The sequence below is a fragment of the Cinclus cinclus genome, chromosome 38 (genome assembly GCF_963662255.1).
Source record: "Cinclus cinclus chromosome 38, bCinCin1.1, whole genome shotgun sequence".
NCBI classification, from domain to species: domain Eukaryota; kingdom Metazoa; phylum Chordata; class Aves; order Passeriformes; family Cinclidae; genus Cinclus; species Cinclus cinclus.
In genome coordinates this window covers 5,009-134,000 of record NC_085083.1, presented here as the reverse complement: position 1 = coordinate 134,000, position 128,992 = coordinate 5,009, and the positions used below count along the sequence as shown (strand labels likewise).

The 128,992-nt window shown below is 58.8% G+C and overlaps 11 protein-coding genes and 2 non-coding genes across 23 annotated transcripts; 4 read left to right on the top strand and 9 right to left on the bottom strand.

Moving 5' to 3' along the window:
• Positions 1-10,390: 10,390 nt before the first annotated feature.
• Positions 10,391-16,160, bottom strand: RASIP1 (Ras interacting protein 1). The gene is made up of 11 exons (XM_062512548.1): positions 16,027-16,160; positions 15,175-15,797; positions 14,502-14,860; positions 13,273-14,091; positions 13,082-13,119; positions 12,818-12,969; positions 12,412-12,521; positions 11,599-11,839; positions 11,236-11,408; positions 10,827-10,974; positions 10,391-10,554 (listed from the first exon to the last, which is right to left on the bottom strand). The coding sequence occupies exons 1-11, from the start codon at positions 16,158-16,160 to the stop codon at positions 10,391-10,393; spliced, it is 2,961 nt and encodes a 986-aa protein (XP_062368532.1).
• An 8,630-nt stretch (positions 16,161-24,790) lies between these two features.
• On the bottom strand, positions 24,791-29,908 carry LOC134056040 (branched-chain-amino-acid aminotransferase, mitochondrial-like). Its single transcript, XM_062512537.1, is given in 13 exon segments — positions 24,791-25,016; positions 25,303-25,377; positions 25,670-25,810; positions 26,141-26,192; positions 26,194-26,224; positions 26,555-26,659; positions 26,662-26,696; positions 27,313-27,476; positions 27,861-27,980; positions 28,205-28,315; positions 28,503-28,703; positions 28,777-28,827; positions 29,854-29,908. Coding segments are annotated over 13 exon segments (1,164 nt in total). The 5' UTR covers positions 29,893-29,908; the 3' UTR covers positions 24,791-24,977.
• Positions 29,909-30,858: 950 nt separating this feature from the next.
• Positions 30,859-33,880, top strand: DHDH (dihydrodiol dehydrogenase). Its single transcript, XM_062512543.1, has 7 exons — positions 30,859-31,026; positions 31,336-31,447; positions 31,774-31,937; positions 32,246-32,501; positions 32,868-32,992; positions 33,405-33,555; positions 33,644-33,880. The coding sequence occupies exons 1-7, from the start codon at positions 30,859-30,861 to the stop codon at positions 33,805-33,807; spliced, it is 1,140 nt and encodes a 379-aa protein (XP_062368527.1). The 3' UTR covers positions 33,808-33,880.
• A 39-nt stretch (positions 33,881-33,919) lies between these two features.
• On the bottom strand, positions 33,920-36,300 carry RPL13A (ribosomal protein L13a). The gene is made up of 8 exons (XM_062512544.1): positions 36,255-36,300; positions 35,959-36,031; positions 35,654-35,719; positions 35,226-35,327; positions 35,045-35,130; positions 34,772-34,831; positions 34,366-34,488; positions 33,920-34,036 (listed from the first exon to the last, which is right to left on the bottom strand). Exons 1-8 carry the CDS (start codon positions 36,267-36,269, stop codon positions 33,950-33,952), a joined length of 612 nt encoding a protein of 203 aa, XP_062368528.1. The 5' UTR covers positions 36,270-36,300; the 3' UTR covers positions 33,920-33,949.
• On the bottom strand, positions 34,913-34,986 carry LOC134056088 (small nucleolar RNA SNORD34). Its single transcript, XR_009934123.1, has one exon. It is a non-coding gene; the product is annotated as a small nucleolar RNA SNORD34 (small nucleolar RNA).
• Positions 35,820-35,898, bottom strand: LOC134056086 (small nucleolar RNA Z195/SNORD33/SNORD32 family). Its single transcript, XR_009934122.1, has one exon. It is a non-coding gene; the product is annotated as a small nucleolar RNA Z195/SNORD33/SNORD32 family (small nucleolar RNA).
• Positions 36,301-36,461: 161 nt separating the features above from the next.
• SLC17A7 (solute carrier family 17 member 7) lies at positions 36,462-40,887 on the bottom strand. The gene is made up of 12 exons (XM_062512545.1): positions 40,826-40,887; positions 40,175-40,397; positions 39,689-39,807; positions 39,493-39,607; positions 38,996-39,083; positions 38,729-38,815; positions 38,487-38,603; positions 38,036-38,211; positions 37,770-37,902; positions 37,587-37,697; positions 37,381-37,508; positions 36,462-36,987 (listed from the first exon to the last, which is right to left on the bottom strand). The coding sequence occupies exons 1-12, from the start codon at positions 40,885-40,887 to the stop codon at positions 36,700-36,702; spliced, it is 1,647 nt and encodes a 548-aa protein (XP_062368529.1). The 3' UTR covers positions 36,462-36,699.
• Positions 40,888-41,190: 303 nt separating this feature from the next.
• On the bottom strand, positions 41,191-43,654 carry PIH1D1 (PIH1 domain containing 1). Of its 2 annotated transcripts, XM_062512582.1 has the most exons (10): positions 43,588-43,654; positions 43,331-43,408; positions 43,188-43,251; positions 42,913-43,101; positions 42,758-42,819; positions 42,595-42,679; positions 42,402-42,495; positions 42,236-42,326; positions 41,789-41,977; positions 41,191-41,704 (listed from the first exon to the last, which is right to left on the bottom strand). In XM_062512582.1, exons 2-10 carry the CDS (start codon positions 43,403-43,405, stop codon positions 41,672-41,674), a joined length of 882 nt encoding a protein of 293 aa, XP_062368566.1. In that variant the 5' UTR covers positions 43,406-43,408; positions 43,588-43,654; the 3' UTR covers positions 41,191-41,671. The 2 variants fall into 2 exon arrangements, with proteins under 2 accessions (XP_062368566.1, XP_062368565.1); XM_062512581.1 differs by lacking the exon at positions 43,588-43,654 and having other exon boundaries at positions 43,331-43,563.
• A 256-nt stretch (positions 43,655-43,910) lies between these two features.
• On the top strand, positions 43,911-49,402 carry ALDH16A1 (aldehyde dehydrogenase 16 family member A1). Its single transcript, XM_062512584.1, has 17 exons — positions 43,911-44,011; positions 44,455-44,557; positions 44,742-44,868; positions 45,116-45,297; positions 45,371-45,448; positions 45,631-45,818; positions 45,942-46,097; positions 46,385-46,576; positions 46,894-46,998; positions 47,084-47,220; positions 47,291-47,384; positions 47,604-47,665; positions 47,948-48,025; positions 48,137-48,311; positions 48,421-48,597; positions 48,866-48,988; positions 49,182-49,402. The coding sequence occupies exons 1-17, from the start codon at positions 43,916-43,918 to the stop codon at positions 49,341-49,343; spliced, it is 2,235 nt and encodes a 744-aa protein (XP_062368568.1). The 5' UTR covers positions 43,911-43,915; the 3' UTR covers positions 49,344-49,402.
• Positions 49,403-49,619: 217 nt separating this feature from the next.
• FLT3LG (fms related receptor tyrosine kinase 3 ligand) lies at positions 49,620-51,864 on the top strand. The gene is made up of 7 exons (XM_062512585.1): positions 49,620-49,878; positions 49,978-50,079; positions 50,356-50,409; positions 50,533-50,676; positions 50,965-51,333; positions 51,559-51,631; positions 51,734-51,864. Exons 1-6 carry the CDS (start codon positions 49,849-49,851, stop codon positions 51,598-51,600), a joined length of 741 nt encoding a protein of 246 aa, XP_062368569.1. The 5' UTR covers positions 49,620-49,848; the 3' UTR covers positions 51,601-51,631; positions 51,734-51,864.
• Positions 51,865-51,993: 129 nt separating this feature from the next.
• On the bottom strand, positions 51,994-54,336 carry KASH5 (KASH domain containing 5). Of its 6 annotated transcripts, none has more exons than XM_062512526.1 (12): positions 54,202-54,336; positions 53,805-54,114; positions 53,658-53,724; positions 53,435-53,578; positions 53,240-53,357; positions 53,110-53,160; positions 52,958-53,035; positions 52,812-52,868; positions 52,654-52,713; positions 52,458-52,522; positions 52,313-52,370; positions 51,994-52,246 (listed from the first exon to the last, which is right to left on the bottom strand). In XM_062512526.1, exons 2-12 carry the CDS (start codon positions 54,049-54,051, stop codon positions 52,010-52,012), a joined length of 1,182 nt encoding a protein of 393 aa, XP_062368510.1. In that variant the 5' UTR covers positions 54,052-54,114; positions 54,202-54,336; the 3' UTR covers positions 51,994-52,009. The 6 variants fall into 6 exon arrangements, with proteins under 6 accessions (XP_062368510.1, XP_062368509.1, XP_062368505.1 ...); XM_062512525.1 differs by having other exon boundaries at positions 52,313-52,522; positions 53,805-53,854; positions 53,934-54,114; XM_062512521.1 differs by having other exon boundaries at positions 52,313-52,522.
• A 349-nt stretch (positions 54,337-54,685) lies between these two features.
• Positions 54,686-56,720, bottom strand: CD37 (CD37 molecule). 2 transcript variants are annotated; one of them, XM_062512533.1, is made up of 8 exons: positions 56,517-56,720; positions 56,216-56,288; positions 56,003-56,127; positions 55,699-55,773; positions 55,497-55,601; positions 55,239-55,424; positions 55,081-55,164; positions 54,686-54,820 (listed from the first exon to the last, which is right to left on the bottom strand). In XM_062512533.1, exons 1-8 carry the CDS (start codon positions 56,580-56,582, stop codon positions 54,743-54,745), a joined length of 792 nt encoding a protein of 263 aa, XP_062368517.1. In that variant the 5' UTR covers positions 56,583-56,720; the 3' UTR covers positions 54,686-54,742. The 2 variants fall into 2 exon arrangements, with proteins under 2 accessions (XP_062368517.1, XP_062368516.1); XM_062512532.1 differs by having other exon boundaries at positions 54,702-54,820; positions 55,081-55,176; positions 55,239-55,601.
• A 362-nt stretch (positions 56,721-57,082) lies between these two features.
• On the top strand, positions 57,083-61,826 carry LOC134056036 (ferritin heavy chain A-like). Of its 4 annotated transcripts, XM_062512529.1 has the most exons (9): positions 57,083-57,165; positions 57,283-57,331; positions 57,787-57,948; positions 58,028-58,163; positions 58,236-58,340; positions 60,553-60,744; positions 60,931-61,077; positions 61,169-61,294; positions 61,501-61,826. In XM_062512529.1, exons 2-9 carry the CDS (start codon positions 57,303-57,305, stop codon positions 61,675-61,677), a joined length of 1,074 nt encoding a protein of 357 aa, XP_062368513.1. In that variant the 5' UTR covers positions 57,083-57,165; positions 57,283-57,302; the 3' UTR covers positions 61,678-61,826. The 4 variants fall into 4 exon arrangements, with proteins under 4 accessions (XP_062368513.1, XP_062368511.1, XP_062368515.1 ...); XM_062512527.1 differs by lacking the exons at positions 57,083-57,165; positions 57,283-57,331 and having other exon boundaries at positions 57,574-57,948; XM_062512530.1 differs by lacking the exons at positions 57,083-57,165; positions 57,283-57,331; positions 57,787-57,948; positions 58,028-58,163; positions 58,236-58,340 and adding an exon at positions 59,155-59,630.
• Positions 61,827-128,992: the final 67,166 nt, after the last annotated feature.

The window sequence follows — 128,992 nt, the reverse complement described above, 5'->3', positions numbered from 1 at the left end:
GTCACACGCTCGCTGCCACCCCGCTGTCACATGCCCAGTGTCACACTCCTCGTGTCACCCTCGCTGTCACGCTCCCGGTGTCACACTCGCTGTGCCACTCTCATTGTCACACGCTCCCCGGTGTCACCCACTGCCACCGCTGTCACATGGCCAGTGCCACACTCGTTGTCACCCACTCCCAGTGTTGCTGTCACCCACCTGTCGGTGCCACACTACGCCGTCACCCCCCTGCCATTGCTGCCACCACTGCCACGCTCCCGTTGTCACACTCGCTGTCACACTCCCAGTGTCACCCTCCTGCCACCGCTGCCATGTTCCCGGTGCCACACGCATTGTCACCCCCCTGCCATCGCTGTCACACTCCCGTTGTCACACTCTCACTGTCACACTCATTGTCACTCTCGCTGTCACACTCATTGTCACACTCTCGCTGTCACACTCTCACTGTCACTCTCGCTGTCACACTCATTGTCACACTCTCGCTGTCACACTCTCACTGTCACACTCCCATTGTCACACTCATTGTCACACTCATTGTCACACTCCCATTGTCACACACTCATTGTCACTCTCACTGTCACACTCTCGCTGTCACACTCATTGTCACACTCCCATTGTCACTCTCACTGTCACACTCTCGCTGTCACACTCCCATTGTCACACTCCCATTGTCACACTCATTGTCACACTCCCATTGTCACACACTCATTGTCACTCTCGCTGTCACACTCTCGCTGTCACACTCATTGTCACCACTCCCATTGTCACTCTCACTGTCACACTCATTGTCACACTCTCGCTGTCACACTCTCACTGTCACACTCCCATTGTCACACTCACTGTCACACTCCCATTGTCACTCTCATTGTCACTCTCGCTGTCACACTCCCATTGTCACACTCCCATTGTGACACTCACTGTCACACTCCATTGTCACACTCCCATTGTCACACTCTCACTGTCATACTCACTGTCACACTCCATTGTCACACTCCCACTGTCACACTCCCATTGTCACACTCACTGTCATTCTCCCATTGTCACAACTCCCATTGTCACACTCACTGTCACACTCTCGCTGTCACACTCCATTGGTCACACTCCCATTGTCACACTCACTGTCATTCTCCCATTGTCACACTCCCATTGTCACACTCACTGTCACACTCTCACTGTCACACTCCCACTGTCACACTCCCATTGTCACACTCACTGTCATTCTCCCATTGTCACACTCCCATTGTCACACTCTCACTGTCACACTCACTGTCACACTCATTGTCACACTCCCATTGTCACACTCGCTGTCACCCCCCCCCGTGCCGATGTCACTGTCACCCCCTCCCCCATTGCCGGTGTCGCCCCCCGCTGTCCCCCCCCTGCCCATCCATCGGTGCCACCCCCTGTCCCCGTCCCCATCCCCGCTCCCGTTCCCATGGCAACCGCGCCCCCCCAGAACCGCGGCCGCTGTCACTCACCGGGGACGAACGGGGAGGGGGGAGCGCGCCGGAAAGGGTCCGGGGGGGAATTCTGGGGGGGTCCCGGAGGGGGGGGACAGAGAGGAAATTTGGGGGATTTTGGGGGTCCTGGGGGAAATTTTGGGGATCCTGGGGATGTCCCAGGGGAGATTTTGGGGATCCTGGGGGATTTTGGGGGGGCGTTGGGAATTCTGGGGGGTTTGGGGGGGGTTTGGGGGGGGTTTCGGGGGTCGCGGTGCCGGCGCGGAGCCCCCGCAGGACGGAGCGGTCGGGGGGGGGGGATCAATGAGGGGGGGGACGAAAGGCAGGCGCTGATTGGCTGAGCGCGTCCAATGGGGGCGTGGGGGGCGTGGCCAGCGCCCACTCCCACGGGGGGGTTCATTAAGAAAAGGGGAAAGGGGCGGGTCCGAGGTGTCAATCAAACGGGAGGGGCGTGGTCGCACGGAGGCAACTGTCAATCATTCCAATGGGCGGGACTAATGCGGCTCCGAGAGGGCGGGGCGGAGCTGTCAATCATTGGGGCTGGGGCTAAACCTCCCCAATTTGGGAACCCCCAAATCCCCCCAAGGTTTCACCCCCCCCCCCCCCAAAAAAAAAGCCCAAAAAACTCAATCTGGGCGGGGAGGGGGCAGCGTTTATTGACTTCCTATTTTGGGGGGATTTGGGGGGATTTTTGGGGGGATTTAGGAGGATTTTTGGGAGGATTTGGGGTGATTTTGGGGGGGGGGGATTTAGCAGGACTTTGGGGTCGATTTTTGGAGGATTTTTTGGCTCTCAGAGCCCTCCCAGCACCCCCAGGGGCCCCCCCAGCATCAGCCCCGTGTCTGGCGGAGGCTCCTTGATCAGCGGCAAGATCTGCAGGGGGTAATTAATGCTAATTAGCATAATTAGCAAGAGTCTACTTAGCTCGAAAGCGGTAATTAACCCTCATTAAACCTCCCCTTAATTAGCCCACCTCTAATTAACCCTAACAACCCACACAACCACCCCTTAATTAACTCCTAATTAACTGCAATTCTCCAGCCTCTGACCACCCTTAACCCAACTAATTAACAGTTTATTAGGCTCTAAATACCCCCTAATTAATGCATTAACCGGGGCCTAATTAACGCGGCTATGGGCGGGGCTTCACGGCCAGGTGGGGTGTGCCCAGGTGGGTGTGATCCTCTCACCTGTCGGAATTCGGGGTGTGGCTACTCAGGTGAGGACAGGGCGGGTTGGGTGTGGTCGGGGGGCGTGGCCACGTGGGCGTGGCCGTCTCACCTGTCGGAATTTGGGGTGGGCAGCGTCGCGCAGCAGCAGCAGCAGGAGGCTCTCGCAGGTGCTCAGGTAAGCCCCGGCCTGGCGCATGCGGGCGAGGGCCAGAGCCCGCTCCACCTGGCTGGGACCCCAAAAAAATTACATCTGAGACTCCCAAAATGCATCTGGGACTTCCCAAATTACACCTGGGATCCCTGAATACACCTGGGACCCCAAAAAATTCCACCTGGGACCTCCCAAATTATCTCTGACAACGCCCAACCCCTGCTTCACCTGGCTGGGACACCAAAGTTACACCTGGGACCCCTAAAATACACCTGAAACCTCCCCCCAAAATGCACCTGGGACCGCTAAATCGCCCCCAAAAATCCCACCCCAGACCCCAAACGCCCCCAAAATTCCCCAGAACCTCCCGAAATTCCCCCAGACCTGCGGGAGGAGACGGCATCAGCCACCACGTGCACGTCCAGCCCCCGCTCCAGCAGGTCCAGCGCCGTTTGCTATGGGCTCCCCAAAATTTTGGGGTGAATTTGGGGCTTTTTTTTATTTTTTTTGTGGTGGGGTGGGGGGTGGGGGGGGGGGGAAATGGTCCCCACGGGGACCCCTCCCCACCTGGAAAATCGAGGTGCGGGAGAGATTCTCTCCCCAGATTTGGGTTCCATTCCCCCCCTCCCCCCCCAAAAAAAACCAAAAAAATCCCCCTGGGACCACCCAAACCTTCCCCAAATTCGGGTTCCCTGCCCAAAACCCCTTCTAGAAACCACCACCCGCCAAAACTCCCCCTCCAAACCCTCCCCAAATTCGGGGTGTCCTCACCAGGACGCAGGCTTGTGCCTCGATGCCGCAGAGGAGCACGGAACGGATTTTGGGGTCCCCCAGGAGGGGCGTGGCCGCCCCCACCATGCTGAAGGCAGTTTTGGGGACCCGGGGCAGGTCCTGCGCCCCCAATTCGGGCACCGTGGGCCCCAAAACATCCGGGCGCTGCTCGGTCACCAGAGCGGGCACCCCCAAAATCCGGCAGCCCTGGAGGGGGGGGGGGAGGGGGGGAAGGGAGGGAGTTTGGGAATTTTTTGGGTGATTTTTGAGGGATTTTTGGGGTGATTTTTGAGGGGGTTGGGATGATTTTCGGGGTGGTTTTTCAGTGATTTTTTTGGGGTGAATTTATTTTTTTTTTGGGGGGGGGGGGGTATTTTTTTGTGTTTTTGGGGTGTTTCAGGGATGTTTTTGGGGCGCCCACCTGGAGCAGCCGTGCGGCCACGGACACGACCTGAGGGAAGGCGGCGATGGAGCCTCGGAACCGCTCCTGGAGATCGCACAGGAACAGAACGGAGGAGCCCGGCACGGGCCAGCCCAGGCGGGCGGCGGCCATGGGGACACCTGGGGACAGACACGGGCACAGCTGGGAACACCTGGGGACACAGATACACCTGGGGACACCTCGGGACAGCTGGGGACACAGACAGACACACCTGGGGACAGACACAGGCACACCTGGGGACACCTGGGGACACAGACAGACACACCTGGGGACAGACACAGGCACACCTGGGGACACAGACACAGCTGGGCACAGCTGGGGACATCTGGGGGCACTTCGGGGACGCCTGTCGCGTGCCACACCCGTGTCACACCTGGGGGAAGCTCACGGGGGTCACGTGACACCTGCTTGACACCTCGGGGCGGTCGCGAGGGGGGGGGGGGGGGGCACTTGACACGTGATGGGGAAGCGGGGGCCCGGAGGCACCTGGCGGGTACGCGACACACCCGTGAGGACACCTGGGGTTACCTGGGCGGGGTCACGTGACCCCGGGTTCTCACCCCTTCCCCCTCCCCGCACCCACCTGCGGCCGCTCCGCGCGCGAACCACGTGACGCCCACCTCCCCCCCCACGTGACCGCGAGCGCGCGGCACCCCCCCCACCCCTCCCGCAGCCAATCAGTGCCTTCCCCGCCCGTCCGCCGCAGCCAATTGGAAGCGGCGCAGCGCGCAGGTCACACCCACCCCCTCTGTCGGCCAGTCGGGAGGCGCTGCTGAGCTGCGGCCAATCAGAGCCCGAGGGAGGCGGGGCTTGGCGTGAGGGGGCGGCCGGATCGACCCCAAAATCGCCGAAATTCACCCAAAAATTCCTGAAATTCACCCCCAAATCCACCCCTAATCCACGCAGAATCGCCGAAATTCACCCGAAACCCGCCCCAAATCCACCCCACATCCGCCACTCCTCCCTAAAATCTCCGCTTCCGGGTGGCTCCGGCCGTTACCGGCCCCACACCCCCTCCGGGACCCGCCCCCGGACCCCGAAAATCGCCGCGATTCACCCCAAAATCGCCGCTATTCACCCTAAATTCACAGTAATTCACCGTTACCGACCCTAAGCCACACCAAAATCCCCTCTCCACACACCTTCAAGCCCTCCCGGATCCCCAAAATCCTCCCCCCGACACAAAAATCCCCTTCTAGACCCGCCCCCAAAGCCCATAAACCCCCTCGGGACCCCCAAAATCGCCGTTATTCACCCCAAATTCACCCTTATTCACCGTTACCGGGATTCCTCTGATCACTACCCCCGCTGGACCCCCCAAAATCCCCGTCCCGACCCCAAAATCCCCTTCCAGACCCACACCCCCAAGTCCCCTAAACCCCCCAAATCCTCCCAGGCACCCAAAATCCCTCCCAAATCTCCTCAGGATCCCCCAATCCCCCCCCAAAAAAGTCCCTTTAAACCTTACCTGGATGCCCAAAATCCTTTCAGGACTCCAAAATCCTTCCAGGCACCCAAAATCCCTCCCAAATCTCCTCAAGATCCCCCAATCCCCCCCAAAAAAAGTCCCTTTAAACCTTCCCTGGATGCCCAAAAATCCTCCCAGGACCCCCCAGAATCCCAAATCCCCTCAGGATCCCCCAATTCCCCCCTAAAAACCCCCCTTAAACCTTACCTGGATGACCAAAAATCCTCCCAGGACCCCCCCCAAAATCCTCCCAGGCACCCAAAATCCCTCCCAAATCTCCTCAGGATCCCCCAATCCCCCCCAAAAAAGTCCCTTTAAACCTTCCCTGGATGCCCAAAATCCTTTCAGGACCCCAAAATCCTTCCAGGCACCCAAAATCCCTCCCAAATCTCCTCAAGATCCCCCAATCTCCCCCCCAAAAAGTCCCTTTAAACCGTCCCTGGATGCCCAAAAATCCTCCCAGGACCCCCCAGAATCCCAAATCCCCTCAGGATCCCCCAATCCCCCCTAAAAACCCCCCTTAAACCTTACCTGGATGCCCAAAAATCCTCCCAGGACCCCCCCCAAAATCCTCCCAGGCACCCAAAATCCCTCCCAAATCTCCTCAAGATCCCCCAATCCCCCCCCCCAAAAAAAGTCCCTTTAAACCTTACCTGGATGCCCAAAATCCTTTCAGGACCCCAAAATCCTTCCAGGCACCCAAAATCCCTCCCAAATCTCCTCAGGATCCCCCAATCCCCCCCCAAAAAAGTCCCTTTAAACCTTACCTGGATGCCCAAAAATCCTCCCAGGACCCCCCAGAATCCCAAATCCCCTCAGGATCCCCCAATCCCCCCTAAAAACCCCCCTTAAACCTTACCTGGATGCCCAAAAATCCTCCCAGGACCCCCCCAAAATCCTCCCAGGCACCCAAAATCCCTCCCAAATCTCCTCAAGATCCCCCAATCCCCCCCCAAAAAGTCCCTTTAAACCTTACCTGGATGCCCAAAAATCCTCCCAGGACCCCCCAAAATCCTCCCAGGCACCCAAAATCCCCCCACCCCAAATCCCCTCGGGACCCTCCATCCCCCCCAAATCGCCGTTACCGCCGTTTCCCCGTCCGTTACCGGCCCCAACCCCCCAAAAAACCCCCCCAAAACCCCCCCCCGAACCCCAGAACCCCGCGGTCCGGGATGAGTCGGGCGCTGCTCTGGGCGCTGCTCGGGGCACTGTGGCTCGGGGCGGGGGTCCCGGGGGTGCCCCCGGGGGTCTCGGGGTGCGTCCTGTGCGACCCCGCGGCCGGGGCGGCTCTGGGCGAGCTGCTGGGCCCGTACCTGACCCGGGCCATGCCGGACGAGCCCACCATGAGGGGCCGGCTCGGGACCCTGATGCTCAAGGGGGTCTTGGGGCTCGCCCGTTTGCCCAGGGACCCCGAGAGCTTCATGGGTGTCATCGGTCAGTGCAGAGACCCCTCCCCAAATTCCCTTAAACCTTCCCTGAAAAACCCCAAATTCCGCCCGAAACCTCCCACCCCGGGCCCCAAATCTTCCCAAATTCTTTCCTAAACCCCTCCCAGAACCACTGGGGGGGGGGGGTATTTTGGGGTATTTAGGGGGATCCCCCCACCCCAGGGACCCCTCGTGACCCCCACGCCCCCCCCCCCAGACCAGGCCACCCTGGACGAAGCCTCGATCCAATTCCGCCGGACACTGGCCAAGGTCATGGCCCAGGATACACGAGGTGACCCCAAAACCGGGGGGGGAGGAACCCCAAAAAATTCCACCCCAGAAAACACCCCCTGGGACCTAATGGGGTTAATTAGAGTTTAATCGGGTTTTCATTTGGGTTTAACTGGGCAATTTTGGGGAATTTGTTGGGGTTTAATTGGGTTTTTACTGGGGTTTATTGGCTGGTTAATTCTGAAGCCTAATGGGGTTATTTGCGGCTTTATGGGGTCGCTTACTGGGGTTTTGGGGGGGTCATTTTGGGGGGTTTTTGCAGTCATTTTTTGAGATTTTATCTCGTGATTTATTTTCTTTGGTCTCATTAACTCCGGACCTTCAATGCCGTTAATTGGGGACTTAATTCCTAATTCCAGCAGTAGGGTGACCACCTCGGGGGGACCCCAAGAAGCCCCAGGAGCCCCCCAAAATACCCCAAAAAGCCCCAAATTCTTCCCCCAGACCAGCAGATCTACCAGCACATGCTCTGGGCCATGCGTGAGATCAAGGAGGATTTTGAGCGGACCATGAGGCGCTTCCAGAACCAGGGTGAGTTCCTGGACCCCCAAAATCCCCCCGGAATTCGCCCTTGGAATCCCCCCAAACCCTCCCCAAAATTTCCCCCCAGCGAATCCTCAAAAATCCCCCCATGGAAAACCCCAAAACCCTTCTGGGACTGCCCCAAACCCATCCCAGGACCCCTCCAAACCCAATAATACCCTAAAAAAAAAACCTTTTAACCCTATTTTTCTCCATTTTTTTAACAGTTTATTGCCCCAATAAATGCGGTAAGCGGAGTCGAGGGGATCTGGGGGGGGGGGGATTTTGGGGGTCCGTACCCCCTCCAAGGTGACCCCAAAACCCCCCAAAATCCCCCCCCAGGGCGGATGGAGGTGATTTGGATCGAGTGCACCTTCTGCAACCTCACCCACTTCGCCTGCAACAGGGGCGTGGATTGCGGGGGTAAGGGGGGACTCTGGGGGGTCCCCAAGTTTTTCTGGGGGTCTGGGCGGGTTTGAAGGGATCTGTGGGGAATTTGGGGGGTCCTGGGGAGCCCCATGGGGGTTTCGGGGGAGATTGGAGAAGTTCCGAGGAGTTTGAGAGAGTCCCAAAAGATCCTCGAGTGGGTTTGGGGGGGGTTCTGGGAGGGTTTCGGGGGGGGGTCCTGAGGGATTTTGGGGGAGGGGTTTGAGGGGCTCCGGTGGGATTTTTTTGGGCGTCTCGGGTTTTTTTTTTTGTGGGGATTTTTGGGAGGCTATTTCAGGACGGGGAAGAGATCCCAGAGGGGCAATTTGTGGAGCTCCTAAAGTGGGGAGGGGGTTGCCGGGGGTGAATTTGGGGAGGGGTCTCAGCCCCTTTTGTCCCCCCAGTGCGGCAGCTGTGGGTGGAGGAGGGGCAGGACCTGGTGCTGGACTGCGCCCTGCCCTGGCACGGGGCGTCCCACGGCACCAAAACCTACAGATTCTACCAGGTAACCGCGACCCCCAAATTCCAGCCGGGACCCCCATCCCGTGAATCCAACAAACCCCTCAACAACCCCCCCCCCCCCGCCAAAAAAAACAAAAAAACAAAAAAAAAAAACCCAAACAAAAAAAAAAAACACCCCCTTTTTCTCCCCCTTTTTCAGGGCCTGGAACCGGCCGAGGAGGATCCGGAACAGCCCAAGCCCCCTCCCCGAGCTCGAGGGGAGGTTCCGGGGGGTCCCTCGCGCCCCCCGCCCGCCGAGCGGCTGCTGCGGAGCGGGCCCGACCCGGTTCTGGTGTGGAAGGAGGCGGCGGCGGCGCAGGGCGGGCGCTACCGGTGCCAAATGCGGGGGACGGGCGGGCAGCTCTGCTCGGAGCTGCGCTTCAACGTCACCGGTGCGTGCCCGGAACGTCCCCAAAGCACCCCCAAAAACAGCCCCAAAACATCCCCAAAATATCCCCAAAGCACCCCCAAAAACAGCCCCAAAACATCCCCAGAACATCCCCAAAGCACCCCCAAAAACAGCCCCAAAACATCCCCAAAATATCCCCAAAGCACCCCCAAAAACAGCCCCAAAACATCCCCAAAATATCCCCAAAGCACCCCCAAAAACAGCCCCAAAACATCCCCAGAACATCCCCAAAGCACCCCCAAAAACACCCCCAAAACATCCCCAAAATATCCCCAAAAATGCCCCCGGAACCCCTCCCCAAAATATCCCCAAACCTGCACGAAGGGATCTGGGGAAGGGGACCCCCCCCCAGGACCCCCCAAAATTCCCCCCTCTCGTTGCCTCCCCCAGCCCCGCCCCCTCCCCAAATTAACGCCGCCCCTCCCCCTCCCAGTTCTGCCCTCCCCGAGGGTCCCCGGCGAGGCCCCGCCCCCCGCCCGGACCCACCTCAGGGGGCTCCCCCCGGCCGCTATCGCCGCTATCGCCGTCACGACTATCGCGACAGTGCTGGTGGCCGCGGGCATCGCTTGGTGAGGCCGGGAGGATTTTGGGATGTCCTGGGGGGAATTTGGGGGGGTGGGGGGGGAGGGAGGGGGGGGTTGGGGGTCCCGGGGGGAATTTTTGGGGAATTTTGGGGGTCCTGGGGGAGGTTGGAGGGAATTTTGGGGGGTTCTGGGGAGAATTTCAGGGGCAGGGGACGAAGCCACGCCCATTCGTGGGACTCCGCCTATTTGGGGTGTGACTCTCAGTTATAAACCACGCCCCTGGCCCCGCCCCCAGGTTCTGCTTTCGGCGCGGGGACCCCCGGGAGCAGCAGGAGCCCCCCCCCAAATAAAGGAGTGACCCCCCCCCAAATAAAGGAGTGACCCCACCCCCCCGAGGCTCACGTTATTTGGGGAGGGGTCCCGGGGGACTCGAGGGGAATTTAGGGGGGGGGTCCTGCCCCAAAACCCCCCCGGGACCTCCCAAAAATCCTCCCAGGATACCCAAAATCGCCCCCCCAGGGTCACACACCGGTGTCGCCGTCACGCCTTTATTGGGGGGGGGGGGGGGGGGGGCGGGGGGGTCACACAAGGAGACCCCTCCCCCACAACTGAGGACGATCCTGGGACCCCCCAGAAGATTTGGAGGGGGGGGGGGGGGCGAGGGATTTGGGGGAGGGGGTCGCAGAGAATTTGGGGGCGGTTCCAGGTGGATTTTGGGGGAAATACTGGGGGGGGGGGGGGGGTCCCAAGGTGGAATTTTACCGGGATTTTATGGTGGGAATTTGGCGGATTTTGGGGGGGGGGAATTTTTTCGGGGGGGGGGCTCTCAGGGGTCCGCGCCCCCCCCCTCGAGCTCCCAGAGGCGGCGGCGGATTTTGAGGAGGGGGCGCAGGAGCCCCCCCGCCTCCACCGGGACCCCCAGGCGCAGGCGGAAGCCGCGGGTGGGCAGCAGGAGGGGCGGGTGCTCGGAGAAACTCTCGAAAATGTCACCTGGGGGGACATTTGGGGACATTTGGGGACATTTGGGGACAGCGGGAAGGTCACAGGGGCATCGGGGGGACACAATGGGGGGGGGCGGGAAGGGGGCGGGGCTTGAGAGCCTCTTAAAGGCGCCGCCCCTGGGGAGGGCACAGAAGGTGACAGGGGTGACACGGGGAGGTGACACGGGGGGTGACAGGGGTGACATGGGGGGTGACAGAGGTGACAAGAGGAGGTGACGGGGTGACAGGGGTGACACGGGGGGTGACAGGGGTGTCACGCACCCGTGGCCGCCTCGGCGCTGTCCTCGGGCGCGGGGCTCCAGGTGGGGGGCGCGGCGCGGCCCCGCCCCAGGCGGTAATGGCGCAGCACGTGGTGCAGCTGCGCAGGTGACAGCGCCGGGAACTCCGCGCGCAGCCGCGCCCAGGTGGCCTCGGGGACACACAGGGTAGGGGGGGACAGGGGCTGGCACCTGGTCCGGGTATTCCCCCCCACACACACCTGGCTCCTCCAGTGTCACCCCCCCAGGTGTGTCAGAGATGTCGCCAGGTTCCCCCCAGGTGTCCCCAGATGTGTCCCACAGGTGTCCCCAGGTGTGCCAGGTTCCCTCCGGGTGTCCCCAAGTGTGTTCCCCAGCTGTGTCCCCAGGTGTGCTCCCCAGGTGTGTCCCCCAGGTGTGCCAGGTGCCCTCACCTGCTCCAGGCAGCCGCGGGGGGTGCACAGCAGGTTGGCGGTGGCCGAGAGTTTTCGGAAGAAATCTCCGGCGATGTCACCGAGCCCAAGCGCCCCCAGCCCGTCCAGAACCAGGTCCAGGTTGGTTCTGACCCGGACCCCAACCCACCACTGGAAAAACGGCCCCGCGCTGCCTGGGGGGGAGGATTTGGGGAAAATTGGGGAAATTCAGGGAGTTTTTGGATTTTCTTTTTTTGTAAGGGTTTTTTTTCCCATATTTTTTTTGAAATCTGAAATCCTCCAGCACCCTCAGACCCATCCCAAACCCTGCCAAAATCTCCCTAAATCCCCTCAAAGCCCCCCAAAACCCCCCCAGCCCCGCACCTTTCTCCATGAGCGTGTTGAAGAGCGAGGCGTTGGAGAAGAAGAACAGGTATCCGAAGGTTTGGGACACCAGGTCGGGGTGCAGGTGGCAGTCCCGGGTCAGCCCCAGCACGGCCCTGAACACGGCCAGCGGTGGCCGCAGCCCCTCGGGGACCCCTCCCAGGTCCGGCCCTGCCCGTGGCTCCCCCGGCCCCACGAAGGGGTTGGTGTCCAGTAGGGCCGGCAGGGCTGAGTACAGGGTCTGGGGAGGGGGACGTGAGGGTTACAGATGGGTTTAGAGGGGATTTTAGGGGGGTCTCAGAGGGGTTTAGGGGGATTTGGGGGGGGTTAGAGGGGATTTGGGGTGGTTTGGGGGAGGATTTGGGGGGTCTCAGAGGGGTTTGAGGGGTCACTGAGTGCCTTTGAGGAGCTTTAGGGAGATTTAAAGGGGTTTAGAGGGGATTTGGGGTGGTTTGGGGAGGATTTGGGATTCTCAGAGGGGTTTAGGGGGATTTAAGGGGGATTTAGGGGGTTTAGCGGGAATTTGGGGTGGTTTGGGGGAGGATTTGGGGTTTTCAGGGGGGTTTGAGGGGGTCACTGAGTGGCTTTGAGGAGATTTGGGGGGATTTAAAGGGGTTTGGGGGGATTCGGGGAGTCTCACAGGGGTTTGGGGGGATTTGAAGAGTCTCAGAGGTGTTTGGTGAGGTTTGGAGGGGATTTAAAGGGGTTTGGGGGTGTTTTGGGGATGTATGCAGGTGAATTTTTGGAACCCCGGGTGAGATTTGGGGTTCCCCGGGTGAATTTTAGGATCCCCGGGTGGGTTTTTGGGGTCACCTTGGTCAGGTAATAGACGCTCTGCTGGAATGTGGACATGATGACCTCGTCCAGCACGCCCAGAGCCTCGTCACAGCTCTCCAGGTCCCTCTCCAGCTCCGGGCACGGCCCTAAATCCCCATGAATTCACCCCAAAATCTGGGATCAGCCCCCAAAATCCGGGATAAACCCCCAAAATCCGGGACAAACCCCCCAAAACCCCATGGGAACTTCCCCACAATCTGAGACCGGCCCTAGATCCCACCCCAAAAATCCATGATCAGCCAGGAATTCCCACCAGGAATCCCACCCAGAAACCCCAGTAGGGCCCCAAACCCCGCCCCAGACTGACACCGAAACATCCCCAGAACAGCCCCGGGAGCCCTCCCAGTCCCTCCCAGTACACCCCAGTCCCTCCCAGTCCCACCTTCGATGTCCAGCTCACGCTCCATGGCCTGCAGGTGGCCCTGGGCCAGGTTCAGCAGCTCCACGGCGTTTGCCAACCACAGCAGCAGCGGCCGCAGGTCCGAGGTGACCCCGGCCAGGTCCAGTGTGGGGGGAGGGTCCCCGTCTGGGGGGCTGGGGGGACCCCGAAAATTGGGAGGGGTCTGAGAGGGGTTTTGGGGGGGTCGCTGGAGTGGTTTTGGGAAGGTTTTGGGGTGGTTTTTTTTTTGTTTTTTTTTTAGCTCACCTCTCTGGCTGCCGGTCCCCGATTTCCTTGATCTTCTCCTGCCGGCAGAGACCGAGGGCCCCCCTCAGCTCCCCAGTATGGCCCAGTATGGCCCCAGTACCCCCCCCCCCCACCGTGTCCCTCCATGTCCCACCGACATCCCCAACGCCCCCCCAATGTCCGCAGTGTGCCCCAAATGTCCCCCAGCTCACCCAGACCGTCTCCCGCAGCATCCCGGCCACTCTCCCCAGCAGCTCCGGGAAATGTCCCGCCGGGAACTCTCGGGCCGCGTGATCCAGGCACAGCCCCAGCAGGAAAGCGGGGGCCAGAGCCCCCAGATCCTCACCGGGGTCCCCCAAATCTTCCCCGCGGTCCCTCCCCGGGGAGGACCCCCCCTCCCCCGAATCCCTGCCGGGACCTTCGCCCCCCAAATCCAGATTTAGGATCTCCCTGAGCAGTGTCCCCTCGTCCTGGGGGCGGTACCGGAGCTCGGCTTTTGGGGTCTCCAGAGCCCCCCTGAGCACGTCCCGCCTTTCCCGGGGACTCCTCCCGCACCCCGCGCACCCCAAAACCCCCAAAATCCCCAGGGAGGAGCGGGGGGAAGGCACCCAGGGCGGCCTGGCCGCCCCCTCCCCAAGCCGGGGGTCTTTGTAGAGCAGCAGGACGTGCTCCCCCAGCCCCAAAAGATCGCCGGGGTTTAGGGGGGCTCGGCGGAGCAGCGGGGCCCCATTGAGGGTGGCGGGGGCGCCCCGGAAAGGCCGCACGGTGGCGGAGGGGGGGTCCCCGGTGGGGTCACCCCCTCCCCCGGGGGCGGCCTGCACCAGGCAGTGCCGGGGGAGGATGTCGGGGGCACTCAGGAAGGTGTCGACCACCGAGAACGGCCCCGAATCCGATTTTTGGGAAGGGGCGTCGGGGGTTTCGGGGGTCGGCGGGGGGGTTTCGGGGCTCCCCCCAGGTTTGTCGGGGCCCCCCCGGCGGTCGGGGCGGCCGAAGATGTGCTGGGGGCGGGTCATGACGTAAAGGACGAAATCCTGGAGGGGGAAATTTGGGGTGAAAAGGGGGTTTGAGGCGGAAAATTTGGAGTAAAAAGGGAGTTCGGGGGGTAAGGAAGTGGACTGGAAGGAAGTGGGAAAATTCGAGAGGCCGGGAAGGTTTTTTTAGGGCTTTTTTAGGGGTTTGGGGTCAGGAAAAGGAAGCCCTCGGTAAGGAATTTTTTTAGGGTGTAAAATCAGAGAAAGGAAACCCCAACAAAGGAATTTCTACAGGTAGAGGGAGGTCAGGAAGAAAAAGGGGTTTGGGGTTTTTTTGTTTTTTTGTTTTTGACCGTTTTTTGGGGTGATTTCGCCGAGATCGGGGGCTCATTTTGGAAGGGCGGGGGGGGGGGGGGGGTGGGGTCACTTTTTGAGGAGTTTTTTCTTTTTTTTTTTTTTTTCCCCCTCACCTCCTTGCCGTAACCCTGCAGCAGCAGGAAATAGGGGCGGTCCTGCGGGGGCTGGATCAAGCACTGGGACAGCAGCTCCAGGCTGGCCCCCCCATCCCCGGGGGGCGTCCCGGTGTCCGGCGGGGTCCCCGAGGCTCCCGGGGGTCCCGCGGGGGGGGTCCCGGCGGTGTCCCCTGCCCCCGCCAGGCTCAGGGCTTTGCGCTGTCGCCGCCGCGTGCTCAGGTTCATGTCGCTGATGCTGCGGCGCATGGCCGGGGGGGGGTCCCGGGGGTCGCGGGAGTCGCGGGCGGGAGCCGCGGGACCCCCCGAGGCCGCCCGGGAGCGGTTCCGGTGGAGGCGGCGGGGTTGGGGGGGCAGCCCTGGGAAAAAAGTGGGGCGGGGGGGGTGACAATGAGGACAAGAATGGGGGACGTCGGTGGCACCGTGGGGATGTGGGGAGGGGGCTTGGGCGGGTAAAAGGGGGGACTGTCCCCACCCCCCAAGGGAATATTCGGGGGGGGGGGGGTCTGGGGGTGACAATCACGGGGGTGACAATAACGGGGGTGACAATAACGGGGGGTGACAATCACGGGGTCACCTCCACAGGGGACACAACGAGGACAGGACCCCCTCTGCCACCTCAAGGGCCGCTCCCGCCGCTCGCCACCACTCCGGGGACGGTCGCCTCACTCACCGGCGCCGTCGCCATCGTCGCCAGCCTCCCCGGCTTTTTCCAGGTCCTGCCTGCGGCGAATCTCGAAGCGCCGTGACCACCCCGCCTTGGGCTTCCAGAGCTCCTGCAGCACCAGCGGCCGCTCCCAGTCGCCCACCTCGCGCAGGTGCTCGCCTTGCCACCCCCCCCCGGCCGTGCCGCCGCCCCCCCCGGGCCTCCCCACGACATCGCAGAGGGCGAATTGCCCGAAATCGTCGGGATTGAGCCCGTAACGCTCCAGGGCCTCGCGCACGAGCTGGCGAGCGCTGGAGCGCGGGGTGGCCAGCACGCTCTTGTAGTTGGCCCCCCGCGAGATCGCCCCGCCGAAAATCTTCAGGATGCACGGAGGCTGCTGAGGGCTGGGGGTCGCGCCGCCCCCAGACCCCAGAATGTCCCCCGAGGGGTCGTGGAGCTCGGCCAGCTTCTTCTCGCTGGCCCAGCGGGCAGCGCTGGTGGCGCTGGTGGCGCTGGTGGCGCTGGCCCGGTGGAACAGGTGGGACAGGCGCTTGTGCCGGGGGGGTTTGGGTTTGGGAGGGGGCGCGGCCGCAGCAGGGCGAGGGTCCGAGGGGTCACTGGCGCGGCTGGGGGTGTCCGAGGAAGTGGAGCTGGGACGGGAAAAGGGGGTTTTAGGGGAAAAAAATAGTATTTTGCGGTGGGGGGGAATGGGGAAAAACAGGGGAAAATGGGATTTGGAGGGGGGGGGGGGGGAGAAATGGGATTAAAAGGGGGAAAAATGGAGGGGGAAACCCAAACAGGTGGATCTGGGGAGGGGATTCATTTGGGGATCCAGGGGAGGATTCTGGGGGGGATTTGGGGCAGGTTTTGGGGTCACACCGGACAGAGCCGGCACTGGGCCAGCGGCGGCTCATCTTGGCCAGGCGTTTTTTGGGGGAGTTGATCCAGAGCCCCACGGGGAAATGGAGCTTCCCGAAACGGGGCGAGCCCTCCTTGCGCTCCTCGGGAAGCATCGTCTGGGGAAGAAAAAGGGGATTTTTTGGGGGATCCCCCTGCCGAGATCCCCACATAAAAACCTCAACACCAACCCCCAAACCAACAAATCACAATTTTTACAACCCCCTTTTCCAACCCTTCTTTCCGTTTTTCAAACTCGTCCTGGGAACACCCAAACTGCCCTTAGTTACCCCAAAACACCCCCTTTATTTCCCCCAAACTCCCCATTATCCACCCTTTCTTCCCCCCGAAATCTCCTTTCCTGCCCCACCTCAGGATCCCTCAAACTCCACTCCCTCCAGTTCTCCTTTTTTTCTGCCAAAACTCCCTTTTTTCCACCCTTTCCCCACCCAGCACCCCAACAAAAACCCCCTCGGGACTCCCCAAAATCCTCCCCTTACCCCGGACCCGGCTCCCCGCGGCCTCTGCTGTGCCAAATTCCCGAATTCTCCGAACCGGAGAATTCCCAGTTTCCCGAGGCGGGGGGAAGGGGGGGCAGGAAGGGCCGAGCCGGGCCAGGAAATCGGGGTGGGGGGGCCGGGAAGGGCGGGGGGAGGGGACGGGCCGGAGCCACCGGGATCGGGGGGGAGGGGAAGGGGAGCCCCTCCCCCCCAAACTGGGGGGTCCTGGGACCCCCAGGACTCTCCTGGGCCCCCCCCCCAAGGCCACAAAGGTGACCCCAGACCACTCAAGGGGTGCTCGAAATCCCCCAAATAGACCCCAGGGACACAAGAGAGACCCCAGACCCCTCCATGTCCCCTCAGGGCAACCCCCAGATCCCCCCAAAGTTACCCCAGACCCCCCCCAAACAGGGCCCAGACCCCACAGTGTCCCCTCAGCGTGACCCCAGACCCCCCAAAGTGACCCCAAACCCCTCACAGACCCTTCCTGGGGACCCCAGACCCCCCAAAGTGACCCCAAACCCCTCACAGACCCTTCCTGGGGACCCCAGACCCCCCAAAGTGACCCCAAACCCCTCACAGACCCCTCCGGGTGACCCCAGATCTTTCCATGTCCCCCTAAACTGCCCCCGGCCCCTCACGACCTCCCCCCACATCTCCTCCCTTCATAGCTAGGCCCCACCCCCTCTGCCTCCCCCGGCACGGTCATTGGCTGAACATTTCCCGCCTCGCCAGGGAAGAGCCAATCAGAGCAATGGGAGGTGGGGAAGGGGCGGAGCCAGCAGGTTTTGGGCGGGAATAGAATTGACCAATCAAAGCACGCTTCTTTTTGGCCACGCCTCGGAGGCAGATTTAAATAAATTTAAATAAACCACACCTTAAACCCTCGGGCCCCGCCTCCTGCCAAGGTCACGCCCCGTCTCACTAGCCACGCCCCTTCCCAGGGACTGCCCGGCGGCCCTAGAGCCCCCCCAAACCCCAAAATCCGCCCCAAAAACGAGCCCGGGAGCCCCAAAATCGACCTTAACCCCCCAAAACCACCCCAAAGTCCCCCAGGAGCGCAAATCCAACCCCTGGAGCCGCAAAATCGCCCCCCAAAACCACCCCAAACTGACTCCAGAATTCTCCCAGAACCCAAAACACGACTCCGTGTGCCCCAAAACTGATCTCAGGCCACCCCAAAGCCCCCAAAGCGGCCCCAAAACTCCCCCAGAACCCCAAAACGGGACCCAAACCTCTTCATGGACCATCCCAGGATTGTGCCCCAGTGCCCTCCGGATCCCAAACGCCACCGGGTATCCCCCAAAATCCCTGTTGAACACCTTCTCCCCCCCCCCCCCCCCGAAACCAGTGACGGTGACATCGTGGTGACAGCGCTACCGGGGACGAGATAGTGACAGGAACGTGGGCATCTGGTGCACCTTCGTGACAGCGACACAGTGACACAGTGACACAGTGACACAGTGACAGTGACAGTAACGCAGTGCCAGTAACAGCGACAGCGGCACAGTGACAGTGACAAAGTGACAGTGGCAGTGACAGTCACTCAGTGACAGCGACAGTGGCAGTGCCACCCCACAGCGCTGCCACCGCCGCTGCCCCCCCGGTCCCCTCTATGTCCCCGCCGTGTCCCCCCTTCCCTTCCCGGGCTGTGTCCCCAAACCGGGCAGCACCAGGACCTTGATGGATCTGCCCGTGTCCCCCCCAACGTGTCCCCCCCGTGTCCCCCCCCCCCCCTTTTCCCCCCCGCCCCCCACATCCTGCCCCGCGTCACCGCCTGACGCACGGACCGGCCCGGGCCCCCCCCCCCCGGGGCCACCCGGGGCGACCGCGGTGGCCACCGAATGTCCCCCCCCCCCGCTCCCAAAAACCGCCCCGGAGCTCCCTGGGGGGCACCGCGGGACGGCCGGGGGGGGGGACGCCTTTTCCAGGGGGTGTTTTCCTGGGAATGGGGGGCCCGGGGGGGTCCCGGTGTTGACGCAGCGCGGCGGGGCCGGGGGGGGGCCGGGGGGGCCCTGCGGCCGCGCGGGGTTTCCGCTGACGCCAGCGGGGCCCCCCCCCGCCCCCTTTAACCCCCCTCAAATCGCCCCCCCCCGGCGCTCCTCGGGCCGCGGGGACAGCGCCGGGACCCCCTCGGGCCCCCGGTTCCTCGGGGGGTGTCCCCAGGCTCGGGGGGTGTCCCCATGCCCGCCCCGCCCCCCCACGCCGTGGCCACGCCCCCTCACCGGGACCGCCCCCCCCCCCCGGTTTTCTCCCCCCCCTCCCCCCCCGCCCCCCACGGGGGGTCCCGGTGCTGACGCGCGTGGGGCGAGCCGGGGGGGGGCGCGGTGAGACATCCCGGGGGGGGGGGGAGGGGCTGAGTCAGAGCGGGGGGGTCCCGGGAGGTGCCGAACCCGGGGCTGGATCGGACCCCTCCCGGTGCTGACCCCGTCCGGTCCAGCTGGAGCCAGGTGCGGCACCGGTTCAGGTGCGGGACCGCAAGATCCCCCCCCTCCCGATCGGGTCGGACCCCGCCGTAGCGGTGCGGGTTCGGGCCCCGGTGCCGGTTCTGGAGCCGAGCCGGTGCGGGATCGGGGTCGGCACCGCGCGGATCCCAGCGCGGGACCGATCCCCGCTCGAGCTCGGTTTCGGCACCACCCGGTCCAGGTGTGGCCCCGCTCCTGGTACCACCCGTGCCTCTCCACGTATGGCCCGGGCCCGGTTCGGGGCCGATCCCGGTACGACCCGGTCCAGGTGTGACCCCGCTCCAGGTGAGGGGTCCCTCCCCGTACCCCCGGTCCAGCTGCGGGACCGCTCCCGGCGCGACCTGCTCCATGCTGGGGATCCGCCGCCGTTCCCCTCGCCCCCGGTGCCCCCGGTCCCGGTTCGGTTCCGCTCCAGGTGCATCCCCAGCCCCGCCCCCCACCCCAGGTGCGCCCGACCCCGCGTCACCGTCCCCGGTCCCCGCCGCCCCCCCCCCGTGTCCCCCCCCCACCGCTCCGCCCGTGCGCGGGGGTCCCTCGCTGTCCGAGGAGGGGGGGGGGGGGGTCCCGGGGGGGGTCTCGCGTGTCCGGGGGCCGCCGTGGGGGGTTTCGCTCCCCCCGGGCCGTTGCTGAATGGAAAAGCCGTGACTCAGGATGTGTCATCGGCGGCGGCGGCGGCGGCGGCGGCTCCCGCGGGGTATAAAGGGGGGGGCGGGCGGAGCGCGCCGGGCGTCACGCGGGGACACCCGGACACGCGGACACACGGACACTCGGCCGCTCCCACGAGGGTGTCCCCCCCACCTCCCCACAAAAACACACGCGGGTGTGACCGGGGGGGGACGCGGCGGGGAGGGGACAAAGTGTGAGAGAGGGAGAGAGAGAGCGAGAGTGGGGAGGGTGTCCCGGAGCGTGGGGACAGTCCCGGAGCGTGGGGACAGCCCCGGCGAGTGGCGACTGTCCCGGCGAGTGGAAGCGCGGCCGGAGCGTGGCGGAGTGGCCGCGGCAGCGCGGGTGGCAAGAGGGAGCGTGTCCCCCGCTCCATCGGAGCGCGCTGGTGGCACCTGGGGACACGGCGAGTGGCAGCGTGGCCGTGGGACAGTGTCGCGGAGAGCGGCGGCGTGACCCCCCGCGGGTGACAGCGAGAGTGGCCGCGGCGGTGGCAGCGCGTCAGGGCGAGTGGGACCGGCCCTGAGCGGGTCACGCCGCGTGGGTGAGCGCGTGTGCCACCCCCACTTCACGCCGTGTCACCGCGAGGGGTGACCCTGTCGCGACACCGCCGGCGGGACCCTCCCGTGGGAGCGCGGCCCCGAGAGCGCGTCCGTGGGTGCGAGCGGGGCTGAGCTCGACCCCCGCGCCCCCCACCCGCGCGCTCGCGTGGGTCCGGCCCTCCCCGTGTCCCGTGGGGACCCCGCGGAAGGACCCCCGCTCCCCGCCATGACACGCGGTAAGTGCCGGCCGCGGACACGCGTGGTGGTGGGGACAGCGAGCCGGGGGCGATCCCCGTGCTGGGGAGGGCTTGGGGACGATTCCGTGCCGCCCCCCTCCCCACCCTCAGTGCGTGCCCCGCGGGTGGATCCCCCTGCCCCGCACCCCCCGCACCCCACGCACCCCACACCCCACGGGACCGGGCGCGTCCACCCGCGTGGCCCCGGGCCACGGGCAGCTGCGGCCGCGCCTCAAACCGCAAACGGCCCCGGCGCACCTGCCCGCCCGCGGCGGCCGCGCCCCCCCCGGGACACGCGTGGGGGAGGCGGGGAGGCGGAGTGGGGGGAGATACACTCGTGGGGTCGCCCAGGTGTGAATGCGGCGGGGTTGGGTTTGCGGGCTTCTTTTTTTTTGGGCGGGGGAGGGGGGTATTTCGGGGATATGGGAGAAGCTGAAGGTCCCCCCACCCCTCCCCTCGCTGTCCTCCCCCCCTCCCCGCCGCGGGTGGGCCCCCCACGCGCGGGGGCTCCCGCAGGTGCCGCCGCCGCCGCCCCTGACTCAGCCCCGCATCAAAGTTTCCAGCCGGGACCGCACAGGACGCGCGGCCGCCGCCGCCCCCCGCCCGCAGCCCCCACCCCATCCCAACCCCCCCCCCCCCCCCGGCACCGGCCGCGAGAAACCAATCCCGGCAATGCTCGAACGCCGCCGGAGAGCCTCCAAAAAAAGCGCCGCGGGAGCCCCGATTTTTGGGAGTCCCGAATTTTGGGAGCCCCGAATTGCTCGGAGACCCCAAATCCCGGGAGAGCGCGGTTTGCACAAGAGCAGATCCCCAAATCCCGAGGTTTCAGCCATCCCCAGGCCCTGGAGTCCCGAATTCAGGGAGCCCAAATTTCCGCGAGTTCGGGGAATCCCCAGTCCCGGGAGCGCCCGGTTTTCCCGGTGCCGGGGGCCACAGATCCCGGGGGCGACAAATCCCGGGATTCCCGCCATCCTCAAGACCGAGAGTCCCAAATTCCAGGAGCTCCAAATTCCGAGAGCCCCGACATCCGCAACATCGCGATGCCGGGGATCTCCCAGCCCCGGGATTCCCGGGATTTCAACGATCCCAGGAGCCCTGGGATGCTCCAGTCCCGGGAGCCCCAAATTCCCTGGAATGCCGGGAGGGAGCACCTGGATCCTTTAGCCCCGAGTCCCCCCGGACCTCCGCTCCCGGCATGGAGCCCCGAATCCCGGGATGGAGCCCTAAATTCCTGCATCCCAACAGTCCCGGCAGTCCCGAAAATCCCGGGAGCACCGGGACTCCCAAATCCCGGGAACTGCGCCCCGAGGTCCCCGGGATCCCCCAGCCTCAGGAACGCCGGGATCCCGGGAGACGAAGGATCCCCGTGATCCCCATCCCGGCCTTTCCCGGGAACTCCGGGAGCCCCAAAATCCCCAGCCCCGGCATTCCCGGGATCGTGCAGCTCCGGGAAGCCCGGAATCCCCGAGAAGAACAGGAACCGCATCCCCGACATCTTCGGGATGCCCGAGATCTTCCATCCCCCCAATCCTGAGCCCCGGGACGTCCCCGGAATCCCGGCATCCGCGGGATCCCCTGTCCCAAATTTCCCCGAACCCCGCGATTCCCGTGGCCCCCGCACCCCGACATTCCCGGAGATCCCAAATTTCCCCTCCGGCTCTCTCCCCACTCGTGTCCGTGTCCCTCAGGGGCTCCGTGGCGAGCGCTGCTGGCGCTGCTGGGGCTGTGGCCGGGGTTGTGGCCAGGACCGGGGCTAGCGCTCGCCCCCCGCCCTCGCCCACCGCCCACGGACACGCGCGGGGACCTGGACAGCGTCATCAACCTGGCCAAGGCTCTGCTCGGAGACACCAAAGCCTTCCTGGAGCTCCTCGTGGGTACCGCGACCCCCCCGCGACCCCCGCGACCCCCTCGCCGCCACCCCCTCCACTAATGCCCCGCACTCCTGTCGCGACAGAAGTCGCGATTCCCGGCCGAGGGGGAGCACAAGCTGGACTCGCTGCCCGTGCTGGCCATGAGCGCGCTGGAGTTGCCCAATATCCAGGTGGGACGTGCGGGGAGGGGTGGGGGGCGTGGGGGGGGGGGAACGGAGTATTTTGGGGGCGCCCCCGGGATCGGGGGGGGGAGGGGGGGGAGGCTCCGCGGGTGGGTCTGGGGTCCCTCGTGGGTCTGGGGTCGCTCGTGGGTCTGGGGTCCCTCGTGGGTCTGGGGTCGCTCGTGGGCCATTCGTCACCTTTTGACCCCCCCCCAGCCCATCCCGAGCCCATCCCGAGCCCGTCCCTCCAATTTCCACCGATCCCTTTAAACATCCAGAACCTCCCCCCCCCCACCAAAAAAAAAAAAATCCCAAAAAACTCGAACCCCAAAACTCCCCGAACCCCCCTGACCCCTCGGTGCCCACCTGCCTCACCTGTGCCACCTGTCCCGGTGCCCGCAGGCCTCGGCGCTGCTGCCCCGCCTGGGTTCGGACCTGTTCCGGTACCAGCGGCTCCTGGAGTGGCTGCGCCGGGCCGGGGGGGCCCTGCGGGGGCTGGAGCCGCACCTGGCGGCGCTGCGGGGGCGCCTCGAGCGCCTGAGGGGGCGTCTGGAGCACCTGGTGAGGTGTAGGGGGGTGTGGCGGGGGGGGGGGGTTTGGAAAGGGATTCCCCCAGGTGTGTCCTCCCTTACCCAGGTGTCCCCTTCCCCTCCAGGTGTGTCCCTTCCCCCATCCCCCGCCCAGGTGTGACCCTGTATGCCCCAGGTGTCCCTTTACCTCTGCAGGTGTGTCCCTTTACCTCCCAGGTGTATCCCTACCCCCCCCAGGTGTATCCCTGTACCCCCCAGGTGTGTCTTTTCCCCCTCAGGTGTATACCTCTCCCCCCAGGTGTATCCCTTCTCCCCCCAGGTGTATCCCTGTACGCCACAGGTGTGTCCCTTTACCTCCCAGGTGTATCCCTACCCCCCTCAGGCGTCTCTTTACCCCCTCAGGTGTATCCCTCTCCCCCCAGGTGTATCCCTCTCCCCCCAGGTGTATCCCTGTACCCCCCAGGTGTATCCCTCTCCCCCCAGGTGTATCCCTGTACACCCCAGGTGTGTCCCTTTACCTCCCAGGTGTATCCCTACCCCCCCCAGGCATCTCTTTACCCCTCCAGGTGTATCCCTGTACCCCTCAGGTGTATCCCCCCCCCCCCCAGCTACTCTCCCCATATCCCCTGACCCTGACCCCTCCCCCCGCAGGTGTCCCGGCTGTCGCTGCCCCGCCCGGCCCCGCCCCCCCCAGGTGTGTCGCCTCCCCCTCAGGTGTCGCCGTGGGGCGCGGTGCGGGCGGCGCACGCGGTGGCGCGGGGGCTGCACCTGTACCTGGACTGGGCGGCGCGGGGGCTCGTCCTGCTGCGGAACCGCCTCTGACCCCGCCCTAACTTATTCTAATTTATTCACCGCCCGCCGATAATTATTGTAATTATTAGAATTATTATAATTATGGATTAATATTTTATTGTAATATTATTATTGTTGTTGCTACGGCTATTATTTTATTATTATTATTTTGTTATTATTGTTATTATTTTGTTATTATTGTTATTATTTTGCTATTATTATTATTATTATTATTATTATTATTATTATTATTATTATTATTATTATTATTAGACACCCCACTCCCCCCCTCCCAAAAATCCTATTTATTGTTCTCGGGATTTTTTTTTTTTTTGGTTGTTTTTGTTTTTTTTTTCTTTTGTAAAAGAGGGGGCAACTGGGAAAATAAAGGAGTTTTTTTGAAAAAAAAAAAAAAAGAAAAAGAAAAAAAATCTATTTTAGGGATATTGAGAGGATGCCGGGGAAATTTGGGGACATGTGGAATATTTGGGGGAATCTGGGGGTATTTGGAATATTTGGGGATATTTGGGGATGTTTGGGGACATTCTGGGGGACACTGTGGCCACGTCTCATCCCCCTTCCCCCCAACAACAGCCCCCCGATTAATCACCACTAATTAATTAATTAACTACCCATTAATTAACCCATCATTAATGGCGGTTTATTATTAACGACCCCCCCCTCCCCGCTGACCTTTGGTGGGGGAGGGGGGTCCCAAATTTGGGGGGGGGGGGGGGAGGGGTGGTTTAAGGCTTTTCAAGCGCTGGTGGGGGGAGGGGGGGTCCCAAGGCACTGGGGGGGGGGGGATCGGGACCCCCCAAACTGGGGAGGAGGGACCCCAAAATTTGGGGGGGGGGGGGGGGTGTCAGCCCAGAGTATTGCACGGAGAGGGGGGAGTGGCTGAGCTGGGATTTGGGAAAACCCCCCCCCCCCCAAATTTGATCTGGAGTGTTTTGGGGGGGGTGGGGGGGAGGAGATTTGGGGACCCCCCCCCTCCCCAAAATGGGATTTAAGGGGGTGGGGGAGGGGAAATTCAGTACCCCTCCCCCATTTTTGGTGTGGTTGGTTTTGTTTTTTGGTGGGGGTGTCACGTAACCCCCCCCCCCCCCAGGAGTGTCCGGCGCTGTTTGATTTTTTTTTTTTTTTTGGGGGGGGGTCCCGTCCCGGGGGGGGTCACACGGGCTGGGCCCAGGGGCTGGGGACACGGCCGTACTGCGGGGGGGGGAGAAAAAAAAAGGGGGGGGGGGTCGTCACAATGATGGGGGGACACCCCCTGCGACCCCTCCCAAATTTTCCCATTTTCCCTCCAATTTTCTCCTTCTCTTAACCACCCCCCCCCCCCCCCCAAATCCTCGGGAACCCCCCCCCCGTCCCCCCAAAATCCCACCCCTGGATTTCCCCCCTCTGACCAAAATTTCCCCCAAACCTCCCCTAAATTCACACCTGTACAAGCCCCCCCCCCCCAGGATGGAGACCCCCCCCCCCCCCAAAATCCCACCTGGATGTCGCTGAGCTCCCGCAGGAACCTCCCGGCCACTTTGGGGCCGTTCTCCATGGTGGGCACCGGGTGCAGCTTTTGGTGGGGGGAGAACACAAAGTGGGGGGGGGGGGGGGGGGTCATAGAGACCCCAAAACACCCCCTGGGACCCCCAAATCCCAACCCCCCCCCTCCCCAAGCCCCTCCCAAGGCCCCCAACCCATCCAGACCCCTCTGACCTCCCCACAAACCTTCTCGGGATCCCCAAAATTTTCAACAACCCCCCCAAAATCCCTTAGGACCCACTCAAGACCCTGAGGACCCCCCCCCCCGCCCACCACCCCCTCTCCCCCCAGACCCCGAGGACCCCCCCCCTCCCCCCCCAAACCTTGTCCTGGTACAGGATCTCCCCCACGGGACACACGACGCAGGCGGTGCCGGCCCCGAACATTTCCCGGAGCCGCCCCCCTCGCAGCGCCCCCAAAACGCTGTCCATGGGCAGGGGGGCCTCGCGCACCTCGAACTCACCCTGGGGGGGTCGGGGGAGTTGTGATGTCCCCCCTCTCCCCAGATCCTCCCCTCCCAAAATCCCACAAATTCTCCCCAGACCACCCAAACCCCTCCCCAAATTCTCTCTAGACGCCCCCCCCCCCCCCCCAAAAAAAAAAAACCCTTCCTGAATCTGTCCCAAATTTTCCCCATGTCCCACGAAATCCTCCTTGGAGACTCCAAAACCCTCCCCAGACCCTGCCCACCCCTCCCCCCACTCCAACTCACCCCCAAATCTTTCCTAACATTCCCACCCCACTCCCCCCCCGCCCCCCCAAAATCCTTCCCCTCACCCCCGACCCCCCCGTACCCACTGCCGGGCCAGCTCCAGGAGGCTCTGCCGGGTGACCCCGGCAGGATCAGCCCGTCCAGGGGGGGGTCACCAGCTCCAGCCCTGGGGGGGACACGGGAGGGGGCTCGGTCACCCCCAGAACTTCCCCACGACCCTGAAAATTCCCCTTGATCCCCACCCGGGACCCTTCAGGACCCCCCCCAGAAACCCCCCTGGGACCTTCCAATCCACCCAAGAGCCCCCAGATCCTCCCCCCCCCCCCCCCCCCTCCCGGGACCCTCCAGGACCCCCCCAACCCTCCAGGATTTTGTCACCTCTTGTCCCATCACGTCCCACCCCCCCTCCCCAGCCGTTCCCCATCCCCTGGGATCCCCCATACCCACCCCAAACCCCCCAAAATTCCTCCCCCACAACCCCCCAGAGCCCCCGTACCCCCATCCGGGCGCTCCCAGAAGACGAAGAGGTTCATGGTGCCCACCTCGGTCAGGTGGCACTCGGGGCCGTGCAGCCACAGCACCTGGTGGCACGCGCGGCGCGAGCGGCCTCCTGCAGCTCCAGGCACGGCCCGTAGTTCCTGGGGGGCCACCCCAAAAAAAAACAACCAAAACAAACCCCAGTACAGCTCCCAAAAAAAACCCCAATACACCCCCCCCAAAAAAACCTCAGTACACCCCTCCCCAAAAAAACCCCAATACACCCCCCCGAAAACCCCAGTACAGCTCCCAAAAAACCCCAGTACACCCCCAAAAAAACACAATACAGCCCCCCCCCAAAAAAACACAATACAGCTCCCAAAAAAACCCAATACATCCCACCAAAACCCCCCCCAAAAAACCCAATACAGCCCCCAAAAAACCCCAATACAGCCCCCCAAAAAAGACCCAAGAAACCACAATACAACCCCCAAAAATGTCCCCACTGGTCTCTTCCCCCAGCGGTCTCTCAGGGGATACTCAGGGGTCACTCAGGGGTCACTCGGGGGTCACTCGGGGTCACTCGGGGGTCACTCGGGGGTCACTCAGGGGTCACTCGGGGTCACTCGGGGTCACTCGGGGGTCACTCGGGGGTCACTCGGGGTCACTCGGGGTCACTCGGGGGTCACTCGGGGGTCACTCGGGGTCACTCGGGGTCACTCAGGGGTCACTCGGGGGTCACTCGGGGTCACTCGGGGGTCACTCGGGGTCACTCACCCGCCCAGTTTGCAGTGTCCGGCGCCGCCCGGCCAGGCCCGCACGTGCCGGGGGTCAGCCAGGAGCCGGATGGGGCCGAAGAGCCCCCCCGGGAAATAGGGACCGACCGGACAGAGCAGCACGAACAGCAGCGCCCGCCCGGGGGGCGCGACCCCCAGAGTGGGCTGGGGATGGGGGGGGACACAGCTCAGGGACCCCCTCCCTCCGGAACCCCCAAACTGCCCCAAAATCACCCCAGGATTCCTGCGACCCCCCCCCTCCCCCCTCAAAACGCCCCAAATCCTCTCCAGGAGGCTTTAGAGCCCTCCCCAAATCCCCAGTGAACCCCCCCAAATCCCCCCAGAACACCCAATAAGCCTCCCAAATCCCCTTCAACCCCCCCCAAATCCCCCCAAAATCCCCCCAAATCCCCCACAGAACCTCTCTCCCGACCCCTCAGGACCCCCCAAATCCCGCTGGAGCCCCCAGTAACCTCCCCATATCTGCAATAATCCCCAATAAACCCCAAAATCAGCTCCAGACCCCCTCTGGGACCCCCAGCCCCGCACCTCAGTGCCGATGAAGGTGGGTCGGATGTAGAGGCTGCTCTGGGGGTCCCGGGGGACCCAGCGCCCCTCGAGCCGCACCAGAGCCCGGATGCACTCCAGGAGCTCCCGGCCATCGAACTCCTGCGGGAACGAGCGCTGGGAGGGACTGGGAGCATTGGGAGGGATTGCTGGGGGTGGTTTGGGGGGGCTTTGGCATTATTTTGGGAGTTATTTTGGGGGGTCTTGGGGATATATTCGGGATTATTTAGGGGGGTTGGGGTCATTCTGGAGGTTATTTCGGGGAGGGGGGGGTTGGGGTTATTTTGGGGTCTTTTGGGGCTTTTTCGGGGGCACATCCCACTCACGGGCAGGCAGACCCTGCGGGCCGATCTCTGCATCCTCTCCATGTTCAGCTCAGGGCGGAAAAGCCGAATTTTGTCATCATCGCCCCGAAAAGCCTTGAGACCCTCGAAAAGCTGCAGAGAAGGGGGGGTCCCGGGGTTTAGGAAGGATTTTGGGGGTTCGCGAGGGTTTGGGGAGGAATTTTGGGGGTCCTGGTTGGGGGGGAGGGTATGAAGGATTTGGGATGATTTTTGGGGTAGATTCTGGGGAGATTTTGGGGTATTTTGGGGGTGTTTCTGGCGTGTTTTCAGCTCCCCTGACCTCCACGGCGTAGTGCAGGGCAGACGAGGCCGGGTGCAGCCGCAGCTCCTGGAAGGGGCGGATTTTGGGGCGCCCCCAGCCCCCGTCCCGGCTCCACTCCACCATCAGCATGTGGTCGGTGAAAACCTTTCCAAAAACCAGGTCCTGGGGGGCCGGGGGGGTCCTGGGGGTCTCTGAGCGCTCCAGCTCCAGCTCCGAGGCCTGGGGGAGGATTGGGATCATTTGGGGGTTTTTGGGGGGGTCGTTTTGGGGTGTTTTTGGGGGTCCTGCTCACCCGGAACGTGCTGTTGTAGCTGCGCCGGGGCCGCAGCAGCGTCGCCAGGACCTGGGTGGGGACAAGAACTCCCAGTTTGGCCCCATTTTGCCCCAGTTCACCCCATTTTGTCGCGGTAGAGGGGAAGGTGTGGCCATGGGGGGGAGGGGTCCAGGCCCTGCCCCTCCCCCGCCCTCCCAGCCCGGACTTTGACCCCCCCCCGGCGCCGCCATCACTGGAGACACGCGGGACTGGGAGCACTGGGAGCGACTGGGAGGATCTGAGGGGGCACTGGGAGCAACTGCGAGCAACTGGGGGGCATTGGGAGGGATGGGGGGTACTGGGAGCAACTGGGAGTAACTGAGATGGGGACTGGGAGGAACTGGGGGAGCACTGGGAGGAACTGGGGGAGGCACTGGGAGCACTGGGACGGGCACTGGGAGGACTGTGAGGAATTGGGAGGAACTGAAATGGTGACTGGGAGCGGCTGAGGGGGCACTGGGAGGGCATTGGGAGAGGTTGGGGGGCACAGGGAGAACTGGGATGAGCACTGGGAGCTCTGGGACAGTCACTGGGAGGGACTGGGGGGCACTGGGAGGGGTTGGGGGGCACTGGGAGCACTGGGACGGTCACTGGGAGGGGCTGGGGGGCACTGGGATGGATTGGGGGGGCACGGAGATAAATCCCAGTAGGGCCTGAGTGGAACTAGGAAGGTCCAGGGGGGAACTGGTAGTACTGGGAGAAGCTCCAGTAGGGCCTGTGGGGACTGGGAGGGGACTGGGAGCACTGGGAGGGGTCAGTGGTGTCCCTGGGAGGGGTCACTGGCGGCACTGGGAGCACAGAGGAGTCACTGGGGTTACTGGGAGGGGGCACTGGTGGCACAGGGAACACCGAGAGGTCACTGGGGTTACTGGGAGGGGCCACTGGTGGCACTGGGAGTACCGAGGGGTTACTGGGGGCACGGGGAGAGGTCACTGGGGTTACTGGGAGGGGACTCTGGTGGCTCTGGGAGCCCCGAGGGGTCACTGGGGACACTGGGAGGGGGCACTGGTGGCACTGGTGGCACGATTTCTGGCACTGCTTCCCCACCCCTCTCACCGCTCCGCCGCCCCGGGACCGCAGCGCCGCCGCCGCCATCGCTCCAGGCCCCGCCCCGCCCGCCGTTCGCCAATAGGAACGCGCCCTCCGGACCCGCCCACCACGCTTCGACCAATAAAGACGCGCCGCTGTGCCCCGCCCTCGGTTCCAACCAATAACAATGCGCCATGCCACCCCGCCCCCGACAATAGCCAATCGCCGCGCGCCGGCCCCACGACGAATCAGCGAGCGCGAATTGCACCCCGCCCCCAAAAGCCACGCCCCTAAGCAGCCAATAAAAACCATTCGTCCACCCATCGCTCATTTGCATATTAGTCACGCCCCCGAGAACTGTGACCAATAGGAGAGCTGAGCCGCGCGGAGCGGGCGGGGCCCCGGCACGTGCGGGGACGGGGCCACGCCCCGGCCGTCAGCGCATGAATGACCCCGGGATCCCCGAAATCCCCAAAATCCCCCCAAAATCCCCGGAATCCCCCAGAATCTTCTCAAAATACCCCAAAGCCCCCGGGACCCTCGAAATACTCAAAATCCTCCCAAAATCCCCCCGAAATCCCCTCAAAATCTCCCCAAAATACCCAAAAGCCCCCAGGTCCCTCGAAATCCCTGAAATTACGCCAAAATCTCCCCCAAAATCCCCCGGGACCCTCGAAATCCCCAAAATCCCCCCGAAATCCAAGGACTGCTGGGACCCCAAGATCCCCGAAATCCCCTGGGACCTCCCCCCCAGAATCCTCACTCAAATCCCGCCAAAATCCAGGGACTCCCAGGACCCCCAAATCCCGAAATCCCCCAAATCCCGCGCGCCCTTCCAAGGGGTCTCAGGGGCAGCTCCAGCCCCCTCCCTCCGATTTTTGGGAGTGCCCCCCACCCTCCCCCACCCGTGCGTGGGTGGGGGGAGGGGCGCTGGGAGTTTCCCACGCGTGGGGGTGGGGCGGGCGCGGTCCCGTTCGTGCCCCGGCAGGTGCGGGCACGGATCGGGACCAGGATCGGGATATGGACCGCGACATGGATCGGGGGAGGGAGAAGCACCCGGAGCCGTGTCCTGGCCCGGAGACCCCCAAAAACGAGCCCGGGCCGCCCCCCGGCCCCACCCGCTGGGGCATCTGCTCGGCCGGAGCCATCAGCCACGATTTCGTGGTTGCCCTGAAGACCCTGCCCCCCACGGAACACACGGTGACAGCCGGGGAGAGGGATGGGACCCACCCTAAAATCTCTGGCAGCCCCAAAAATCTCTGGGAGTCTCCCCAAAAACCTGGGCGTGCCCCCCCAAAAAAATTGAGCGCGTGTCGCGTAATCCCATTTTCTGGGTAGACCTGATATCCCAAATATTGGTTCGTTTTTTTTGTGGGTTTTTTTTTTTTTAATTTAAGTTTATTTTGTTTTTATTTTTGTTTTTCCTTTCCATATCCTAAATCCGGGCGGGATTTTGGGGTGCGCTCGGGATTTTGGGGTGGCCACGATCCTTCACTGTTCCCCCCGCAGGTTGTGGCCGTGGCTGCCCGGGATTTAGGGCGCGCCCAGGACTTCGCCCGGCGTTTTGGGGTGTCCCGAGCCTATGGATCCTACGAGGAGCTGGCCGAGGATCCCGACGTGGGTGAGACCCTACAGGAGTCTGGGGGGGGTTCCTACAGGGATTTGAGATGTCCTAAGGGAATTTTGGGGGGGCTTCTGGGTAATCCCTAATGGGTTTTTTTGGAGCTGGGGGGATTTGGGGTCTTGTGATATGGTTTTTTTTTGGGGGGGATTGGGGTATTTTTGAGATGTCCCCCTCAGACATGGTGTACGTGGGGGAGTTGAATTGTGGGGCTTTTCATGGGGTTTTTGTTTGATTTGGGTTTGCTTGGATTTTTTGTTTGTTTCGTTTATTTGGGTCGGGTTTTTTTGGGGTGCCCTGAGGCGGTTCTTGGCTTGTCCCCGCAGACGTGGTGTACGTGGGGGTGGTGAACCCTGCGCACCTGCCCACGGGGCTGCTGTTCCTGCGCCGGGGCCGGCCCGTGCTGATGGAGAAGCCGATGGCCCTCGGGGCCCACGAGGTCGCCCAGCTGGTGGCTGTGGCCCGGGAGCGTGGGGTGTTCCTGATGGAGGTGCGGCCCCGCCAGGACCCTGCTCCTGATCCCAGTGATCCCCATTCCCAGTACTCCCAGTCCCCCAGGTCCCCCATTCCCAGTACCCCCAGTGCCTCAGGCCCCCCATTCCCAAAACTCCCAGTCCCTCCATTCCCAGTATTCCCAGACCCCCAGGCACCCCATTCCCAGTACTCCCAGTCCCTCCATTCCCAGTACTCCCAGTCCCCCCATTCCCAGTACTCCTAGTTCCCCCCAGTCCCCCATTCCTAATCCCCCCAGTCCCACATTCCCAGTCCCTCCAGTACCCCCAGTTCCTCTCCCTACAGGGGTTCTGGACCCGTTTTTTCCCGGCCTGGCGCCGCCTGCGCTCGCTCGCTGCTGGAGGGGCCCTGGGGACCCCCCTGGTGCTGCGGGGGGAGCTCGGCTTCAACCTGGGGGGGGTCCCGAGGCTGCGTGAGCCGGGGCTGGGCGGGGGGGTCCTGCTGGACCTGGGGGGCTACGGGCTACAGACGGCGCTGGCCCTGCTGGGGGGGGGCGAGCCCCCCACCAACCTGCGGGCCCATGGCGTGCTGCACCCCACTGGTACGGACTGGGGGAACTGGGGGAAGTGGGAAGGACCGGGGAGGGATCGAGGGGCACTGGGGAGAATTGGAGGGTGGACTGGGGGGGCTCTTGGGGAAGGATTGGGTGGGACTGGGAGGGACTCAGAGGGGGTTGGGGAACACTGGGGTCACTTTCCCCCATTTCACCACTTTTCTTCCCCTCTCATTTGCCTCCTTTTCTTCCCATTCCCCTTTCACCCATTTCCCCCCCCCCCCCCCCCCATTTATCCTTGTCCCATTACCCCTCATTTCACTTCCCCTATTTTTTCCCATCCCTCCTACCTTTTTTTTCTGTTATTTCTCCCCTTCCCCCCATTTTTTCCCCGTTTTCCCCATGTTTTTCCAGGCGTGGATGAGTCGGTGGCAGTGACCCTCGAGTTCCCCGGGCGGGGGCTGGCCGCTCTCACCTTCTCCATGGCCGCGGACCTGCCGGGGGGGGCAGCCCTGGGGGGACCTCGGGGCTGGGCCGAGGTGACCCCAAAAACAAGGGGGAGGGGGGGGGGGGGCAGGGGGAGTTTGAAAGTGGGGAAGAACCAAACGGTGCCTCGCAGTTGGGAAATCCCAAATCTGGGGAGGTTTTGAGAGGGAAAAACCTGATTTTAGTTAGGGAGGGACGAGTGGGGGGGGGCCAAGAGGAGTTGGGTTACTTTCTTTGGGTTTTGGGAGTGTTTATGGTTTAGGCCTTTTCGGGTTCTTTTTAGTTTGGGACTTTTCAGTTTTTTTGTTTGGGGCTCTTTGCTTTTGAACTTGTCTTTTTTTGGGAGGTGCCTGAGCTTTCAAGTTTTTTTTTTTTTTCTGGTTTGTACTTCGGTGTTTTTTGACTTTGGGGTTTGTTTCTTTGGGGTTTTGGGTTCCCCTGACCCCTCCCACGCCCCCCTTACAGCTGCCCAGTCACATGAACTGTCCAACCGAGCTGTTCTGGGGGGGTCATCGTGAGCATTTCCCGCTTCCCCCGCCCTCGGAGCCCCTCAACTTCCCCCACAGCACCGGGCTGCGCTACGAGGCGCAGCACGTTCGGGAGTGCCTGCTGCAGGGTGAGCCTTTGGGGGTGAAATCCAGAGGTTTGGGGAACTGGGGGGGCGGTCAGGGGCACTGAGCCCCCCCTGTTGTCCCCCCCCCCAGGACTGACTGAGAGCCCCGAGATGCCGCTGGCCGAGAGCGAGGTCATTGCTCGGCTGCTGGACGAGGCACGGGCACAGGTGGGGGTGGGGAACTGTGGAATGACCACTGAGCAGTCTGGAGTGACCACTGAGCAACCCCTTGGCACCTCTGGTGTTATCCACTAAAGTAAATTAATATCCATTGTTATTATCAAGGATCAATAAAACCAAGGAAATGCTCCCCAAACTCGACCTGGTTCTTTCCCGGTCCATCCCAGTAAAGCCCAGACGCTCCCAGTTAGTCCCAGTCCATCCCAGTTCGGGTTTATTAGAGCAGGACCCCGTGCTGTCGCAGCACGGCCGTGAACGGCGCCGCCTTCTTCTCCGCATTGCGCTCGGCCCGGCGCCGCAGGCTCTGGGAAACAGGAGGAAAAACAGGGAAAAAAACAATGAAAAGTCAGGGACTGGCAGGTCCCCAAATCCCCCCACCTTCAGTTCCCATGGGAATCGGGGTCTTACCCCCCCCTGGTTTGGGGCTTTTACCTGATTTTAGGAATTTATTCCTGGTTTTAAAGGTTTTGGAGCTTTATTCCCACCCTTGGTTTTGGGGGAGTCCCACACAGAAATTCTGGCGTGTTCCCTGCCTGGCTTCGCACCCCCCCCCAATCCCGTTTTGGGGTCCTACTCCCCCCCTCCCCCACGATCCAGATGGGGATTTTGAGATATTTATCCCGTTTTTCTCACCATCAGCTTCCTCTTTTTGTTGTACCGAAGCTTCGCCTTCTCCTTCCTCTTCTCCTCCAGTGCCTCGGTCACGTCCCGGTACTTCCAACCCACCTCGTGCGCCAGCCGGCCCAGTACGGCAAACTGGGGGGCACTGGGAGCTCAGGGAAAGGCCCAGAACCCCATAAACCCTCACCCACATCCCCAGAAACACCCCTAAACCCCATAATACCACCCTAAAACTCCTCTAAAATAATCCAAATCCTCCCCTAAAACTCTGCCCAAATCTTGTAACCTTCACTGAAATGCCATAAACCCCTAAAATATGGTAAAATCCCCCTAAAATCCCATAACCCTAAGCAAAATTCCCATAAACTCCCTAAAATCTCATCCCCTCCCAAAATCCAACAACCCCCCAATGACTCACCTTGCGCGTGGGTTTGAGCCGGATGATCTTGAGGGCAGCAGGCACCACCATCCGCTTCCGCTGGAAAATTTAGGAATTCCGGAGTTGTTTGGGGCTCCCCAGGGGCGTTTTGGGGTAGGTTTATGGGATTTGTGGTGTCCCAAGTGTCTCAGAATTTGGGGTTTTTTCTCAAGAAAAGTCAAACAATGTAGGTAAAAATGACATCATAGACACCAGGGTTGGTGCAGGGGAGGGAATTTGGGGAATCCTGGAGGTAGAATTTGGGGGTCCCACCTTGTCGTAGGGCGGGGGGATCCCATCAAACACCTTGAGCCGCTCCAGGGCCGCCTGGCCCCGTTTGGTTTTGTGGGGCAGCATCCCTGGATTTGGGGTAAAAAACGCGGGAATCAGGGGGGAATTCCAGGAGATTTTGTGGGGGAATTCCGGGGGATTTTATGGGGGTGTCCTCGCTCACCTCGGACCGTGCGCCAGAAGATCCTGCTGGGGGCTCGGAAGTGGAACGGGCCCCGGGAGGGGTTGGTGTTCATCCTCTTCCTCAGGAAAGCCAGGAATTTCACTGGGGAGGGGCAGAAATTGGGTGAAATCCTTCAAAAACGGGGTTTGGGGAACTGTCCAGAACTTTGGTGGGGTGGGAAAAGGATTAAATCCTCCCACCAACAGGTCTGGGAATTTCACAGCGGTGGACAAACGGGTTGAATTCCCTAAACACGGGGCTGGGAATTACCGGCAATAGCAAAAGAGCTTCAATCTCCCCCAAATCGGGGAGTTCGGGGCTGCATCGCGAACCCGGGATGTTCTGGAAACCTCTCCCAACTTCCCCGCGGCCCAGAATGGTCCACCAAAACCGGGATTTCTCCCCAAAGCCGGGATCCCCCAACTCACGCTTGTTGCGGTAGAAGTTCCCGGAGATGTTGATGCCCTCGCAGCGAACCACGACTACGCGGCGGCCTACGGGGAACAGCGGGGTCCGGCCGGGTCAGCACCGAACCGGGCCCAGTCCGCTTTCTTCTTCCCGATGTTCCCGGCTCCCCACCAAGGCCCGAGCCCCCCGCGCTCAGCTGGTAGTGCATGGAGGCGGCTCTCATTGTCGCCAAACTCAAAAGCCGAATGGGCTCATCACGGCGCGGGGGGGCCCGGTTATCCCAGGGGACTCCCAGCAGTTCCCGGGGAAAGGGTCCCGCACTCACCCAGCAGCACCTGCTTGGCCACGATCGCCGCCAGCCGGCCCAGGAGGTGCCCACGGCCATCGATCACCAGCACCTGCGGTACAAGGGGAATCTGGTGAGGCCTGACCGCGGCTGGGCCTTACTGGGGTTAGGCCGCACCGCGGGGCCTCCACGTGGCCGCGCCCGGCGCACCTCCCGCCGCCCGCCCGCGGTTCCCGGCAGCTCTCTTACTGCTCAGCCCCTTCCCAGACCCCGTCAGGAGCCCCAGCGGGACCCCCGAGCCCCCCAAAGCACCCCCGAGCCAGCCCGCTCCGCACCCGCGGCTCCGCCATGGCCGCCGCCCGCTCGCAAAGAGGCCGCACCCCCGCGAGCCGCGGGGTCGACACTTCCGGCGGCGGGGCCACTGCAGGGGCGGAAGTAACGTCATACCACCAAGAGGGCGCGAAGCCGCGCTAGGAGGAGCCATTGAGGGCGGAAGTGGAGAAAACTCTCCGTGTCCCCAGAGACCCCTCCAGTACCTCCCTTCTGCCTCTCCAGCACGTGTAGGACCCGTTCCCGGACCTCCCAGTGCTCCCCCCAGTACAGCACTCCACACTTTTCAGCGGCCGCTCCTTGTATTTATATATGTACAACGGAGAGGATAGCCCGGCTTTTGGGGGTCTTGGGGGGCGCGGGAGGAGGGCGGGGGCTCCCCGGTGGGTCCTTGGAGGTCTTCGGGGGAGTGTGTGGTTATTTGGAGCACATCCCTGCGTGTGTCCAGCGTCACCCATGGGGGGTCCCGGGGGCCGGGGTGGTGCCGGTGGCCCCGTAACTCGCGGGGGGCCCTCCCGGGGGTCCTCCCCCGCCGACTCCTCCTACTCCTTCTTCCTCCCCTTCCTCCTCCTCCTCTTCGTCGCTGCCCAGGCCTCCCGGTGCCAGCGGCTCCGCCTCCTCCCGCGGCGGCTCCGCCCACGGCTGCGGCTCCCCCGAGGCGAAGGCGCCGTAGAAGGCCACGCCCGCGTAGTGCACGAGAGCGGCGATCAGGAACACCCACTGCCACTCCTCCCGCGTCTGCGCCAATCAGCGCCCGCCGCCCGCCCCGCGCCGGCCAATCAGCGCGTCCGGGGGGCGTGACCAAGACAGCATGAATGGGAACGGGGCGCGGCCAATGGAGAGCGCGGGGAAACGGGAGGGCGTGGCCAAGGGAGGAGCGGGAAAACAAGGGGCGCGGTCAATGGAAAGTAGGGGGGGCCAAAGCAAGTGGGCGGGGCCAAACATACAGTGAGTGACAGGGGGCCAGTGCGACCCCCAAAATTCGTGTGTCCCCCCCACCAGTCCCATTGATTCCCCCCCCAGTCCCACTGTGTCCTCCCGTGTGCCATTGTCCCCACACTGTCCCACTGTCCCTGCCTGACTCGTGCTGTCCCCAGCCCCCTCATGTCCCCCCTTCCACTGTCCCCTCACCTTGTGGCGGGTCAGTGCCCCCACGATGAGCGGACACACCATGCCGGACAGTGTCCCCACGCCGTTGGACAGCCCCATGAGCACGCTGGCGTAGCGCGGCGCGATGTCCAGGTGGTTCACGTTGAACCCTGCCAGGTGGCAGAGGTGTGTCACACACCCGTCCCCCGCTGTCCCCATCCCCGCACCCCACTGTCCCCTGTCCCCACCAGAGATGGCGAAGCCACTGAAGCCTACGGCCAGCACCAGGAAGGAGATGGCCACTGCCCGCGAGTGCGAGTAGCCCACCACCAGGAGCAGCGTGGCCTCCATGCCGAACCCTGCGGGGTGGGTACATTGTCACCCGCTGTCCCCACGCGTCCCCCCCATGTCCCCGCTGTCCACTCGCTGACCGCCGCAGTTCATCATCTTGCGGACGTTGGTGGTGGACATGAGCCCGCGGGAGCGCAGGAAATCAGCGATCTGGCCGCCGATGGGCACCACGATGGTCATCACCAGGTGTGGCAGCGCCGACAGCAGCCCCACCTGTGCGGGGTTGGGGTTTGGGGGACTTTTTAAATTGGGATGGGTTTCCTGTGGAGCTTTCGGGAATGTTTTGTGGGATTTTTGGAGGGTTTGGGGGTTTTTGGGGTGTTTTGTGAGATTTTTGGGGCCCGACCTTGCTGATCTCAAATCCAAAGACCTCCTCAAAGTAGGCGGGCTGGCTGATGAGCAGCAGGTAGAAGGTCCAGCTGCGGCAGAAATTGGCCACGATGATGGCATAGACGGGCATCGAGGTGAAGAAGTGGCGCCAGGGCGTGGCCAGCTGTGGACAGGGAGTGGGCCACTGACCGGCTGGCCAGCAGGAGTGACCCCCCCCCATGCCAACCCTAGCCCGGGCTTGGCCCCAGTTCCCACCTACACCTCGTTTATGGCCCCAAGTATGGTGGCCACAGTGACCTTTTAGTGGCCATGGTGACCCTTCTGTGACCCCCCCGATGACCTTTGGCTGCCTGTGACCTCTTCCCAAATGCTGGCGACACCCACTGATCCCCCCAGTGCCTCCCAGTGACCCCCCAGTGCCCGTCCCAGTGCTCCCAGTCTGACCAGCAGCGGGTTGCTGCCCACGCTCTCGCCGATGCTCTCCTCGATGTATTTGCGCTCCTCAGGGGAGATGGTGGGGTGCTGGGCAGGGCTCTCGTACGACACCAGCACCCAGAACAGGTACCAGAACACCCCGAAACTGCCTGGGGGGAGGGCACTGGGATCACTGGGAGGGGTCACTGAAGGGGTCTGGTGGGGATCTGGGGTCATGGCGGGAATTAAGGGAGCTCAGGGGGTCCCGGGGGGGGGGGGGGGGCGGGGGTCTCACCATAGACGTAGAACACCGAGCTCCAGCCCGTGTACTGCACCAGGACCCCGGCCAGCGGCATGGCCACCACCGCCCCTGCGTATGAGCCTGCCGGGGGGGGACAGCAGTGACACCCCTGGACTCCCGGGGACACCCCAGGACCGCCCCCACCCATCCCCGCAGCCTGCTGCAAGCCCTGGGATCCCACTCCCACTCCCTGTCGCGCACACCCCCAGTTCCCCCTACGGCCATGGTGGACCCCCAGCCCCCCCCCGGTAGCCCCGGTACCGCAGAAGGCTGTGGTGGCCAGGCGGCTCCGCTCCAGGGGTGGAGCCCACTTGCTCCAGATGCCGTGACAGGCGGGGTAGGTCACACCCTGCCGAGACAGGGCGGGGTCAGAAAGGGCGCCTACCTAGGCCACGCTCTGCTGGCCACGCCCACGGGCCTCCAAGGGACACACCCAACCCCGGCACGCCCCCTCAGCCGCGTCCTGGCCAGTGGAAGTATGAGAATGGCCACACCCCAAGCTCACCGGTTACACATCAAAACCCACCCCAAAAACACCCCCAAACACCCCAAAATATCGCAAACCCACCAAAAAATACACAATACCATCCCAAAACAAGCTGAAATTAACATGAAATATCCCAAAACCACCCCCAAAGACTTCTGAATACCCCCCCAAAACCACTCCAGCTCCATTCTACAGGCCCCCAAAACCGACCCAAAACACAAAAACTTTCCAGATAACCCTACTCAAACGCCCAAAGCCGGCCCGGCCTGACCTCGACCAGCCCCTGCATAACGCGCACGGCGATGACGCAGCCAACGTGGGTGCGCGCGGCCGATGGGATCAACATGTTCAGCACCGAGGTGGACACAATGGCCAGCCCGAACACCCTGCGAGGGGGACACGGGGGTGACGGGCGCCACCCCCCCCCCCCCAGGGCCACCACCCCCTGCTTCAGGGCCACCACCGACCTGTTAGCAGCGAATTTCTGGGCGATGAAGCCGCCGGGGATCTGGGTGACGATGTAGCCCCAGAAGAAGGAGCCATGGATCATCCCCACAGTCTCAGGGTCCCAGTTGAACTGGGCGTGCTGGGGGGAGGGTGGGGAGGGGGGTCAGTGAGGTGGAGGGACACGCCCTGTCCAGGTGATCCTCACACCTGTGTGCGTGTGTCTGTTCTGCAGACATTCCAGAGCTGTGTCTCCCCAGTGACCACACACCTGTCCCCAGACCCTGCTGCTCCTTTACCTGCCCAGACCCTGTATCTGGACCCCATTAATCCCATATGGTCCCCTGTCCGTGGAGAGGATTGACCCCGCTGACCCCATACCTGTCCCACCCCCACTGATCCCATACCTGAACCCGCTGACCCTGTACCTGTCCCCACTGACCCCACTGCCCCCACAGCTGTCCCTGCTGACCCTGCTGCCCCCACGCCTGACCTTGCAGCCCCTGTACCTGTCCATGGCTGGGGTTGACCATGCTGACCACGGCCACGCCCAGGTTGCAGCGAATGCCGAAGCTGATGCAGAAGCCGATCCCGCACAGGATGGCGATCCCGTAGCGCCGGGGCAGCCCGCAGAACGTGCAGTCCAGCACGGGGGGGCGTGGAGGCGTCGGGGTCGCCCCTGCTGAGCTCAGCTCCAGGCTCTCGGGGTCATCCTGGCGCCGCTCCAGGAACCTGTAGAGGTCAGCGGGGGCCTCTGGTCACCCCAGTCCCGCCTCCCCCCCAATGTCCTCCCGTCCTTTTCCCCCCCGCCGTGTCCCCAGGTCCCCCTGTGTCCCCCCCCGCAGCGGCGGTGGCAGCAGATTAAAGGCTCTAAATCCCCCGTGGTGGCGGTGCCGGGGAGGGGACGAGGACAGGGACGGGGACACGCGTGGCGCAGACACGCGTGGGCTTGGGGGGGGACACATATGTGCAGGACACCCAAAACCTCCACAAAAGCCACCCCCTCCCCTTAATGACCTGACCAAGATCCCCCCCGGGCTTTCACTCCCATCCAAGAGGAGTGACAAGGCCACAAACGCCCCCAGTCCCAACCCAGCACTCCCAGAGTCCCAGGACCACCCCCCCGCCGTGTCCCTGTGCCCCCAAATCTGGAGTCTCACCTGTGCAGGCGGCCCAGCCCAGCCCCCACCTGGCGCCGGAATTCCTCCTTGTTGAATTCCATGGTGGCTCAGGGCAGCATGACCCAAGGGACCACCATGAATCCCTCCCCCAGACACCTCTGACCCCCCTCAGGGACACCCGGGGGACACCCAGGGGTCAGCTGGGGGTGTCCCCCCTCCCTCCCCGCAGCCCCCTGACCCCTCCGGTGGCTCCTCGAGTGTCTCAGCTCTTCCTGGGAAGCTCTGGGAAGTCCCCCCAGGCCCCCCCGGTCCCGGCTCAGCCCTAAATCCCCCTCAATCCCCCCCTGCCTGGGCTGAGCCGTCCCGGGGGGGCCTCAGCCAATCACACAGTGTGCTTTGGGTTTAACTTTTATTGGGGGGTTTCGTATAAAAAAAGGAGGTGGGAGGGGGTGGAGCTGAGAGAATGCGCAGGGTGGGAAGGGGGGCCAGGAGGGGCTTGAGGGGGAACAGGAAGGTCTCGGGGGGGGTTCCCGGACAATCCTGGAGGTGATCAGGGGGTGCTAAGGAGAATCCCTGGGTGGTCATGGGGCGTTCAGCACTGTCTTGACAAGGGCCCCAAAGAGGTCTGAGGATCTTGAGGGGGATCCCCAAGGAGAAGTCCATGGCGATCCTGATGTGTGTGTGTGGGGGGGGGGGGGGGGGGTCCAGGAGGGTTCTGATGGAGCCCCGAAGGGGTCAGAGGGTCCTGAAGGGGGTCCCTGAGGGGAAGTCCAGAACGAGCCCAAGCTGGGGTACTCGGGAGGGTCCGGGACGATCCTGGGGAGGGTCCAGAGCAACCCTGAGAGCTCTCGGGGGTCCTGTCGTGGGGGAGGGGTCACACATCCCTCACGCCCGCAGCGGCATCGTCACGGTGAGAACCTATAGGGGGCGCCAAGCGCTCAGCGGGGGGCGTGTCCAACGGCAAGAAGGGAGCGTGTCCCACCCGGAGGTTGCCATGGTTACCTTGGACCGGCGGTGGAAGCGCGCGCGGCACCGCGCGGGGTCGGCGGGGAGGGGCAGCCCCAGCTCCAGCAGCGCCCCCTCGCGGGCGGGAGGACACGCCCCACGCTCCGCAGCAGCGCTCCCTGGTGGCGGGCGGACCAGCAGCAGCCTCTCGTCACTCAACCCCAGCCAGAGAGACTCCGCCCCCTCCTGGGTGGGGCCGAAAAGGGCGGGACCACGGTCAGGACACGCCCACATCACCATCACCCTCTGTTTGGATCATGGAAACCCCTCCTACCACAGTCCCCAGGGTCCTTCCAGGATAATGGGACTCCCCCCCTTCCCCTCCCCCACTGCTCCCTGAGCCTCCCAACGCCCCCCCCCCCCCCCCCAATCCCCCCAGACTGCACGTGGAATCAGAGGAACCCCGTAACTCAACTCCAGCATCTCCTAGTTTTCCCCACTCACCACATGGGGCAGGTGGACGCGGGCCTGCAGCACCTGCGGGTCCTGGGCTGAGGGCTCAGCCACCACCACGAACTGAGGGGGGTCTGGGGGGCTGTGGAGGGGCACAGGTCAGGCTGGGAGAGCCTCAGGATTTTTGGTGAGGGGCCCCTGGGGGGTCCCCACTCACCCTGGGAGCTCCTGGATGTGGGGCCGGGGCCGGGCCCGGATGTTTTGGGCTGAGATGGAGCCCAGGAATTTCCGATTCCGCAGTACCCGCCAGCCTGGAGGGGTTATGGGGGGGTCATGTGGGCGGGGGGGGGGGGGGGGGTTAGGCACCCCCCAGCCCCATCTGAACCCTCCCAGCTGCCCTCCAGACTCACCAGTGAGCTCCAATTCCACCCCGTACTTCTCCGACAGCCCCTCCATGGCCACGGTCAAGAAAAACTCGAGGTACAAAGGATCAGCCTGGGGGGGGGGGGGGGCAGGACTGTCAGAGCCCCCCAAATTCCCCCGAGACCCAAATGTCCCCATCCCAACCCTCACCTGGAGCGTCCGGAAAAAGCCCGAATTCACCACCACATCGTAGGCAGTGCAGCCCCGACCCCCTATAGGATTTGAGAAGATTCAGGGAGAATTTGGTGGTCACGGGGTTGCTCGGAAAAGGGGGGAGGTGGGGACAATCTCGGGGGGTCTCTGACCTCGGTCGAGCTCGGCGTGGGGCTCCCCGAGGCTCATCGGAATCCGGAAGCCGCCGTCGGGGCCGGGGGGCTCCCGCAGGAGCCTCTGGAGGCCCGGGGGGGACACGGGGGGGGGCGGCGGCACCTCGGGCGAGTGACAAACATTGACGAACACTTTGTCCCCCCCCGCGCGGGTCTTCACGCACAGCCCTGGGGGGGACACGGGGTTGGGGGGGGCAGGGGGCGGCGGGGACTCCCTGAACCCTCCCCCAGATCCTCTGAATCCACCCCCTTACCCGGTTGCGGGGTGACCGCGCGGGCGAGGCAGGGCCGCGGGGCCTCCTCGCGGTCCGGGGTCACCTACGGGAATGAGAGGGGAGCTTCAGAATCGGAACCGGGATCAGGACTAGAACTGGGACCGGGACCTCCCGAGACCCACCTGCAGCAACAGCCGCCGCAGCGCCGCCTCCTCGTCCGCCTCCAGCTCGGCCGAGAGCAGCGAAGGGTCCGCCATGGCCTGAGGGATCGACATAATGGAGGAGCCGGGGGGGGGAACACCACGACTCCAGACCCAGCATGGACCGAGGCCGCCAGGGCCCCCTGAGAACCCCTCGGGACCCCCAAAACCGCCGGGACCACCCTGGGAACCTCTCGTGCCCCCAGAATGCCCACGGACTACCCACAGGCCGCACTTACCGCGGCCGCCGCTTCTTTGACGCGTCACTTCCCCTTCCGGCGGGGCCCCGTCTCCGTGGTTACGGGGGGACGCTCTGGCTGCTTCTTCCCCGTCTCGGTGGTCCCTGGAAGGATTCCGCTCTGGCCGATTCCTCCCCGTCTCGATGGTCATTCAGGGCCGTTCTCTCCAGTCCGCTTCGGCCCCGGGGGTGACCTTCGGCCGTTCTTCCCCATCCCGCCCCACATCAGTGGTTTCTCAGGGCCGCTCTGTCCAACCCCGTCCCGTCTCGGTGGTGCCCCAGGGCCTCTCCGTCCAACCCCGCCCCGTCTCGGTGGCCCCTCGGCGGCGATGGCATCTCTGGCGGCCCTCGGCGCTTCGTCGGTCCCCAAAATCTTCGCCACGATGGAGGAGGGGCCGATCCCCGGCGTGATCAACCCGGGAGAGGTAATGTGAGATCTGAGCGTCCCCCTGGGGGTCCTGGGTGAGCTCTGGGGGTCCTGGGGGACTTCTTACAGTCTCGGGCGGTTCTTGAGGGGCTCTGGGGAGTCTCCTGAGGAACTGGGAAGGGGTCTGGAGGAAACCAGGAAACCACCGAGGAAAATAATGGGGCTGGGAGAAGCATCTGGGGAGAATCGGGGTAAGTTTTGGGGGTCCCGTGAGGATGGGGGTGTCCTGGGTGGCACTGTGGGGACACTGAAGGCCACTGAGGGGAGACACTGGGGTGTCCTGGGGGGTTCCTGGGACTGGAGGAATCATGGGCAGAGCCCAGGGTCCCTTGGAGTGTGTCGGGGTCAAAGTTCCCCCCATGGCGCCAAGGTCATTTGGGGAAGTGGAGGGAGGTTTGCTGGGGCTAGGGGGTCCCAGGGGTGTCCCTCATCCACCCCCAGGCATGGCTGGAATCCCATGGCCGCAGCCTCGGACACTTTGTGGACGGAACATGGCTGAAGCCACCAGGACGGATGAGCCTGGAATGCCAGGAGGCCACTACCGGTATGGGGAGGGGACAGGGAGGGGAACAGGGACTGGGGTCAGGGACAGGGGTAGGATTGGGGCTTAAGGGTCAAGGTCATAGATTTGGAGTCGCTGGTGCAGACCAGGGCCAGGGGCAGGGGTCAGGGATTGGGGTCAGGTTTTGGACTCAGTGGCTTGCCTCTGTCACACTCTGTCTGTCCAGGCCGGACGGTGGCTGTGGTGCCAGCTGGGGAGAGTTCGGACCTGGCCATGGCTGTGGCGGCGGCGGCGGCAGCAGCCAAGGCCTGGGCGGGGCTGGGGGGGCCCCAGCGGGGACAGCGCCTGGCCTGGTGAGTCACCCCGTGACCCCTGGTGACCTTCTCTGCACCCCTCAGGTCACCTTTGACCTTTCCCTGTTCCCTCAGTCTCCTGTGGCAGTGTGAACCCGTGTGTCCCCGAGTGACCCTGGGTGACCCCGAGTGACCCCAGATCCCTCTGAGCTCCCCCTGCGCCCTCCCCATGTTCCCCCATCCCTGATGTCCCCTCTGCGTCCCCTCATTGTCTGCCTTGACCCCCTGTGTCCCCGGTGCCCCTCAGGCTGGCTTCCACACTGGACGGTGACAGCAGGAGGACAATGGGGGCCCTGCTGACCCTGGCCGGGGGGCGGCCACTCTGCCGGACTCTTGGAGCTGACCTGGACTTGGGGCTGCGGCTGCTCCGCGTCCCCGCGGGGGGCGCTCAGCTTGGCCCCCCTGGCCTGGAGGGCTGGACCCCTCTGGGTGAGTGGCCCCTGTCCCCACAGTGTCCCCTGACCCCTCCCAATGTCCCCTGACCCCCCGTGTGTCCCCCCAGGGGTGGTGGCCGTTGTCCTGGTGGGTCCCTGCTCGCTGCCGGCGTTGCTCTGGAAATTGGGGCCTCTCCTGGCCATGGGTGAGTGGAGTGGAGGGCACAGTTGGAGACATTGGGGACCATTGCCATCCGGGGAACAAGGGACAAAGGTTGATCCAGGTGGGGGGGGCTCCCCAATGTCCATGTTGGGGGTCCCAGAAGTTTTGGGTGTCCCGATGTCCCCGTGTGGGGGGGGTCTCAGCAGTTTTGGGGTGTCTCCACAGGGAACACGGCTCTGGTCCTGTCCCCTCCGGCTGCGGCTCCGCCGCTGCTGCTGCTGGGGGAGCTCAGTGGGGAGGGGGCAGCGCTGCCCCCTGGAGTCCTCAATGTCCTGGCGGGACCCCCGGGGCTGTGCCAGGCCCTGCGTGCCCACCCCGAGGTCACCTCTGTCACCTTCCTCGGAGCCCCCCAGGTAGGGCAGTGTCACAACAATGGGAGGTGACAACAACGGCGTGGGGGCCGGCGCTGCACCCCCCACCTCCATCAACTCGGGGGACCCTGGGTGTGTCCCCACACACTGTCCCCTGTTCCCCAGGAGGAGCTGCAGGCCCTGGTTTGGGGATCCCCATGCCGGGGGCCGCACCTGGGGGGACCCCGGGGGGGCCGTGTCGTTGTCATCGTCCTCGACTCAGCCGACCTGGACAGCGCAGCTGCCGCCATCGCTGCCACCACTGCCACCCCCCTGGCACTGGTGGGGTTTGGGGGGTCCCAGGGGGGTTTTGGGGAGGCTTTTAAAATTTTTTTGGGGGGGGGAGGTTTCAGGGTTTTTCTTTGGGGGGTGCTGGGGGTTTCTCAGGGGATTTTTTTGGGGGCCTTTTGAGGAGGTTTCAGGGGGTTTTCAGGGATTTTTGGAGGGGTTTCAGGGTGGTTGTTTGGGGGATGCTGAGGAGATTTTTGCTTTTTTTTGGGGGGGTTGTTTGTGAGTTTTTCAGGGGAGTCCCTGTAGTGTCCCCTGATGTCCCTGCTTTGTGTCCCCAGTTCCCGTGGTGGGGGTGCATAGTGCTGGCTCAGGACACGGTGGTAGCAGCACTGGAGCGGCGGCTCCGGGCCCGGCTCGGGTTATTGCGGCTTGGGGACCCCATGGACCCCAAAACAGAGGTGGGGCCACTGCCCCCCAAGATCCTCCCACCTGAGGAGGTGGTGCAGGAGGCGCAGGAGGAGGGGGCTCAGGTGAGGGGGTACAGAAAGGGGGCCAGGGGTGGGACGGCTTTGGGGACATTGGAGTGACACAAAGGGGTTGGGAGGGTGGGGAGGGGGACGTGGTGTTCAAGGGTTTCCAGATGTTGGGGTCGATTTTGAGAGTTCCTGGACACTGGGGTTCCCTGGGGAAGAGGCTGAGGTGTCTCCTGGGGAGAAATTTGGGGGTTCCTGGAAGTTGGGACCAGCTGTGGGGGCTTTTAAGTGTACCCCGGGGGCCGTTTGGGAATGCCCTGGGTGGTATTTTGAGGGGTCCCAACTCATTTGGATCCTTGATTTTTTCTGTCCAGGTTTTCCAGGTTCCACTGCCGCCACTGCTGGAGAGGGGGCATCGTTTCTACCCCCCCACGCTGATCTCGGGGGTGGCCCCGACCTCGCGCTGTCTGCGGGAGCCGGTGGGTGCCCCTGGGCAAGCTGGGGTGATGGGGGGTGCCCAGGGGCACCTTTCAGGGATCCTCTGAGTGTCCCCTGCCCCGCCAGGCCCCGGGGCCACTGCTGGTGCTGCTGCCCGTGCGTGGCCCCACTGAGGCTGTGGCTGTGGCCTCGGCGCTGCCCCAAACTGCGGCTGCTGCCGTCTGGGCCCAGGACATCACTGTGGCCTTGGATACGGCGGACAGGTGACCGTCAGCCCCCAGACCCCTGTGCCCAGGAGTGACCACTGGGCACTGAGTGCTGAACCCTCTCTAGGCTGCCCCAGGGGCTGGTGTGGCTCAATGCTCTGGACCTGTTGGACCCCAGCGGGGGCTGTGCCGGGGGGGCTGCAGACGCTGACCTGGATGAGGTGGGGGATCCCAAGAGATCCCGCTCTGGTGGGAGTCCTGGGTGGTTTGGGATGGGTCTGGGGGGTCTGGGGGAGGCCTGGAGTAGCTGGAAGGAAGTGGAGGTCTTCTGGGATGCATCCCAAGTGGTTTAGAGAGGAGTGGGGTGGGTTTTGGGGGTCCCCAGGGTGGGGGTTCCTGTGCCATTATAGATGGGCTCTTCCACCCCTCACTCCCTCCAGGCGCTGCGAGAGTTCGGGTGTCCCCCCTGGGAACAGCCCCTCAAGGTGGATGAGCCACTCAGGTACCCCCTGATGGGACAGGGACCCCTCCCCAGGATGGAGACTCCAAATTAGGGGGTTCAAGGACAAAAGCTCCAAGACCAGGACTCCACTGGAACCCTAGTTTAACACCCCCAGGACCCCCTTCTTCCCCCTCCGGGTGGTCCCAACCCCATCCTGTCCCCCCAGAGGGTCCTGTGTCTCCCTCAGGACCCCAATACTTCCTCTCCAAGGGGTCCCGGTGTGCCCCGGTGTCCCTCCCACAGCAATGCTCTCTGACCCCTTGTCTCCTGTCACTGTCCCAGCCCCCTGGTGACTGTGGATGACCCCGGCGATCCCGAGCTGGCTCAGGCCGTGGCTGCCGCCCGCGGGGCTGCCCTGTGGTGAGTGATGGGAGTGTGGGGGGTTGGCCCCTCTAGAGGTATCCCCGACGATGAAACCCCTTGGTGGGGGGGAGGGGGGTGTCCGGTCCCCAACGCCCCCGACTCCCGCAGGTGGGGGCGGCTGCCGGGGGAGTCGCGGGCCCGGGTGTTGCGGGGGGCGTCGGCCGTGCTGGACGGGGCACACGGGACCCCCAAGGACGGAGACATCGGCGACACCGACGAGAGCCTGCAGAGGGCGCTGCTGCGCTGGGCGGCGCGCGTGGAGCGCGTGGGCGGGGCCGTGCAGGTGGGCAGGGCTATGGGGTGGGGCCGGGGGGAGGGCGGGGCAGAAAAAAGGGTGGGTGTTCGGCGACTGGGCGTGGCCTCTGAGTGGGGCGTGTCCAATCCCGCTGCAGGAGGTGCCCGGGGGCCGGGCCCTGGTGACGCGGCGGCCCCTCGGAGTGCTGGGCGTGGCCTGGGGCTGGCCCCGCCCCCTGGCGCTGCAGCTGCTCCTCCCGGCGCTCGCGCTCGGAAACTGCGTCGTGGTAGTGGCGCCCCCTGGCGGCGTCCTTGCCGCACAGCGGCTACGGAAGGTGCGGAACCGCGGGACCCCCCGCCCCCCGCTGCCCCCCCCGGGTGACACCTGTGACCACCCCAGGAACCCCCGGGTCACCCCCTGTGTCACCTCTCCACTGCAACCCACCGGGACCTCCCATAAACCCCTATATGGCCCCCCCCCCGCGATCCCCAGAATCCCCCATGTGCCCCCTGAAACCCTCCAGGACACCCCGTGTCCCCTCCCCTCACCCCAGGACCACCCCCTCGGTGACACTCCCCCCCCCCCTTCCCCTGTGTCCCCAGGCTCTGGTGGCCGCGGGGCTCCCGGGGGGTGCCCTGACGCTGCTTCCCGGGAATTCCCGGGGGTCCGGATCTCACCTGGCGCGACAGCACCCGGACGGGCTCTGGATCTGCGGGGGGGACGCGGTGAGTGGAGGGGCAATGGGGGAAATGGCGGGGGGATTACGGGATGTGGGGACATGACGAGGGTGGGTAGTGACACTGGGAGGATCGCTGTGACGTTTTGGGGGTCCCAAGCCATGGGACGGCTGCTGCGGTGGGGATTTGAGGTGAGGGGTGACATCACCCCAGCAGTCCCTTCTTGTGGCCGCCTGCCCAGGATTGTAACTGGAGCTCTGCCGTGAGCGTCTCCCGCGTTTGGGGGGTCCCGGTGGGAGTCCTGGGGGGTCCGGGGCAGGATCCCCCCCTCGGCGCCGAGCGGGAGCTGGAACTGCGCTGCACTCGCCCCCACTGCCTTTGGCTGACGGGGGGCGGTCCGTGAGACGCCCCCCCAGAACCCATCAAACCTGCGGGGATTTCAGACCTCACTCTGTGCCCCCAGCCCCGCGACTCCCACCCCAATAAAGCGCTCCGAGCCGCAGCCGCTTTCATGTCTCTGTTTGTGGGGAAGGGCCCGGGGGATCTCGGGCTGGAGTGGTGGGGGGGGATATTTTGGGGGTGCCCCGCCCCCGCACGTGCCCGGACGCGCGGGCCCCTCTCCCTCGCTCGGGGCAGACGCACCCAGAGCTCTGCGGGGCCGGGCGGGGGCTCCCGAGCGGCGGAGCCCCCGTGGGCTTCGGGAGGCAGTGCCCGGGGTGAGGAAGGGGCGGCCGGGAGTCCGCAGGGACGGAGGGGGAGGCTCGGGACGTCCCGCTGCCCCCTCGGGTTTCCTGGGCCCCCTCCCGACTCGGTCCCACTTTCGCTTTCGGCGGCGGCTCCGCCGCGGCCCGAGGGGTCCCGGGGCGGGTCGCGGGGGTCCCCGTGTGTCCCCCCAGCTCGGCACCGCCATGGACTTGCCTCCCTCCAGCTCTGCTTTGGTAAGTGGGGACAGCCCCCCCTCGCATTTTGACCTGCGCCCCTCTGGGACCCCTGTGAGAACCCCTTGGGATGCCCAGAGGCCCCCCGGTGCCCCCCAGGTGCCGCTCCTGCTCCTCCTGGCCGTGCCCATCCCCAGCAGCTGCTGCTCCTTCGGCTTTAACCCCGTCAGCAGCACCTTCAGCACCCACCTGAACAACCTGGTGAGACCCCTGCCTGCAGGACACCCTCCCGTGCACCCTGGTACACCCCCTGACCTGCGGGACCCTCATGGGACCTCACAGAATCCCCCTAGACCCAAAGGATTCCCCTGGCACCCCCCACCCCCCAAAACCCCTCATTCCTCAGGGAAGGCCCCATCCTGTGTTCCGAAAACCCCCTGGCTGCACCCCTTCACACTAAAGGGTCATTGGGGACCCCCTGAGCGCCCCTCTCAGCCCTCTGGGCTGTTTTTGGGGAACCCCTGACTCCTCCCACAGACCCCTTGGCTGCTCCTTGACTACCCCGTGGCAATGCCCAGCAACCTGGAGCCGGTGAGCGAGAACCCCCCAAATCCCACATGTGCCCCCCAAACCCCCCCCTCTTCCTTCACACCCTGACACCTCTGACCCCTGACCTGTGTCCCCCCAAATCCTGAATTCTCCCGGCACCCCCAGGACAGTGGTTGCTCTGATCTCTGGGGGCTTCACTTTGGGGCGCTGGCTCTGCAGCAAATGTTGGGGGTGGCAGGGAAGGATTTGGCACCTCTGCTCAGGACGCTCCTAGCTCAGCTCCACTTTGTGGCCGAGTGCCACATCCAGGTGGGTGGGGGTCCCTGGGGAGGCTCTGAGGGGGCTGGGGGTCCTGGAAGGGGGAGGGGGGAGTGGTAGGCTCTGGGTGGGCAGTTACAGGGTGGTCCTGGGGAGGGCCAAGGTGAGTGTGGGGACTCTGGGGACTCCACAGGGGTCTGGGGGTACCCTGAGGTGTCCAGGGTAACTCTTGGGAGTCTTGGGGGGGATGCGGGAGCTCTGGGGCATTTCCGGAGTTTCCCAGGCTGGTTCAGAAGGTGTCTGGGGTCCCCTGGGGGGGCTCGTGTGACATCCCCCCAGGATCCCCAGGGCTGTGTCCGGCTGGAGATGGTGAATGTGTCGCAGCTACTGGAGACCCTGGCGCAGCACCTGGGGGGGCTGCAAGGGAGACCCCCTCACTTCCCTGGCTGTGCCCGCTTGCGCTGCCACCCAGGTATGCCCCCGGGACCCTCAAAAGACCTCTGTAACACCCCCAGGGCAGCTGCTGACCCCCGTGTCCCCCCAGGCCCGGCGCTGACCAGCCCAGGAGTGCGGCACGAGGGGACCTTGGGGGCCAGGCAGGGACCCCCCAGCCCTGCTGGACATGGGCTGGTGCTGCTGGGGGGAGTTGGGGGAGCCCTGGGCCTGGCAGCAGCGGCCTGGGTGCTGTGGAGGAGACCCTGTGGCCAGGTGGGGACACTGAAGGGCACTGGGGACACTGGAGGGGACAGCATTACTGGGGGCACCAGGGGTGGTGGGGGCATGGGGGGTGCTGTGTGTGTTAGGGGCACTGGGAACAATATGGGTGCTGGCTGTCTCGGTGTCACTGGGAGCACTGGTGGCTGTCTTGGGGTCACTGGGAGGACTGAGGACACTGGGAGCACTGGGGGGTCACTCCCCTCAGCCCCTCCCTAGCCCTCACAGGGACCCCTGACAATGGAGCACGATGGGACCTGAGTGGCTGAGTGATACCTGGGGATAGACACAGGTACTGGGAGGGCTCCTGGATACTGAGATCACTGGGAATGTCCTGAGGGGGGCCAGGAGAGGCCCCTGGATCATCACATTCTCACCTTCTGTCTCTGTCCAGGCTGGCTTGAGCCACTGGTGAGAGATGGGGACCCCTCAGTTCCCTGCTGGAAGTCCCTGGGGGACTACACCGGGATCTCCCGAAGCCACTGAGAGACGAGGGGGCCCAGCCTGGCCCCCTGCAGTGCCCATAAAGCTGATGTTGACACCCTGACTCTGACTCTGCGCCTGATCCTGCTCTGGGAAGAACTGGGTGGACAGGGACGAGCATTTGGGAGAACTGGTATGAAGTGGGGTGGACACAGCAGTGCCCAACTGGTCTTTACTGGGGAGGGTCTCAGAGGGGTGGGGGGCTCTGGTAGCGTAGCTGGGGCTGGGGCCACTGGCGGGGCAGGAGGTAGAGCAAGGCCAGCAGCACCAGCAGCGCCAGAGCCCACGGTGACAGCGGTGTCCATGGTGACAACGGCGCCTGTGGGGCCACTGCCTCTGCCACCTCCTCACTGCTCCCCGCCAGGCCTCCTCCTCCAAACAGCGCTGTCTCCGTGTCCTCCTCCTCCTCCTTGTCCCCTGTTCCCTGGGCAGAAAGTCTGGGTCAGTGGCTGAGGGCACCCTGCAGGGTCTCCCCTGACCCCATCCTTACCTGGCTTGTCACTGCCGTAGCCTGGATGGTCAGCTGGCTGCGTGGGCACCATGGGCGCCTGAGAGAGGGAGAGGAGGGTGAGGATGCTGAGCTGAGGACTCTGGAGTGTCCTGAGGATGTCCCCCATGCATGTGTTCCCCCATACATGGCCCAGGCGTCACGCAGCCGGCCCAGCTGCTGCCGCAGCTGTGTCGTCTCCAGACGCAATTCCTGAAGGGAGAAAGGAGTTGTCACTCTCTGGCCTTGACCCACACGTAGAGGGTGGCCACCATGGGCCTTTGCTGTGGCCAGGGGCTCTGTGGCCACTGTCTGGGCTCACGCTCTGGTCAGATGTGCCATACCTGCACTACCCGCTCATAATCCTCCAGTGCTGCTGTTAGCTCCTGTGCCCGCTGCCCTGCCTGTGGGACAGGGCCTGGACATGAGGGGCCGTGGGAGAGGGCTGGGGGTGGCCCTCGTGACAGCTGAGGTGGTGGCAGTGTCACTGGGCAGCTCTCACCTGGGCAAGGGCTGTGTCCCGGGCAGAGAGCAGGGCTGTGTCACGGCAGACCTGGGCCTGGGCAGAAGGATGGGGACAGGGACTCCTCGTCACTGGGTGACACAGCCCCCAGCACCACCCACCATGGCCACTGTACCACCGCTCACCTCCAGGCTGGACATCCGGGCTGCCTGCGCCTGGATCTGCTCCCGCAGTCCCTGGCCCTCAGCAAGGAGCCGCTGGTTCTGCCAGGGGTGAAACAGGGCTGGGGTTCCCCATGGCACTGCCCCACTGGGGTAGCCCCCAGTACCAGGCTCACCTCCTCCTGCAGACCCTCGGCCCGCAAACACAGGCTGTGCTGCTCCTTCTCCTGGGGAGGGCATGGCCATGAGGGGACACCATGTGACACCAAATGTGACACCATGTGGCACCTCTGTTTAGCCTCTCACCGTGTGCCGTGCCTGCCGCCGGAGCTCGGTGTTCTCCTCCTCCAGCCCCTTCACGACTGCCTTAATTTCGTCCAGCTCCTCGATGGCCACCCTGGCCTGCTCCAGTGCCTGCCGGCTGCTGCCGAGAGCGAACAGCGTTTCAGCATTCCCAGGATGCTGACCCAGCCCCCATGCCCGGGAAGCCCTCGGGAGCACCTTCGCAGCTGCGCCTGGAGCTGTGCAATCTCCTCGGCCAGGTGGGCATTGAGCTCCTCAGCCTGCTCAGCATCCCGCTGCAGTTTGGTGTTCTGGGCTGCCAGTTGCCGGGCACGGCTCCGCAGCCCTGCGGCCTCGGCACTGCTGGGGAGTCCCACTGGTCCCAGAGTGCTCCTGGGAGCACAGCCAGGAATGGCAGGGTGTCCCCACAGTGGGCACTTACTGGGTGGTGATGTCTATGTTGTCACCCTGGAGCTGGGCGGCTGCTGGGAGCGCGTGTCCGTCATCCTCTGTGGGATGGGACACAGTGGGCTGCGCTTGTGTCCCCATAGGAGCCACCCCGACTCCCTTTTCCTGTTCCAACACCCACCCTCCAGCACTGATCCAGTGTCACCAGTCGCCACGTCCTGCTGCTCGGCTCTGCATGGACAGAGCCATGGGTCAGCACTACTGACCGGTCCAGCCAGCCCCAGGCGCTGCCCCATCTCTCGGCACTGACCCGTCCTGCCGGCACGCTGCGATCCAGGCGCCCATAGCTGTGCGGAAACGAATCCGGTCCAGTGCCGTCCCTGTGGCCGCAGGATCCAGCGCCTGCCGCAGCGCCTGCAGCCGCCCATCGTGCCCACTGTGCCCCGTCATCGCTGCCACGTACTCGACCACCCGCTGCGGCTGCACCAGCCCTGGGGCGGACCAAGGGGTCAGGCACGGTGGTCACCATCCCGGGGCAGTTTGGCTGTGGCCACCGTGGCCCCAGGGGGATTGGCTACCTGTTCGCTCGGGGTCGCAGGCAGCGAAAGTGCAGTCCAGGGCAAACTCGTCCGAGCAGCCGCTCTCGTCAGGGGCTGAGGGGGGGGTACATGGGTTATGGAGGGGCCCGTCGCCTCATCCCCCCGCCCGCTCTCTCATGGTCCCCCCACCTGGCAGAGGGATGACAGCGCCTGGGGCGCAGGGACCCTCTGCAGCCATCGTGTTCGGTGGTGCTCCGGTGTCGCCGGTGTCCCGGGGCACAGCCGGGGCTCGGGGGTTTCTAAGGGGTCCCGGAACCGTCGTGGGACTGAAGGGGAACCGGTGGGGGGGGGGGGGCCGAGAATCGCCTCACGGCGGAGGAAAGGGGCGGGGCCTCGCGCGAGCCGTTCCCGCCCAGCGGAGAGGGGGCGTGGCCACGCGAAGGGGCAGGGAAGGGGGCGTGGCGCACGCCGCTCCACGCGGGCCGCGCTGTCCCGGTCCCTTCTCGATTCCGCTGCTTCCCAATGGCTTTTATTGAAGGACAAAGCCCTCCGCGCTTCCCCCCACACCACCCTGGCCCCCTCAGAGTCCCCGCAGCAGCTTCTCGTAGTTGGAGTCCAGGTTCCGGACCAGGAACATCGACAGCATCAGTAGGGAGAGCTAGGAGTGGAGAGCAGGATCAGCCTTCCCAGACCTCCTCGGATCCCTGACCCTCTTCCCGACCACTCTGAACACCCCTCATGGACCCTTCTGGCCACCCTGAATCACCACCAACCCCCCTGGCTCCCCACGGACCATCCGCTGAACTGTCCCTGGGCCCCCGGGCTGCTGCCCAGCCCACCCAACCTATGGTCCCACAGCCCTCCGACCACCCCCAGGACCCCCAGCTCAGCCCCCCAGCCCCAGGGCATCCCCCCTACCTCTCCCAGGCCGATGCCTATGCAAACCCCCACGATGGTGACCAGGTTTCCAGCCAGCCAGGTCTGGACGCTCTCCTTGCAGCCCTGGGGTGACAACTGGGGGTCACTTTGGAGCCTCTCACAGAGCTCCAGGACCTCCTGATTCCCCCGTGCCTCACCCTAGGGAAGATGTCCTCGGGGGCAGCCATGGGACAGCGGCCGTGAGGGAGCATCCATGGGTTCTTTTGGGTGCTGTTGGGTGCCCTGAGGCAGGAGCAAGCAATGGCCCTGTTCCTGTCCCAGTCTGTGGTGGTGTCATCGTGGTAGTCCCAGTCCTGAGGCCTTTTCCAGCCACAGCAGCTGAGCTGTGGGTGGGGCAGGGGTGTCAGTGTGGTGGCCGTGGAGTAGCTCTGGGGTTCTTTTGGGGTAGGTCTCACCTGCTGCTGGACAGCATCCCAGCTCTCGTGGGGGTCCCCAGGTGGTCCCTGGGCTGGGTACCCCCGGATCAGCTCCGCTGCGTAGGTGGCCACCTTCGTAGCCAGCTGGGGAGGGGGATCAGCACAGCATTGCCCCATGACCCCAGGGTCCCCTCCGACCCCGGGGTCTCCCCCTCAGCCCCAGGTTCACCCCTGCACTCACAGTGGCACGCTGCGTGTAGACAATGATGGACACCGCTATCTGGGCAGCGAAGAGCAGCAGAAGGAGCCCAAAATACTTTTGGGATAAACACGGAAGGTGGGGGTCAGCCAGACCTCCTCCCCAGCCCCTCCCCGGCACTGGGGACAGCTCAGAGGGGTCTCCCCGCTCCCTGCTGCTGTTCCCCAGGCACAGGATGTGGTGGCACCACGTGGCCCCGCGGTTACCCCAGGAAGTTGCAGCACAGCTATCCCAGCCCCCTCCCAGGTCCGTGACCCCTCCTGACCCCCTCAGCTCCCCAGCTCACCAGGCCCAGCATGACCTTGACCTCCTTGAGGGCCCCCAGGCACCCCAGGAATCCCAGGAGCATCGTGATGATGCCGACCCCAGAGAAGCCATAAGACCAGACTCTCAGGCTGACCAGTGGTGACCCTGGGAGACACGGTGGGGAGGATCAGGGAGCCTCTCAGCCCGGGGTGCCACACGTCTTGGGGTACCCCATACTGTGGGGGTCCCTTACCCAGCACGGCGGCGAAGCTCTGCCGGTCGAAGAGGATCCAAAAGCTGAAGGCGAGAAGGAGGATGCCCAGGAACTGTGGGGACCGGGGGGAGCCCAAGTCAGGGAATGGGGGCCTCCAGTGGCCAGAAACACTGGGAGATTGTTGCACCCCCAGGGCCCCCTGTGTCCCCTCAGCCCCAGGTTCCCCCATCTCCCCAAGTCCCCTCAAGCTGTATGTCCCGCGTCTCCCCCCTGCCGTCCCAAGTTTTACCTACCCCCTCTGCCCCCGTGCCCCAAATCCTGCCCCCCCAGCCCCACTCACGAAGAAGAAGAGGTTGAGGAGAAAGAGGAAGCACTTGGTGCAGCCGAGGCAGCTTTTGGGGCTCATGTCTGCGCGGGGCTCACACACACACTGACTCAGAGCGCACCCCAAGCCTGAACCGCCTCCCGGACCCCGGTTCCCCCCGCGCACCTGCGGCCGCTCCTCCCGCCCCGTCCGGCGCCTCCTCGGGGCCCCATAAGGAGGCGGCGGAAGCACCGCGGGGGCGTCGTCCCGGGGCCCCCACGGACAGTGGGGGCGGTGACCCCCGGGACCGCGGGGCGACCCCCTGTGTGACCCCTGTGTGACCCCCGGTGTGACCCCCGGGGACCCGGGGACTGCGGGGGCGGGGCTGAAGCCGGCAGGGAGGGCGTGACCGAGAAATGAGTGACGGGTCGGGGGGCGGAGCCGGCGCGGGACCACGCCCACCTAGACGCATACCCTGTCAAAGCACGTGATCCCTGAACGGCCCGCCCCCCCGCCGCCCTCACGTGACGCCGGAGGGAACCACGTGGTTCGGGCGCGATGGCGGCGGCGGCTTCGGCCCAGCGGGGCGGGGGCGGCGGCGGCGGCGGCGGCGGCGATGATCCCGGGGCCGGGGCTGGGGCCGGGGGCGGTGCCGGCGAGCCCGCCCCGCCCCCGGGGGGCGGTGGTGAGTGGGGGGGTTGGCGGGACCCGCGGGGGCGCGCGGCCTATACGGGCCGGGAAGGGCGGCGGCGGAGGCCGGTTGGAGGCCGTTTCTCTCCAGTAAGCGTCCCGCTCTCCGCAGGGGCCTCCTCGGACCAGATCATGCAGACAGGGGCGATCTTGCTGCGGGCGTGAGTAAGGGGGGGGGGGGAGGGGGGGACGGGCGGGGCTGAGAAGGGACAAGGGGCGACTGGTACGGCGCAGGGTGCGGGGACAACTTGGGACTGGGAGAGGACTTGGGTGACATGAGAGGATGCCGGGGAATAAAGGGTGCGGGCCAGGGATTAAGAACTTGGGAGACCTGGCATTGTGCAGGGGGACGGAGGGGGGACACAGGCTGCGGGGAGGGGCACTGTGCGGGGGGAACGTGGGACAACTTAGAGGACACAGGGTGCAGGGGGGCCCGTGGGGTGCAGGTGTTACATCAGGGGGGACTCGAGAGGGTCCTGGAACTTGCGGTCCAGCTGGGACACGGGGGGACCTGGGCTCCAGGTGGGAAGGACTCGGGCTCCAGGTGGGACACGGGGATGGTGTCACACAGAGCCAGGCAGGACATGGCAGGTACTCAGAGTGCTGGGGGTCCCAGGTTCGTGCGGGACCGCGTGGAGCGCTGTGGGGACCCCCAGGCTGTGGCCCTGAGCGTGGCTGAACTGGGTGAGCCCCAGCCCAGCAGCCCTGACACCAAACGTCTCAGCGAGTGCCTGCGGCGCATTGGCGATGAGCTCGACAGCAACATGGAGCTGCAGAGGTGGGCAGCTGCCACTTTTTGGGGGTGTCCGTGGTGTCCCCAAGCCTGCCCTGACCATCCCCACCGTCCCCTGCCCCAGGATGATCGAGCAGGTGGGGTGTGATGCCCCCAAAAAGCTGTTTTTCCGTGTGGCCAAGGAGATGTTTGCTGATGGCACCTTCAACTGGGGTCGTGTGGTTGCCCTGTTCTACTTTGCCTGCAAACTGGTGCTGAAGGTGGGTGTGGAGCTCTTCAGAGGCCTTCCCGGTCCCCCTTAACCCCTTCTGAGCCCTCCCTGTTCCCTCCAGGCTCTCTGCACCAAGGTGCCGGAGCTGGTCCAGACCATCCTGCGCTGGACCATGGAGTATCTCCAGGAGCATGTGCTGGCCTGGATCCAGGCCCAGGGTGGATGGGTGAGGCTCCAAACCCCCCATTCCTCAGGGGCCCAAGCCCCTGACCCCTCCTTAACACCCCCTTGTATCCCAAATCCTGCCATTCCTCAGGGGGCTGAGCCACTGTTTAGGAGTTTCCCTTTTCCAACATCCCATTTTACCCCAAATCCTCCCTTCCGTCCCCTGTTTCCCAACTCCTCTGAATCTGGTTATTCTGGGGGGAGGTTTGGGAGCCCCCACAACGTGGTGACATTCCCCCTCCTGTGTCTTTCCCCCCCCCACCCAGGAAGGGCTCTTATCCCACTTTGGGACCCCCACCTGGCAGACCATCACCATCTTCGCTGCTGGCGTCCTCACGGCCTCGCTGACCATCTGGAAGATGTCATAGACTCTCGGGGGGGCCGCATTTTGTCCGCCCACACCCCCGGGACCCCTCCCCGGACTGGCCCTGCCGGCAGGGATGGTGCTGACACCCAGTGCCTTCCAGGGCCGGGGGGGTTTTAACCAACAGGACTCGCTCACCTGGATTTTGGGGTGGTGGTCGAGCTGGGGAAGACTCTCCCCTCCTTCCCCAAGGCTCCCTCCAGCTCTTCCCATAAGTATCTTGAGGCCACAGCTGGGATTTGGGGGCGGGTTGGGTCTGAATGGGGTGGGGACAACTGCCCCTTCCCTTTCTGTGCCCCCAGTCCCGGTGCTGGGCCTTCCTGGCGTTGGTTTGATCCCAGGACTTGTGGTGCTTTGGGTGGGGGGGGATCCTGCGGTTCCACCCTCCGATATGGGGGTGGGTGGGGTGTCTCTGTGACCCCCCCCCCCCCCCCCAAAATGAGGTGGGGGGGGTAGGGGGGAGGGTTACAGCCATGGCTGTAGGGTGAGTATTTATTGGGGGTCCCCACCCCCCAAAAAGGGCCCCCCCAGGTGCAATACCCCCCTCCCGGGGCGGAGGCTCTCAGGGTGGGGGGGGCCACAGCCCCCGTTTACACCCCCTCAACCTCCCGGTTTTGGAGGTCCCCCGTGTTTCCGAGGCCGGGATGGGGAAGGAAATGACCCCCTCTCCCCAACCCCCATGGTGCTCTCGGGGGTGACGTCACGGGGAGCCCGCCCTCCCCCAAAAAATGGGTGGGCTCTGCCTTCCCCCCCATTGCTTCTCTCCATAGTGTTTTTTTCTTCTCTTTTTTTGTACCTTGGTTTTTGTATCTCGGGAATTTCGATGGAAATAGAAGACAAACGCGATGCTTCATGGACGTGTCGTTCATGTCCCCTGTCCACGTACCTCCCCCAAAAACCTCGGGGAGCCCTCGGGGATCTCGGGATGTGCGTGGGGAAAGAGGGGGGACACAAGAAATGCGGGTGGGGGGGTGGGCAGGGCAGCGCCGCTTTCACTTTCGCTTTTAGCACGTGGCTGGAGGCGTCCCCTCCTCTCTTTTGTTCAGCATCTCGGGGTTTGGGGACCCTGGCTGAGGGGGGAAATGTGGGGAGGGTCTGTACCCCTAGCCCTCCAGGTTGGGGCGGGAGTTGCACATCTGGACCCTCCTCCGGCCGTATCCTTCCCACAGCTCAGCCTCTGGAGCTAGCGCCAAAGGGACTCTGGGGGTGGCTTTAGGGGGTGATTCCCATTAGAGTCTGCGGCCGCTGCTCCCCCGGAATTTCGTCGCAGCTCCAGCCGAGCCGGGCCCCCCTGGACCTGCGGGCAGTCCAAGGGATGGGAAGGGAAGCGCTGTGGGTCTCCCAGTTCCAACAACCAGTCTCCCCCAGTTCGCCCCAGTCCCAGAGCGGTGGAAACGCAGAGTCAGCGCTTCCCCGGGGCCAAGTTCTTCTTTTATGGTCCCGGCGCTAAGTCAGCTCCTTCCGCACCCTATAACCTATTAAACTCCGATTAACGGGCAATCGGCACCTCAGGACCTGGCAGGACACACCCCCAGCTCCTCCCCAACCCCCGTCCGCCTCCCTGTGCCCCCCAACCCAGCAGGGACCTGGGGCTCTCCCCCAGCAGTCCCTCCCGCGCCCGGGGGGACACAACGTAGGGTCGGACCCCCATCGAGATCCTGCCCAGTCATGCTGAGTCTGTGGGACCGTGTGACAAACGGGGACAAGGGCCAAGGCCACCGCGCCCGACCGGGTCTTTCCGGAGGGGAGAGAAGGGGGAGGGTTGCCCCTTCAGCCCGCCCACTGGGGCCGGGCTATAAGAGCCCCTGCCGCGGGTCGAGCGGCCACAGCTGCGTTCTCGCTTCAACAGTGCTTGAACGGAACCGGCTGCTCTCGGCCCTTTGTCCATCCCGGCCGTCCATCTGTCCATCTGGCCGCTCCCGAATTCATCCGTCCCGCCATGGACTCCCAGATCCGCCAGAACTACCACAACGACTGCGAAGCCGCTGTCAACCGCATGGCCAACATGGAGCTGCACGCTTCCTACGTCTATCTCTCCATGGTAGGGGGGCTCGGGACCCGCGCCCCCGGGGTTGAGGGACTCTTCCCCCCCTCCTGCATCCCAAAACCCACTTCCATCCCGCCTCGGTGCCGGTGCGGGCGGTGCCGCTCGGGAGGGCGGAATCCGAAGAGTTAGCGGGGTACTGGGTGGCTCCCCGATATCTCCTCCCCCCCCTCTCTTCCGCAGGGGTTTTACTTTGAGAGGGACGACGTGGCCCTGTCGCGGCTGGCGCAGTTTTTCCTGGAGCAGTCGCGGGAGGAGCGGGAACACGCCGAGGGGCTCCTGCGCTTCCAGACGCGCCGCGGGGGCCGTGTTCTCCTGCAGGACATCAAGGTGTGTGGTGGGGGAAGGGGGGCTGTGTTTGTGGGGGGCGGTTGGCCTTGGGGTACCTGAACCCATCATGGTGACGATCGGTGCCCCGCAGAAGCCGGAGCGGCACACCTGGGGCTCGGCACTTGAGGCGGTGGAAGCGGCGCTGCAGCTGGAGAAGTCGGTGAACCAGGCGCTGCTGGACCTGCACGGCCTGGCTGCCGAGAAAGGGGACCCCCACGTGAGTGGTGCTCTGGCTTTCACCCCCTGCCCCCTCAAGGCTCTGAGCCCCCCAGCACGCTCCCAGTTCCTACCTTTCTGCACGCCTGTGCCTTGGGGCCACCCTGGGGCTCCTTCTCCCAGGCTCCGTGGAACCTCCAGCTGCTCCTGGGGGTCCCTCACCTCCCCCGGACCTTCAGCCCTGCCTGATCTCCCTTTGTCCCACAGCTTTGTGACTTCTTGGAGTCCCACTACCTGGATGAGCAAGTGAAGGTAATCAAGGTGCTGGGGGACCATGCCACCAATCTGCGACGCCTCACCAGTGGGGCTGCTGCACCCGGGGGGGCCTCAGCCGGCTTTGGCGAGTACCTGTTTGACCGTCTGAGCTTGGAGGAGCGCAGCTGAACCTCTCCCAACTATGCCTTCCCAGGCACCCACCAGGACCGTGTTCCTGGGCCCCCCAGACCCTTGTAACCCCCCTGCCCCATCCAAGGAGGCTCTGCCTGCTGGGCTGTCCCAGCATGGTAGCAATAAAGTCTTTACTTACTATCATGCTTACTGTCTTATGAGTCATCTTTGGACTGGGAGAAATCTTGTGCCATTCAGAATTTCAGCAGGCAGAAGCCCACTCCCGGGCACAGGCCCTGAATACCAACTGTGGCCCTTTTTCCTGTGAAACAAAACTCACCCCCTCAGGTTCCTGCTATCAGTTTGAAGGAGGAATTTGGCTCTCCAAAGGCAGCCAGGCTTCTAAGTGGTGTTGCAGCTCAATACAGTTCATTTCAGTGTTTGTTTGGTTTGATTTTCGTGGTCAGTTCCCATAAAAAACTCCCCTCCTTTATCGGACCCATCCCTGGGGTGTGGTACCAGACTCACCCTTAGCCTGGAGGAATTCTCTGCTCCCCTGGAGAGGGGCTGAAGGCCGGGCTTATGAGCAGAGGGAAAACAACCAAACCATGGGCACTGTGTCCTGGATGCACGCAGCACCACGTGTTTCCCAAGTTCCCAGCACTGATGAATGTGAACAAGAAAATGCCTGTTCCTTCACTTATGCAGCTCTCCCCCCCGCACCTCCCCTGCTTCCCCTGCCCTTATCCCTGGCGTGCCAAGGTCCTGCATGTCCCTGGCTCTGCAGCTGCAGCCCACCTTGTCCTGCCTGTGGCTAAGAAAATATGGGCTGAGATTTTTTTTTTTTTTAGCAGCAATCCATTTATTTAAATAACACACAGAGCATACAGTGCAGAGAGTCTTTAGGAAAGACATCCAAAGAAGGGACTCTGCTTTTCCTGTAGTTCTCCTTCCTGTTTTCACCTGGGCTGGAAGGATGGGCATGGCCTGTATTTACCATATGAAAGTGATGTTACTAAATTTGTCCAGAAGTTCTGATTATTATTATTCCTTATTTTCTGACAGAGATCATTCTCATTTTGCCTTTCCCACGTTGTTTCCAGGTGCTGCCCAGGAGGGACATCTGTGGCCTCAGACAGTGATTGCCTGGGAGAAAGGGGAGCTTTTGAACAGCTCACCTGCACAGCTCAGGTGGATGGGACAGGATTGGTGTGGCCTGAGAAGGCCTGAACAGCTGTGTCTGTGTTCTGCAGTGCCTTGAAACCTTTCTCTGTCAGGTTTTGGAGGGGTTTCTCTTTGGTATTTCTTGTGATGCAGCACCCCAGATGTTGCTTTGTGCAAAGTCCAGTGGTAAAGGATTGAGTAACTGACAAGTGGGGTCTGGCATGAAAATGGTTCTTGTAAAATGGAGCAAAGAATGCAATAAGAAAAATGAACATCATTTGAATGTCTGAAATGGTTAGGAACAAAAAATGCTGGAAAAGGGCACTTTTATATTTGAATTGGTGTCACCTGTCTTGGATCAAGCCCCATAGTGAGCAATCAGAGCAGAAGTGTGAAAGCTGGGATCCTTTGACTTCTGCAGGGGACTTAATTTTCTTTTCCTCTTCTCTTTCAGGACAGGAGAAATGGTTCCACTCCTCCCATCTTTGCCAAAAGCAGTGGTGTTTGAGGAGCCAGAGCCAAGAGGCTTCAGCACCAGGGATCTGCACTGGAGGGCTCCCGGTCCTGACCGCGCAGGGTTCCCCTTTTCCTCCCTGTTGGGATGAAGTGTCTATGGAATCTGGGATCTGGGTGAAACTGCAGCTCTGCTGGTATCCAGGGACGTGAGGTTCCGGGAGACTGCGTTTCTCTGTGGCTTTCCAGGTCAGCAGCAGCCGGAGGAAATGGGGTGCCAGAGCCGTGCCCCATCAGGCCGTGTTTGCCTCTGAGGAACAGAGAGTCCGGGCTGAGGTGAGATTGCCAGGAGTGCTTGGATGGATGAGCTGTGCGGGGAACGGGGAGCTTGGAATCGCAGCTGCTGCTGGATCCATTGCCTTAGGTCTGCTCCGTCTGTGTCTGTGCCAAGTGGGATTTGTGCTGGGGAGAGAGGTGCTGTGGGGAGCCAAAGGTGAGTAAATCCTTTCTGGGGATGGGCAGGGAAGGACTGAGTAGCAGGGAAGGAGAGGATTTATAAACAATATGACTATTTCCCCCAAAATTGGCATGGAGCAGTGATGGGGTGCTTTGCTTTGGTCTGGGCCTGTTATTTTTTGTGCAATCATTAATTCTTATATGATTTACTGTTCAGTATCTTTCTAAAAAAAGCTGACAGAAATTTAGGTTAAGCATTAGAACTTGGGTCCATTCACTGCAAAAATTTGCCCATGTTGGAGGACTGGAGTGATGGCTGCTCCCAGGAAAGGTTACTTATTAATACAGAGTCAGATTTCCCTCAGTGACTGCCAGCCCTGAATGGCTCTGAGTTTGTGCTCTGTTCACTGAGGAATTGGAAATAACTTCGGTATAATTAGAAATTTTAGAAAAATCGAGCTAAAAATCTCACCTCTGTTCCCCCTAAGTTTTCCCACTTTTTTCCAGCGTGGAGCTGCACAGAAGTCAAACATCAGGGAATAACTGTAAATTCAAAGGCAGACAGAGAAGATGTACCAGCAAAGGGCAGGAAAGGGGAAAGGTTTCAGAAAATATATTAGTGGTCTAATTAAAAATATTTTCTGATTGCCAAGGGAGAAGAAAACGAACTCGCAGCCATTCAGGCCTTCCCTGCGGCCCCTCCGGGGCTTTAGCCTAGAAAAATTCCAGGAGGACGAAGATTTCTCCCAGACCAAAGCTGCCCCCTCCTCCAAACCTGGCTGCCATCGGAGGCCCAAACGCGACCCACAAAATGACATCTGCATTGTGGGTTCTTGAGTTTGGATTCTTGGGGAAAAGTGCCTCCTTTCAAAGCCAACTTGCCTAACTTGCCTGCGGCCTGTCCTGGGGTTTTGCCTAGAAAAATTCTATAAGGACGAGGATTTCTCCCAGAACAATGCTGCCCCCTCCTCCAAACCTGGCTGCCATCGGAGGCCCAAACGCGCCCTTCAAAATGCCACCTGCCAAGTGGGCTCGTGAGTTTGGATTCTTGGGGAAAAGTGCTTCCTTTCAAAACCAACTTGCCTGCGTCCCGTCCTGGGCTTTTGCTACAAAAATTCCATAAGGACGAGGATTTCTCCCAGACCAAAGCTGCCCCCTCCTCCAAACCTGGCTGCCATCGGAGGCCCAAACGCGCCCCACAAAATGACATCTGCATTGAGGGCTCTTGAGTTTGGCTTCTTGGGGAAAAGTGCCTCCATTCGGAGTCAACTTGCCTGCAGCCCGTCCTGGGCTTTTGAGTACAAAAATTCCATAAGGACGAGGATTTCTCCCAGACCAAAGCTGCCCCCTCCGCCAAACCTGGCTGCTATCGGAGGCCCAAACGCGCCCTACAAAATGACACCTGCCAAGTGGGCTCTTGAGTTTGGCTTCTTGGGGAAAAGTGCCTCCATTCGGAGTCAACTTGTCTGCAGCCCGTCCTGGGGTTTTGCCTAGAAAAATTCGATAAGGACGAGGATTTCTCCCAGACCAAAGCTGCCCCCTCCTCCAAACCTGGCTGCCATCGGAGGCCCAAACGCGCCCCACAAAATGACATCTGCATTGAGGGCTCTTGAGTTTGGCTTCTTGGGGAAAAGTGCCTCCTTTCAAAGCCAACTTGCCTAACTTGCCTGCGGCCTGTCCTGGGGTTTTGCCTACAAAAATTCGATAAGGACGAGGATTTCTCCCAGAACAATGCTGCCCCCTCCTCCAAACCTGGCTGCCATCGGAGGCCCAAACGCGCCCCACAAAATGACACCTTCCAAGTGGGCTCTTGAGTTTGGCTTCTTGGGGAAAAGTGCCTCCATTCGGAGTCAACTTGCCTGCAGCCCGTCCTGGGCTTTTGAGTACAAAAATTCCATAAGGACGAGGATTTCTCCCAGACCACAGCTGCCCCCTCCTCCAAACCTGGCTGCCATCGGAGGCCCAAACGCGCCCCACAAAATGACATCTGCCAAGTGGGCTCTTGAGTTTGGCTTCTTGGGGAAAAGTGCCTCCTTTCGAAGCCAACTTCCCTGCGGCCCGTCCTGGGCTTTTGCCTACAAAAATTCCATAAGGACGAGGATTTCTCCCAGAACAATGCTGCCACCTCCTCCAAACCTGGCTGCCATCGGAGGCCCAAACGCGCCCCACAAAATGACATCTGCATTGAGGGCTCTTGAGTTTGGCTTCTTGGGTAAAAGTGCCTCCTTTCAAAGCCAACATGCCTAACTTGCCTGCGGCCTGTCCTGGGGTTTTGCCTAGAAAAATTCGATAAGGACGAGGATTTCTCCCAGACCAAAGCTGCCCCCTCCTCCAAACCTGGCTGCCATCGGAGGCCCAAACGCGCCCTACAAAATGACATCTGCATTGTGGGTTCTTGAGTTTGGCTTCTTGGGGAAAAGTGCCTCCGTTCAAAACCAACTTGCCTGCGTCCCGTCCTGGGCTTTTGCTACAAAAATTCCATAAGGACGAGGATTTCTCCCAGACCAAAGCTGCCCCCTCCTCCAAACCTGGCTGCCATCGGAGGCCCAAACGCGCCCTACAAAATGACATCTGCCAAGTGGGCTCTTGAGTTTGGCTTCTTGGGGAAAAGTGCCTCCATTCGGAGTCAACTTGCCTGCAGCCCGTCCTGGGCTTTTGCCTACAAAAATTCGATAAGGACGAGGATTTCTCCCAGACCAAAGCTGCCCCCTCCTCCAAACCTGGCTGCCATCGGAGGCCCAAACGCGCCCCACAAAATGACACCTGCCAAGTGGGCTCTTGAGTTTGGCTTCTTGGGGAAAAGTGCCTCCTTTCAAAGCCAACTTGCCTGCAGCCCGTCCTGGGCTTTTGCTACAAAAATTCCATAAGGACGAGGATTTCTCCCAGACCAAAGCTGCCCCCTCCTCCAAACCTGGCTGCCATCGGAGGCCCAAACGCGCCCACAAAATGACATCTGCATTGAGGGCTCTTGAGTTTGGCTTCTTGGGGAAAAGTGCCTCCATTCTGAGTCAACTTGCCTGCAACCCGTCCTGGGATTTTGCCTACAAAAATTCCATAAGGACGAGGATTTCTCCCAGACCAAAGCTGCCCCCTCCTCCAAACCTGGCTGCCATCGGAGGCCCAAACGCGCCCTACAAAATGACACCTGCCAAGTGGGCTCTTGAGTTTGGCTTCTTGGGGAAAAGTGACTCCTTTCAAAACCAACTTGCCTGCGTCCTGTCCAGGTCTTTTGCCTACAAAAATTCCATAAGAACGAGGATTTCTCCGAGACCAAAGCTACCCCCTCCTCCAAACCTGGCTGCCATCGGAGGCCCAAACGCGCCCTACAAAATGACATCTGCATTGTGGGCTCTTGAGTTTGGCTTCTTGGGGAAAAGTGCCTCCTTTCGGAGTCAACTTGCCTGCGCCCCGTGCAGGGCTTTTGACTACAAAAATTCCATAAGGACGAGGATTTCTCCCAGACCAAAGCTGCCCCCTCCTCCAAACCTGGCTGCCATCGGAGGCCCAAACGCGCCCTACAAAATGACATCTGCCAAGTGGGCTCTTGAGTTTGGCTTCTTGGGGAAAAGTGACTCATTTCAAAGCCAACTTGCCTAACTTGCCTGCAGCCCCGTACTGGGCTTTTGCCCCCAAAAATTCCATAAGGACGAGGATTTCTCCCAGACCAAAGCTGCCCCCTCCTCCAAACCTGGCTGCCATCGGAGGCCCTAACGCGCCCTACAAAATGACATCTGCATTGTGGGTTCTTGAGTTTGGCTTCTTGGGTAAAAGTGCCTCCTTTCAAAGCCAACTTGCCTAACTTGCCTGCGGCCCGTCCTGGGCTTTTGCTACAAAAATTCCATAAGGACGAGGATTTCTCCCAGACCAAAGCTGCCCCCTCCTCCAAACCTGGCTGCCATCGGAGGCCCAAACGCGCCCTACAAAATGACACCTGCCAAGTGGGCTCTTGAGTTTGGCTTCTTGGGTAAAAGTGCCTCCTTTCGGAGTCAACTTGCCTGCGGCCCGTCCTGGGCTTTTGCCTACAAAAATTCCATAAGGACGAGGATTTCTCCCAGACCAAAGCTGCCCCCTCCTCCAAACCTGGCTGCCATCGGAGGCCTAAACGCGCCCTACAAAATGACATCTGCATTGTGGGTTCTAGAGTTTGGCTTCTTGGGGAAAAGTGCCTCCTTTCAAAGCCCACATGCCTAACTTGCCTGCAGCCCGTCCAGGGCTTTTGCTACAAAAATTCCATAAGGACGAGGATTTCTCCCAGACCAAAGCTGCCCCCTCCTCCTAACCTGGCTGCCATCAGAGGCCCAAACGCGCCCTACAAAATGACATCTGCCAAGTGGGCTCTTGAGTTTGGCTTCTTGGGGAAAAGTGCCTCCATTCGGAGTCAACTTGCCTGCAGCCCGTCCTGGGCTTTTGCCTACAAAAATTCCATAAGGACGAGGATTTCTCCCAGACCAAAGCTGCCCCCTCCTCCAAACCTGGCTGCCATCGGAGGCCCAAACGCGCCCTACAAAATGACATCTGCATTGTGGGTTCTTGAGTTTGGCTTCTTGGGGAAAAGTGCCTCCTTTCAAAGCCAACTTGCCTAACTTCCCTGCGTCCCGTCCTGGGCTTTTGCTACAAAAATTCCAGAAGGACGAGGATTTCTCCCAGACCAAAGCTGCCCCCTCCTCCAAACCTGGCTGCCATCGGAGGCCCAAACGCGCCCTACAAAATGACATCTGCCAAGTGGGCTCTTGAGTTTGGCTTCTTGGGGAAAAGTGACTCATTTCAAAGCCAACTTGCCTAACTTGCCTGCGCCCCGTGCTGGGCTTTTGCCCCCAAAAATTCCATAAGGACGAGGATTTCTCCCAGACCAAAGCTGCCCCCTCCTCCAAACCTGGCTGCCATCGGAGGCCCAAACGCGCCCTACAAAATGACATCTGCCAAGTGGGCTCTTGAGTTTGGCTTCTTGGGGAAAGTTCTTCCTTTCAAAGCCAACTTGCCTGCGTCCCGTCCCAGGCTTTTGCTACAAAAATTCCATAAGGACGAGGATTTCTCCCAGACCAAAGCTGCCCCCTCCTCCAAACCTGGCTGCCATCGGAGGCCCAAACGCGCCCTACAAAATGACATCTGCATTGTGGGTTCTTGAGTTTGGCTTCTTGGGGAAAAGTGCCTCCTTTCAAATCCAACTTGCCTAACTTGCCTGCGGCCCGTCCTGGGCTTTTGCCCCCAAAAATTCCAGAAGGACGAGGATTTCTCCCAGACCAAAGCTGCCCCCTCCTCCAAACCTGGCTGCCATCGGAGGCCCAAACGCGCCCTACAAAATGACACCTGCCAAGTGGGCTCTTGAGTTTGGCTTCTTGGGGAAAAGTGCCTCCTTTCAAAGCCAACATGCCTAACTTGCCTGCAGCCCGTCCAGGGCTTTTGCCTACAAAAATTCCATAAGGACGAGGATTTCTCCCAGACCAAAGCTGCCCCCTCCTCCTAACCTGGCTGCCATCAGAGGCCCAAACGCGCCCTACAAAATGACATATGCCAAGTGGGCTCTTGAGTTTGGCTTCTTGGGGAAAAGTGCCTCCTTTCAAAGCCAACATGCCTAACTTGCCTGCAGCCCGTCCAGGGCTTTTGCCTACAAAAATTCCATAAGGACGAGGATTTCTCCCAGACCAAAGCTGCCCCCTCCTCCTAACCTGGCTGCCATCAGAGGCCCAAACGCGCCCTACAAAATGACATCTGCCAAGTGGGCTCTTGAGTTTGGCTTCTTGGGGAAAAGTGCCTCCATTCGGAGTCAACTTGCCTGCAGCCCGTCCTGGGCTTTTGCCTACAAAAATTCCATAAGGACGAGGATTTCTCCCAGACCAAAGCTGCCCCCTCCTCCAAACCTGGCTGCCATCGGAGGCCCAAACGCGCCCTACAAAATGACACCTGCCAAGTGGGCTCTTGAGTTTGGCTTCTTGGGTAAAAGTGCCTCCTTTCGGAGTCAACTTGCCTGCGGCCCATGCAGGGCTTTTGCCTACAAAAATTCCATAAGGACGAGGATTTCTCCCAGACCAAAGCTGCCCCCTCCTCCAAACCTGGCTGCCATCAGAGGCCCAAACGCGCCCTACAAAATGACACCTGCCAAGTGGGCTCTTGAGTTTGGCTTCTTGGGGAAAAGTGCCTCCATTCGGAGTCAACTTGCCTGCGGCCCGTCCTGGGCTTTTGCCTACAAAAATTCCATAAGGACGAGGATTTCTCCCAGACCAAAGCTGCCCCCTCCTCCAAACCTGGCTGCCATCGGAGGCCCAAACGCGCCCTACAAAATGACATCTGCATTGTGGGTTCTTGAGTTTGGCTTCTTGGGGAAAAGTGCCTCCTTTCAAAGCCAACATGCCTAACTTGCCTGCAGCCCGTACAGGGCTTTTGCCTACAAAAATTCCATCAGGACGAGGATTTCTCCCAGACCAAAGCTGCCCCCTCCTCCTAACCTGGCTGCCATCAGAGGCCCAAACGCGCCCTACAAAATGACATCTGCCACGTGAGCTCTTGAGTTTGGCTTCTTGGGGAAAAGTGCCTCCATTCGGAGTCAACTTGCCTGCAGCCCGTCCTGGGCTTTTGCCTACAAAAATTCCATAAGGACGAGGATTTCTCCCAGACCAAAGCTGCCCCCTCCTCCAAACCTGGCTGCCATCGGAGGCCCAAACGCGCCCTACAAAATGACATATGCCAAGTGGGCTCTTGAGTTTGGCTTCTTGGGGAAATGTGCCTCCTTTCGGAGTCAACTTGCCTGCGGCCCATGCAGGGCTTTTGCCTACAAAAATTCCATAAGGACGAGGATTTCTCCCAGACCAAAGCTGCCCCCTCCTCCTAACCTGGCTGCCATCAGAGGCCCAAACGCCCCCTACAAAATGACACCTGCCAAGTGGGTTCTTGAGTTTGGCTTCTTGGGGAAAAGTGCCTCCATTCGGAGTCAACATGCCTAACTTGCCTGCAGCCCGTCCAGGGCTTTTGCCTACAAAAATTCCATAAGGACGAGGATTTCTCCCAGACCAAAGCTACCCCCTCCTCCAAACCTGGCTGCCATCAGAGGCCCAAATGCGCCCTACAAAATGACATCTGCATTGTGGGTTCTTGAGTTTGGCTTCTTGGGGAAAAGTGCCTCCATTCGGAGTCAACTTGCCCGCAGCCCGTCCTGGGCTTTTGCCTACAAAAATTCCATAAGGACGAGGATTTCTCCCAGACCAAAGCTGCCCCCTCCTCCAAACCTGGCTGCCATCGGAGGCCCAAACGCGCCCTACAAAATGACATATGCCAAGTGGGCTCTTGAGTTTGGCTTCTTGGGGAAAAGTGCCTCCTTTCGGAGTCAACTTGCCTGCGGCCCATGCAGGGCTTTTGCCTACAAAAATTCCATAAGGACGAGGATTTCTCCCAGATCAAAGCTGCCCCCTCCTCCAAACCTGGCTGCCATCAGAGGCCCAAACGCGCCCTACAAAATGACACCTGCCAAGTGGGCTCTTGAGTTTGGCTTCTTGGGGAAAAGTGCCTCCATTCGGAGTCAACTTGCCTGCGGGCCGTCCTGGGCTTTTGAGTACAAAAATTCCATAAGGACGAGGATTTCTCCCAGACCAAAGCTGCCCCCTCCTCCAAACCTGGCTGCCATCGGAGGCCCAAACGCGCCCTACAAAATGACATCTGCATTGTGGGTTCTTGAGTTTGGCTTCTTGGGGAAAAGTGCCTCCTTTCAAAGCCAACATGCCTAACTTGCCTGCAGCCCGTCCAGGTCTTTTGCCTACAAAAATTCCATAAGGACAAGGATTTCTCCCAGACCAAAGCTGCCCCCTCCTCCTAACCTGGCTGCCATCGGAGGCCCAAGCGCGTCCTACAAAATGACACCTCCCAAGTGGGCTCTTGAGTTTGGTTTCTTGGGGAAAAGTGCCTCCATTCGGAGTCAACTTGCCTGCAGCCCGTCCTGGGCTTTTGCCTACAAAAATTCCATAAGGACGAGGATTTCTCCCAGACCAAAGCTGCCCCCTCCTCCAAACCTGGCTGCCATCGGAGGCCCAAACGCGCCCTACAAAATGACACCTGCCAAGTGGGCTCTTGAGTTTGGCTTCTTGGGGAAAAGTGCCTCCATTCGGAGTCAACTTGCCTGCGGGCCGTCCTGTGCTTTTGCCTACAAAAATTCCAGAAGGACGAGGATTTCTCCCAGACCAAAGCTGCCCCCTCCTCCAAACCTGGCTGCCATCGGAGGCCCAAACGCGCCCTACAAAATGACACCTGCCAAGTGGGCTCTTGAGTTTGGCTTCTTGGGGAAAAGTGCCTCCTTTCAAAGCCAACATGCCTAACTTGCCTGCAGCCCGTCCAGGGCTTTTGCCTACAAAAATTCCATAAGGACGAGGATTTCTCCCAGACCAAAGCTACCCCCTCCTCCAAACCTGGCTGCCATCGGAGGCCCAAACGCGCCCTACAAAATGACATCTGCCAAGTGGGCTCTTGAGTTTGGCTTCTTGGGGAAAAGTGCCTCCATTCGGAGACAACTTGCCTGCAGCCCGTCCTGGGCTTTTGAGTACAAAAATTCCATAAGGACGAGGATTTCTCCCAGACCAAAGCTGCCCCCTCCTCCAAACCTGGCTGCCATCGGAGGCCCAAACGCGCCCTACAAAATGACACCTGCCAAGTGGGCTCTTGAGTTTGGCTTCTTGGGGAAAAGTGCCTCCTTTCGGAGTCAACTTGCCTGCGGCCCATGCAGGGCTTTTGCCTACAAAAATTCCATAAGGACGAGGATTTCTCCCAGACCAAAGCTGCCCCCTCCTCCAAACCTGGCTGCCATCGGAGGCCCAAACGCGCCCTACAAAATGACATATGCCAAGTGGGCTCTTGAGTTTGGCTTCTTGGGGAAAAGTGCCTCCATTCGGAGTCAACTTGCCTGCGGCCCGTCCTGGGCTTTTGCCTACAAAAATTCCATAAGGACGAGGATTTCTCCCAGACCAAAGCTGCCCCCTCCTCCAAACCTGGCTGCCATCAGAGGCCCAAACGCGCCCTACAAAATGACATCTGCATTGTGGTTTCTTGAGTTTGGCTTCTTGGGGAAAAGTGCCTCCTTTCAAAGCCAACATGCCTAACTTGCCTGCAGCCCGTCCAGGGCTTTTGCCTACAAAAATTCCATAAGGACGAGGATTTCTCCCAGACCAAAGCTGCCCCCTCCTCCAAACCTGGCTGCCATCAGAGGCCCAAACGCGCCCTACAAAATGACATCTGCCAAGTGGGCTCTTGAGTTTGGCTTCTTGGGGAAAAGTGCCTCCATTCGGAGTCAACTTACCTGCAGCCCGTCCTGGGCTTTTGCCTACAAAAATTCCATAAGGACGAGGATTTCTCCCAGACCAAAGCTGCCCCCTCCTCCAAACCTGGCTGCCATCGGAGGCCCAAACGTGCCCTAAAAAATGACATCTGCCAAGTGGGCTCTTGAGTTTGGCTTCTTGGGGAAAAGTGCCTCCATTCGGAGTCAACTTGCCTGCAGCCCGTCCTGGGCTTTTGCCTACAAAAATTCCATAAGGACGAGGATTTCTCCCAGACCAAAGCTGCCCCCTCCTCCAAACCTGGCTGCCATCGGAGGCCCAAACGCGCCCTACAAAATGACACCTGCCAAGTGGGCTCTTGAGTTTGGCTTCTTGGGTAAAAGTGCCTCCTTTCGGAGTCAACTTGCCTGCGGCCCATGCAGGGCTTTTGCCTACAAAAATTCCATAAGGACGAGGATTTCTCCCAGACCAAAGCTGCCCCCTCCTCCAAACCTGGCTGCCATCAGAGGCCCAAACGCGCCCTACAAAATGACACCTGCCAAGTGGGTTCTTGAGTTTGGCTTCTTGGGGAAAAGTGCCTCCATTCGGAGTCAACTTGCCTGCAGCCCGTCCTGGGCTTTTGCCTACAAAAATTCCATAAGGACGAGGATTTCTCCCAGACCAAAGCTGCCCCCTCCTCCAAACCTGGCTGCCATCGGAGGCCCAAACGTGCCCTACAAAATGACATCTGCCAAGTGGGCTCTTGAGTTTGGCTTCTTGGGGAAAAGTGCCTCCATTCGGAGTCAACTTGCCTGCAGCCCGTCCTGGGCTTTTGCCTACAAAAATTCCATAAGGACGAGGATTTCTCCCAGACCAAAGCTGCCCCCTCCTCCAAACCTGGCTGCCATCGGAGGCCCAAACGCGCCCTACAAAATGACATATGCCAAGTGGGCTCTTGAGTTTGGCTTCTTGGGGAAAAGTGCCTCCTTTCGGAGTCAACTTGCCTGCGGCCCATGCAGGGCTTTTGCCTACAAAAATTCCATAAGGACGAGGATTTCTCCCAGATCAAAGCTGCCCCCTCCTCCAAACCTGGCTGCCATCAGAGGCCCAAACGCGCCCTACAAAATGACACCTGCCAAGTGGGCTCTTGAGTTTGGCTTCTTGGGGAAAAGTGCCTCCATTCGGAGTCAACTTGCCTGCGGGCCGTCCTGGGCTTTTGAGTACAAAAATTCCATAAGGACGAGGATTTCTCCCAGACCAAAGCTGCCCCCTCCTCCAAACCTGGCTGCCATCGGAGGCCCAAACGCGCCCTACAAAATGACATCTGCATTGTGGGTTCTTGAGTTTGGCTTCTTGGGGAAAAGTGCCTCCTTTCAAAGCCAACATGCCTAACTTGCCTGCAGCCCGTCCAGGTCTTTTGCCTACAAAAATTCCATAAGGACAAGGATTTCTCCCAGACCAAAGCTGCCCCCTCCTCCTAACCTGGCTGCCATCGGAGGCCCAAGCGCGTCCTACAAAATGACACCTCCCAAGTGGGCTCTTGAGTTTGGTTTCTTGGGGAAAAGTGCCTCCATTCGGAGTCAACTTGCCTGCAGCCCGTCCTGGGCTTTTGAGTACAAAAATTCCATAAGGACGAGGATTTCTCCCAGACCAAAGCTGCCCCCTCCTCCAAACCTGGCTGCCATCGGAGGCCCAAACGCGCCCTACAAAATGACACCTGCCAAGTGGGCTCTTGAGTTTGGCTTCATGGGGAAAAGTGCCTCCATTCGGAGTCAACTTGCCTGCGGGCCGTCCTGTGCTTTTGCCTAGAAAAATTCCATAAGGACGAGGATTTCTCCCAGACCAAAGCTGCCCCCTCCTCCAAACCTGGCTGCCATCGGAGGCCCAAACGCGCCCTACAAAATGACATCTGCCAAGTGGGCTCTTGAGTTTGGCTTCTTGGGGAAAAGTGCCTCCATTCGGAGACAACTTGCCTGCAGCCCGTCCTGGGCTTTTGAGTACAAAAATTCCATAAGGACGAGGATTTCTCCCAGACCAAAGCTGCCCCCTCCTCCAAACCTGGCTGCCATCGGAGGCCCAAACGCGCCCTACAAAATGACACCTGCCAAGTGGGCTCTTGAGTTTGGCTTCTTGGGGAAAAGTGCCTCCTTTCGGAGTCAACTTGCCTGCGGCCCATGCAGGGCTTTTGCCTACAAAAATTCCATAAGGACGAGGATTTCTCCCAGACCAAAGCTGCCCCCTCCTCCAAACCTGGCTGCCATCGGAGGCCCAAACGCGCTCTACAAAATGACACCTGCCAAGTGGGCTCTTGAGTTTGGCTTCTTGGGGAAAAGTGCCTCCATTCGGAGTCAACTTGCCTGCGGCCCGTCCTGGGCTTTTGCCTACAAAAATTCCATAAGGACGAGGATTTCTCCCAGACCAAAGCTGCCCCCTCCTCCAAACCTGGCTGCCATCGGAGGCCCAAACGCGCCCTACAAAATGACATCTGCATTGTGGGTTCTTGAGTTTGGCTTCTTGGGGAAAAGTGCCTCCTTTCAAAGCCAACATGCCTAACTTGCCTGCAGCCCGTCCAGGGCTTTTGCCTACAAAAATTCCATAAGGACGAGGATTTCTCCCAGACCAAAGCTGCCCCCTCCTCCAAACCTGGCTGCCATCAGAGGCCCAAACGCGCCCTACAAAATGACATCTGCCAAGTGGGCTCTTGAGTTTGGCTTCTTGGGGAAAAGTGCCTCCATTCGGAGTCAACTTGCCTGCAGCCCGTCCTGGGCTTTTGCCTACAAAAATTCCATAAGGACGAGGATTTCTCCCAGACCAAAGCTGCCCCCTCCTCCAAACCTGGCTGCCATCGGAGGCCCAAACGTGCCCTAAAAAATGACATCTGCCAAGTGGGCTCTTGAGTTTGGCTTCTTGGGGAAAAGTGCCTCCATTCGGAGTCAACTTGCCTGCAGCCCGTCCAGGGCTTTTGCCTACAAAAATTCCATAAGGACGAGGATTTCTCCCAGACCAAAGCTGCCCCCTCCTCCAAACCTGGCTGCCATCGGAGGCCCAAACGCGCCCTACAAAATGACACCTGCCAAGTGGGCTCTTGAGTTTGGCTTCTTGGGTAAAAGTGCCTCCTTTCGGAGTCAACTTGCCTGCGGCCCATGCAGGGCTTTTGCCTACAAAAATTCCATAAGGACGAGGATTTCTCCCAGACCAAAGCTGCCCCCTCCTCCAAACCTGGCTGCCATCAGAGGCCCAAACGCGCCCTACAAAATGACACCTGCCAAGTGGGCTCTTGAGTTTGGCTTCTTGGGGAAAAGTGCCTCCATTCGGAGTCAACTTGCCTGCGGCCCGTCCTGGGCTTTTGCCTACAAAAATTCCAGAAGGACGAGGATTTCTCCCAGACCAAAGCTGCCCCCTCCTCCAAACCTGGCTGCCATCGGAGGCCCAAACGCGCCCTACAAAATGACATATGCCAAGTGGGCTCTTGAGTTTGGCTTCTTGGGGAAATGTGCCTCCTTTCGGAGTCAACTTGCCTGCGGCCCATGCAGGGCTTTTGCCTACAAAAATTCCATAAGGACGAGGATTTCTCCCAGACCAAAGCTGCCCCCTCCTCCAAACCTGGCTGCCATCAGAGGCCCAAACGCGCCCTACAAAATGACACCTGCCAAGTGGGTTCTTGAGTTTGGCTTCTTGGGGAAAAGTGCCTCCATTCGGAGTCAACATGCCTAACTTGCCTGCAGCCCGTCCAGGGCTTTTGCCTACAAAAATTCCATAAGGACGAGGATTTCTCCCAGACCAAAGCTACCCCCTCCTCCAAACCTGGCTGCCATCAGAGGCCCAAACGCGCCCTACAAAATGACATCTGCCAAGTGGGCTCTTGAGTTTGGCTTCTTGGGGAAAAGTGCCTCCATTCGGAGTCAACTTGCCTGCAGCCCGTCCTGGGCTTTTGCCTACAAAAATTCCATAAGGACGAGGATTTCTCCCAGACCAAAGCTGCCCCCTCCTCCAAACCTGGCTGCCATCGGAGGCCCAAACGCGCCCTACAAAATGACATATGCCAAGTGGGCTCTTGAGTTTGGCTTCTTGGGGAAAAGTGCCTCCTTTCGGAGTCAACTTGCCTGCAGCCCGTCCTGGGCTTTTGAGTACAAAAATTCCATAAGGACGAGGATTTCTCCCAGACCAAAGCTGCCCCCTCCTCCAAACCTGGCTGCCATCGGAGGCCCAAACGCGCCCTACAAAATGACACCTGCCAAGTGGGCTCTTGAGTTTGGCTTCTTGGGGAAAAGTGCCTCCATTCGGAGTCAACTTGCCTGCGGGCCGTCCTGTGCTTTTGCCTAGAAAAATTCCATAAGGACGAGGATTTCTCCCAGACCAAAGCTGCCCCCTCCTCCAAACCTGGCTGCCATCGGAGGCCCAAACGCGCCCTACAAAATGACATCTGCCAAGTGGGCTCTTGAGTTTGGCTTCTTGGGGAAAAGTGCCTCCATTCGGAGACAACTTGCCTGCAGCCCGTCCTGGGCTTTTGAGTACAAAAATTCCATAAGGACGAGGATTTCTCCCAGACCAAAGCTGCCCCCTCCTCCAAACCTGGCTGCCATCGGAGGCCCAAACGCGCCCTACAAAATGACACCTGCCAAGTGGGCTCTTGAGTTTGGCTTCTTGGGGAAAAGTGCCTCCTTTCGGAGTCAACTTGCCTGCGGCCCATGCAGGGCTTTTGCCTACAAAAATTCCATAAGGACGAGGATTTCTCCCAGACCAAAGCTGCCCCCTCCTCCAAACCTGGCTGCCATCGGAGGCCCAAACGCGCTCTACAAAATGACACCTGCCAAGTGGGCTCTTGAGTTTGGCTTCTTGGGGAAAAGTGCCTCCATTCGGAGTCAACTTGCCTGCGGCCCGTCCTGGGCTTTTGCCTACAAAAATTCCATAAGGACGAGGATTTCTCCCAGACCAAAGCTGCCCCCTCCTCCAAACCTGGCTGCCATCGGAGGCCCAAACGCGCCCTACAAAATGACATCTGCATTGTGGGTTCTTGAGTTTGGCTTCTTGGGGAAAAGTGCCTCCTTTCAAAGCCAACATGCCTAACTTGCCTGCAGCCCGTCCAGGGCTTTTGCCTACAAAAATTCCATAAGGACGAGGACTTCTCCCAGACCAAAGCTGCCCCCTCCTCCAAACCTGGCTGCCATCAGAGGCCCAAACGCGCCCTACAAAATGACATCTGCCAAGTGGGCTCTTGAGTTTGGCTTCTTGGGGAAAAGTGCCTCCTTTCGGAGTCAACTTACCTGCAGCCCGTCCTGGGCTTTTGCCTACAAAAATTCCATAAGGACGAGGATTTCTCCCAGACCAAAGCTGCCCCCTCCTCCAAACCTGGCTGCCATCGGAGGCCCAAACGTGCCCTAAAAAATGACATCTGCCAAGTGGGCTCTTGAGTTTGGCTTCTTGGGGAAAAGTGCCTCCATTCGGAGTCAACTTGCCTGCAGCCCGTCCAGGGCTTTTGCCTACAAAAATTCCATAAGGACGAGGATTTCTCCCAGACCAAAGCTGCCCCCTCCTCCAAACCTGGCTGCCATCGGAGGCCCAAACGCGCCCTACAAAATGACACCTGCCAAGTGGGCTCTTGAGTTTGGCTTCTTGGGTAAAAGTGCCTCCTTTCGGAGTCAACTTGCCTGCGGCCCATGCAGGGCTTTTGCCTACAAAAATTCCATAAGGACGAGGATTTCTCCCAGACCAAAGCTGCCCCCTCCTCCAAACCTGGCTGCCATCAGAGGCCCAAACGCGCCCTACAAAATGACACCTGCCAAGTGGGCTCTTGAGTTTGGCTTCTTGGGGAAAAGTGCCTCCATTCGGAGTCAACTTGCCTGCGGCCCGTCCTGGGCTTTTGCCTACAAAAATTCCAGAAGGACGAGGATTTCTCCCAGACCAAAGCTGCCCCCTCCTCCAAACCTGGCTGCCATCGGAGGCCCAAACGCGCCCTACAAAATGACACCTGCCAAGTGGGCTCTTGAGTTTGGCTTCTTGGGGAAATGTGCCTCCTTTCGGAGTCAACTTGCCTGCGGCCCATGCAGGGCTTTTGCCTACAAAAATTCCATAAGGACGAGGATTTCTCCCAGACCAAAGCTGCCCCCTCCTCCAAACCTGGCTGCCATCAGAGGCCCAAACGCGCCCTACAAAATGACACCTGCCAAGTGGGTTCTTGAGTTTGGCTTCTTGGGGAAAAGTGCCTCCATTCGGAGTCAACATGCCTAACTTGCCTGCAGCCCGTCCTGGGCTTTTGCCTACAAAAATTCCATAAGGACGAGGATTTCTCCCAGACCAAAGCTACCCCCTCCTCCAAACCTGGCTGCCATCAGAGGCCCAAACGCGCCCTACAAAATGACACCTGCCAAGTGGGTTCTTGAGTTTGGCTTCTTGGGGAAAAGTGCCTCCATTCGGAGTCAACATGCCTAACTTGCCTGCAGCCCGTCCTGGGCTTTTGCCTACAAAAATTCCATAAGGACGAGGATTTCTCCCAGACCAAAGCTACCCCCTCCTCCAAACCTGGCTGCCATCAGAGGCCCAAACGCGCCCTACAAAATGACATCTGCCAAGTGGGCTCTTGAGTTTGGCTTCTTGGGGAAAAGTGCCTCCATTCGGAGTCAACTTGCCTGCAGCCCGTCCTGGGCTTTTGCCTACAAAAATTCCATAAGGACGAGGATTTCTCCCAGACCAAAGCAGCCCCCTCCTCCAAACCTGGCTGCCATCGGAGGCCCAAACGCGCCCTACAAAATGACATATGCCAAGTGGGCTCTTGAGTTTGGCTTCTTGGGGAAAAGTGCCTCCTTTCGGAGTCAACTTGCCTGCGGCCCATGCAGGTCTTTTGCCTACAAAAATTCCATAAGGACGAGGATTTCTCCCAGATCAAAGCTGCCCCCTCCTCCAAACCTGGCTGCCATCAGAGGCCCAAACGCGCCCTACAAAATGACACCTGCCAAGTGGGCTCTTGAGTTTGGCTTCTTGGGGAAAAGTGCCTCCATTCGGAGTCAACTTGCCTGCGGCCCGTCCTGGGCTTTTGCCTACAAAAATTCCATAAGGACGAGGATTTCTCCCAGACCAAAGCTGCCCCCTCCTCCAAACCTGGCTGCCATCGGAGGCCCAAACGCGCCCTACAAAATGACATCTGCATTGTGGGTTCTTGAGTTTGGCTTCTTGGGGAAAAGTGCCTCCTTTCAAAGCCAACATGCCTAACTTGCCTGCAGCCCGTCCAGGTCTTTTGCCTACAAAAATTCCATAAGGACAAGGATTTCTCCCAGACCAAAGCTGCCCCCTCCTCCTAACCTGGCTGCCATCGGAGGCCCAAGCGCGCCCTACAAAATGACACCTCCCAAGTGGGCTCTTGAGTTTGGTTTCTTGGGGAAAAGTGCCTCCATTCGGAGTCAACTTGCCTGCAGCCCGTCCTGGGCTTTTGAGTACAAAAATTCCATAAGGACGAGGATTTCTCCCAGACCAAAGCTGCCCCCTCCTCCAAACCTGGCTGCCATCGGAGGCCCAAACGCGCCCTACAAAATGACACCTGCCAAGTGGGCTCTTGAGTTTGGCTTCTTGGGGAAAAGTGCCTCCATTCGGAGTCAACTTGCCTGCGGCCCGTCCTGGGCTTTTGCCTACAAAAATTCCAGAAGGACGAGGATTTCTCCCAGACCAAAGCTGCCCCCTCCTCCAAACCTGGCTGCCATCGGAGGCCCAAACGCGCCCTACAAAATGACATATGCCAAGTGGGCTCTTGAGTTTGGCTTCTTGGGGAAATGTGCCTCCTTTCGGAGTCAACTTGCCTGCGGCCCATGCAGGGCTTTTGCCTACAAAAATTCCATAAGGACGAGGATTTCTCCCAGACCAAAGCTGCCCCCTCCTCCAAACCTGGCTGCCATCAGAGGCCCAAACGCGCCCTACAAAATGACACCTGCCAAGTGGGTTCTTGAGTTTGGCTTCTTGGGGAAAAGTGCCTCCATTCGGAGTCAACATGCCTAACTTGCCTGCAGCCCGTCCAGGGCTTTTGCCTACAAAAATTCCATAAGGACGAGGATTTCTCCCAGACCAAAGCTACCCCCTCCTCCAAACCTGGCTGCCATCAGAGGCCCAAACGCGCCCTACAAAATGACATCTGCCAAGTGGGCTCTTGAGTTTGGCTTCTTGGGGAAAAGTGCCTCCATTCGGAGTCAACTTGCCTGCAGCCCGTCCTGGGCTTTTGCCTACAAAAATTCCATAAGGACGAGGATTTCTCCCAGACCAAAGCTGCCCCCTCCTCCAAACCTGGCTGCCATCGGAGGCCCAAACGCGCCCTACAAAATGACATATGCCAAGTGGGCTCTTGAGTTTGGCTTCTTGGGGAAAAGTGCCTCCTTTCGGAGTCAACTTGCCTGCAGCCCGTCCTGGGCTTTTGAGTACAAAAATTCCATAAGGACGAGGATTTCTCCCAGACCAAAGCTGCCCCCTCCTCCAAACCTGGCTGCCATCGGAGGCCCAAACGCGCCCTACAAAATGACACCTGCCAAGTGGGCTCTTGAGTTTGGCTTCTTGGGGAAAAGTGCCTCCATTCGGAGTCAACTTGCCTGCGGGCCGTCCTGTGCTTTTGCCTAGAAAAATTCCATAAGGACGAGGATTTCTCCCAGACCAAAGCTGCCCCCTCCTCCAAACCTGGCTGCCATCGGAGGCCCAAACGCGCTCTACAAAATGACACCTGCCAAGTGGGCTCTTGAGTTTGGCTTCTTGGGGAAAAGTGCCTCCATTCGGAGTCAACTTGCCTGCGGCCCGTCCTGGGCTTTTGCCTACAAAAATTCCATAAGGACGAGGATTTCTCCCAGACCAAAGCTGCCCCCTCCTCCAAACCTGGCTGCCATCGGAGGCCCAAACGCGCCCTACAAAATGACATCTGCATTGTGGGTTCTTGAGTTTGGCTTCTTGGGGAAAAGTGCCTCCTTTCAAAGCCAACATGCCTAACTTGCCTGCAGCCCGTCCAGGGCTTTTGCCTACAAAAATTCCATAAGGACGAGGATTTCTCCCAGACCAAAGCTGCCCCCTCCTCCAAACCTGGCTGCCATCGGAGGCCCAAACGCGCCCTACAAAATGACATCTGCATTGTGGGTTCTTGAGTTTGGCTTCTTGGGGAAAAGTGCCTCCTTTCAAAGCCAACATGCCTAACTTGCCTGCAGCCCGTCCAGGGCTTTTGCCTACAAAAATTCCATAAGGACGAGGACTTCTCCCAGACCAAAGCTGCCCCCTCCTCCAAACCTGGCTGCCATCAGAGGCCCAAACGCGCCCTACAAAATGACATCTGCCAAGTGGGCTCTTGAGTTTGGCTTCTTGGGGAAAAGTGCCTCCTTTCGGAGTCAACTTACCTGCAGCCCGTCCTGGGCTTTTGCCTACAAAAATTCCATAAGGACGAGGATTTCTCCCAGACCAAAGCTGCCCCCTCCTCCAAACCTGGCTGCCATCGGAGGCCCAAACGTGCCCTAAAAAATGACATCTGCCAAGTGGGCTCTTGAGTTTGGCTTCTTGGGGAAAAGTGCCTCCATTCGGAGTCAACTTGCCTGCAGCCCGTCCAGGGCTTTTGCCTACAAAAATTCCATAAGGACGAGGATTTCTCCCAGACCAAAGCTGCCCCCTCCTCCAAACCTGGCTGCCATCGGAGGCCCAAACGCGCCCTACAAAATGACACCTGCCAAGTGGGCTCTTGAGTTTGGCTTCTTGGGTAAAAGTGCCTCCTTTCGGAGTCAACTTGCCTGCGGCCCATGCAGGGCTTTTGCCTACAAAAATTCCATAAGGACGAGGATTTCTCCCAGACCAAAGCTGCCCCCTCCTCCAAACCTGGCTGCCATCAGAGGCCCAAACGCGCCCTACAAAATGACACCTGCCAAGTGGGCTCTTGAGTTTGGCTTCTTGGGGAAAAGTGCCTCCATTCGGAGTCAACTTGCCTGCGGCCCGTCCTGGGCTTTTGCCTACAAAAATTCCAGAAGGACGAGGATTTCTCCCAGACCAAAGCTGCCCCCTCCTCCAAACCTGGCTGCCATCGGAGGCCCAAACGCGCCCTACAAAATGACACCTGCCAAGTGGGCTCTTGAGTTTGGCTTCTTGGGGAAATGTGCCTCCTTTCGGAGTCAACTTGCCTGCGGCCCATGCAGGGCTTTTGCCTACAAAAATTCCATAAGGACGAGGATTTCTCCCAGACCAAAGCTGCCCCCTCCTCCAAACCTGGCTGCCATCAGAGGCCCAAACGCGCCCTACAAAATGACACCTGCCAAGTGGGTTCTTGAGTTTGGCTTCTTGGGGAAAAGTGCCTCCATTCGGAGTCAACATGCCTAACTTGCCTGCAGCCCGTCCTGGGCTTTTGCCTACAAAAATTCCATAAGGACGAGGATTTCTCCCAGACCAAAGCTACCCCCTCCTCCAAACCTGGCTGCCATCAGAGGCCCAAACGCGCCCTACAAAATGACATCTGCCAAGTGGGCTCTTGAGTTTGGCTTCTTGGGGAAAAGTGCCTCCATTCGGAGTCAACTTGCCTGCAGCCCGTCCTGGGCTTTTGCCTACAAAAATTCCATAAGGACGAGGATTTCTCCCAGACCAAAGCTGCCCCCTCCTCCAAACCTGGCTGCCATCGGAGGCCCAAACGCGCCCTACAAAATGACATATGCCAAGTGGGCTCTTGAGTTTGGCTTCTTGGGGAAAAGTGCCTCCTTTCGGAGTCAACTTGCCTGCGGCCCATGCAGGGCTTTTGCCTACAAAAATTCCATAAGGACGAGGATTTCTCCCAGATCAAAGCTGCCCCCTCCTCCAAACCTGGCTGCCATCAGAGGCCCAAACGCGCCCTACAAAATGACACCTGCCAAGTGGGCTCTTGAGTTTGGCTTCTTGGGGAAAAGTGCCTCCATTCGGAGTCAACTTGCCTGCGGCCCGTCCTGGGCTTTTGCCTACAAAAATTCCATAAGGACGAGGATTTCTCCCAGACCAAAGCTGCCCCCTCCTCCAAACCTGGCTGCCATCGGAGGCCCAAACGCGCCCTACAAAATGACATCTGCATTGTGGGTTCTTGAGTTTGGCTTCTTGGGGAAAAGTGCCTCCTTTCAAAGCCAACATGCCTAACTTGCCTGCAGCCCGTCCAGGTCTTTTGCCTACAAAAATTCCATAAGGACAAGGATTTCTCCCAGACCAAAGCTGCCCCCTCCTCCTAACCTGGCTGCCATCGGAGGCCCAAGCGCGCCCTACAAAATGACACCTCCCAAGTGGGCTCTTGAGTTTGGTTTCTTGGGGAAAAGTGCCTCCATTCGGAGTCAACTTGCCTGCAGCCCGTCCTGGGCTTTTGAGTACAAAAATTCCATAAGGACGAGGATTTCTCCCAGACCAAAGCTGCCCCCTCCTCCAAACCTGGCTGCCATCGGAGGCCCAAACGCGCCCTACAAAATGACATCTGCCAAGTGGGCTCTTGAGTTTGGCTTCTTGGGGAAAAGTGCCTCCATTCGGAGACAACTTGCCTGCGGCCTGTCCTGGGCTTTTGCCTAGAAAAATTCCATAAGGACGAGGATTTCTCCCAGACCAAAGCTGCCCCCTCCTCCAAACCTGGCTGCCATCGGAGGCCCAAACGCGCCCTACAAAATGACACCTGCCAAGTGGGCTCTTGAGTTTGGCTTCTTGGGGAAAAGTGCCTCCTTTCAAAGCCAACATGCCTAACTTGCCTGCAGCCCGTCCAGGGCTTTTGCCTACAAAAATTCCATAAGGACGAGGATTTCTCCCAGACCAAAGCTACCCCCTCCTCCAAACCTGGCTGCCATCGGAGGCCCAAACGCGCCCTACAAAATGACATCTGCCAAGTGGGCTCTTGAGTTTGGCTTCTTGGGGAAAAGTGCCTCCATTCGGAGTCAACTTGACTGAGGCCCGTCCTGGGCTTTTGCCTACAAAAATTCCATAAGGACGAGGATTTCTCCCAGACCAAAGCTGCCCCCTCCTCCAAACCTGGCTGCCATCGGAGGCCCAAACGCGCCCTACAAAATGACATCTGCCAAGTGGGCTCTTGAGTTTGGCTTCTTGGGGAAAAGTGCCTCCTTTCGGAGTCAACTTGCCTGCGGCCCATGCAGGGCTTTTGCCTACAAAAATTCCATAAGGACGAGGATTTCTCCCAGACCAAAGCTGCCCCCTCCTCCAAACCTGGCTGCCATCGGAGGCCCAAACGCGCCCTACAAAATGACACCTGCCAAGTGGGCTCTTGAGTTTGGCTTCTTGGGGAAAAGTGCCTCCATTCGGAGTCAACTTGCCTGTGGCCCGTCCTGGGCTTTTGCCTACAAAAATTCCATAAGGACGAGGATTTCTCCCAAAGCTGCCCCCTCCTCCAAACCTGGCTGCCATCGGAGGCCCAAACGCGCCCTACAAAATGACATCTGCATTGTGGGTTCTTGAGTTTGGCTTCTTGGGGAAAAGTGCCTCCTTTCAAAGCCAACATGCCTAACTTGCCTGCAGCCCGTCCAGGGCTTTTGCCTACAAAAATTCCATAAGGACGAGGATTTCTCCCAGACCAAAGCTGCCCCCTCCTCCAAACCTGGCTGCCATCAGAGGCCCAAACGCGCCCTACAAAATGACATCTGCCAAGTGGGCTCTTGAGTTTGGCTTCTTGGGGAAAAGTGCCTCCATTCGGAGTCAACTTACCTGCAGCCCGTCCTGGGCTTTTGCCTACAAAAATTCCATAAGGACGAGGATTTCTCCCAGACCAAAGCTGCCCCCTCCTCCAAACCTGGCTGCCATCGGAGGCCCAAACGCGCCCTACAAAATGACATCTGCCAAGTGGGCTCTTGAGTTTGGCTTCTTGGGGAAAAGTGCCTCCATTCGGAGTCAACTTGCCTGCGGCCCGTCCTGGGCTTTTGCCTACAAAAATTCCATAAGGACGAGGATTTCTCCCAGACCAAAGCTGCCCCCTCCTCCAAACCTGGCTGCCATCGGAGGCCCAAACGCGCCCTACAAAATGACATATGCCAAGTGGGCTCTTGAGTTTGGCTTCTTGGGGAAAAGTGCCTCCTTTCAAAGCCAACATGCCTAACTTGCCTGCAGCCCGTCCAGGGCTTTTGGCTACAAAAATTCCATAAGGACAAGGATTTCTCCCAGACCAAAGCTGCCCCCTCCTCCTAACCTGGCTGCCATCGGAGGCCCAAGCGCGCCCTACAAAATGACACCTCCCAAGTGGGCTCTTGAGTTTGGTTTCTTGGGGAAAAGTGCCTCCATTCGGAGTCAACTTGCCTGCAGCCCGTCCTGGGCTTTTGAGTACAAAAATTCCATAAGGACGAGGATTTCTCCCAGACCAAAGCTGCCCCCTCCTCCAAACCTGGCTGCCATCGGAGGCCCAAACGCGCCCTACAAAATGACATATGCCAAGTGGGCTCTTGAGTTTGGCTTCTTGGGGAAAAGTGCCTCCATTCGGAGTCAACTTGCCTGCGGCCCGTCCTGGGCTTTTGCCTAGAAAAATTCCATAAGGACGAGGATTTCTCCCAGACCAAAGCTGCCCCCTCCTCCAAACCTGGCTGCCATCGGAGGCCCAAACGCGCCCTACAAAATGACACCTGCCAAGTGGGCTCTTCAGTTTGGCTTCTTGGGGAAAAGTGCCTCCTTTCAAAGCCAACATGCCTAACTTGCCTGCAGCCCGTCCAGGGCTTTTGCCTACAAAAATTCCATAAGGACGAGGATTTCTCCCAGACCAAAGCTACCCCCTCCTCCAAACCTGGCTGCCATCGGAGGCCCAAACGCGCCCTACAAAATGACATCTGCCAAGTGGGCTCTTGAGTTGGGCTTCTTGGGGAAAAGTGCCTCCATTCGGAGTCAACTTGACTGAGGCCCGTCCTGGGCTTTTGCCTACAAAAATTCCATAAGGACGAGGATTTCTCCCAGACCAAAGCTACCCCCTCCTCCAAACCTGGCTGCCATCGGAGGCCCAAACGCGCCCTACAAAATGACATCTGCCAAGTGGGCTCTTGAGTTTGGCTTCTTGGGGAAAAGTGCCTCCATTCGGAGACAACTTGCCTGCAGCCCGTCCTGGGCTTTTGCCTACAAAAATTCCATAAGGACGAGGATTTCTCCCAGACCAAAGCTGCCCCCTCCTCCAAACCTGGCTGCCATCAGAGGCCCAAACGCGCCCTACAAAATGACACCTGCCAAGTGGGCTCTTGAGTTTGGCTTCTTGGGGAAAAGTGCCTCCATTCGGAGTCAACTTGCCTGCGGCCCGTCCTGGGCTTTTGCCTACAAAAATTCCAGAAGGACGAGGATTTCTCCCAAAGCTGCCCCCTCCTCCAAACCTGGCTGCCATCGGAGGCCCAAACGCGCCCTACAAAATGACATCTGCATTGTGGGTTCTTGAGTTTGGCTTCTTGGGGAAAAGTGCCTCCTTTCAAAGCCAACATGCCTAACTTGCCTGCAGCCCGTCCAGGGCTTTTGCCTACAAAAATTCCATAAGGACGAGGATTTCTCCCAGACCAAAGCTGCCCCCTCCTCCAAACCTGGCTGCCATCAGAGGCCCAAACGCGCCCTACAAAATGACATCTGCCAAGTGGGCTCTTGAGTTTGGCTTCTTGGGGAAAAGTGCCTCCATTCGGAGTCAACTTACCTGCAGCCCGTCCTGGGCTTTTGCCTACAAAAATTAGATAAGGACGAGGATTTCTCCCAGACCAAAGCTGCCCCCTCCTCCAAACCTGGCTGCCATCAGAGGCCCAAACGCGCCCTACAAAATGACATCTGCCAAGTGGGCTCTTGAGTTTGGCTTCTTGGGGAAAAGTGCCTCCATTCGGAGTCAACTTGCCTGCGGCCCGTCCTGGGCTTTTGCCTACAAAAATTCCATAAGGACGAGGATTTCTCCCAGACCAAAGCTGCCCCCTCCTCCAAACCTGGCTGCCATCGGAGGCCCAAACGCGCCCTACAAAATGACATATGCCAAGTGGGCTCTTGAGTTTGGCTTCTTGGGGAAAAGTGCCTCCTTTCGGAGTCAACTTGCCTGCGGCCCATGCAGGGCTTTTGCCTACAAAAATTCCATAAGGACGAGGATTTCTCCCAGACCAAAACTGCCCCCTCCTCCAAACCTGGCTGCCATCAGAGGCCCAAACGCGCCCTACAAAATGACACCTGCCAAGTGGGCTCTTGAGTTTGGCTTCTTGGGGAAAAGTGCCTCCATTCGGAGTCAACTTGCCTGCGGCCCGTCCTGGGCTTTTGAGTACAAAAATTCCATAAGGACGAGGATTTCTCCCAGACCAAAGCTGCCCCCTCCTCCAAACCTGGCTGCCATCGGAGGCCCAAACGCGCCCTACAAAATGACATCTGCATTGTGGGTTCTTGAGTTTGGCTTCTTGGGGAAAAGTGCCTCCTTTCAAAGCCAACATGCCTAACTTGCCTGCAGCCCGTCCAGGGCTTTTGCCTACAAAAATTCCATAAGGACAAGGATTTCTCCCAGACCAAAGCTGCCCCCTCCTCCTAACCTGGCTGCCATCAGAGGCCCAAACGCGCCCTACAAAATGACATCTGCCAAGTGGGCTCTTGAGTTTGGCTTCTTGGGGAAAAGTGCCTCCATTCGGAGTCAACTTGCCTGCGGCCCATGCAGGGCTTTTGCCTACAAAAATTCCATAAGGACGAGGATTTCTCCCAGATCAAAGCTGCCCCCTCCTCCAAACCTGGCTGCCATCGGAGGCCCAAACGCGCCCTACAAAATGACATATGCCAAGTGGGCTCTTGAGTTTGGCTTCTTGGGGAAAAGTGCCTCCTTTCGGAGTCAACTTGCCTGCGGCCCATGCAGGGCTTTTGCCTACAAAAATTCCATAAGGACGAGGATTTCTCCCAGACCAAAGCTGCCCCCTCCTCCAAACCTGGCTGCCATCAGAGGCCCAAACGCGCCCTACAAAATGACACCTGCCAAGTGGGTTCTTGAGTTTGGCTTCTTGGGGAAAAGTGCCTCCATTCGGAGTCAACTTGCCTGCGGCCCGTCCTGGGCTTTTGCCTACAAAAATTCCATAAGGACGAGGATTTCTCCCAGACCAAAGCTGCCCCCTCCTCCAAACCTGGCTGCCATCGGAGGCCCAAACGCGCCCTACAAAATGACATCTGCATTGTGGGTTCTTGAGTTTGGCTTCTTGGGGAAAAGTGCCTCCTTTCAAAGCCAACATGCCTAACTTGCCTGCAGCCCGTCCAGGGCTTTTGCCTACAAAAATTCCATAAGGACGAGGATTTCTCCCAGACCAAAGCTGCCCCCTCCTCCAAACCTGGCTGCCATCGGAGGCCCAAACGCGCCCTACAAAATGACATCTGCATTGTGGGTTCTTGAGTTTGGCTTCTTGGGGAAAAGTGCCTCCTTTCAAAGCCAACATGCCTAACTTGCCTGCAGCCCGTCCAGGGCTTTTGCCTACAAAAATTCCATAAGGACGAGGATTTCTCCCAGACCAAAGCTGCCCCCTCCTCCTAACCTGGCTGCCATCAGAGGCCCAAACGCGCCCTACAAAATGACATCTGCCAAGTGGGCTCTTGAGTTTGGCTTCTTGGGGAAAAGTGCCTCCATTCGGAGTCAACTTGCCTGCAGCCCGTCCTGGGCTTTTGCCTACAAAAATTCCATAAGGACGAGGATTTCTCCCAGACCAAAGCTGCCCCCTCCTCCAAACCTGGCTGCCATCGGAGGCCCAAGCGCGCCCTACAAAATGCCACCTGCCAAGTGGGCTCTTGAGTTTGGCTTCTTGGGGAAAAGTGCCTCCTTTCGGAGTCAACTTGCCTGCGGCCCATGCAGGGCTTTTGCCTACAAAAATTCCATAAGGACGAGGATTTCTCCCAGACCAAATCTGCCCCCTCCTCCAAACCTGGCTGCCATCAGAGGCCCAAACGCGCCCTACAAAATGACACCTGCCAAGTGGGCTCTTGAGTTTGGCTTCTTGGGGAAAAGTGCCTCCATTCGGAGTCAACTTGCCTGCAGCCCGTCCTGGGCTTTTGCCTACAAAAATTCCATAAGGACGAGGATTTCTCCCAGACCAAAGCTGCCCCCTCCTCCAAACCTGGCTGCCATCGGAGGCCCAAACGCGCCCTACAAAATGACATCTGCATTGTGGGTTCTTGAGTTTGGCTTCTTGGGGAAAAGTGCCTCCTTTCAAAGCCAACATGCCTAACTTGCCTGCAGCCGGTCCAGGGCTTTTGCCTACAAAAATTCCATAAGGACGAGGATTTCTCCCAGACCAAAGCTACCCCCTCCTCCAAACCTGGCTGCCATCGGAGGCCCAAACGCGCCCTACAAAATGACATCTGCCAAGTGGGCTCTTGAGTTTGGCTTCTTGGGGAAAAGTGCCTCCATTCGGAGACAACTTGCCTGCAGCCCGTCCTGGGCTTTTGCCTACAAAAATTCCATAAGGACGAGGATTTCTCCCAGACCAAAGCTGCCCCCTCCTCCAAACCTGGCTGCCATCGGAGGCCCAAACGCGCCCCACAAAATGACATCTGCATTGAGGGCTCTTGAGTTTGGCTTCTTGGGGAAAAGTGCCTCCATTCTGAGTCAACTTGCCTGCAACCCGTCCTGGGATTTTGCCTACAAAAATTCCATAAGGACGAGGATTTCTCCCAGACCAAAGCTGCCCCCTCCTCCAAACCTGGCTGCCATCAGAGGCCCAAACGCGCCCTACAAAATGACACCTGCCAAGTGGGCTCTTGAGTTTGGCTTCTTGGGGAAAAGTGCCTCCATTCGGAGTCAACTTGCCTGCGGCCCGTCCTGGGCTTTTGCCTACAAAAATTCCATAAGGACGAGGATTTCTCCCAGACCAAAGCTGCCCCCTCCTCCAAACCTGGCTGCCATCGGAGGCCCAAACGCGCCCTACAAAATGACATCTGCATTGTGGGTTCTTGAGTTTGGCTTCTTGGGGAAAAGTGCCTCCTTTCAAAGCCAACATGCCTAACTTGCCTGCAGCCCGTCCAGGGCTTTTGCCTACAAAAATTCCATAAGGACGAGGATTTCTCCCAGACCAAAGCTGCCCCCTCCTCCTAACCTGGCTGCCATCAGAGGCCAAAACGCGCCCTACAAAATGACATATGCCAAGTGGGCTCTTGAGTTTGGCTTCTTGGGGAAAAGTGCCTCCATTCGGAGTCAACTTACCTGCAGCCCGTCCTGGGCTTTTGCCTACAAAAATTCCATAAGGACGAGGATTTCTCCCAGACCAAAGCTGCCCCCTCCTCCTAACCTGGCTGCCATCAGAGGCCCAAACGTGCCCTACAAAATGACATCTGCCAAGTGGGCTCTTGAGTTTGGCTTCTTGGGGAAAAGTGCCTCCTTTCGGAGTCAACTTGCCTGCGGCCCATGCAGGGCTTTTGCCTACAAAAATTCCATAAGGACGAGGATTTCTCCCAGACCAAAGCTGCCCCCTCCTCCTAACCTGGCTGCCATCAGAGGCCCAAACGCGCCCTACAAAATGACACCTGCCAAGTGGGTTCTTGAGTTTGGCTTCTTGGGGAAAAGTGCCTCCATTCGGAGTCAACTTGCCTGCGGCCCGTCCTGGGCTTTTGCCTACAAAAATTCCAGAAGGACGAGGATTTCTCCCAGACCAAATCTGCCCCCTCCTCCAAACCTGGCTGCCATCGGAGGCCCAAACGCGCCCTACAAAATGACATCTGCATTGTGGGTTCTTGAGTTTGGCTTCTTGGGGAAAAGTGCCTCCTTTCAAAGCCAACATGCCTAACTTGCCTGCAGCCCGTCCAGGGCTTTTGCCTACAAAAATTCCATAAGGACGAGGATTTCTCCCAGACCAAAGCTGCCCCCTCCTCCTAACCTGGCTGCCATCAGAGGCCCAAACGCGCCCTACAAAATGACATCTGCCAAGTGGGCTCTTGAGTTTGGCTTCATGGGGAAAAGTGCCTCCATTCGGAGTCAACTTGCCTGCAGCCCGTCCTGGGCTTTTGCCTACAAAAATTCCATAAGGACGAGGATTTCTCCCAGACCAAAGCTGCCCCCTCCTCCTAACCTGGCTGCCATCAGAGGCCCAAACGCGCCCTACAAAATGACATCTGCCAAGTGGGCTCTTGAGTTTGGCTTCATGGGGAAAAGTGCCTCCATTCGGAGTCAACTTACCTGCAGCCCGTCCTGGGCTTTTGCCTACAAAAATTCCATAAGGACGAGGATTTCTCCCAGACCAAAGCTGCCCCCTCCTCCAAACCTGGCTGCCATCGGAGGCCCAAACGCGCCCTACAAAATGACATATGCCAAGTGGGCTCTTGAGTTTGGCTTCTTGGGGAAAAGTGCCTCCTTTCGGAGTCAACTTGCCTGCGGCCCATGCAGGGCTTTTGCCTACAAAAATTCCATAAGGACGAGGATTTCTCCCAGACCAAAGCTGCCCCCTCCTCCAAACCTGGCTGCCATCGGAGGCCCAAACGCGCCCTACAAAATGACACCTGCCAAGTGGGCTCTTGAGTTTGGCTTCTTGGGGAAAAGTGCCTCCATTCGGAGTCAACTTGCCTGCGGCCCGTCCTGGGCTTTTGCCTACAAAAATTCCAGAAGGACGAGGATTTCTCCCAGACCAAATCTGCCCCCTCCTCCAAACCTGGCTGCCATCGGAGGCCCAAACGCGCCCTACAAAATGACATCTGCATTGTGGGTTCTTGAGTTTGGCTTCTTGGGGAAAAGTGCCTCCTTTCAAAGCCAACATGCCTAACTTGCCTGCAGCCCGTCCAGGGCTTTTGCCTACAAAAATTCCATAAGGACGAGGATTTCTCCCAGACCAAAGCTGCCCCCTCCTCCTAACCTGGCTGCCATCAGAGGCCCAAACGCGCCCTACAAAATGACATCTGCCAAGTGGGCTCTTGAGTTTGGCTTCATGGGGAAAAGTGCCTCCATTCGGAGTCAACTTGCCTGCGGCCCGTCCTGGGCTTTTGCCTACAAAAATTCCATAAGGACGAGGATTTCTCCCAGACCAAAGCTGCCCCCTCCTCCTAACCTGGCTGCCATCAGAGGCCCAAACGCGCCCTACAAAATGACATCTGCCAAGTGGGCTCTTGAGTTTGGCTTCATGGGGAAAAGTGCCTCCATTCGGAGTCAACTTGCCTGCAGCCCGTCCTGGGCTTTTGCCTACAAAAATTCCATAAGGACGAGGATTTCTCCCAGACCAAAGCTGCCCCCTCCTCCTAACCTGGCTGCCATCGGAGGCCCAAACGCGCCCTACAAAATGACATCTGCCAAGTGGGCTCTTGAGTTTGGCTTCTTGGGGAAAAGTGCCTCCTTTCGGAGTCAACTTGCCTGCGGCCCATGCAGGGCTTTTGCCTACAAAAATTCCATAAGGACGAGGATTTCTCCCAGACCAAAGCTGCCCCCTCCTCCAAACCTGGCTGCCATCAGAGGCCCAAACGCGCCCTACAAAATGACACCTGCCAAGTGGGCTCTTGAGTTTGGCTTCTTGGGGAAAAGTGCCTCCATTCGGAGTCAACTTGCCTGCGGCCCGTCCTGGGCTTTTGCCTACAAAAATTCCACAAGGACGAGGATTTCTCCCAGACCAAAGCTGCCCCCTCCTCCAAACCTGGCTGCCATCGGAGGCCCAAACGCGCCCTACAAAATGACATCTGCATTGTGGGTTCTTGAGTTTGGCTTCTTGGGGAAAAGTGCCTCCTTTCAAAGCCAACATGCCTAACTTGCCTGCAGCCCGTCCAGGTCTTTTGCCTACAAAAATTCCATAAGGACGAGGATTTCTCCCAGACCAAAGCTGCCCCCTCCTCCTAACCTGGCTGCCATCGGAGGCCCAAGCGCGCCCTACAAAATGACACCTGCCAAGTGGGCTCTTGAGTTTGGTTTCTTGGGGAAAAGTGCCTCCATTCGGAGTCAACTTGCCTGCAGCCCGTCCTGGGCTTTTGAGTACAAAAATTCCATAAGGACGAGGATTTCTCCCAGACCAAAGCTGCCCCCTCCTCCAAACCTGGCTGCCATCGGAGGCCCAAACGCGCCCTACAAAATGACACCTGCCAAGTGGGCTCTTGAGTTTGGCTTCTTGGGGAAAAGTGCCTCCATTCGGAGTCAACTTGCCTGCGGGCCGTCCTGGGCTTTTGCCTACAAAAATTCCATAAGGACGAGGATTTCTCCCAGACCAAAGCTGCCCCCTCCTCCAAACCTGGCTGCCATCGGAGGCCCAAACGCGCCCTACAAAATGACACCTGCCAAGTGGGCTCTTGAGTTTGGCTTCTTCGGGAAAAGTGCCTCCTTTCAAAGCCAACATGCCTAACTTGCCTGCAGCCCATCCAGGGCTTTTGCCTACAAAAATTCCATAAGGACGAGGATTTCTCCCAGACCAAAGCTGCCCCCTCCTCCTAACCTGGCTGCCATCAGAGGCCCAAACGCGCCCTACAAAATGACACCTGCCAAGTGGGCTCTTGAGTTTGGCTTCTTGGGGAAAAGTGCCTCCATTCGGAGTCAACTTGCCTGCAGCCCGTCCTGGGCTTTTGCCTACAAAAATTCCATAAGGACGAGGATTTCTCCCAGACCAAAGCTGCCCCCTCCTCCAAACCTGGCTGCCATCGGAGGCCCAAACGCACCCTACAAAATGACATATGCCAAGTGGGCTCTTGAGTTTGGCTTCTTGGGGAAAAGTGCCTCCTTTCGGAGTCAACTTGCCTGCGGCCCATGCAGGGATTTTGCCTACAAAAATTCCATAAGGACTAGGATTTCTCCCAGACCAAAGCTGCCCCCTCCTCCAAACCTGGCTGCCATCAGAGGCCCAAACGCGCCCTACAAAATGACACCTGCCAAGTGGGCTCTTGAGTTTGGCTTCTTGGGGAAAAGTGCCTCCATTCGGAGTCAACTTGCCTGCGGCCCGTGCAGGGCTTTTGCCTACAAAAATTCCATAAGGACGAGGTTTTCTCCCAGACCAAAGCTGCCCCCTCCTCCAAACCTGGCTGCCATCGGAGGCCCAAACGCGCCCTACAAAATGACACCTGCCAAGTGGGCTCTTGAGTTTGGCTTCTTGGGGAAAAGTGCCTCCTTTCAAAGCCAACATGCCTAACTTGCCTGCAGCCCGTCCAGGGCTTTTGCCTACAAGAATTCCATAAGGACGAGGATTTCTCCCAGACCAAAGCTACCCCCTCCTCCAAACCTGGCTGCCATCGGAGGCCCAAACGCGCCCTACAAAATGACATCTGCCAAGTGGGCTCTTGAGTTTGGCTTCTTGGGGAAAAGTGCCTCCTTTCGGAGTCAACTTGCCTGCGGCCCATGCAGGGCTTTTGCCTACAAAAATTCCATAAGGACGAGGATTTCTCCCAGACCAAAGCTGCCCCCTCCTCCAAACCTGGCTGCCATCGGAGGCCCAAACGCGCCCTACAAAATGACACCTGCCAAGTGGGCTCTTGAGTTTGGCTTCTTGGGGAAAAGTGCCTCCATTCGGAGTCAACTTGCCTGCGGCCCGTCCTGGGCTTTTGCCTACAAAAATTCCAGAAGGACGAGGATTTCTCCCAGACCAAAGCTGCCCCCTCCTCCAAACCTGGCTGCCATCGGAGGCCCAAACGCGCCCTACAAAATGACATCTGCATTGTGGGTTCTTGTGTTTGGCTTCTTGGGGAAAAGTGCCTCCTTTCAAAGCCAACATGCCTAACTTGCCTGCAGCCCGTCCAGGGCTTTTGCCTACAAAAATTCCATAAGGACGAGGATTTCTCCCAGACCAAAGCTGCCCCCTCCTCCAAACCTGGCTGCCATCAGAGGCCCAAACGCGCCCTACAAAATGACATCTGCCAAGTGGGCTCTTGAGTTTGGCTTCTTGGGGAAAAGTGCCTCCATTCGGAGTCAACTTACCTGCAGCCCGTCCTGGGCTTTTGCCTACAAAAATTCCATAAGGACGAGGATTTCTCCCAGACCAAAGCTGCCCCCTCCTCCAAACCTGGCTGCCATCGGAGGCCCAAACGCGCCCTACAAAATGACATATGCCAAGTGGGCTCTTGAGTTTGGCTTCTTGGGGAAAAGTGCCTCCTTTCGGAGTCAACTTGCCTGCGGCCCATGCAGGGCTTTTGCCTACAAAAATTCCATAAGGACGAGGATTTCTCCCAGACCAAAGCTGCCCCCTCCTCCAAACCTGGCTGCCATCAGAGGCCCAAACGCGCCCTACAAAATGACACCTGCCAAGTGGGCTCTTGAGTTTGGCTTCTTGGGGAAAAGTGCCTCCATTCGGAGTCAACTTGCCTGCGGCCCGTCCTGGGCTTTTGCCTACAAAAATTCCAGAAGGACGAGGATTTCTCCCAGACCAAAGCTGCCCCCTCCTCCAAACCTGGCTGCCATCGGAGGCCCAAACGCGCCCTACAAAATGACATCTGCATTGTGGGTTCTTGAGTTTGGCTTCTTGGGGAAAAGTGCCTCCTTTCAAAGCCAACATGCCTAACTTGCCTGCAGCCCGTCCAGGGCTTTTGCCTACAAAAATTCCATAAGGACGAGGATTTCTCCCAGACCAAAGCTGCCCCCTCCTCCTAACCTGGCTGCCATCAGAGGCCCAAACGCGCCCTACAAAATGACACCTGCCAAGTGGGTTCTTGAGTTTGGCTTCTTGGGGAAAAGTGCCTCCATTCGGAGTCAACTTGCCTGCGGCCCGTCCTGGGCTTTTGCCTACAAAAATTCCAGAAGGACGAGGATTTCTCCCAGACCAAAGCTGCCCCCTCCTCCAAACCTGGCTGCCATCGGAGGCCCAAACGCGCCCTACAAAATGACACCTGCCAAGTGGGCTCTTGAGTTTGGCTTCTTGGGGAAAAGTGCCTCCATTCGGAGTCAACTTGCCTGCGGCCCGTCCTGGGCTTTTGCCTACAAAAATTCCAGAAGGACGAGGATTTCTCCCAGACCAAAGCTGCCCCCTCCTCCAAACCTGGCTGCCATCGGAGGCCCAAACGCGCCCTACAAAATGACACCTGCCAAGTGGGCTCTTGAGTTTGGCTTCTTGGGGAAAAGTGCCTCCTTTCAAAGCCAACATGCCTAACTTGCCTGCAGCCCGTCCAGGGCTTTTGCCTACAAAAATTCCATAAGGACGAGGATTTCTCCCAGACCAAAGCTGCCCCCTCCTCCAAACCTGGCTGCCATCAGAGGCCCAAACGCGCCCTACAAAATGACACCTGCCAAGTGGGCTCTTGAGTTTGGCTTCTTGGGGAAAAGTGCCTCCATTCGGAGTCAACTTGCCTGCGGCCCGTCCTGGGCTTTTGCCTACAAAAATTCCATAAGGACGAGGATTTCTCCCAGACCAAAGCTGCCCCCTCCTCCAAACCTGGCTGCCATCGGAGGCCCAAACGCGCCCTACAAAATGACATCTGCATTGTGGGTTCTTTAGTTTGGCTTCTTGGGGAAAAGTGCCTCCTTTCAAAGCCAACATGCCTAACTTGCCTGCAGCCCGTCCAGGTCTTTTGCCTACAAAAATTCCATAAGGACGAGGATTTCTCCCAGACCAAAGCTGCCCCCTCCTCCTAACCTGGCTGCCATCAGAGGCCCAAACGCGCCCTACAAAATGACATCTGCCAAGTGGGCTCTTGAGTTTGGCTTCTTGGGGAAAAGTGCCTCCATTCGGAGTCAACTTACCTGCAGCCCGTCCTGGGCTTTTGCCTACAAAAATTCCATAAGGACGAGGATTTCTCCCAGACCAAAGCTGCCCCCTCCTCCTAACCTGGCTGCCATCAGAGGCCCAAACGCGCCCTACAAAATGACATCTGCCAAGTGGGCTCTTGAGTTTGGCTTCTTGGGGAAAAGTGCCTCCATTCGGAGTCAACTTGCCTGCGGCCCGTCCAGGGCTTTTGCCTACAAAAATTCCATAAGGACGAGGATTTCTCCCAGACCAAAGCTGCCCCCTCCTCCAAACCTGGCTGCCATCGGAGGCCCAAACGCGCCCTACAAAATGACATATGCCAAGTGGGCTCTTGAGTTTGGCTTCTTGGGGAAAAGTGCCTCCTTTCGGAGTCAACTTGCCTGCGGCCCATGCAGGGCTTTTGCCTACAAAAATTCCATAAGGACGAGGATTTCTCCCAGACCAAAGCTGCCCCCTCCTCCAAACCTGGCTGCCATCAGAGGCCCAAACGCGCCCTACAAAATGACACCTGCCAAGTGGGTTCTTGAGTTTGGCTTCTTGGGGAAAAGTGCCTCCATTCGGAGTCAACTTGCCTGCGGCCCGTCCTGGGCTTTTGCCTACAAAAATTCCAGAAGGACGAGGATTTCTCCCAGACCAAATCTGCCCCCTCCTCCAAACCTGGCTGCCATCGGAGGCCCAAACGCACCCTACAAAATGACATCAGCATTGTGGGTTCTTGAGTTTGGCTTCTTGGGGAAAAGTGCCTCCTTTCAAAGCCAACATGCCTAACTTGCCTGCAGCCCGTCCAGGGCTTTTGCCTACAAAAATTCCATAAGGACGAGGATTTCTCCCAGACCAAAGCTGCCCCCTCCTCCTAACCTGGCTGCCATCAGAGGCCCAAACGCGCCCTACAAAATGACATCTGCCAAGTGGGCTCTTGAGTTTGGCTTCATGGGGAAAAGTGCCTCCATTCGGAGTCAACTTGCCTGCAGCCCGTCCTGGGCTTTTGCCTACAAAAATTCCATAAGGACGAGGATTTCTCCCAGACCAAAGCTGCCCCCTCCTCCTAACCTGGCTGCCATCAGAGGCCCAAACGCGCCCTACAAAATGACATCTGCCAAGTGGGCTCTTGAGTTTGGCTTCATGGGGAAAAGTGCCTCCATTCGGAGTCAACTTGCCTGCAGCCCGTCCTGGGCTTTTGCCTACAAAAATTCCATAAGGACGAGGATTTCTCCCAGACCAAAGCTGCCCCCTCCTCCAAACCTGGCTGCCATCGGAGGCCCAAACGCGCCCTACAAAATGACATATGCCAAGTGGGCTCTTGAGTTTGGCTTCTTGGGGAAAAGTGCCTCCTTTCGGAGTCAACTTGCCTGCGGCCCATGCAGGGCTTTTGCCTACAAAAATTCCATAAGGACGAGGATTTCTCCCAGACCAAAGCTGCCCCCTCCTCCAAACCTGGCTGCCATCGGAGGCCCAAACGCGCCCTACAAAATGACATCTGCCAAGTGGGCTCTTGAGTTTGGCTTCTTGGGGAAAAGTGCCTCCATTCGGAGTCAACTTACCTGCAGCCCGTCCAGGGCTTTTGCCCACAAAAATTCCATAAGGACGAGGATTTCTCCCAGACCAAAGCTGCCCCCTCCTCCAAACCTGGCTGCCATCGGAGGCCCAAACGCGCCCTACAAAATGACATCTGCATTGTGGGTTCTTGAGTTTGGCTTCTTGGGGAAAAGTGCCTCCTTTCAAAGCCAACATGCCTAACTTGCCTGCAGCCCGTCCAGGTCTTTTGCCTACAAAAATTCCATAAGGACGAGGATTTCTCCCAGACCAAAGCTGCCCCCTCCTCCTAACCTGGCTGCCATCGGAGGCCCAAGCGCGCCCTACAAAATGACATATGCCAAGTGGGCTCTTGAGTTTGGTTTCTTGGGGAAAAGTGCCTCCATTCGGAGTCAACTTGCCTGCAGCCCGTCCTGGGCTTTTGAGTACAAAAATTCCATAAGGACGAGGATTTCTCCCAGACCAAAGCTGCCCCCTCCTCCAAACCTGGCTGCCATCGGAGGCCCAAACGCGCCCTACAAAATGACACCTGCCAAGTGGGCTCTTGAGTTTGGCTTCTTGGGGAAAAGTGCCTCCATTCGGAGTCAACTTGCCTGCGGGCCGTCCTGGGCTTTTGCCTCCAAAAATTCCATAAGGACGAGGATTTCTCCCAGACCAAAGCTGCCCCCTCCTCCAAACCTGGCTGCCATCGGAGGCCCAAACGTGCCCTACAAAATGACACCTGCCAAGTGGGCTCTTGAGTTTGGCTTCTTCGGGAAAAGTGCCTCCTTTCAAAGCCAACATGCCTAACTTGCCTGCAGCCCGTCCAGGGCTTTTGCCTACAAAAATTCCATAAGGACGAGGATTTCTCCCAGACCAAAGCTGCCCCCTCCTCCTAACCTGGCTGCCATCGGAGGCCCAAACGCGCCCTACAAAAGGACATCTGCCAAGTGGGCTCTTGAGTTTGGCTTCTTGGGGAAAAGTGCCTCCATTCGGAGTCAACTTGCCTGCAGCCCGTCCTGGGCTTTTGCCTACAAAAATTCCATAAGGACGAGGATTTCTCCCAGACCAAAGCTGCCCCCTCCTCCAAACCTGGCTGCCATCGGAGGCCCAAACGCGCCCTACAAAATGACACCTGCCAAGTGGGCTCTTGAGTTTGGCTTCTTGGGGAAAAGTGCCTCCATTCGGAGTCAACTTGCCTGCGGCCCGTGCAGGGCTTTTGCCTACAAAAATTCCATAAGGACGAGGTTTTCTCCCAGACCAAAGCTGCCCCCTCCTCCAAACCTGGCTGCCATCGGAGGCCCAAACGCGCCCTACAAAATGACACCTGCCAAGTGGGCTCTTGAGTTTGGCTTCTTGGGGAAAAGTGCCTCCTTTCAAAGCCAACATGCCTAACTTGCCTGCAGCCCGTCCAGGGCTTTTGCCTACAAAAATTCCATAAGGACGAGGATTTCTCCCAGACCAAAGCTACCCCCTCCTCCAAACCTGGCTGCCATCGGAGGCCCAAACGCGCCCTACAAAATGACATCTGCCAAGTGGGCTCTTGAGTTTGGCTTCTTGGGGAAAAGTGCCTCCATTCGGAGACAACTTGCCTGCAGCCCGTCCTGGGCTTTTGCCTACAAAAATTCCATAAGGACGAGGATTTCTCCCAGACCAAAGCTGCCCCCTCCTCCAAACCTGGCTGCCATCGGAGGCCCAAACGCGCCCTACAAAATGACACCTGCCAAGTGGGCTCTTGAGTTTGGCTTCTTGGGGAAAAGTGCCTCCTTTCGGAGTCAACTTGCCTGCGGCCCATGCAGGGCTTTTGCCTACAAAAATTCCATAAGGACGAGGATTTCTCCCAGACCAAAGCTGCCCCCTCCTCCAAACCTGGCTGCCATCGGAGGCCCAAACGCGCCCTACAAAATGACACCTGCCAAGTGGGCTCTTGAGTTTGGCTTCTTGGGGAAAAGTGCCTCCATTCGGAGTCAACTTGCCTGCGGCCCGTCCTGGGCTTTTGCCTACAAAAATTCCATAAGGACGAGGATTTCTCCCAGACCAAAGCTGCCCCCTCCTCCAAACCTGGCTGTCATCGGAGGCCCAAACGCGCCCTACAAAATGACATCTGCATTGTGGGTTCTTGAGTTTGGCTTCTTGGGGAAAAGTGCCTCCTTTCAAAGCCAACATGCCTAACTTGCCTGCAGCCCGTCCAGGGCTTTTGGCTACAAAAATTCCATAAGGACGAGGATTTCTCCCAGACCAAAGCTGCCCCCTCCTCCAAACCTGGCTGCCATCGGAGGCCCAAACGCGCCCTACAAAATGACATCTGCCAAGTGGGCTCTTGAGTTTGGCTTCTTGGGGAAAAGTGCCTCCATTCGGAGTCAACTTGCCTGCAGCCCGTCCTGGGCTTTTGCCTACAAAAATTCCATAAGGACGAGGATTTCTCCCAGACCAAAGCTGCCCCCTCCTCCAAACCTGGCTGCCATCGGAGGCCCAAACGCGCCCTACAAAATGACATATGCCAAGTGGGCTCTTGAGTTTGGCTTCTTGGGGAAAAGTGCCTCCTTTCGGAGTCAACTTGCCTGCGGCCCATGCAGGGCTTTTGCCTACAAAAATTCCATAAGGACGAGGATTTCTCCCAGACCAAAGCTGCCCCCTCCTCCAAACCTGGCTGCCATCAGAGGCCCAAACGCGCCCTACAAAATGACACCTGCCAAGTGGGCTCTTGAGTTTGGCTTCTTGGGGAAAAGTGCCTCCATTCGGAGTCAACTTGCCTGCGGCCCGTCCTGGGCTTTTGCCTACAAAAATTCCAGAAGGACGAGGATTTCTCCCAGACCAAAGCTGCCCCCTCCTCCAAACCTGGCTGCCATCGGAGGCCCAAACGCGCCCTACAAAATGACATCTGCATTGTGGGTTCTTGAGTTTGGCTTCTTGGGGAAAAGTGCCTCCTTTCAAAGCCAACATGCCTAACTTGCCTGCAGCCCGTCCAGGGCTTTTGCCTACAAAAATTCCATAAGGACGAGGATTTCTCCCAGACCAAAGCTGCCCCCTCCTCCTAACCTGGCTGCCATCAGAGGCCCAAACGCGCCCTACAAAATGACATATGCCAAGTGGGCTCTTGAGTTTGGCTTCTTGGGGAAAAGTGCCTCCATTCGGAGTCAACTTACCTGCAGCCCGTCCAGGGCTTTTGCCTACAAAAATTCCATAAGGACGAGGATTTCTCCCAGACCAAAGCTGCCCCCTCCTCCTAACCTGGCTGCCATCAGAGGCCCAAACGCGCCCTACAAAATGACATCTGCCAAGTGGGCTCTTGAGTTTGGCTTCTTGGGGAAAAGTGCCTCCATTCGGAGTCAACTTGCCTGCAGCCCGTCCAGGGCTTTTGCCTACAAAAATTCCATAAGGACGAGGATTTCTCCCAGACCAAAGCTGCCCCCTCCTCCTAACCTGGCTGCCATCGGAGGCCCAAGCGCGCCCTACAAAATGACACCTCCCAAGTGGGCTCTTGAGTTTGGTTTCTTGGGGAAAAGTGCCTCCATTCGGAGTCAACTTGCCTGCAGCCCGTCCTGGGCTTTTGCCTACAAAAATTCCATAAGGACGAGGATTTCTCCCAGACCAAAGCTGCCCCCTCCTCCAAACCTCGCTGCCATCGGAGGCCCAAACGCGCCCTACAAAATGACACCTGCCAAGTGGGCTCTTGAGTTTGGCTTCTTGGGGAAAAGTGCCTCCATTCGGAGTCAACTTGCCTGCGGCCCGTCCTGGGCTTTTGCCTACAAAAATTCCATAAGGACAAGGATTTCTCCCAGACCAAATCTGCCCCCTCCTCCAAACCTGGCTGCCATCGGAGGCCCAAACGCGCCCTACAAAATGACATCTGCATTGTGGGTTCTTGAGTTTGGCTTCTTGGGGAAAAGTGCCTCCTTTCAAAGCCAACATGCCTAACTTGCCTGCAGCCCGTCCAGGGCTTTTGCCTACAAAAATTCCATAAGGACGAGGATTTCTCCCAGACCAAAGCTGCCCCCTCCTCCTAACCTGGCTGCCATCAGAGGCCCAAACGCGCCCTACAAAATGACATCTGCCAAGTGGGCTCTTGAGTTTGGCTTCATGGGGAAAAGTGCCTCCATTCGGAGTCAACTTGCCTGCAGCCCGTCCTGGGCTTTTGCCTACAAAAATTCCATAAGGACGAGGATATCTCCCAGACCAAAGCTGCCCCCTCCTCCTAACCTGGCTGCCATCAGAGGCCCAAACGCGCCCTACAAAATGACATCTGCCAAGTGGGCTCTTGAGTTTGGCTTCATGGGGAAAAGTGCCTCCATTCGGAGTCAACTTGCCTGCAGCCCGTCCTGGGCTTTTGCCTACAAAAATTCCATAAGGACGAGGATTTCTCCCAGACCAAAGCTGCCCCCTCCTCCAAACCTGGCTGCCATCGGAGGCCCAAACGCGCCCTACAAAATGACATATGCCAAGTGGGCTCTTGAGTTTGGCTTCTTGGGGAAAAGTGCCTCCTTTCGGAGTCAACTTGCCTGCGGCCCATGCAGGGCTTTTGCCTACAAAAATTCCATAAGGACGAGGATTTCTCCCAGACCAAAGCTGCCCCCTCCTCCAAACCTGGCTGCCATCGGAGGCCCAAACGCGCCCTACAAAATGACACCTGCCAAGTGGGCTCTTGAGTTTGGCTTCTTCGGGAAAAGTGCCTCCTTTCAAAGCCAACATGCCTAACTTGCCTGCAGCCCGTCCAGGGCTTTTGCCTACAAAAATTCCATAAGGACGAGGATTTCTCCCAGACCAAAGCTGCCCCCTCCTCCAAACCTGGCTGCCATCAGAGGCCCAAACGCGCCCTACAAAATGACATCTGCATTGTGGGTTCTTGAGTTTGGCTTCTTGGGGAAAAGTGCCTCCATTCGGAGTCAACTTGCCTGCAGCCCGTCCTGGGCTTTTGCCTACAAAAATTCCATAAGGACGAGGATTTCTCCCAGACCAAAGCTGCCCCCTCCTCCAAACCTGGCTGCCATCGGAGGCCCAAACGCGCCCTACAAAATGACATATGCCAAGTGGGCCCTTGAGTTTGGCTTCTTGGGGAAAAGTGCCTCCTTTCGGAGTCAACTTGCCTGCGGCCCATGCAGGGCTTTTGCCTACAAAAATTCCATAAGGACGAGGATTTCTCCCAGACCAAAGCTGCCCCCTCCTCCAAACCTGGCTGCCATCAGAGGCCCAAACGCGCCCTACAAAATGACACCTGCCAAGTGGGCTCTTGAGTTTGGCTTCTTGGGGAAAAGTGCCTCCATTCGGAGTCAACTTGCCTGCGGCCCGTGCAGGGCTTTTGCCTACAAAAATTCCATAAGGACGAGGTTTTCTCCCAGACCAAAGCTGCCCCCTCCTCCAAACCTGGCTGCCATCGGAGGCCCAAACGCGCCCTACAAAATGACACCTGCCAAGTGGGCTCTTGAGTTTGGCTTCTTGGGGAAAAGTGCCTCCTTTCAAAGCCAACATGCCTAACTTGCCTGCAGCCCGTCCAGGGCTTTTGCCTACAAAAATTCCATAAGGACGAGGATTTCTCCCAGACCAAAGCTACCCCCTCCTCCAAACCTGGCTGCCATCGGAGGCCCAAACGCGCCCTACAAAATGACATCTGCCAAGTGGGCTCTTGAGTTTGGCTTCTTGGGGAAAAGTGCCTCCATTCGGAGACAACTTGCCTGCAGCCCGTCCTGGGCTTTTGCCTACAAAAATTCCATAAGGACGAGGATTTCTCCCAGACCAAAGCTGCCCCCTCCTCCAAACCTGGCTGCCATCGGAGGCCCAAACGCGCCCTACAAAATGACACCTGCCAAGTGGGCTCTTGAGTTTGGCTTCTTGGGGAAAAGTGCCTCCTTTCGGAGTCAACTTGCCTGCAGCCCGTCCTGGGCTTTTGCCTACAAAAATTCCATAAGGACGAGGATTTCTCCCAGACCAAAGCTGCCCCCTCCTCCAAACCTGGCTGCCATCGGAGGCCCAAACGCGCCCTACAAAATGACACCTGCCAAGTGGGCTCTTGAGTTTGGCTTCTTGGGGAAAAGTGCCTCCATTCGGAGTCAACTTGCCTGCGGCCCGTCCTGGGCTTTTGCCTACAAAAATTCCATAAGGACGAGGATTTCTCCCAGACCAAAGCTGCCCCCTCCTCCAAACCTGGCTGCCATCGGAGGCCCAAACGCGCCCTACAAAATGACATCTGCATTGTGGGTTCTTGAGTTTGGCTTCTTGGGGAAAAGTGCCTCCTTTCAAAGCCAACATGCCTAACTTGCCTGCAGCCCGTCCAGGGCTTTTGCCTACAAAAATTCCATAAGGACGAGGATTTCTCCCAGACCAAAGCTGCCCCCTCCTCCAAACCTGGCTGCCATCAGAGGCCCAAACGCGCCCTACAAAATGACATCTGCCAAGTGGGCTCTTGAGTTTGGCTTCTTGGGGAAAAGTGCCTCCATTCGGAGTCAACTTACCTGCAGCCCGTCCTGGGCTTTTGCCTACAAAAATTCCATAAGGACGAGGATTTCTCCCAGACCAAAGCTGCCCCCTCCTCCAAACCTGGCTGCCATCGGAGGCCCAAACGCGCCCTACAAAATGACATCTGCCAAGTGGGCTCTTGAGTTTGGCTTCTTGGGGAAAAGTGCCTCCATTCGGAGTCAACTTGCCTGCGGCCCGTCCTGGGCTTTTGCCTACAAAAATTCCATAAGGACGAGGATTTCTCCCAGACCAAAGCTGCCCCCTCCTCCAAACCTGGCTGCCATCGGAGGCCCAAACGCGCCCTACAAAATGACATATGCCAAGTGGGCTCTTGAGTTTGGCTTCTTGGGGAAAAGTGCCTCCTTTCGGAGTCAACTTGCCTGCGGCCCATGCAGGGCTTTTGCCTACAAAAATTCCATAAGGACGAGGATTTCTCCCAGACCAAAGCTGCCCCCTCCTCCAAACCTGGCTGCCATCAGAGGCCCAAACGCGCCCTACAAAATGACACCTGCCAAGTGGGCTCTTGAGTTTGGCTTCTTGGGGAAAAGTGCCTCCATTCGGAGTCAACTTGCCTGCGGCCCGTCCTGGGCTTTTGCCTACAAAAATTCCAGAAGGACGAGGATTTCTCCCAGACCAAAGCTGCCCCCTCCTCCAAACCTGGCTGCCATCGGAGGCCCAAACGCGCCCTACAAAATGACATCTGCATTGTGGGTTCTTGAGTTTGGCTTCTTGGGGAAAAGTGCCTCCTTTCAAAGCCAACATGCCTAACTTGCCTGCAGCCCGTCCAGGGCTTTTGCCTACAAAAATTCCATAAGGACGAGGATTTCTCCCAGACCAAAGCTGCCCCCTCCTCCAAACCTGGCTGCCATCAGAGGCCCAAACGCGCCCTACAAAATGACATATGCCAAGTGGGCTCTTGAGTTTGGCTTCTTGGGGAAAAGTGCCTCCTTTCGGAGTCAACTTGCCTGCGGCCCATGCAGGGCTTTTGCCTACAAAAATTCCATAAGGACGAGGATTTCTCCCAGACCAAAGCTGCCCCCTCCTCCAAACCTGGCTGCCATCGGAGGCCCAAACGCGCCCTACAAAATGACACCTGCCAAGTGGGTTCTTGAGTTTGGCTTCTTGGGGAAAAGTGCCTCCATTCGGAGTCAACTTGCCTGCAGCCCGTCCTGGGCTTTTGCCTACAAAAATTCCATAAGGACGAGGATTTCTCCCAGACCAAAGCTGCCCCCTCCTCCAAACCTGGCTGCCATCGGAGGCCCAAACGCGCCCTACAAAATGACATATGCCAAGTGGGCTCTTGAGTTTGGCTTCTTGGGGAAAAGTGCCTCCTTTCGGAGTCAACTTGCCTGCGGCCCATGCAGGGCTTTTGCCTACAAAAATTCCATAAGGACGAGGATTTCTCCCAGACCAAAGCTGCCCCCTCCTCCAAACCTGGCTGCCATCAGAGGCCCAAACGCGCCCTACAAAATGACACCTGCCAAGTGGGCTCTTGAGTTTGGCTTCTTGGGGAAAAGTGCCTCCATTCGGAGTCAACTTGCCTGCGGCCCGTCCTGGGCTTTTGCCTACAAAAATTCCAGAAGGACGAGGATTTCTCCCAGACCAAAGCTGCCCCCTCCTCCAAACCTGGCTGCCATCGGAGGCCCAAACGCGCCCTACAAAATGACATCTGCATTGTGGGTTCTTGAGTTTGGCTTCTTGGGGAAAAGTGCCTCCTTTCAAAGCCAACATGCCTAACTTGCCTGCAGCCCGTCCAGGGCTTTTGCCTACAAAAATTCCATAAGGACGAGGATTTCTCCCAGACCAAAGCTGCCCCCTCCTCCTAACCTGGCTGCCATCAGAGGCCCAAACGCGCCCTACAAAATGACATATGCCAAGTGGGCTCTTGAGTTTGGCTTCTTGGGGAAAAGTGCCTCCATTCGGAGTCAACTTACCTGCAGCCCGTCCAGGGCTTTTGCCTACAAAAATTCCATAAGGACGAGGATTTCTCCCAGACCAAAGCTGCCCCCTCCTCCTAACCTGGCTGCCATCAGAGGCCCAAACGCGCCCTACAAAATGACATCTGCCAAGTGGGCTCTTGAGTTTGGCTTCTTGGGGAAAAGTGCCTCCATTCGGAGTCAACTTGCCTGCAGCCCGTCCAGGGCTTTTGCCTACAAAAATTCCATAAGGACGAGGATTTCTCCCAGACCAAAGCTGCCCCCTCCTCCTAACCTGGCTGCCATCGGAGGCCCAAGCGCGCCCTACAAAATGACACCTCCCAAGTGGGCTCTTGAGTTTGGTTTCTTGGGGAAAAGTGCCTCCATTCGGAGTCAACTTGCCTGCAGCCCGTCCTGGGCTTTTGCCTACAAAAATTCCATAAGGACGAGGATTTCTCCCAGACCAAAGCTGCCCCCTCCTCCAAACCTCGCTGCCATCGGAGGCCCAAACGCGCCCTACAAAATGACACCTGCCAAGTGGGCTCTTGAGTTTGGCTTCTTGGGGAAAAGTGCCTCCATTCGGAGTCAACTTGCCTGCGGCCCGTCCTGGGCTTTTGCCTACAAAAATTCCATAAGGACAAGGATTTCTCCCAGACCAAATCTGCCCCCTCCTCCAAACCTGGCTGCCATCGGAGGCCCAAACGCGCCCTACAAAATGACATCTGCATTGTGGGTTCTTGAGTTTGGCTTCTTGGGGAAAAGTGCCTCCTTTCAAAGCCAACATGCCTAACTTGCCTGCAGCCCGTCCAGGGCTTTTGCCTACAAAAATTCCATAAGGACGAGGATTTCTCCCAGACCAAAGCTGCCCCCTCCTCCTAACCTGGCTGCCATCAGAGGCCCAAACGCGCCCTACAAAATGACATCTGCCAAGTGGGCTCTTGAGTTTGGCTTCATGGGGAAAAGTGCCTCCATTCGGAGTCAACTTGCCTGCAGCCCGTCCTGGGCTTTTGCCTACAAAAATTCCATAAGGACGAGGATATCTCCCAGACCAAAGCTGCCCCCTCCTCCTAACCTGGCTGCCATCAGAGGCCCAAACGCGCCCTACAAAATGACATCTGCCAAGTGGGCTCTTGAGTTTGGCTTCATGGGGAAAAGTGCCTCCATTCGGAGTCAACTTGCCTGCAGCCCGTCCTGGGCTTTTGCCTACAAAAATTCCATAAGGACGAGGATTTCTCCCAGACCAAAGCTGCCCCCTCCTCCAAACCTGGCTGCCATCGGAGGCCCAAACGCGCCCTACAAAATGACATATGCCAAGTGGGCTCTTGAGTTTGGCTTCTTGGGGAAAAGTGCCTCCTTTCGGAGTCAACTTGCCTGCGGCCCATGCAGGGCTTTTGCCTACAAAAATTCCATAAGGACGAGGATTTCTCCCAGACCAAAGCTGCCCCCTCCTCCAAACCTGGCTGCCATCGGAGGCCCAAACGCGCCCTACAAAATGACACCTGCCAAGTGGGCTCTTGAGTTTGGCTTCTTCGGGAAAAGTGCCTCCTTTCAAAGCCAACATGCCTAACTTGCCTGCAGCCCGTCCAGGGCTTTTGCCTACAAAAATTCCATAAGGACGAGGATTTCTCCCAGACCAAAGCTGCCCCCTCCTCCAAACCTGGCTGCCATCAGAGGCCCAAACGCGCCCTACAAAATGACATCTGCATTGTGGGTTCTTGAGTTTGGCTTCTTGGGGAAAAGTGCCTCCATTCGGAGTCAACTTGCCTGCAGCCCGTCCTGGGCTTTTGCCTACAAAAATTCCATAAGGACGAGGATTTCTCCCAGACCAAAGCTGCCCCCTCCTCCAAACCTGGCTGCCATCGGAGGCCCAAACGCGCCCTACAAAATGACATATGCCAAGTGGGCCCTTGAGTTTGGCTTCTTGGGGAAAAGTGCCTCCTTTCGGAGTCAACTTGCCTGCGGCCCATGCAGGGCTTTTGCCTACAAAAATTCCATAAGGACGAGGATTTCTCCCAGACCAAAGCTGCCCCCTCCTCCAAACCTGGCTGCCATCAGAGGCCCAAACGCGCCCTACAAAATGACACCTGCCAAGTGCGCTCTTGAGTTTGGCTTCTTGGGGAAAAGTGCCTCCATTCGGAGTCAACTTGCCTGCGGCCCGTGCAGGGCTTTTGCCTACAAAAATTCCATAAGGACGAGGTTTTCTCCCAGACCAAAGCTGCCCCCTCCTCCAAACCTGGCTGCCATCGGAGGCCCAAACGCGCCCTACAAAATGACACCTGCCAAGTGGGCTCTTGAGTTTGGCTTCTTGGGGAAAAGTGCCTCCTTTCAAAGCCAACATGCCTAACTTGCCTGCAGCCCGTCCAGGGCTTTTGCCTACAAAAATTCCATAAGGACGAGGATTTCTCCCAGACCAAAGCTACCCCCTCCTCCAAACCTGGCTGCCATCGGAGGCCCAAACGCGCCCTACAAAATGACATCTGCCAAGTGGGCTCTTGAGTTTGGCTTCTTGGGGAAAAGTGCCTCCATTCGGAGACAACTTGCCTGCAGCCCGTCCTGGGCTTTTGCCTACAAAAATTCCATAAGGACGAGGATTTCTCCCAGACCAAAGCTGCCCCCTCCTCCAAACCTGGCTGCCATCGGAGGCCCAAACGCGCCCTACAAAATGACACCTGCCAAGTGGGCTCTTGAGTTTGGCTTCTTGGGGAAAAGTGCCTCCTTTCGGAGTCAACTTGCCTGCGGCCCGTCCTGGGCTTTTGCCTACAAAAATTCCATAAGGACGAGGATTTCTCCCAGACCAAAGCTGCCCCCTCCTCCAAACCTGGCTGCCATCGGAGGCCCAAACGCGCCCTACAAAATGACACCTGCCAAGTGGGCTCTTGAGTTTGGCTTCTTGGGGAAAAGTGCCTCCATTCGGAGTCAACTTGCCTGCGGCCCGTCCTGGGCTTTTGCCTACAAAAATTCCATAAGGACGAGGATTTCTCCCAGACCAAAGCTGCCCCCTCCTCCAAACCTGGCTGCCATCGGAGGCCCAAACGCGCCCTACAAAATGACATCTGCATTGTGGGTTCTTGAGTTTGGCTTCTTGGGGAAAAGTGCCTCCTTTCAAAGCCAACATGCCTAACTTGCCTGCAGCCCGTCCAGGGCTTTTGCCTACAAAAATTCCATAAGGACGAGGATTTCTCCCAGACCAAAGCTGCCCCCTCCTCCAAACCTGGCTGCCATCAGAGGCCCAAACGCGCCCTACAAAATGACATCTGCCAAGTGGGCTCTTGAGTTTGGCTTCTTGGGGAAAAGTGCCTCCATTCGGAGTCAACTTACCTGCAGCCCGTCCTGGGCTTTTGCCTACAAAAATTCCATAAGGACGAGGATTTCTCCCAGACCAAAGCTGCCCCCTCCTCCAAACCTGGCTGCCATCGGAGGCCCAAACGCGCCCTACAAAATGACATCTGCCAAGTGGGCTCTTGAGTTTGGCTTCTTGGGGAAAAGTGCCTCCATTCGGAGTCAACTTGCCTGCGGCCCGTCCTGGGCTTTTGCCTACAAAAATTCCATAAGGACGAGGATTTCTCCCAGACCAAAGCTGCCCCCTCCTCCAAACCTGGCTGCCATCGGAGGCCCAAACGCGCCCTACAAAATGACATATGCCAAGTGGGCTCTTGAGTTTGGCTTCTTGGGGAAAAGTGCCTCCTTTCGGAGTCAACTTGCCTGCGGCCCATGCAGGGCTTTTGCCTACAAAAATTCCATAAGGACGAGGATTTCTCCCAGACCAAAGCTGCCCCCTCCTCCAAACCTGGCTGCCATCAGAGGCCCAAACGCGCCCTACAAAATGACACCTGCCAAGTGGGCTCTTGAGTTTGGCTTCTTGGGGAAAAGTGCCTCCATTCGGAGTCAACTTGCCTGCGGCCCGTCCTGGGCTTTTGCCTACAAAAATTCCAGAAGGACGAGGATTTCTCCCAGACCAAAGCTGCCCCCTCCTCCAAACCTGGCTGCCATCGGAGGCCCAAACGCGCCCTACAAAATGACATCTGCATTGTGGGTTCTTGAGTTTGGCTTCTTGGGGAAAAGTGCCTCCTTTCAAAGCCAACATGCCTAACTTGCCTGCAGCCCGTCCAGGGCTTTTGCCTACAAAAATTCCATAAGGACGAGGATTTCTCCCAGACCAAAGCTGCCCCCTCCTCCAAACCTGGCTGCCATCAGAGGCCCAAACGCGCCCTACAAAATGACATATGCCAAGTGGGCTCTTGAGTTTGGCTTCTTGGGGAAAAGTGCCTCCTTTCGGAGTCAACTTGCCTGCGGCCCATGCAGGGCTTTTGCCTACAAAAATTCCATAAGGACGAGGATTTCTCCCAGACCAAAGCTGCCCCCTCCTCCAAACCTGGCTGCCATCGGAGGCCCAAACGCGCCCTACAAAATGACACCTGCCAAGTGGGTTCTTGAGTTTGGCTTCTTGGGGAAAAGTGCCTCCATTCGGAGTCAACTTGCCTGCAGCCCGTCCTGGGCTTTTGCCTACAAAAATTCCAGAAGGACGAGGATTTCTCCCAGACCAAAGCTGCCCCCTCCTCCAAACCTGGCTGCCATCGGAGGCCCAAACGCGCCCTACAAAATGACATCTGCATTGTGGGTTCTTGAGTTTGGCTTCTTGGGGAAAAGTGCCTCCTTTCAAAGCCAACATGCCTAACTTGCCTGCAGCCCGTCCAGGGCTTTTGCCTACAAAAATTCCATAAGGACGAGGATTTCTCCCAGACCAAAGCTGCCCCCTCCTCCTAACCTGGCTGCCATCAGAGGCCCAAACGCGCCCTACAAAATGACATCTGCCAAGTGGGCTCTTGAGTTTGGTTTCTTGGGGAAAAGTGCCTCCATTCGGAGTCAACTTGCCTGCAGCCCGTCCTGGGCTTTTGAGTACAAAAATTCCATAAGGACGAGGATTTCTCCCAGACCAAAGCTGCCCCCTCCTCCAAACCTGGCTGCCATCGGAGGCCCAAACGCGCCCTACAAAATGACACCTGCCAAGTGGGCTCTTGAGTTTGGCTTCTTGGGGAAAAGTGCCTCCATTCGGAGTCAACTTGCCTGCGGCCCGTCCTGGGCTTTTGCCTAGAAAAATTCCATAAGGACGAGGATTTCTCCCAGACCAAAGCTGCCCCCTCCTCCAAACCTGGCTGCCATCGGAGGCCCAAACGCGCCCTACAAAATGACACCTGCCAAGTGGGCTCTTGAGTTTGGCTTCTTGGGGAAAAGTGCCTCCTTTCAAAGCCAACATGCCTAACTTGCCTGCAGCCCGTCCAGGGCTTTTGCCTACAAAAATTCCATAAGGACGAGGATTTCTCCCAGACCAAAGCTACCCCCTCCTCCAAACCTGGCTGCCATCGGAGGCCCAAACGCGCCCTACAAAATGACATCTGCCAAGTGGGCTCTTGAGTTTGGCTTCTTGGGGAAAAGTGCCTCCATTCGGAGACAACTTGCCTGCAGCCCGTCCAGGGCTTTTGCCTACAAAAATTCCATAAGGACGAGGATTTCTCCCAGACCAAAGCTGCCCCCTCCTCCAAACCTGGCTGCCATCGGAGGCCCAAACGCGCCCTACAAAATGACATCTGCATTGTGGGTTCTTTAGTTTGGCTTCTTGGGGAAAAGTGCCTCCTTTCAAAGCCAACATGCCTAACTTGCCTGCAGCCCGTCCAGGGCTTTTGCCTACAAAAATTCCATAAGGACGAGGATTTCTCCCAGACCAAAGCTGCCCCCTCCTCCAAACCTGGCTGCCATCGGAGGCCCAAACGCGCCCTACAAAATGACATCTGCCAAGTGGGCTCTTGAGTTTGGCTTCTTGGGGAAAAGTGCCTCCATTCGGAGTCAACTTACCTGCAGCCCGTCCTGGGCTTTTGCCTACAAAAATTCCATAAGGACGAGGATTTCTCCCAGACCAAAGCTGCCCCCTCCTCCTAACCTGGCTGCCATCAGAGGCCCAAACGCGCCCTACAAAATGACACCTGCCAAGTGGGCTCTTGAGTTTGGCTTCTTGGGGAAAAGTGCCTCCATTCGGAGTCAACTTGCCTGCAGCCCGTCCAGGGCTTTTGCCTACAAAAATTCCATAAGGACGAGGATTTCTCCCAGACCAAAGCTGCCCCCTCCTCCAAACCTGGCTGCCATCGGAGGCCCAAACGCGCCCTACAAAATGACATATGCCAAGTGGGCTCTTGAGTTTGGCTTCTTCGGGAAAAGTGCCTCCTTTCGGAGTCAACTTGCCTGCGGCCCATGCAGGGCTTTTGCCTACAAAAATTCCATAAGGACGAGGATTTCTCCCAGACCAAAGCTGCCCCCTCCTCCAAACCTGGCTGCCATCGGAGGCCCAAACGCGCCCTACAAAATGACATCTGCATTGTGGGTTCTTGAGTTTGGCTTCTTGGGGAAAAGTGCCTCCTTTCAAAGCCAACATGCCTAACTTGCCTGCAGCCCGTCCAGGGCTTTTGCCTACAAAAATTCCATAAGGACGAGGATTTCTCCCAGACCAAAGCTGCCCCCTCCTCCTAACCTGGCTGCCATCAGAGGCCCAAACGCGCCCTACAAAATGACATCTGCCAAGTGGGCTCTTGAGTTTGGCTTCATGGGGAAAAGTGCCTCCATTCGGAGTCAACTTGCCTGCAGCCCGTCCTGGGCTTTTGCCTACAAAAATTCCATAAGGACGAGGATTTCTCCCAGACCAAAGCTGCCCCCTCCTCCAAACCTGGCTGCCATCAGAGGCCCAAACGCGCCCTACAAAATGACATCTGCCAAGTGGGCTCTTGAGTTTGGCTTCATGGGGAAAAGTGCCTCCATTCGGAGTCAACTTGCCTGCAGCCCGTCCTGGGCTTTTGCCTACAAAAATTCCATAAGGACGAGGATTTCTCCCAGACCAAAGCTGCCCCCTCCTCCAAACCTGGCTGCCATCGGAGGCCCAAACGCGCCCTACAAAATGACATATGCCAAGTGGGCTCTTGAGTTTGGCTTCTTGGGGAAAAGTGCCTCCTTTCGGAGTCAACTTGCCTGCGGCCCATGCAGGGCTTTTGCCTACAAAAATTCCATAAGGACGAGGATTTCTCCCAGACCAAAGCTGCCCCCTCCTCCAAACCTGGCTGCCATCAGAGGCCCAAACGCGCCCTACAAAATGACACCTGCCAAGTGGGCTCTTGAGTTTGGCTTCTTGGGGAAAAGTGCCTCCATTCGGAGTCAACTTGCCTGCAGCCCGTCCAGGGCTTTTGCCTACAAAAATTCCATAAGGACGAGGATTTCTCCCAGACCAAAGCTGCCCCCTCCTCCAAACCTGGCTGCCATCGGAGGCCCAAACGCGCCCTACAAAATGACATCTGCATTGTGGGTTCTTGAGTTTGGCTTCTTGGGGAAAAGTGCCTCCTTTCAAAGCCAACATGCCTAACTTGCCTGCAGCCCGTCCAGGTCTTTTGCCTACAAAAATTCCATAAGGACGAGGATTTCTCCCAGACCAAAGCTGCCCCCTCCTCCTAACCTGGCTGCCATCGGAGGCCCAAGCGCGCCCTACAAAATGACATATGCCAAGTGGGCTCTTGAGTTTGGTTTCTTGGGGAAAAGTGCCTCCATTCGGAGTCAACTTGCCTGCAGCCCGTCCTGGGCTTTTGAGTACAAAAATTCCATAAGGACGAGGATTTCTCCCAGACCAAAGCTGCCCCCTCCTCCAAACCTGGCTGCCATCGGAGGCCCAAACGCGCCCTACAAAATGACAGCTGCCAAGTGGGCTCTTGAGTTTGGCTTCTTGGGGAAAAGTGCCTCCATTCGGAGTCAACTTGCCTGCAGCCCGTCCTGGGCTTTTGCCTACAAAAATTCCATAAGGACGAGGATTTCTCCCAGACCAAAGCTGCCCCCTCCTCCAAACCTGGCTGCCATCGGAGGCCCAAACGCGCCCTACAAAATGACATCTGCCAAGTGGGCTCTTGAGTTTGGCTTCTTGGGGAAAAGTGCCTCCTTTCGGAGTCAACTTGCCTGCGGCCCATGCAGGGCTTTTGCCTACAAAAATTCCATAAGGACGAGGATTTCTCCCAGACCAAAGCTGCCCCCTCCTCCAAACCTGGCTGCCATCAGAGGCCCAAACGCGCCCTACAAAATGACACCTGCCAAGTGGGCTCTTGAGTTTGGCTTCTTGGGGAAAAGTGCCTCCATTCGGAGTCAACTTGCCTGCAGCCCGTCCAGGGCTTTTGCCTACAAAAATTCCATAAGGACGAGGATTTCTCCCAGACCAAAGCTGCCCCCTCCTCCAAACCTGGCTGCCATCGGAGGCCCAAACGCGCCCTACAAAATGACATCTGCATTGTGGGTTCTTGAGTTTGGCTTCTTGGGGAAAAGTGCCTCCTTTCAAAGCCAACATGCCTAACTTGCCTGCAGCCCGTCCAGGTCTTTTGCCTACAAAAATTCCATAAGGACGAGGATTTCTCCCAGACCAAAGCTGCCCCCTCCTCCTAACCTGGCTGCCATCGGAGGCCCAAGCGCGCCCTACAAAATGACATATGCCAAGTGGGCTCTTGAGTTTGGTTTCTTGGGGAAAAGTGCCTCCATTCGGAGTCAACTTGCCTGCAGCCCGTCCTGGGCTTTTGAGTACAAAAATTCCATAAGGACGAGGATTTCTCCCAGACCAAAGCTGCCCCCTCCTCCAAACCTGGCTGCCATCGGAGGCCCAAACGCGCCCTACAAAATGACACCTGCCAAGTGGGCTCTTGAGTTTGGCTTCTTGGGGAAAAGTGCCTCCATTCGGAGTCAACTTGCCTGCGGGCCGTCCTGGGCTTTTGCCTCCAAAAATTCCATAAGGACGAGGATTTCTCCCAGACCAAAGCTGCCCCCTCCTCCAAACCTGGCTGCCATCGGAGGCCCAAACGCGCCCTACAAAATGACACCTGCCAAGTGGGCTCTTGAGTTTGGCTTCTTCGGGAAAAGTGCCTCCTTTCAAAGCCAACATGCCTAACTTGCCTGCAGCCCGTCCAGGGCTTTTGCCTACAAAAATTCCATAAGGACGAGGATTTCTCCCAGACCAAAGCTGCCCCCTCCTCCTAACCTGGCTGCCATCGGAGGCCCAAACGCGCCCTACAAAATGACATATGCCAAGTGGGCTCTTGAGTTTGGCTTCTTGGGGAAAAGTGCCTCCATTCGGAGTCAACTTGCCTGCAGCCCGTCCTGGGCTTTTGCCTACAAAAATTCCATAAGGACGAGGATTTCTCCCAGACCAAAGCTGCCCCCTCCTCCAAACCTGGCTGCCATCGGAGGCCCAAACGCGCCCTACAAAATGACATATGCCAAGTGGGCTCTTGAGTTTGGCTTCTTGGGGAAAAGTGCCTCCTTTCGGAGTCAACTTGCCTGCGGCCCATGCAGGGCTTTTGCCTACAAAAATTCCATAAGGACGAGGATTTCTCCCAGACCAAAGCTGCCCCCTCCTCCAAACCTGGCTGCCATCAGAGGCCCAAACGCGCCCTACAAAATGACACCTGCCAAGTGGGCTCTTGAGTTTGGCTTCTTGGGGAAAAGTGCCTCCATTCGGAGTCAACTTGCCTGCGGCCCGTGCAGGGCTTTTGCCTACAAAAATTCCATAAGGACGAGGTTTTCTCCCAGACCAAAGCTGCCCCCTCCTCCAAACCTGGCTGCCATCGGAGGCCCAAACGCGCCCTACAAAATGACACCTGCCAAGTGGGCTCTTGAGTTTGGCTTCTTGGGGAAAAGTGCCTCCTTTCAAAGCCAACATGCCTAACTTGCCTGCAGCCCGTCCAGGGCTTTTGCCTACAAAAATTCCATAAGGACGAGGATTTCTCCCAGACCAAAGCTACCCCCTCCTCCAAACCTGGCTGCCATCGGAGGCCCAAACGCGCCCTACAAAATGACATCTGCCAAGTGGGCTCTTGAGTTTGGCTTCTTGGGGAAAAGTGCCTCCATTTGGAGACAACTTGCCTGCAGCCCGTCCTGGGCTTTTGCCTACAAAAATTCCATAAGGACGAGGATTTCTCCCAGACCAAAGCTGCCCCCTCCTCCAAACCTGGCTGCCATCGGAGGCCCAAACGCGCCCTACAAAATGACATATGCCAAGTGGGCTCTTGAGTTTGGCTTCTTGGGGAAAAGTGCCTCCTTTCGGAGTCAACTTGCCTGCGGCCCATGCAGGGCTTTTGCCTACAAAAATTCCATAAGGACGAGGATTTCTCCCAGACCAAAGCTGCCCCCTCCTCCAAACCTGGCTGCCATCAGAGGCCCAAACGCGCCCTACAAAATGACACCTGCCAAGTGGGCTCTTGAGTTTGGCTTCTTGGGGAAAAGTGCCTCCATTCGGAGTCAACTTGCCTGCGGCCCGTCCTGGGCTTTTGCCTACAAAAATTCCATAAGGACGAGGATTTCTCCCACACCAAAGCTGCCCCCTCCTCCAAACCTGGCTGCCATCGGAGGCCCAAACGCGCCCTACAAAATGACATCTGCATTGTGGGTTCTTTAGTTTGGCTTCTTGGGGAAAAGTGCCTCCTTTCAAAGCCAACATGCCTAACTTGCCTGCAGCCCGTCCAGGGCTTTTGCCTACAAAAATTCCATAAGGACGAGGATTTCTCCCAGACCAAAGCTGCCCCCTCCTCCTAACCTGGCTGCCATCAGAGGCCCAAACGCGCCCTACAAAATGACATCTGCCAAGTGGGCTCTTGAGTTTGGCTTCTTGGGGAAAAGTGCCTCCATTCGGAGTCAACTTACCTGCAGCCCGTCCTGGGCTTTTGCCTACAAAAATTCCATAAGGACGAGGATTTCTCCCAGACCAAAGCTGCCCCCTCCTCCTAACCTGGCTGCCATCAGAGGCCCAAACGCGCCCTACAAAATGACACCTGCCAAGTGGGCTCTTGAGTTTGGCTTCTTGGGGAAAAGTGCCTCCATTCGGAGTCAACTTGCCTGCAGCCCGTCCAGGGCTTTTGCCTACAAAAATTCCATAAGGACGAGGATTTCTCCCAGACCAAAGCTGCCCCCTCCTCCAAACCTGGCTGCCATCGGAGGCCCAAACGCGCCCTACAAAATGACATATGCCAAGTGGGCTCTTGAGTTTGGCTTCTTGGGGAAAAGTGCCTCCTTTCGGAGTCAACTTGCCTGCGGCCCATGCAGGGCTTTTGCCTACAAAAATTCCATAAGGACGAGGATTTCTCCCAGACCAAAGCTGCCCCCTCCTCCAAACCTGGCTGCCATCAGAGGCCCAAACGCGCCCTACAAAATGACACCTGCCAAGTGGGCTCTTGAGTTTGGCTTCTTGGGGAAAAGTGCCTCCATTCGGAGTCAACTTGCCTGCAGCCCGTCCTGGGCTTTTGCCTACAAAAATTCCATAAGGACGAGGATTTCTCCCAGACCAAAGCTGCCCCCTCCTCCAAACCTGGCTGCCATCGGAGGCCCAAACGCGCCCTACAAAATGACATATGCCAAGTGGGCCCTTGAGTTTGGCTTCTTGGGGAAAAGTGCCTCCTTTCGGAGTCAACTTGCCTGCGGCCCATGCAGGGCTTTTGCCTACAAAAATTCCATAAGGACGAGGATTTCTCCCAGACCAAAGCTGCCCCCTCCTCCAAACCTGGCTGCCATCAGAGGCCCAAACGCGCCCTACAAAATGACACCTGCCAAGTGGGCTCTTGAGTTTGGCTTCTTGGGGAAAAGTGCCTCCATTCGGAGTCAACTTGCCTGCGGCCCGTCCTGGGCTTTTGCCTACAAAAATTCCATAAGGACGAGGTTTTCTCCCAGACCAAAGCTGCCCCCTCCTCCAAACCTGGCTGCCATCGGAGGCCCAAACGCGCCCTACAAAATGACACCTGCCAAGTGGGCTCTTGAGTTTGGCTTCTTGGGGAAAAGTGCCTCCTTTCAAAGCCAACATGCCTAACTTGCCTGCAGCCCGTCCAGGGCTTTTGCCTACAAAAATTCCATAAGGACGAGGATTTCTCCCAGACCAAAGCTACCCCCTCCTCCAAACCTGGCTGCCATCGGAGGCCCAAACGCGCCCTACAAAATGACATCTGCCAAGTGGGCTCTTGAGTTTGGCTTCTTGGGGAAAAGTGCCTCCATTCGGAGACAACTTGCCTGCAGCCCGTCCTGGGCTTTTGCCTACAAAAATTCCATAAGGACGAGGATTTCTCCCAGACCAAAGCTGCCCCCTCCTCCAAACCTGGCTGCCATCGGAGGCCCAAACGCGCCCTACAAAATGACACCTGCCAAGTGGGCTCTTGAGTTTGGCTTCTTGGGGAAAAGTGCCTCCTTTCGGAGTCAACTTGCCTGCGGCCCATGCAGGGCTTTTGCCTACAAAAATTCCATAAGGACGAGGATTTCTCCCAGACCAAAGCTGCCCCCTCCTCCAAACCTGGCTGCCATCGGAGGCCCAAACGCGCCCTACAAAATGACACCTGCCAAGTGGGCTCTTGAGTTTGGCTTCTTGGGGAAAAGTGCCTCCATTCGGAGTCAACTTGCCTGCGGCCCGTCCTGGGCTTTTGCCTACAAAAATTCCATAAGGACGAGGATTTCTCCCAGACCAAAGCTGCCCCCTCCTCCAAACCTGGCTGCCATCGGAGGCCCAAACGCGCCCTACAAAATGACATCTGCATTGTGGGTTCTTGAGTTTGGCTTCTTGGGGAAAAGTGCCTCCTTTCAAAGCCAACATGCCTAACTTGCCTGCAGCCCGTCCAGGGCTTTTGCCTACAAAAATTCCATAAGGACGAGGATTTCTCCCAGACCAAAGCTGCCCCCTCCTCCAAACCTGGCTGCCATCAGAGGCCCAAACGCGCCCTACAAAATGACATCTGCCAAGTGGGCTCTTGAGTTTGGCTTCTTGGGGAAAAGTGCCTCCATTCGGAGTCAACTTACCTGCAGCCCGTCCTGGGCTTTTGCCTACAAAAATTCCATAAGGACGAGGATTTCTCCCAGACCAAAGCTGCCCCCTCCTCCAAACCTGGCTGCCATCGGAGGCCCAAACGCGCCCTACAAAATGACATCTGCCAAGTGGGCTCTTGAGTTTGGCTTCTTGGGGAAAAGTGCCTCCATTCGGAGTCAACTTGCCTGCGGCCCGTCCTGGGCTTTTGCCTACAAAAATTCCATAAGGACGAGGATTTCTCCCACACCAAAGCTGCCCCCTCCTCCAAACCTGGCTGCCATCGGAGGCCCAAACGCGCCCTACAAAATGACATCTGCATTGTGGGTTCTTTAGTTTGGCTTCTTGGGGAAAAGTGCCTCCTTTCAAAGCCAACATGCCTAACTTGCCTGCAGCCCGTCCAGGGCTTTTGCCTACAAAAATTCCATAAGGACGAGGATTTCTCCCAGACCAAAGCTGCCCCCTCCTCCTAACCTGGCTGCCATCAGAGGCCCAAACGCGCCCTACAAAATGACATCTGCCAAGTGGGCTCTTGAGTTTGGCTTCTTGGGGAAAAGTGCCTCCATTCGGAGTCAACTTACCTGCAGCCCGTCCTGGGCTTTTGCCTACAAAAATTCCATAAGGACGAGGATTTCTCCCAGACCAAAGCTGCCCCCTCCTCCTAACCTGGCTGCCATCAGAGGCCCAAACGCGCCCTACAAAATGACACCTGCCAAGTGGGCTCTTGAGTTTGGCTTCTTGGGGAAAAGTGCCTCCATTCGGAGTCAACTTGCCTGCAGCCCGTCCAGGGCTTTTGCCTACAAAAATTCCATAAGGACGAGGATTTCTCCCAGACCAAAGCTGCCCCCTCCTCCAAACCTGGCTGCCATCGGAGGCCCAAACGCGCCCTACAAAATGACATCTGCCAAGTGGGCTCTTGAGTTTGGCTTCTTGGGGAAAAGTGCCTCCTTTCGGAGTCAACTTGCCTGCGGCCCATGCAGGGCTTTTGCCTACAAAAATTCCATAAGGACGAGGATTTCTCCCAGACCAAAGCTGCCCCCTCCTCCAAACCTGGCTGCCATCAGAGGCCCAAACGCGCCCTACAAAATGACACCTGCCAAGTGGGCTCTTGAGTTTGGCTTCTTGGGGAAAAGTGCCTCCATTCGGAGTCAACTTGCCTGCAGCCCGTCCTGGGCTTTTGCCTACAAAAATTCCATAAGGACGAGGATTTCTCCCAGACCAAAGCTGCCCCCTCCTCCAAACCTGGCTGCCATCGGAGGCCCAAACGCGCCCTACAAAATGACATATGCCAAGTGGGCCCTTGAGTTTGGCTTCTTGGGGAAAAGTGCCTCCTTTCGGAGTCAACTTGCCTGCGGCCCATGCAGGGCTTTTGCCTACAAAAATTCCATAAGGACGAGGATTTCTCCCAGACCAAAGCTGCCCCCTCCTCCAAACCTGGCTGCCATCAGAGGCCCAAACGCGCCCTACAAAATGACACCTGCCAAGTGGGCTCTTGAGTTTGGCTTCTTGGGGAAAAGTGCCTCCATTCGGAGTCAACTTGCCTGCGGCCCGTGCAGGGCTTTTGCCTACAAAAATTCCATAAGGACGAGGTTTTCTCCCAGACCAAAGCTGCCCCCTCCTCCAAACCTGGCTGCCATCGGAGGCCCAAACGCGCCCTACAAAATGACACCTGCCAAGTGGGCTCTTGAGTTTGGCTTCTTGGGGAAAAGTGCCTCCTTTCAAAGCCAACATGCCTAACTTGCCTGCAGCCCGTCCAGGGCTTTTGCCTACAAAAATTCCATAAGGACGAGGATTTCTCCCAGACCAAAGCTACCCCCTCCTCCAAACCTGGCTGCCATCGGAGGCCCAAACGCGCCCTACAAAATGACATCTGCCAAGTGGGCTCTTGAGTTTGGCTTCTTGGGGAAAAGTGCCTCCATTCGGAGACAACTTGCCTGCAGCCCGTCCTGGGCTTTTGCCTACAAAAATTCCATAAGGACGAGGATTTCTCCCAGACCAAAGCTGCCCCCTCCTCCAAACCTGGCTGCCATCGGAGGCCCAAACGCGCCCTACAAAATGACACCTGCCAAGTGGGCTCTTGAGTTTGGCTTCTTGGGGAAAAGTGCCTCCTTTCGGAGTCAACTTGCCTGCGGCCCATGCAGGGCTTTTGCCTACAAAAATTCCATAAGGACGAGGATTTCTCCCAGACCAAAGCTGCCCCCTCCTCCAAACCTGGCTGCCATCGGAGGCCCAAACGCGCCCTACAAAATGACACCTGCCAAGTGGGCTCTTGAGTTTGGCTTCTTGGGGAAAAGTGCCTCCATTCGGAGTCAACTTGCCTGCGGCCCGTCCTGGGCTTTTGCCTACAAAAATTCCATAAGGACGAGGATTTCTCCCAGACCAAAGCTGCCCCCTCCTCCAAACCTGGCTGCCATCGGAGGCCCAAACGCGCCCTACAAAATGACATCTGCATTGTGGGTTCTTGAGTTTGGCTTCTTGGGGAAAAGTGCCTCCTTTCAAAGCCAACATGCCTAACTTGCCTGCAGCCCGTCCAGGGCTTTTGCCTACAAAAATTCCATAAGGACGAGGATTTCTCCCAGACCAAAGCTGCCCCCTCCTCCAAACCTGGCTGCCATCAGAGGCCCAAACGCGCCCTACAAAATGACATCTGCCAAGTGGGCTCTTGAGTTTGGCTTCTTGGGGAAAAGTGCCTCCATTCGGAGTCAACTTACCTGCAGCCCGTCCTGGGCTTTTGCCTACAAAAATTCCATAAGGACGAGGATTTCTCCCAGACCAAAGCTGCCCCCTCCTCCAAACCTGGCTGCCATCGGAGGCCCAAACGCGCCCTACAAAATGACATCTGCCAAGTGGGCTCTTGAGTTTGGCTTCTTGGGGAAAAGTGCCTCCATTCGGAGTCAACTTGCCTGCGGCCCGTCCTGGGCTTTTGCCTACAAAAATTCCATAAGGACGAGGATTTCTCCCAGACCAAAGCTGCCCCCTCCTCCAAACCTGGCTGCCATCGGAGGCCCAAACGCGCCCTACAAAATGACATATGCCAAGTGGGCTCTTGAGTTTGGCTTCTTGGGGAAAAGTGCCTCCTTTCGGAGTCAACTTGCCTGCGGCCCATGCAGGGCTTTTGCCTACAAAAATTCCATAAGGACGAGGATTTCTCCCAGACCAAAGCTGCCCCCTCCTCCAAACCTGGCTGCCATCAGAGGCCCAAACGCGCCCTACAAAATGACACCTGCCAAGTGGGCTCTTGAGTTTGGCTTCTTGGGGAAAAGTGCCTCCATTCGGAGTCAACTTGCCTGCGGCCCGTCCTGGGCTTTTGCCTACAAAAATTCCATAAGTACGAGGATTTCTCCCAGACCAAAGCTGCCCCCTCCTCCAAACCTGGCTGCCATCGGAGGCCCAAACGCGCCCTACAAAATGACATCTGCATTGTGGGTTCTTGAGTTTGGCTTCTTGGGGAAAAGTGCCTCCTTTCAAAGCCAACATGCCTAACTTGCCTGCAGCCCGTCCAGGGCTTTTGCCTACAAAAATTCCATAAGGACGAGGATTTCTCCCAGACCAAAGCTGCCCCCTCCTCCTAACCTGGCTGCCATCAGAGGCCCAAACGCGCCCTACAAAATGACATCTGCCAAGTGGGCTCTTGAGTTTGGCTTCTTGGGGAAAAGTGCCTCCATTCGGAGTCAACTTGCCTGCAGCCCGTCCTGGGCTTTTGCCTACAAAAATTCCATAAGGACGAGGATTTCTCCCAGACCAAAGCTGCCCCCTCCTCCAAACCTGGCTGCCATCAGAGGCCCAAACGCGCCCTACAAAATGACATATGCCAAGTGGGCTCTTGAGTTTGGCTTCTTGGGGAAAAGTGCCTCCTTTCGGAGTCAACTTGCCTGCGGCCCATGCAGGGCTTTTGCCTACAAAAATTCCATAAGGACGAGGATTTCTCCCAGACCAAAGCTGCCCCCTCCTCCAAACCTGGCTGCCATCAGAGGCCCAAACGCGCCCTACAAAATGACACCTGCCAAGTGGGTTCTTGAGTTTGGCTTCTTGGGGAAAAGTGCCTCCATTCGGAGTCAACTTGCCTGCAGCCCGTCCTGGGCTTTTGCCTACAAAAATTCCAGAAGGACGAGGATTTCTCCCAGACCAAAGCTGCCCCCTCCTCCAAACCTGGCTGCCATCGGAGGCCCAAACGCGCCCTACAAAATGACATCTGCATTGTGGGTTCTTGAGTTTGGCTTCTTGGGGAAAAGTGCCTCCTTTCAAAGCCAACATGCCTAACTTGCCTGCAGCCCGTCCAGGGCTTTTGCCTACAAAAATTCCATAAGGACGAGGATTTCTCCCAGACCAAAGCTGCCCCCTCCTCCTAAACTGGCTGCCATCAGAGGCCCAAACGCGCCCTACAAAATGACATCTGCCAAGTGGGCTCTTGAGTTTGGCTTCTTGGGGAAAAGTGCCTCCATTCGGAGTCAACTTGCCTGCAGCCCGTCCTGGGCTTTTGAGTACAAAAATTCCATAAGGACGAGGATTTCTCCCAGACCAAAGCTGCCCCCTCCTCCAAACCTGGCTGCCATCGGAGGCCCAAACGCGCCCTACAAAATGACACCTGCCAAGTGGGCTCTTGAGTTTGGCTTCTTGGGGAAAAGTGCCTCCATTCGGAGTCAACTTGCCTGCGGCCCGTCCTGGGCTTTTGCCTAGAAAAATTCCATAAGGACGAGGATTTCTCCCAGACCAAAGCTGCCCCCTCCTCCAAACCTGGCTGCCATCGGAGGCCCAAACGCGCCCTACAAAATGACACCTGCCAAGTGGGCTCTTGAGTTTGGCTTCTTGGGGAAAAGTGCCTCCTTTCAAAGCCAACATGCCTAACTTGCCTGCAGCCCGTCCAGGGCTTTTGCCTACAAAAATTCCATAAGGACGAGGATTTCTCCCAGACCAAAGCTACCCCCTCCTCCAAACCTGGCTGCCATCGGAGGCCCAAACGCGCCCTACAAAATGACATCTGCCAAGTGGGCTCTTGAGTTTGGCTTCTTGGGGAAAAGTGCCTCCATTCGGAGACAACTTGCCTGCAGCCCGTCCAGGGCTTGTGCCTACAAAAATTCCATAAGGACGAGGATTTCTCCCAGACCAAAGCTGCCCCCTCCTCCAAACCTGGCTGCCATCGGAGGCCCAAACGCGCCCTACAAAATGACATCTGCATTGTGGGTTCTTTAGTTTGGCTTCTTGGGGAAAAGTGCCTCCTTTCAAAGCCAACATGCCTAACTTGCCTGCAGCCCGTCCAGGGCTTTTGCCTACAAAAATTCCATAAGGACGAGGATTTCTCCCAGACCAAAGCTGCCCCCTCCTCCAAACCTGGCTGCCATCGGAGGCCCAAACGCGCCCTACAAAATGACATCTGCCAAGTGGGCTCTTGAGTTTGGCTTCTTGGGGAAAAGTGCCTCCATTCGGAGTCAACTTACCTGCAGCCCGTCCTGGGCTTTTGCCTACAAAAATTCCATAAGGACGAGGATTTCTCCCAGACCAAAGCTGCCCCCTCCTCCTAACCTGGCTGCCATCAGAGGCCCAAACGCGCCCTACAAAATGACACCTGCCAAGTGGGCTCTTGAGTTTGGCTTCTTGGGGAAAAGTGCCTCCATTCGGAGTCAACTTGCCTGCAGCCCGTCCAGGGCTTTTGCCTACAAAAATTCCATAAGGACGAGGATTTCTCCCAGACCAAAGCTGCCCCCTCCTCCAAACCTGGCTGCCATCGGAGGCCCAAACGCGCCCTACAAAATGACATATGCCAAGTGGGCTCTTGAGTTTGGCTTCTTGGGGAAAAGTGCCTCCTTTCGGAGTCAACTTGCCTGCGGCCCATGCAGGGCTTTTGCCTACAAAAATTCCATAAGGACGAGGATTTCTCCCAGACCAAAGCTGCCCCCTCCTCCAAACCTGGCTGCCATCAGAGGCCCAAACGCGCCCTACAAAATGACACCTGCCAAGTGGGTTCTTGAGTTTGGCTTCTTGGGGAAAAGTGCCTCCATTCGGAGTCAACTTGCCTGCGGCCCGTCCAGAGCTTTTGCCTACAAAAATTCCAGAAGGACGAGGATTTCTCCCAGACCAAATCTGCCCCCTCCTCCAAACCTGGCTGCCATCGGAGGCCCAAACGCGCCCTACAAAATGACATCTGCATTGTGGGTTCTTGAGTTTGGCTTCTTGGGGAAAAGTGCCTCCTTTCAAAGCCAACATGCCTAACTTGCCTGCAGCCCGTCCAGGGCTTTTGCCTACAAAAATTCCATAAGGACGAGGATTTCTCCCAGACCAAAGCTGCCCCCTCCTCCTAACCTGGCTGCCATCAGAGGCCCAAACGCGCCCTACAAAATGACATCTGCCAAGTGGGCTCTTGAGTTTGGCTTCATGGGGAAAAGTGCCTCCATTCGGAGTCAACTTGCCTGCAGCCCGTCCTGGGCTTTTGCCTACAAAAATTCCATAAGGACGAGGATTTCTCCCAGACCAAAGCTGCCCCCTCCTCCTAACCTGGCTGCCATCAGAGGCCCAAACGCGCCCTACAAAATGACATCTGCCAAGTGGGCTCTTGAGTTTGGCTTCATGGGGAAAAGTGCCTCCATTCGGAGTCAACTTGCCTGCAGCCCGTCCTGGGCTTTTGCCTACAAAAATTCCATAAGGACGAGGATTTCTCCCAGACCAAAGCTGCCCCCTCCTCCAAACCTGGCTGCCATCGGAGGCCCAAACGCGCCCTACAAAATGACATATGCCAAGTGGGCTCTTGAGTTTGGCTTCTTGGGGAAAAGTGCCTCCTTTCGGAGTCAACTTGCCTGCGGCCCATGCAGGGCTTTTGCCTACAAAAATTCCATAAGGACGAGGATTTCTCCCAGACCAAAGCTGCCCCCTCCTCCAAACCTGGCTGCCATCAGAGGCCCAAACGCGCCCTACAAAATGACACCTGCCAAGTGGGCTCTTGAGTTTGGCTTCTTGGGGAAAAGTGCCTCCATTCGGAGTCAACTTGCCTGCAGCCCGTCCAGGGCTTTTGCCTACAAAAATTCCATAAGGACGAGGATTTCTCCCAGACCAAAGCTGCCCCCTCCTCCAAACCTGGCTGCCATCGGAGGCCCAAACGCGCCCTACAAAATGACATCTGCATTGTGGGTTCTTGAGTTTGGCTTCTTGGGGAAAAGTGCCTCCTTTCAAAGCCAACATGCCTAACTTGCCTGCAGCCCGTCCAGGTCTTTTGCCTACAAAAATTCCATAAGGACGAGGATTTCTCCCAGACCAAAGCTGCCCCCTCCTCCAAACCTGGCTGCCATCGGAGGCCCAAGCGCGCCCTACAAAATGACATATGCCAAGTGGGCTCTTGAGTTTGGTTTCTTGGGGAAAAGTGCCTCCATTCGGAGTCAACTTGCCTGCAGCCCGTCCTGGGCTTTTGAGTACAAAAATTCCATAAGGACGAGGATTTCTCCCAGACCAAAGCTGCCCCCTCCTCCAAACCTGGCTGCCATCGGAGGCCCAAACGCGCCCTACAAAATGACACCTGCCAAGTGGGCTCTTGAGTTTGGCTTCTTGGGGAAAAGTGCCTCCATTCGGAGTCAACTTGCCTGCGGGCCGTCCTGGGCTTTTGCCTCCAAAAATTCCATAAGGACGAGGATTTCTCCCAGACCAAAGCTGCCCCCTCCTCCAAACCTGGCTGCCATCGGAGGCCCAAACGCGCCCTACAAAATGACACCTGCCAAGTGGGCTCTTGAGTTTGGCTTCTTCGGGAAAAGTGCCTCCTTTCAAAGCCAACATGCCTAACTTGCCTGCAGCCCGTCCAGGGCTTTTGCCTACAAAAATTCCATAAGGACGAGGATTTCTCCCAGACCAAAGCTGCCCCCTCCTCCTAACCTGGCTCCCATCGGAGGCCCAAACGCGCCCTACAAAATGACATCTGCCAAGTGGGCTCTTGAGTTTGGCTTCTTGGGGAAAAGTGCCTCCATTCGGAGTCAACTTGCCTGCAGCCCGTCCTGGGCTTTTGCCTACAAAAATTCCATAAGGACGAGGATTTCTCCCAGACCAAAGCTGCCCCCTCCTCCAAACCTGGCTGCCATCGGAGGCCCAAACGCGCCCTACAAAATGACATATGCCAAGTGGGCTCTTGAGTTTGGCTTCTTGGGGAAAAGTGCCTCCTTTCGGAGTCAACTTGCCTGCGGCCCATGCAGGGCTTTTGCCTACAAAAATTCCATAAGGACGAGGATTTCTCCCAGACCAAAGCTGCCCCCTCCTCCAAACCTGGCTGCCATCAGAGGCCCAAACGCGCCCTACAAAATGACACCTGCCAAGTGGGCTCTTGAGTTTGGCTTCTTGGGGAAAAGTGCCTCCATTCGGAGTCAACTTGCCTGCGGCCCGTGCAGGGCTTTTGCCTACAAAAATTCCATAAGGACGAGGTTTTCTCCCAGACCAAAGCTGCCCCCTCCTCCAAACCTGGCTGCCATCGGAGGCCCAAACGCGCCCTACAAAATGACACCTGCCAAGTGGGCTCTTGAGTTTGGCTTCTTGGGGAAAAGTGCCTCCTTTCAAAGCCAACATGCCTAACTTGCCTGCAGCCCGTCCAGGGCTTTTGCCTACAAAAATTCCATAAGGACGAGGATTTCTCCCAGACCAAAGCTACCCCCTCCTCCAAACCTGGCTGCCATCGGAGGCCCAAACGCGCCCTACAAAATGACATCTGCCAAGTGGGCTCTTGAGTTTGGCTTCTTGGGGAAAAGTGCCTCCATTTGGAGACAACTTGCCTGCAGCCCGTCCTGGGCTTTTGCCTACAAAAATTCCATAAGGACGAGGATTTCTCCCAGACCAAAGCTGCCCCCTCCTCCAAACCTGGCTGCCATCGGAGGCCCAAAC

Excerpts from the sequence above, each read along its gene's own strand:
- SLC17A7 (XM_062512545.1), bottom strand. The coding sequence starts at position 40,887 with ATGGAATTCAACAAGGAGGAATTCCGGCGCCAGGTGGGGGCTGGGCTG. Across the intron at positions 39,608-39,688 it reads CAGAAATTCGCTGCTAACAG|GGTGTTCGGGCTGGCCATTG; the intron begins GTCGGTGGTGGC and ends TCCCCCTCGCAG. Across the intron at positions 37,698-37,769 it reads CAAGATGATGAACTGCGGCG|GGTTCGGCATGGAGGCCACG; the intron begins GTCAGCGAGTGG and ends CCCACCCCGCAG.
- RASIP1 (XM_062512548.1), bottom strand. The coding sequence starts at position 16,160 with ATGCTTCCCGAGGAGCGCAAGGAGGGCTCGCCCCGTTTCGGGAAGCTC. Across the intron at positions 12,522-12,817 it reads GCGTGAGCTGGACATCGAAG|GGCCGTGCCCGGAGCTGGAG; the intron begins GTGGGACTGGGA and ends ATGGGGATTTAG. Across the intron at positions 10,555-10,826 it reads CAGCGCCGAGGCGGCCACGG|GTGACATTTTCGAGAGTTTC; the intron begins GTGCGTGACACC and ends ATGTCCCCCCAG.
- FLT3LG (XM_062512585.1), top strand. The coding sequence starts at position 49,849 with ATGGACTTGCCTCCCTCCAGCTCTGCTTTG. Across the intron at positions 50,080-50,355 it reads GCACCCACCTGAACAACCTG|ACCCCTTGGCTGCTCCTTGA; the intron begins GTGAGACCCCTG and ends CTCCTCCCACAG. Across the intron at positions 50,677-50,964 it reads TGGCCGAGTGCCACATCCAG|GATCCCCAGGGCTGTGTCCG; the intron begins GTGGGTGGGGGT and ends ACATCCCCCCAG.
- PIH1D1 (XM_062512581.1), bottom strand. The coding sequence starts at position 43,423 with ATGTCGATCCCTCAGGCCATGGCGGACCCTTCGCTGCTCTCGGCCGAG. Across the intron at positions 43,102-43,187 it reads CGCGGTCACCCCGCAACCGG|GGCTGTGCGTGAAGACCCGC; the intron begins GTAAGGGGGTGG and ends TGTCCCCCCCAG. Across the intron at positions 41,705-41,788 it reads GCTTCCACCGCCGGTCCAAG|GTTCTCACCGTGACGATGCC; the intron begins GTAACCATGGCA and ends CGCCCCCTATAG.
- RPL13A (XM_062512544.1), bottom strand. Across the intron at positions 35,720-35,958 it reads GGCCAAGCAGGTGCTGCTGG|GCCGCCGCGTAGTCGTGGTT; the intron begins GTGAGTGCGGGA and ends TGTTCCCCGTAG. Across the intron at positions 35,328-35,653 it reads GAACTTCTACCGCAACAAGC|TGAAATTCCTGGCTTTCCTG; the intron begins GTGAGTTGGGGG and ends GCCCCTCCCCAG.
- ALDH16A1 (XM_062512584.1), top strand. The coding sequence starts at position 43,916 with ATGGCATCTCTGGCGGCCCTCGGCGCTTCGTCGGTCCCCAAAATCTTC. Across the intron at positions 44,558-44,741 it reads ATGCCAGGAGGCCACTACCG|GCCGGACGGTGGCTGTGGTG; the intron begins GTATGGGGAGGG and ends CTGTCTGTCCAG. Across the intron at positions 46,999-47,083 it reads CGCGCTGTCTGCGGGAGCCG|GCCCCGGGGCCACTGCTGGT; the intron begins GTGGGTGCCCCT and ends CTGCCCCGCCAG.
- CD37 (XM_062512532.1), bottom strand. The coding sequence starts at position 56,582 with ATGAGCCCCAAAAGCTGCCTCGGCTGCACCAAGTGCTTCCTCTTTCTC. Across the intron at positions 56,289-56,516 it reads TCCTCAACCTCTTCTTCTTC|TTCCTGGGCATCCTCCTTCT; the intron begins GTGAGTGGGGCT and ends CGGTCCCCACAG. Across the intron at positions 56,128-56,215 it reads GAGCTTCGCCGCCGTGCTGG|GGTCACCACTGGTCAGCCTG; the intron begins GTAAGGGACCCC and ends CGTGTCTCCCAG.
- DHDH (XM_062512543.1), top strand. The coding sequence starts at position 30,859 with ATGGATCGGGGGAGGGAGAAGCACCCGGAGCCGTGTCCTGGCCCGGAG. Across the intron at positions 32,993-33,404 it reads GACCTCGGGGCTGGGCCGAG|CTGCCCAGTCACATGAACTG; the intron begins GTGACCCCAAAA and ends CCCCCCTTACAG. Across the intron at positions 33,556-33,643 it reads TCGGGAGTGCCTGCTGCAGG|GACTGACTGAGAGCCCCGAG; the intron begins GTGAGCCTTTGG and ends CCCCCCCCCCAG.
- LOC134056036 (XM_062512527.1), top strand. The coding sequence starts at position 57,728 with ATGGTGTCACACAGAGCCAGGCAGGACATGGCAGGTACTCAGAGTGCT. Across the intron at positions 58,341-60,552 it reads TCCAGGCCCAGGGTGGATGG|TGCTTGAACGGAACCGGCTG; the intron begins GTGAGGCTCCAA and ends TCGCTTCAACAG. Across the intron at positions 61,078-61,168 it reads TTCTCCTGCAGGACATCAAG|AAGCCGGAGCGGCACACCTG; the intron begins GTGTGTGGTGGG and ends GGTGCCCCGCAG.
- KASH5 (XM_062512521.1), bottom strand. The coding sequence starts at position 54,051 with ATGGGCGGCTGCAGGCGCTGCGGCAGGCGCTGGATCCTGCGGCCACAG. Across the intron at positions 53,725-53,804 it reads CACTGGATCAGTGCTGGAGG|AGGATGACGGACACGCGCTC; the intron begins GTGGGTGTTGGA and ends CCCATCCCACAG. Across the intron at positions 53,161-53,239 it reads GGCGGCAGGCACGGCACACG|GAGAAGGAGCAGCACAGCCT; the intron begins GTGAGAGGCTAA and ends TGCCCTCCCCAG.